Below are 144,179 nucleotides of genomic sequence, written 5' to 3' on the forward strand. Positions count from 1 at the left end.
GTAGATGCCAAAGCTAAAACAATTCTCACAGTGGGATGTAGTGACAATGAGAAACAGCAAGGACAGGAGATAATGCTGTCACAAAGGAACAGGGGAAGAGAGTGAATGGGAAAAAACTGTGTGAAAAAAACTAAGCTGTCAGCCCATTGGGGGAAATAATTTTTCTCATTAATAGAACAACAGTGAAGAGAAGACAAAGAGGGGACATGCAAAGGGGACAGGATATGAGGTAAAGGAATGATAAATGTCATCATACGGTTAAAATTAGACCCACAAAGACAGTTCAGACAGCTTTTTTTTTATCTTTTAACTGGAACATTTCAGATTATGCAATGACTGATTTAAACCTTTGGCATTATTATTTATTATGATGCACTTATCAGTTGAGAGAGTAACCAAGCAAAACAATATGACTCGAGCCAGATTCAGTGACCTATTGTCACCCAGCTATGATGTCACCAAACAGCTGTAGGCTGTAGACGGTTATAAAAAGAATCTCAGCTTTCCGACTTGTTCCAGAATAAAACTGTGTGTACCATAAGTGTAAAGAGCTGGGTTTGTGCAATACTTTTTAAGCTACTGTATATTAAAGTGTGATGCATTCACCTATCTGCATGCCAAAAATACTGCATTGCCAGTCTATTGGATCGACCTTGAGTGGTCTTTATGCACACACCTAATATAGAATTTAGTGCTATAGATGCTAAAACTCATGAAATGACAGTGGTGGAAACATTATGATGATCAAAAATAGAGAAAAAGAGGAGAGAACAAGTTAACTGCAGCCAATACGCTCATCACAATTTTCAACAGCAATATTAAAATTTCATGTTTCTCTGACATGGTGCAGTCTTGTCAGAGTGTAATTGGGCAGAACTACCATTACGTTTATTGGACGTATAAACTGTGAGTTAAATCAAATTAAATCAGAAACTGCAGCAGGATCACAAAGCATCTTAGAATCTCTGTCGTTAATCATATGGATTTACACTGCATTGTTTAATTTAATTCTAATTTACAGGTTCATGAGATGGAAGCTCCCTGTATCTCAGAGAATAAAATTCTGGAAAAAAATGTAAAACTGCTGCAACACTACGCTCCCATAAATCAAGGCTTACAAACTAATTTGTTCAGTGTTGTCTTTGAATATTAAAAAAACTGGAACATCTTTAACTGCACTTCGCATTGCAACCTTTGATTGCTTTCTTTTATTTTACCACTGCACTGAAATGCTTGCCTCTATTAGTTGTTTCATGTTTTGATTTGCCCCATTGCTGGAATGTGTTGAACAAATACAATTGGCTTGACTTAGCTTATAGTTCCATCGCATGCTTCACTATGCCAAAATATACACCGTCTGTCATTCTGTGACAGATTATAGGGTGGTCGTCACCAGAGGTTTTTATGCTCAGTGGAGGATGCGTCTCAGTCGGGATGGCAAATTGTCTTTGCCATCCTTTGACTGGCAGACCTTTTAAAACAGAGGAGTGAACTTTTTTTTATGCTTTGTTGTATTAATGCCTCTGGTGGACATCTGCCAACAAATGTCACTTATACAGATGTCCAATTTCCTTTAGCATCATTTTAGCTGCTTGTACTCCTCCACTTTTCTTTTTTTTTTTGTTTAAACTGGCACCCATACAACTGAAGGCACAACTCCAAAGTAGATGAGCTAGATTTATTGGTGCTTTTGTAAATTTGTGTTCCTACATGAATCTCTGCAATCAATCAGTGCGGAGAAAAGGGATTCCCCGGAAAAGAATTGCAGCTCTGTTGCATGCAGGAAAAGACTCAACAATATCACAAAGATAAGGAATGAGAATCCAGTATTTTATTTGTCAATTCATATGTTTTAAATTATGCTTGTATTGTCCAAAGGGTATATAAGTAGCAGCGTATTCCTTTAGATTCATCGGATTCGATGAGAGCAGCATTTCTTAATAGCCAAACAGCAGGAAGAGTTGTTAAAGAAATCTGTGCGAGTCCTCAATCAGCAGTGGCTCCATTCACACCTGGCACTAATATGCATTCTGAGTGAACCGGTGTATCTAGACAGAGGTGGATGGAGGTGTGAATGGCCTGAAGATGAACTGAGTGAGATTTTCATCAGAGCACCTTCAGAGATTGCCTGGGACACAGGTCTCTGCATTAGTCTGGCAGTCTGACTACAATCTGTCTTTGGTTGGACACTTTGAAAGATCACACCATGTAATATCATTTGTTACAAAAAAAAAAAAAAATACTAGGGAGCTCTTGGTTAAAAAAGAAAAAAGCTGTAGTGGCAGGGCACAGTTTACCTTTAAGTTAAAACAACTATACATAAGTCCGGAAAGATATCAGCTTTTCTAATTTTAAAAATTACTTCAAATTTTTTTTTTTGTATTAAACATATGAGAATTTTTACAACATATACAATTCATTTTCTATTTCAGTTTTCCGCAGGTGAAAGGTGGGGTACAACTTGGATAAGTTGCCAGTCTAAAAACCTAACCCAGAAACACACTGGACATAAAGACCCTCCACACACACCTTATAAAGGCCAGGTGTGTGGAGGGGAGAACATGACTCAATGCAGAAATGTCCTGACTGGAATTGAGGACCTTCTAGCAGCTCTGATCATTTCTTATGTGCATTTTTAATAGATTCTGCCTATTGTACAACATGCAGTGGTCTCATACGCTTGTATGCACTGTGACTAAAACTACATGCACTATGAGTCGCCTTTATTAGCAAACAGAAGAATGCCATCAGCAGTCCATCCTTTTACATCAACCTGTCAAAGTGAGTTGTTGCACAAGACGTGCATGTTCAGTCCTTATTACACCTTGACAGCTGACACTCTGTGATTTTCTGACTGAGGTGGTTCATCCTGTTATTTACATGAATCATCAGGCTTTGCTTTTTTTCCTGCTCTTCAAGTGCCCATCTGTGCTTGTGCATCATCAAAGCACTGAAGGGGATTTAATGGAGAGTACAAGTGGTTCAGGTGGATTGAAGAGGAGCTGAACTGTATGAACTGTTCTGCAGATAAGACAAGGTTTACAAACGCCACAAAGAGGCACATTCCAAGTGCCGAAGTGCCTGCGTCATATAAGTGAAGAACAGACCATAAACATTTCATTTTTTTTATTATTTTTATAACAAATTTATTGTAAATATAGAAATAGATCTTTTGTACAGAAAATGCAAAGAGAAAATGTCAGTATAAGCAACAGATAGAGGAAAGCAAGAAGCCAAGATTTGTGTCTGCCAATCCAAACCTTTTTCTTGTCTTTCCCTTCCTGGTCACGAAACATTAACTGGGATGAAACCAGCAGGGGTAAGTCCCACAAGATTTGATGAGGACACAATTTCTGGACTTTTGATTCAGTATAATGACGGGCCTATTCATAGACGGAAAGTTACAAATGTCACAAACATCTGCAGAAAAGAAACTTAAAATGTTCAAAATTTGAAATGCACCCCTCTGTTCTGTAGTCAGGCAATTATTTTGTAAATTTTACTTTGTACAGTTACAAGTACATTGAACATGGTTGTGATCACAGATACTGCGTATGTCAATCAGACTCTTTTAAAATAGCATAACCAGTAGGAAAGTTTTGAAATAAAGCAAGCAGAATTATTTCCTGAAACAATAAAATGAAGTACACATAACCACTGTGTTTGCTTTGAATCAGTGCGATACTTTTCTTGCTTCTTGTCTTGTATCTTTTATGTCACAGTGTTCATTAACGAAGTGGAAAGTTATAACCTCTTGGATCTAAAAGCAGAAGCTCAGCAGAAATAAAATGAGTGATTACTGACTGAGCAGGTTATGATATCCCCAATCCTAATTCATAATTTGCCACAGCGTCTGCTCCTGATCTCTAACGAGCAAAGCTTTTGCACGAAGTGTTCTCCGAGGCACACATAAATATCAAATGCTTTCCGTTGATGCTGCTCCAAGATATCGCAGGCTTACGAACAAATCAGTCAGAAATCTAATTTCCTTGGTAAGTCAAGAAAAAAGAAAAAAAAACACTCCCACTCCCCCGCCCAACACATCCTCCCTGCAAAGAGTGGCAGCCTCTTTTTTTTTTTTTTTTTTTTTCCAAAGCTGCAGCGTGTTAAATGTCTGGCACTGGCGAGGCCAATCATTCTGCTCTGAGGGCACCACAGAACTTGACTGTGTGTTTGGAATAGCAATGAATGCCTGGGCTACTGCTTTCCGAGAGGGCAGAAAACATTAACATTGATCTAAATGATGGGCCCCTGACACTTAAATGTATCTTCCTTTGCCGCAGTGGAACCTTTTAGCAAGTTTAACTGCCCTGGGTCTGAGGTTAGAGAAACAGGAACCACAGATTACAGATTAGCCTCCGGCTCCAATAAAGAGAAATTGACTTGTCTAATTCATTATGTTTTGGGGGGTTTTTTGTTTTTATTTTTTATGTGATTAAATATAACTGAAGCTGACCATTTGACTAGCTCAGTGTGCAGTGCTGTGAAACGTTCTGTACCATTTACTTTTTTTCTGTTTTTGTCTAACCATTTGTTTTGTAGCAGACCAAATTAACCTCTGTACAAAATCAATTTTTGCAAAGACAGCTATATCAATAAAAAAAGGGGAAAAAAAAACCTATCCAAGTCAACCTCACTGTCTGTGAGAGAATAACTTTCCTCTAACCTTAAAATGTCCCCCGTAATGGTAACCAATCCCAACAAACACCTGTGAGAAATAATGAGTTTTTTTTCTATTGTTGAGGAGAAATTTTGGCCCATACTCTTCCACTGAATTGCCACATTGGAATTGGTTTCAAACATGAGCAACCTACTTATTGCCAGGGCAAAACATCTCAGCTGGATTTCATTACAGTTTGACTGCATGATCCAGTTGGGCTTTGACTTCAGGTCATGAACTGAAGGCAGCAGATTCTCCTTCAGCATTTTCTAGTATGGAGGAGAATTTGTGATTCTCTCTACCACAGCAAGTCGTTCAGGCCCTGAAGCAACAAATGCCTTAATAATTAGATTTTTTGCCTTTGTGTTTTCTTTGGTCAACAGTTGTTTTTTGTTTTGTTTTAGTTTTTTTGTAACTCTGCATATGAGTAATCTTGTAATATTGTAGTAATTTTGGTTGATCCACCACTCCATGTTTTCTCTATTTGTTTGTAATAAATATCTATGTTATTCAGTGAAGTCCCAAAGTGTTATGACTGTAAGCATTTTTGGAACCTTTTCCTTGTAACTTCATTTCTCATGTATTATTGAATTTGTTTCATTCTTTTAGCCCTCATATGTTTTCTATGCTGTTCGTGCTCATCTTTCCAAAACATTGGGGATCATTACTACTTATTCATGTGGCAATTTCTTTTTCACAATGATCCAAAAAGGTTTGGATAGGTGTTTTACCTTTTTCTTAATAAATTAAATGATCATTTGAAAACTGCACACCCAGTTATGCTTTTGTCTGATATTAAAATAAAAACCCTAAAAAAAATGTTGTGCGACAAAAGACAAACAAACAAAGCAGAGGAAATATACATGTAGAAAATATTCTCAGATTTTGATCTTCTCTTCAGAATTGTTGCAATGGGAGATTCAGTTTTATGCAATGGCCAAGGCTTGAGTACTGTCTTTTTAAAAAAATAAAAATGGCTTATGTGAGGATCCTTCCATCAAAAATGTGCTCTCTTTTCTCTGTGCTATGGAATGTGTTACCTCATATTTCACCCTCTCTATTCTTTACTTTTACTCAATTACTAGCCATTCGTTTTTTGGTCTCTGCAGTGTCTTACCTGTCTTTCGTATTTCAACGAATTTGATTCACATGCTGGTGTTAAAGGACTGACTGACGAGTATTGGAACACAGGGTAAATTCAGTAGCTAACTGGATAGTGAGCCAGCAGGTTCTGAGACCAGAGGAGGCGGAATAAAAAGTCAGTCCTTTAGCTAGCAGCAAGAGGGCTGCAGCTAAGGGAGGAGCTGCTGATTACATTAATTTACTTCAAACTGATGGATTAAGATTAGGTTCAGCCCATTACACTATCTGTGTGTGAGCCCACATCACTTCACCGCAATTTTTTAAAGTAGTAATATGTTTTTAATCACAAGAAAATGGCTGAATTAAGAGAAAATTGCACCGCTGACATGGCCTCAAACCTAAAAGCCAGCTGCTACTATCTGCCGTGAGAGACTAATCTGAATAAACTAGTATGGAGATGGATGAAAGCAATCACCAGTTGTGAAAATGCCCTCTGCTGTGGAGTGTAAACTTTCTTACCCTGTGGCTAGAAGTGTACTGTCTACAATTTCAGCATGTTGTACAATCACCTGATGAAAACCCATTTGGCAAGAATGTACATGAAAAAAAATACACCAAAAAGACAGAGAAAGAGAACAGCAAAACCCTTGATGTTCGATGAAAGGTACTTGACAAAACTATCATCCTCAGAGTTTTGTTTTCAATGCTCGCTCATTGTACACAACATAAAATTGTATCGCTCAAAAAATACAGGAATCATGCAAATATAACAGCTTATTCTTTTATGTAGTACACTAAGTTAAGCTTTCTCTGTTCTTAACCTTTATGACATATATCATTGCAGTTACTTAAAATCACTCCCCTGATTCGCCTCCCAGTACCCAAAAAGAAATTAAACAAAGACAAACATTCAACTCAAAACCGAGAAGCACACAGACATATCAAGAAATTCAGGCTGAGTATAAAACATCCACAGAAGCCTTTTTAACCTTTTTTTTTCATCTTGTATACAAAATTCACAGATATTTCACAGATTAAGTCCTTTGGAAAGTGGGTCCAATGAGGTGGGAAACCATAGCCCAACTTTTAGCTCACTTTAAAGTTTTTCAAGTACTCTTCTGCTCAGAAATATCAACATTCGCAGCTAGTACATTGAAGCTAACACGTCCAGAAAACAATGTTGAAGGCAAGTGAATGCTTCTGCGATAAATCAGGTATTAATATATCTGTTTTAGTTTACTTTTAGTTGTGCTTGATCTATGACCAAACATCACAACGTGTAATGTTGAGGCTGCTGTCCCTGAATGCAGATCCTAAAGCAGGTCAATTTAATGCAACATTACCTTGACTGGAGCGGGCGCAGACAGCACTGTAGGTGAGATTTCTTACGGATGTTTGGCCAACAATTCTCCAGTAACAGTGTGATGCTATCATGTCAATGTGAAAATCTCTTTTGAATCCACTCCATAAAATATTAAAGCGGTTTTGAAGGCAAAACAGGATTCAACTCGGCACCAGCAAAATGTGCCTAAGAAAGTGGTCGATGAGCGTAGTCCTAGTGGAAAATCCCCTCTCATGCTTGCCCAACCACAGCAGTACATGCTTAATTTGCCAAATACAGTTTCACATCAGAGCAACCTACACAAAAAAGGATGTTTTTAATTTTATTCAACAAGCTCTTCTGTGGCTGTTATAAAAGGACACACAGTTTTCCACTAATCAAATATGGCACATTATCCACTCAGGCTAATTTCCCACACAGAAAGCTAATAGACTTAGCAGACTATTAGAGAAAAGGTCTAAAGGACACCAAATGAAAAGCTTTGCATCCTACTGTCAGCTCTGGCACCTGCATTAACATCAAATATAAATTAACTTGCCCAAAAAAAGCTGCTTTTACTGTTGCGTTTTCTGAACTTGTTCAGAAATAATCCTACAATACTTTTCAGTTAAGCAGACACGTTCGCGTGCGTATTCATGTGCAAAAGTTCATCTGAAGCGATGCACTGATTCATGCAGGGTAGATTTTAGTGTAGCCATCCTTTCACATCTTTTATTACAGATGTCTGCCTGCATTCAACCAAAGTCTAACTCCATGCCCTTTCTCTGAAGACCTTGCACATTACCTGCCTTACAGGAAAAGAGTCATTTTGGTTTAGTCAGTGTGTGTGACTCATTCTGACTCACATTCATATATTGCATTTCCATCATCTGCTCTATGCAATTTTATTTTATTTTATTTTTTGCGGGGTAGGAAGACAAATGTAGAAAATACTGTAATGTAACACACCATTAAATGTGTGGATGCATTATTAATATGAAATGTAAAGAGAATGTTTTAATTTGAAGATGTTTCATCCATCAGTCATAATGGGTAAAAGTCAGCAGTGTCAAATTAAAGAATTCGTCCCAATTTAATTTGGCTGCACTGGTATAACACCGTGTCAGATTACAATAACAAGTTTCAAGCTGAAAAATGTCTGTTTTTTCAGACGCCACCCAAGTTAGTCTCTAACATAATGATTAAACATTGATAGTGTGGTAGATGGCTTTTTCACGTCTCGCTTTCCTACGGCTCTGAGACAAACAAGAGGGATGGCGTTACAAAAGGACCATCCATCTTTGAGCAAGTCACCCTCCAGGGGTTCATGGAGAACGTGGGCTGAGAGTTTTCTTTCTCTTTGTTGCCGGCTGTGTGGGACAACAAAGTTTCACCGCAGATGCTATGACTAATATTTTAGATTGAGAAATTAAAATTTGCCATCTACAGATTTCACATATCAGAATTTGAATTGGTCACTGTTCGTTAGATTAGCAGAAAATGCTGATATTTACAACTGTACACACTCTGATCATTGGAAATCCATTGATTATCCATCAGGATTATCAGTTGTCATTTGAGCCATAAATAATCAAATGAAAATTTTAGATGTCTTGCTCATACAGTGTCTTCTATCCAAGTTTAGTTGAAACAAAAATGTTTAAAATCCAAAATTTGCAAATCACTGACATCTTTATGAATATCTTCTCAACACTTGCTTCACTACAACATGTACATCTTATATTTTGTATCTTTATTATCCCACAATATTAAGTTAGACAGAAAACATTGTAGTTTTTTAGTATCTCAAGATACTGGAGCCAATCAAAAATAAGTTGGTGAGGACCGTGAAGCTTTCATAAACACTGTCTGCTGCATAAAACAGTGTTAACAAATTAAACTGGGGATTGCAGGGCATCTGTTTGCAGAAATGGTGAGAAACAAACTTTACAATTTATGAAGCTAAACTGTCCCCCTGAGCTGTAATCCTGTACAGAATTTCAGAAAACTACAGAGGGAGGGTTAAACATGTATGAGAACAGAACGTTTTAGAGACGTGACGCTGGGCTGGTTTTCTAGGTGTGGAGAACCAATCTATTTATCAGAGTGAGCTGGATCTACCACCAGCCCTAGTTAAGTTCTAGAAAATCATCTTGGTATAAAATTCTCATAAGCGTCCCAGCCTATAGAGTACATTCTGAACAAATATCTATGAGCTTTCTCAGTCTCTGTTATATTGTTCTTGTAAATTTTTTTTTCTCAATTATGCTGTTTGAAATTTGCTTGCAATGTTGACGGTCTCTCCGTTTTGATTTCTCTTTAAAGACAAAAACCTTTAGTTGCTCAGATTTTTTGGAAAAAAAAAATAAAATAAACTCACACCCCAACATTGAAATAGGATTGTAAATGCTTCACTGTAAGATAAAGCAAGTATTTTAATAGAGTCAGAGCAGAAGAGTAGTTGAAACATCTTACACCTGAAAGTCTATTTCCTGAAAACACATTGATATATATATATGTTAATAAAATAGAAATGTATGAATTCAGTTGTTATTCATGAAAATAGTAACAACATTTTCGGTCACATTTTTTTGTGTATTTTGTAAAATAAACATGAATGGCCGCTAAGATGAAACCATCATTCTTATCCTGAATGTTTGCTGTGACCTTCAGAGTCCATTTCTGTAAACTTGTTATGGCAGTTGAGACTGCAGTGAATAGAGCGCACCAAATTTCCTCTGTTTGATAAAATGGTCCAAAAATATCAGCGAAAGGGAGTAAATTATCCAAGGATTTGATAAAAGTATCTTGTGTTCCTTGAAAATGTTTCTTTCTTACTTGAGATGATTGGAAAGCAACAAAAGCTGAAACATCTCAATGATCATAAAATGCCGGTCAAAGCTAGAAACGTGGTGCTTGGAGAAACAAACTCACATTTGAAACATGAATTTTGTTTTGGTATTTCCACCTCTCATATCTGAATTCGGAATTTCAAAAAGGTGCTTCTTCTTAACACCACAGAATAGCAAAATTGGTAAAAAAAAAAAAAAAAGTATAAGGTGACCACTGTTTAAAGAAATACAACGAGAATGAGATCTGCATTGAGATACATCGATATACTTTTGCATATTTCCTGTTCATCTTGCATTTATTCTCTAGAATAAATATAATGCTGAAGGTCAACTGCAAAAGTTCAACGTTTAAAACAATCCAAAAATTACTGCTCATGTGTGCCTGCATAACAGATTGTTACTTTCCCTCATACCAACATCCCACTTTACCCAAGTGGGCAGGTAAGGTGGGAAGTCAGTAAAAGAGAATCTTAGTAAAATGTTAACATGGCAGTTAAAAAAACTTTCACATGTTTAAGTTTAGTGCAGAATGTCCCTTGATGGCTGAATAACTAATCTTTTGTTGTTTTGTTTCTAAATACAGGGAAGTGACACAAATTGCAGATTATGAAAAGGGTTAATTGACCCTAAAATGTGAGCAAGGTCTAGTGATGGCTGTTACCAAAAAAGCACAGTACATTTGTGAATCATCACAGCACTGTGATATCCAAAGTATGACAAAAAGTACCATGAACCTGTATGACATATGTACATTTGTACATGCCATTAATAATCTATTGTTGTTCAGACTGAGACAACCAGACACAGGGGGAAAAAAGAGATATTAATTTAAGCCTGTTTGGGCATACAATATATTATCTGACAAGGCATGCCGACGCTTCCTTACAATGACCACTGTGTACCACACAGCTACACATACACGATTATGAGGCATAAAGTGCAAGAGGACATGCCTGTCACAAGTTGGTTAATTAGGTTATCATTTATAGACAATAGCGATTGTTTCCGAAACAGAATAAACACATTGGCAGTAATCATAAGCACCCTTTCCTACTGTGCCTCGTTCATTTTTAATGTTTGACAAAGGATTTGGAATGTAACGTCATGCTCATGTTAAATGATACTGTCCACATTACAAGTTTATAACCTATATACATTTCTTCTATACTCAGAAATATTGTTTGTACGTTATCTTCCGATTGCATTTCTTTCACTCACATGTTTTTGGTCTTTTTGGTCAGTGTGGACTATAACAGTTTAAAGGGGAGATACTGTATGTAAACTCATATATCAATAACTAAATTTTTGTGTTAAACAACCTCAACCTCATGTTATCAGTGGCATGAGAGCTCAGGACATAAAATGGGTCTAAGTCTGTCTCACAAAGCTAAATCCAGTTCCATCCAGATCAGGACTTCTGGTGAAGTGAATCTAAGCTGCTGTTATAAGTCACGGGTACAAAGGTGCCTGCTTTACACTTGACACCCTGTGTTATCTAGGTTTGAGACCCTTATTTTGAAGTAAGAAAAGAAGCAGTTCTTGAGTAGCCCAGACAGGCTTATGAACTTCCTGCTGTTATGGCCAGTTAACACAAGGCCACAAAACACTGGAGAAACCTTCAACATTCATCCATTTATTTAGTAGCATTTGGAATACCTGGCCAAACAAAAACAGTTAGCCATAGCTGCTAAAGATGCTGAAGTTGACATGACATCTTCCTATTAGTGTGAAACTAAAGGGCAATATAATTTTTCTAGTGATTCTGGACTTAACTTGATCGTCCTTGGTTCAAAATCTAAAATACTTAGGCTGTTCAAATTTTAAAATGCAGGAAATAAATTAATAAAACCTATGCTGTATGAGTGACAACACTAGAAGGATGGACTTTCAATGCTTGTTTGGGCATAAAGTTAACCTTGGACTAAGACAATCAACAAAACGTTATCATATGGATTCACATCCAACTTAGACTGAGATACTCTGCACTGATTATAGTTTCTTTAAATCAGACTGTGATTTGCAAAACCTGTATTTGATAGGGAAGATAATAGAAATCTAAGGCTACGTTCACACATAGTATCTTGATGCTTAATTCCATTTCTTTCCTAAAATGTGTTTTTGTTTGTTCATATTAATAATTAAATGCAATAAGGTTCCTGTGTGAGTGGCTTAGACCCCAAAGCAATCTGCAAGTACAGAAGAATGTACAGATCACACAGCAGCAAACAATAGATACATTTTTATGTTGTCGCAATATGGGAGGCGACGGTGTTGTCAATGTATTTCCATTGATTAGCTTCATCCAGTGTCATCACTGCTTGGTTCACACGTTGTTTAAGTCTGGCTTCTTCTAGTGCAGAATTATGATGCATGTCTTTCGTCAGTGACATGGAAGTCAGGCAGAGCGTGACATGACAGTTCCGACAGCAGACTTTGTCAGATACATATATGACTTAGTGGCACCAATCCGTTTTTGTCTGGGTGAAAATATTTGAATTTGAGAGTTCAGACTGGTTTGGATAAGTCGGATATGGGTCGCATTTTCCCTTTATGTGAACAATAGCCTTAGATTTCCTAAAAAATTTTGTTTAATTTTGTTCTCAAGACTTCAACATCCTTGTGAGATGGATGTATTGTCACACCCTTAGTATCAACTGAGGGATCATCCTCATGAATGATGAATAATCATTGTTATTTTTACCAAAAGAAGAGTTTGTTATTTGACAATTTCACTCACTAAACCATGTAAAAGTGTTAAATGGAAACTTGTTTGATGCTTTGAACAAAACCCCTACTTCTTTTTCTCATCTCTCTCCAATTTCACACAACTTAATAGTTAATTTTGACCTGATAGCTTTTATTTCATATCAGCATTTGAATGCAAATGATCCATTTTTTTATTGTAACAAATGATTGAAAGAGTACAACACTGTGTTGTGCAGATTTTTCACCAATCTTTGTTTTTTTCCTGCCTTAAAACAGGGTCTTGATTCCATACTTTCCGAGTCACCTGTCATTTATAAGCTGAAATAAATGTAAACTCCGATACAGAACAGGAACATCCAGGATCAAATAAGCTTAAAGCTTGAGATGAAACATGGCACTGATTAAAAAATGGTCCATAGGATCACAAACCATGATCACTTCAAAGAGTACTAAATTACACAGTAGGCATTTGTTCCCTGTATAATAAAAGAAACCCACAAACACCAAATAAAGGAAAAAATGCTACAATGAAGTGTTAAAAAAACTTCAAAAAAGCACTGCAATGAATGTCCAATTCCCAGGCACAGTTTCACAGTACTTGCTTGTAGCACAATATCCTATACACCTAGCATGCCAAAAAAAACGAAAAAAAAAAAAAAAACAAGCCCATGGGAAAAATTTGTCCTACATTTTTCCCCTCAATAAACTTCAAATGGTTCCTCTGGCCCATGGGCTTATCAGGATAAAAAGTACCAAAACTCCATTTCCCACTCTGCTTAACTTCCGTTCCCAGTTACAACTTCTGCTGAGCAGAGACACCCTTCCAATAATCAAGGATGTCATGCAGGTCCTCGCCTTTAGCAAACTGCACCTTTTTTCGAAGAGCATTTCCAGCTGTCACGTAACAGGCCTCATCGCGAGGCCCTTTTCGGTATGGACGAAAGCGCTCCCAGATACGCAGCGAGCTCTCTGATGAGTACTCTGGGCTAGAAGAGTATCCAGAGTAACTGGAGTGTTGGCGGGCAGGGGAAAGCTGGGAATAGGATGCTGCGTCCCTGCGGGATCGTGTCAGGGGTTTTAGAAAAGAAACTCGCTGGGCTGGGGAGCCATGGTGGGACCCTTGGTAGTAAAGAGCTGGGACAGAGTGGCGGTGCTCCGAGCAGTGGTAGTCCTGCTGCACGTCCAGCTGCTGCTGCTGCTGCTGTATCTGCTGTTGCTGATGGTAATGATGTGACTTCTGGCTGTCCGGATGTTGGGCACCAACACCACCACTGTCGCAACCACCACCCCCTCCTCCACAGCTCCCACTCCCTACTAAAGGCAGTCTCTCCAGCGGCTCCCCACATCCCACAGGACTGGCTCGGTCTGGGTACTGCGACTGTTGTTGGTTACAGGCATCCGGGCTTCTTGGTTCAGGAACATCCAGACTGTACACTCGAGTTCCACCACGTTCCCTGTCTCGACCTGTGGAGCCACAAGATGTGGTGCTGCTCTGTTTTTTGACAGCATTTGCCATAACAACAGCTGCATCTGCACTCATTTGCCGCTGAATGGGGCGTGTAGCTGTGGCTGGGGGAGGGTGCCTGTATGGGGGAGAAACAACGAAGCCCCCACCAGTGATCCCTGGTCGCTCAGAAAGAGGGGTGTTTAGTGCAGGTAGGGGCGGAGGAGGCGGTATTTTGTTTGGAGTAATGACCTGACATGTCTCTGTTCCTCCTGGGATTAGGCCACGGGTGAGGGAGGAGGTGCTGGTGGGTGGTGGGGAGTTGGGATTGTTAGAAGCTGTGTGGCTAGTGGAGGTGTCTGAAGCAGCGACTGCTGCTGCATCAAGTTTAAGAGCATCAATACAGTTGTTAATAATTTGGTTAACTTTGTCCACCTCCATGGCAATAGTAGAGATCTCTGAGGCAGAGCCATGCCCATCGTCATCTGAATCATCGCCAAGATCAGTTCCGTCATCATCCCTCAGGTCATCGCCCCTTCTCCCACCATGACTACCATCCCCCACTCTTTCCATCCCAGCCCCTCCAGTTCTCACATCCATGTAGTTTCCTTTACTTGTAGCCATTGCTTCAGAGAAAGCTGAGGCCATCTTTTCCACTTGAGGGATAGAGGAAAGTCTTGAGGAGGTTGTGTTTGCAGAATGTAGCAGTCCAGAGCTGGAGGATGTGGATAGTTTTCCACCATGGTGATGCTGATACTGGTGATGCTCCCTTGACTGCTCCTGAAGCTTTTGGACTGCCGATGGATCATTTGCTACTGCTGCTGCCACCTCTGGTCCGTAACGCATTTCAAGAATAGTTTTTTTCACAGAGATGGACTTTTTCTTCTCATCATGCATTCGTTTTTTACGAAGACAGTAATAGACAATTCCTATGACAATGAGCATGCCAAAAAGGCATCCTACAATGGTCATTATGTAGTGAGTAGTGGTTGAGGGAGTGGGGAGCATATCGTCCCGATTTTGGCCTCGCGTGGTAAACTGGAGACAGGTGTGGTTATAACGCTGTGAGTTACGGACAGAGCATACACAGAAGGTGTAATTATTGCTAGGTCTAAGCTTGTCGAGAGTTATTTTTTGTATCATCAGTTTCAAATTGGTGACATCAGATGCCATTGAGTAGTTGTATTGTGTAAGAATATACATTTTGCTGAACGGTCTTGGAATTTTTATAATGACAGAGGCTGATGACGAAGAAACATGTTGGAGCTTAATGCTTGGGCTCAAGCTGTCATCTGTGGATGAAGATGATGGGGTGGGTTGGTAGTATGGCCCAACACCACCAAACATGTCTGGTCCAATCCCAGAAGGACCATCAATATCTGGTGGCAGAGACGTCATTCCTGGAATCATCACACCATCCTTGCAGCGATGGTTCAAAATGTTTTTGGCATTACGGCCACTGTGGCTTGAAGAAAAAGAACTCAGTAAAGGGTAGCCAAATATTTCCCTTGGTGTTTCACACTGGAGGCGATCATACGTGTGTGTCACATTGTTGAAGGATTCTAGCCAGCGCAGGAAACCTAGAAGATCGCAGCCACAGTGGAATGGATTTGCAGCCAGTTCACATACCATCAGGCGGTTCAGAGATGTGAATGTAATCGGGTCGATGTGGGCGAGTTTGTTGGACGACAGGTCAATACTGCTGAGGCTGGGACACTCCCAGAATGCATTGTTTGCAACAACTTCAATGAGGTTGTGCTGTAGGAAGAGGCACTGCATGTGACCAAGTCCTCTCATCATGCCTTCAGTGATATTCGTCAACTTGTTGTAACCCAGTTGAAGAACCTGAGAGAAAAAAATATATATATACTTATTATGGTAGTTTTCTTATATGTGTTGAACTGCATACCTAAACTAATGAGAATACAAACAGTTTGCACCTTAGATAATACAGTTAAAGTTAAGCTCACGCTACTGAGAATTACTCCTGATGCATTTAATGTTTCTTTTATTCAATAAACATTTACACAGTTAATTAAGAAAGTACTTCACAATTGATTTCTATACATTTTCCACCTAGATTAGAATCAGTAGATTTTTCTTAAAATTTTAGCAAATATTTTATTCTCTCAGACCAAATAAGCCTCAATGTGCTTTTAAGATAAAAATTTTTAATCACCTGTAAATTGGCTTGTCCTGCAAAAGCGCCGTCCTCAATATAGCTGATTTCATTCTTGGTTAAGTTGAGGTCGGTCAGGTTCGTGAAGCGGTACATGGAACTGAAAAGCACAGCTTTCAGCTTGTTTTCGTTCAGCCTCAAGTCATGGACTGTGTTGTTGATATGTTGGGGGATAGTCTCATAGGGAGGCTGGTTCTGACTGCATATAGCTAGCCAAACATAGCCTTTGTCTCCTTCAATAAGCCAGCAGTCCCCGTTGGCCATGTAAGGAAACCAGGAAAAGAAGAGGAGCGGAAAAAGTGTAAGAGGGAGGAGAACTGAAACAGTGGAAGCACGCTGCATGATGTCAACAAAAAGAAAAAGGTAGAGTGTAAAGGCTATAATCAGGGCAAAGACGAAGAAGGATTTGATTGTAGGATAAAGAAAACCAGGAAAAACGTCCCCCAAAAAAGAAAAAAACGGGCCTAGGTTGGGTGCTGAAGAAGGAGTGAGGGATTTAGAATGCCTGTTTCAGCATTATGGTGATGAGCAGTAGATCCTTGTTATGTCATAATTTCTTGAACTACAATTTGAAGGGAAGCAACTTGTCTTCATGCTCTCACTGAAGACTTGACATCTATGTAACTCAGTGGCATGGGACCTTGGAGTGATCTATAGAGAAAAACATAACAAGAAATGTATTAATATATATGCGCACTATGAATTTTTAAACAAGTCAATTTCTATATTTATTTATTCTGAAAAAAGAACAAATTCATTTTTGTGGGACGAAAACGATAAAACTCCACCACATTCAATTTTGCAACGCCAAATAATACAGTTTAAACGCACAATTACTTTTAAAAACAAAACCGTCTCTTAGCCCTTTTTTCTGCCACATTTTCATCCTTATTTGGTCCTTGATTACATAACACTCACCAATACATTAATATCAAACCTTTGCTGATAACTACAATGGAATCTAAGCTGGTGCCAATATCTCATCCGCACAGATAGAACATTTGTCAGAAACAACGCAGACTATTAATAACCAAAATGACAGAACATCTTCTTAGATACATCTTCCTATAACACTATCCTGCCAAAAGTGTAAGCTCCAAAACCCATCTGCATGTTACTTGAATAGCAGTCTAGCATTTACATATGGGGAAGATTAGTTGCCTATTGCATCAAAACAGACATTGTCCTCTTGCTTGCTACTAACACACAATATGCACAAATATGCAAATTAAATGAGCATATGTTCTCTGGGAAATGCTTGCCTGACTATAGAGACATACTCAATTATACTGTATATATGTTGTTGAATAACAGCACATGGGAATGCACAAAAGCAAATCTATAGGCAAAGATAAACAGTAGAGTATTAAGTCTGCATCTCCTCATGTGCACCAGAAAAAGGTCAAAAGTCTGCTTGTACTCCAAATTCACATTTTTTTTCCAATTCCAGCTCAAAGAACTGAACTCATTACAGGCTATTCTGGTCCAGGGTCTCCAGAGATGCAAGCAAAGAAATCAAGTTTATCATCATTTTCAGTCTGCTTAGTACTGTTGAAAACTGCAAACATGAATCTTTTGCATAAACAAAGACTATCCTGCAAATAGGACCCTTTTTGTAAATGCCCTGATTTCAGGAGGAGGATGTGATCTGATTACAAGTGTTTAGACACCAAAACATAACAAAGGTTAAACTACTGGCCTCTTTCACAGCTTACAAAATAAATCTTAGCTCAAGGATATCCTTAAAAATGTGAATAATTTGAAAAGTAGGACAAAAAAATTGCACTAGTACATAGATTTTTTTTCTACTATAAGGTTAAAGGGTTATGAATAATTATTTTAGGTTGGTTTTGAAGTGAAAAAAAATCCATGGGTTTTTCTATCTATCCTAAACCATAATAACTGATTACATTAGCTAAATAAAGAATTTATCCATATATTTGCGACTTTCCATTTTTTAAATGAATATTTTCATGATAGAAGCAGCTTATTCTGCAAATTATTTTGAATATCTGAATATACAATTTGTGTATGCAAAGCCATTTTATAAAAAGAAATATCCAATAAATAAATACTTTATTAACATGCATACTGTGTCAATATATCTTAATAAATACTCCATTTAATAAACATATGTGGCCATCACATAAAAGCAAAATAAATATTTACAAAAACCGGATGCTTATTTTGTCAGTCATGGTTTTATTAATTAATATTTTTTTAATATTTATGTTAGGGTTTATTTGTGCATTTATTAATTTTTAATTTGTTTCATTAATTAATTCATACTGGTGTACTATTTTGTGACGCTTTAATTTTGAAAATAGCGCAAAATAAAATCAGAGATAAAAAATAAAAGTCCTTAAAATACGTAAACTAGCATTACATACTTAAAAATGACACTCAAAAAACACAGTTATTAGTGTTCATGAATAAATAAAACTGTGATTGGCAAAATAACTTCCCCGTTTAAAAACAGATATAGTGCTGATATTTTTATTTTTGCTTTAATTTTATGGGGATATTTATTTATTTGCTGGAGTATTTATGAAATATTTTTTGATAACAGCATTTGCTCATTTAATTTTGAAACATCTTTTCATATTTGTACTCAGGCTGAATAATATATTTTGCTATTCACCTGTTTCTCTGCTCCCTAATGGAGTAGAGAAACAGAGTATCACAAACCCAAAACAAATTTCAGCACCCTCTCTTGAAATTTATTGTGTTGCTCTCTTCTCTGAGGCTTATCCCCTCCACATGAGACATGAACTCATTTGGTGCTCTACATAGCAAACCCCAAATGGTTCACATGGCGGACATAAGAGACACCGTATGTCTGAACAAACTCATGTTTAGGGCCGTGATTACATAATTAGAAATATGGGACAAGAAGTAACACTTCTTGGGGTAAAGCATTTTCATAGCACGGACACATTTGTCAAAAAATGTAAAAATGTGTCATGATTTGATGTGGAGAGGAAAACGCAGCAGACCCAGGTTATGGTTGAAGAGTGGTAGATGATGAATTTAATGATAAACACTACAATCCAGAGTCCAGGCAGCACAGCAAGAGCGGAAGGCTAAGAGCTCATAGATGTAGTGATGTTACGTGATGTGCCGAGGCTTCGAGGCGTGTGTCGAGTAATGGAGGGGGCGTTTCCGTAAAGCGCGTATCGAGGCTTGCTTCATTTAGGGGAGGAGCCGAAAACGATGACGTCCGAAGACTCGCTGCCTGGCTGTACCACATGACTGCTTCGGGAAGTGGCTCAGATGTTGGCGCGGGGTTTGACAGCTTTAAAAACCCCACAGGCTCCATTCAAAATGTGGGTTGTTGTAGGCAAGTTGCAGTCAGTTGAGAGAGTAGATAGAGTTTTGATAGTTTGGATGGCAGAGTTTGGATAGTGGTTATTTAGTTTGAGACAGTTAGTTTGGTGTTTGGAGAGTTTAGGAGAGAGATAGATAGATAGGAGATTTAGGAGCGCGAGGACAGGATAGGAGTAGGATGGAGCCGGCGAGAAAGAGGAGGATTTCCCCTATGTGGGAACATTTTGATTTGATAAGCCCTAACATGGTAAGGTGAACTGAACATTTGCAGATGCATTAGGTTTGTTTATGAGGAACTGTATTTTTCACTGTTTCTTATTTTCTGTAAAGGTGAGGTGTTTATTGTGCTCCAAGGAGTTGGGGTACAATAATAACACCTCATCCATGTAGTGTCAAAAAAAGAGAAATCATTTGAAACCAAAAACTGTGGAGAAATTGTTGTTTCTTAATAAAAATGCATGAAATCATCCAAGTTACATAAGCATTAGCCTATTCACTACCCCCTCCCTAGTTCCACAAGCACTTTCACTGTCCTCTGCCTGATTAAGCCCAGGCCATTTTTCTAGAGTCACAGAAAAACTTTATTACACAACATGCCATATCACATGACACTACTATTTTGGGAATAATTACACACAGAGGATACATTCAAACAATATTTTATTATACACATATGTGTATACATAATTTATGTAGACAAATGATTTCGTCCTACACCTTTTGTGAAGTCATTCCCAAGAGCCATAATAGACAAAAATTCAATGCATCACACGTGTTAAGATACAGCTGGCTGTGATTATACACCTGGCCAGTAGGTGGTTTCGTGTGCACATGAAGCCTCAAGAAATGAACCCTTTCTCGAACCAGTTGGCTCAAGTGGTTCAATGCCTCATGAGGCTTCATCTCACCATCACTACATAGATGGTAGCAACTGGTAGTTCAATAGACATCTGACAACATACTGACAGCAGACAAGATGCCAAAATGAGCCAAGGACTCGATAAAGAACAAGGAACACAGGTGAGTTTAAATACAGGGAGACAATCAGGGGAAACACGAAACAGGTGTAACTAATCAAAGAGTAGACGGGACAACATAGAGACTCCACAGAACACAGAACTCTAAACACACAGAAACCCAAATCCTTACAGTATGTTTTTTTCATTTTATTATTAACTAAATTATTTTAAAACATAAAAGTAGTGTACCTAATGCAACTTTTAGTTTGTGTTTTAGTTTTAAGACCAACCAATCATTTAGGCAAAATGTCTAATTTATGTGGTGTTTGCTAAACCTCGAAATTTTGTCATTATTGGAGCTGAATCTACTGTTAAATATTGCCTTTAGCTTTCTTATCTCACCATACCACAAAAGAAGTATATTGTTCCTCAGGTGTGATTTCAGGAATACAGATGCAAATAGAAATTCTAAATGTATTTTAGAAAATGTGAACAAACTGCAGCGTCACTGAGGTGTTCCTTTTCCTCTGCAGCCATGTTGAAGTTGAAACCATCTTTGTGTAGTTGGAATAAAACATGTTCATATTTAGACCAAAGTTCTTAAATTAAACCAAGTTTTTGTTGGTGTCTTTGCTAATCTTTTTTGTTTTGGGAACCCAGGACGTTACAAAAGCAAGCATCGCATTAGCTATGTCCTGATGCAGATAAACATCTGGGTCACTCAGCGTACAAGCTCCAGTTATGCTTTACAGTTGCCATGGAAACAGATATGATTGACAGTGTCAATTTACTCTCGTGCTAAGAGAATAGGATGTTGTTGACATTTGCATCAAATCAGCATGTCTTTTCCACTCCATTACCCACAATGATAAAACTCTCCTCCATGAATTCTAATAGCTTCCAATAAGCCTTGGCTGTGACAGGTGGTAGAATTGGAGGGGGTCCGTATCACCTCTACACTATCACCAACATGACTCTTGGACTGTCAGCCTAAATGTAAATTCACTGGCTGGTCCCCGTCGCGCCTCCAGTTGCATATGATGCTGTCATTGCAAATTGCATCTCCTGTGAGTTAAACGCTCTGTATGAAATGAGGTGCTAAAACAAAAGACACACATTTGTATATGTGGGAATGCAGGGTGATTGCATATTGTGTCTTTCATTTGATTAGTGTTCACAATCTGTGTGTGGTTAGTGGTTGAATAATCAAACAGAAGCCTGTTGTACAATAACGCATTGGCATTGTCCCATTAAATATTTTTACATGGGGTCTGTACTGGCATGAAACAGGCAGAAAACATGAGTTCCAAATGTGATTGCCTGGTTACATAAAGACCCATAAGTCATTTGCTTGTACAGGTTTAATATAGGACAACACTGGGGTCTATAGTGGCACCAAGCTGGAGCAGAAACACAACACCCACTTGGATCCTAAAATGAAGTTCAATGTGGGTCCTGAACAGTTGCAACCTGTGGACAAAATATTCACTGTAAGTGGGATTCTTCATGTTGCCTATTTGGATTGACTGCATAAGTTTGATGGAACCGCATCTCAGGGCCTCAGAAGTGGCCTTATTTCAGATGCAAATAAACCATCTAACCTTGTAAAGGCAGTGCGGTTTCTCTGTGTGTGCGCATTCAAATAGATTTGAAGCAAAAATGTAAAACACTATCTGATTTTAAATAGAAAGGCAAAAATATATGTAGCCAGCTTGCCGTGTGCTGCTTAAAATGGATCGCGACATGCAGTTCTAAAACAGCATGAACTTAACCATGGTGGGATCCTCTGGACTTTATAAAACACAATACAAGTACAGGCCATTTACCCAATTTATCATAAATGGCACTCCATTTACTTCCACACCATGACTTTCAGGAGCATTTTTTCAGCCAGCTGACAGGAAGTGCTCAGTAATAAATATCTGAGTGCAACTATGCATACAATATGTAATAATATATTTTGTGACTATAGGACAGAGTGAATGTAGAGTTTTGCTAAGGGTATAAAAAGATCCTGTGCTATGATTATCCAGGTGCTTTGAGCATGTGACCCGATCTGGAGCATTTAGTACCTTTGATTAAGAGTGGATTTGAGGGTGATATGACATGACTGAGCCTTTTTTGAGACTCTTATAGTATAGTAAAATAAGAAAGGGAATATTTTTATGTCTTTGCTTGTGTTGAGAAAGTCCTCAAATAAAGATTACCTACCAAAGTGACTGGAAACATTCAGTTGCATAAGCATTTTCTCCAAACATATTGCAAAAATCTGGTTTTCTTCATTAAAGCCTCTATAATGTGTTGTCTTCTCCTACAGTGAATGTGTCATTAAACACCTAGATTTCATAAATATACAAAAGCACACACAGTCTGCTATAACCACTGTTGTTAAAAACAAAACAAAACAAAGAAAATAACTCACTGGTCCTTCACCTGAACAGCTAATAAAATATCCTGGTAAGTATTTTTAAATAAGGTTTGACAGTCTCACAGGATAAAATGCCAATTACATATCTGTTTAGGTTCTAGCTGTTAGTGATCCACACCAGCACTCTATGATTATTTTGGCAGGTGCTGGAAATGTATCTGTCAGCAGCATATTTTCCTACTAGAGCTCTCTAATTGACTGTAGGAGCATGTGTCTGTACAAACTGTGATTACTCCATCAAAGCAGCTTTGGAGAGACCACAAAACAACGAATGCTGCCTAGCAAATAGACAAAATAGTGACTGATTTGTAATGAAATTAGATTTCCTGTTCAATGTGTTTTTCTGTCATGTTTACAATGTTTTGCTTAATGTTGTTTTTTTAGAGAGCGAAGTAAATGGCTTTGCATGGCTTTTTCCTATTTTTATCATGACACTAGAAAATGCACTTCATTCATCGCACCATGAGTCAGAAAGATCTATGACGTCAAGGATTAATTTCAAGTGGGTTTATACTTGGGTATTTTAATAGATTTCTAGAAATGTCCAAAAAGAAAGAAAGGAATAGAGAAAATGAAAAGGTAAACTATGTCTTAATAAAGACATCTAAGAAGTACTGAATGCTGGGTGACCCCAAATCAACACACTCATGCAGAAGAACATTGACGTCACTTAGCAGTGCACTGTTTACGGAAGCTTTAAAAGTTTTTAAAGTTTATTTAGCAGTTTATTTAGCAGTATTGACACAAAATCATAAGTTGAATGAAGCTAATAAAGAAAGAAAAAAAAAAATTAAGCCTTAAAGGTATTTAGCTTTAATGTTATTAAAGTTAGCCTTGTTTTTGGACTGTAAGTAATATTAGGATTTTGGAGTGGAATCTTTCAAAGCAGCAGAAAGTTCTCTGAATGCTTCCCCAGAGTTGTACCTCAAAATAATTTTCATTTAGAAGTCTATAGACAATCCTTTCAATTTCATGCTTGGTGTTTGTCCTTAACTGTCATCTGTGGGACCTTATAGAGCCAAACAAGTTCAATCAACTGAATCTACTTGTGGAGTTATGTAGAAACATCTTAAGGATAAGTGGAAATAACCCCTTTTTGAGTTTCAGTGGCAAAGGTTGTGAATACATACAAAAATGTGATTTACTGGCTTCTGATTTTAATAAATTAGCAAAGCACTGTAAAAATAAGCCATCCGTGTTTATAACTATGAGGAAAGAGATTCATTTAATACAATTTTGAATAAGGCTGTAGCTTAACATTTAGAAAAAGTGAAGGAATTCAAATACTTTCCAGATGCATTGTAAATTGCCTTTTGCATGATCATCATCAATCAGAGGCATTTTTAAGGAAATGTTTCCCAGAAAGCATGATAGGATGTGTCCTCAACTCTGTTATTACAATGAAGTCCAAACATCTCATCTGAAAATTATTTCATAAAAGTGGCATTTGACCACAGTTTCATATACAACATCAGAAATGGTCAAATTTAACTGAAAGCAAATTAATTCAGAAGTTATTGGATTTCCAGAAGTAAGAATCACACAAAAGACATGAATATATGCCAAGTGATATTACATGTTGGTAATGTAATATACATTCGAAATGGACATTCAGAAATCAAAAGACTAACGTTTACATTAATGTGTGTGTTTTCTATGTGGCCTACTAGATCTGTATTCTGCCTGAGAGTCTCCTCCAGCAACCACAAAGACAACGATCCTTTTCACTCCCCAGTCTCTTAGTGCTTTCTCTTTTCTCTGTATCTTTTAGCATCACAAGATCTTTGTACTCTCCCAACTTTCACTCTCTGCCATTGCTTTTTATCTCGCAGCTTCTTTAATTCCCCTCAAGCCTTGAAATTTGTTCCTGTCTCCCACTATCCCCCAGTTTGTCTCTTTCTCGCCTCTCTCACAGTCTTTCCATCGGTTTAGCAGAGTTGTTGCACTTCCCTGTTGTCCGGGGCCCATTCCCAGGAGAGAAGTCGGTGTAGTGTTGAGAGGTTTAGGCAGTGAGCAAAACATTTCCTCTCCACTTCACACAGGACATAAGGATGAGACAAACACAAGCAGAGCAGTACGAGGCTCCTCTGAGAGTGTAACTTCATGTAGGTCTGAGAGAAACAGATGATATCGCAGTGGTCATGAGAGAAACTGCTAAAAGCATTTCTACTCTTTTGTTCAGAAGTATTGAGCGTGTGTTACTTGTGTCACTGCCAGTGGGATTTGAAGATACATACATCCCTTGTTCAAATTCTACACTTTTATGTGTTTTGAAAATCAGATATATAACACTGTACTAAAATACTGGACTTAGTTAAAGTATGTTACACAATGCTTATTTTATTTGATAACTTTTCAAATTCCATATACTCTAAGTATTTGAATTTTTTAAATATTTGAATCACTTTTTTTTAACGATACTATATATCAGTTATCAGTTATCTTAAAAAATATTACTTAAACTCTTTCACTGTGTATAACTTTCTAAAAAGCTTAAGAGCTGCTAACTTGACCAAGATAAATCTTTTCTCAGGATCTGTCAGCATCTTCACCATGTGGCTCCGCCATCATGTCTGTCAAGCAGGAAGCTGCATTCCCTCAATGACTTTTGAAGAAAAAAAAAATAGAAAATGCACAATAAGCTCCTCAATGTTACCAATGATTTTTATTCCATAGGATTTGATATGTTGTTAAGCCGTCCTTTCCTACAATAAGAGTTTCAGTTGTTCTAAGAGGCCGTTTAACAGTGTTTAGGACTGTGTTTATTCTAATTTCTGACTTTTATTCAAGGAGAACAGTTGTGAGGTCAGACCCTGATGTTGGACAAGAAGGAATTCCCACTTCCAGTCTATGCTCTGGTTCATCCCAGAAGGGTTCTCATAATTTTTGAGCAGGTAACTAGGAGTGTTTGAACTTTTTTATGAAGATTTTTGGATAATTATCAACATTGGAAAAAATAAAAGTAAAAAAGTATACTTACTGTATACCCACTCAGCACACTCAAATACTGAGTATGTCAAGCAATATGCTCAATAGACATGGTATGTGTATGGTTGCACATTATGAACAATTAATATTTTCTTCCTATTTGTGACAGTATTTTGATGCTTGATAATGATACAAGTCAGCTTTTTGAAAGTTATCAAAATGTTGCATGTCATCATGTTTGGGCACATCAACATACTTTCAGGACAGAAAACAGTCTAAGGAATGACATCCAACCAGACCACATTTATGTCGCATTTAGGTCGGATTTGGTGACTGTCGTTCTTTGAGGTCATGACAGCTTGTATTAGCAATAGAAGCTTGTAACCACTAATTTAATATTTGAATAATTCAAGCCCTGTAAAGCAATGAGTTCAAAAAGAAGGGTATAAACAATGGCCTACACGGCTGATTTAATCAGACTGAAACTGATTCAACTGGAAATAAAAAGCTCCTCGTTTCTGCATACAGAAACTAGGTTGAGGTCCAGTTAATTTACATTCATCAGCATGTCCTATTAATGTCAAAAGTGCAGCAGTTCATTTGCAAAAGTATTTACAAAATGTTATAAAAAATATATTTTAGCCTTCGAGCAAGTTGTTCTCATATACTAGTTCATTTTTCTAAACGGGGCATAAAAAGGTAAAGTTTCCACAAATTTGTATGTCCTTTTTGAGCAGATATAGCACAAAAAAAGCCAAAATATGCATTTCCATGATGTCTCTTGATCCCTGTGTTTCTAGGTCTTGACAGCTATGTGGTGCTCAAGTAGGTCAGAAAAATGTTGCAAGATATAAATAAAATAGGAAGATCTGACAGGGAGAAAAGAGCACAAAGAGAGGCCAGTGGAAAAGACAGCGAAGGCAGACATGATGAGAGACCGCATTTGATCTGTATATTCTCTGCAAACTTTTGTGGCTACGAGGAACAGAGGAAAAGTCACATATGCTGCAACATAAACTACTGCGGATGTACGGAATTGCTAAAAAAGATGAAGCCAGAAAAAATCTTCAGAAATCATACAAGAATTAATAATCTGAAGTAGAGCTGAGGACAGATCTTCAAGTTACATCTGAGGTCTGATGGGAAATTCATATTTTAGCTGCTTGTACTCCCCAAGATCTACGCTTCTCTTTTTCGTCTTTCTTCCATTTTTAATTTCTTTCTGACCTTCCTTCTGTGTGTGTCTATATTTACTTCCCTGTGCGTAATGCTTAAGACCATTGTTATCTGCGGATGCTCACCCATGACATCATATCCATTTCTTGAATGTCTTGCAGGAAGCAGTGATGCAGTGGACCGTGGCAGGCCGACCCAAAGGTCTGGGGCTAAATGGAGCAGAGCACCTCAGCAGGCCCCCAGCTGCCCACTACATAACCGCTACTAACACAGTGCAGGATGACCTGCAGGAAGACCCGGAGACATTGTCCTGTGGTGGGCCATAGGCCTGTACATTAAAAGTAGTTGGAGTTGTTCCAGTGGAAAAAGCTAAAATATACCACTGAAACCTCAGGTAAAAGCCAAACATGTGCATGTTCAAACTAAAGCACAGATATGGCAGTCATGTGGGAAGAAAAAGATTATTTCCTTGCTAAGACTTACGGTAGAGCAACTGTGACAAAGAGGATGTTTTTGAAGAAAATATGGATGTAGGGTAATGCAGGGTTACTAAGGGATGAAGTCCAATTGTCAATTGAATAATTAAAGAAACAGAAAGTTTCTTACTGATTCTCAAAAACTGTTTTTTCTATACATTGACTTTATTTCTTCGAACCCAAAATTGAAGCCAGCAAAAATATTCCTATGAAAGCTCACTGTTAATTTTCCAAGATATGTCTGACTCCATACTACTCATAGAGTCTCCAGTAAAGTAACTTATTATTTTTATCCAGAGCACTTTGTTGAAGTGGCAGGTTAATGCTAATATGTCCACTTACTGTTGAACTGAAATAACCTCTTTCAAACTCAGCTCATGAAATATTTCAATGTGGTTTTACTTAAAACTTATAGAAAAGGTTTTTTTCCTGATGCATAAAATTGATACTTTTCTTTGATCATCATAAAATTGAATTGTTAGTACTTCAGCTGCTCTCTGTGCAGTCTTGTTTCCAACATCCAAGGCTGTATGGGATATTTGAGCACAGCTTGCAGATCAGATTACATGTCTAAGACAGACAGGGAGCTAAAGCAGACTTTGCAGTCCGTCTTTCAACATGAATGTCGCCGTACAGAGCAAATTCAATTTAAAGAAGCAATAACAGGTAAACTCTGGAAAATTAATGATATGGTTTTCCTCAGTAGGTCACATGTTATGAATCTAAATACATTTTTCTGATTACTTTCTAAATAAACAAACAAAAAAAAAGATCTGTTGATCATAAGTAAAGTGGCTTTAATTTATTTGAATTACATGATGTGTGATATTCAAAAGTAGCTACATTTCAAGCACTTTGAGAGGCAGGGTAATTTCAATATTGCAAGTGCTGATCAAGGATTTTAATCTCCATTAAGGATACATTCCCCTCACTACCTGGCAAAATACATTTTTAAATGCCTTCTTATTTTTTGGTAAAATGAAGCCTTCCTGCTGGATTTTAAAGAAAACTAAATGACTGAATGTATAAACTTGTCTTCTGTAACAGATTCTGTGATTGCGCCACATCATTTTTAAAAAGAGAAACACAGCTGTTTACCATGTACTTGTTAAATACAGACATTCATAATATAAATTGCAAAATACATGCAAATTCAGTGTTGGATTGTTTCCCTTCCTGACACCTGAAAGAGTAAATCTGAACATTCAGAAAAGGCATTTCTGAATGTACCAGTAACAATCAGATGGATAGAATAACCTGATTGAAACCAATATGCATGATACTGACAAAAGCATGATTTAAACCCATTCATCCACTCACTGTTTAACCCAATAGTCTGCCAAAGGTCAAAGAGGGGGCTGACATCTATCTCCATGGTCACTGGGAGAGAGACAGGGTACACCCTGGACAGGTCAACACCCCGTCACAGGGCAATGTAGAAACACAGATCCATGCACACCCAAATTCATACCCAAGGGCAATTTGGAGAGACCAATAACCGAACAGTCAAGTTTTTGGACTGTGAGATGAAGCTGGAGTACCTGAAGAGAATCCATGCCTTCCCTGGGAGAACATGGAAACTCCCTGCTGAAGGAAACCCCAGCTGAAAACCCAGGAACCTCTCGCCGCAAGGAATCAAACAATTGAATTCAGGTGTTTCAATCACTTCCATGACCACAGGACAAAATCAACCCCTTAGGTATACAGACCGTTACTAAAGTGTTTATTAAAAAGTCTGTCACTCTCAAGAGCCTAGTGAAGTCCAGCAAGACAATATCCAGTCTTGATATTTCTTCATAACTCAATATTCACAATCAACTCTTAGCAGTATTGTAGCAAAGCAAAAGCGAGTAGCAATGACAGCAACTCAGCTATGAAGTGGTTGGCCATGTTAAATCCCAGAGCGGGGTCGGTCGATGCCGAGGTGTGTAGTGTTACACAAAGTCACCAGAAGTCTCTCTGTCTGGCAATGCAATCGAGAAATTTGGGTGACTGCATGTAAAACTTGATGAAGTGTAGATTATGGTGTGGGTTTTCATGAGTTGGACTTGGCCCCTTGTGTGTACAGATTCCTAAAATCATAGTGCAGTTATACAGAGAGAGTCACTACGTGTAATTCTTTGCTTATATGCAGCCATCTTAGTGCTGCAGCATACCAAGACATTGTAGATAAGCTTACGGTGTCTACAACTGTAGACAATGTAAACAATGAAAACAGTTTGAATGAGAGAGTTTGTTGAGAAAGAACTTGACTAGGATGTACTGAGCCCTGACTTCAACCTACAACAGCACATTTGTGATAAAATAGAGTGAAGACTGGCAGCCAGGTCTTCCTTGTGCAACATCACAGCTTGACCTCACAAATGGGCTTCTAGAAAAATAACCAGATGCCCCAATAACACACTTGCAAACCTTCTGGAAAGCACTCCCAGAAAAGTTAAAGATGTGGATCTGGAAAAGCTGGGCAAAAATCTTTTTAAAAAGTTTGTATTAATATTGGAATGTCATTAAAACATATGCGTCTCAAAACAAGTGACAAGAGCAATATAAGGTATATAAGATAAGGCATATGACATAAATTGAAAAATTTAATTGTTCTTTAGTGCAAACTTAATGAGTCTACAAAAAAAGTTTTATTTACATATATTTTCAATTAATTAGAGTATTTTGTGTCAGTCATCTAATTCACTAAGTGAAACGCATTACATAGATTAAGAGAGGCTGTTTTCAAAACTGTATTTCAATGTATTGTGATTTTACACTTACAGCTAATGAAAGCATAAAATGAAAAGGATTAGATATTTGCATCTGACCAATAAAAGCATTTTTAATGTAGAAATGTGGACATAATAAAATATATTCTTCAGAACTGTTTAAAGGGTATTTTTAAAGGGTGCTTTTAATCTGACAATTGTGCATCATTCTATTATTCTAATTTATTGAATTTGACTAAATGAAAGAAAACTATAGGAAATGTATTTACTATTCTATGCTATAATAAATGACAAGCATAAGACCAGAGTTTATGCTACTTTTGCTACTATAACCACATCTTTTTAATTACACAGCCCTCACATTTGCACAAGTGCTGCTATACCAACAATTCTTTATTGGTTGAGACATAGCAGTATACTCTCATACAAGAGCACAATAACCAACGATGCATAAAATAATGAAGTAATTTAGATAGATGAGCAAAGAGATACAATAAGAGGGGGAGTGAAAGCACACGACACATATGGCAAGAGTAAACCTTTATAGATGTTGTCTTGGGAATTATTGTCCATCTGGTACATTTGTTATACCTTTATATATATATGTATTTTTTTAACTGTGGAGGTGATGATCAAAATAAAACAGAATTCAAAATTCTAGGAATTAAACAAACTTGTTGTTTACATGTGCTGTGCTTTTCCCTGAATACATTCCTCCAAATCCTCTCAGCAAGACATCTATCAGCCTCACCATTTCAGTGTGCGTCATGAGAATTTCTAGACACCTAATTGTATCTTGCAGTGTTGACAGATTCTGAGCTGGAGGCAAACAGCTGCAGAAAAAAAATATCAAAGTAGGAAGAATCAAATAGAATTTCTAGATCTTTAATAAACTTTATTTATATATATAAATGTTTGAGTTTGCATATTTTATTCTTTTTAGTTGACTTACTAAACTTGACTTATTTTACGTCATTCAGTTTTTTTTCTTTAATATTTTATTATTTTGAAAGTACTTGCTTGGCTATAAACTGCAGCATTCCAGAGAGAGGCTTTTTAGCTGAACAGGCTTCAGATCCAAAGGTTGCTTCAGGTGGATCAAAAACACAAGATGTCTATTTGCATCCAACATTACAGTTGACTAAGGGACACAGCACTTTTCCTGCTTCTCATAATTCTTCAAACGGACAAGGTACCACTGAATACTTTATGCATTATATTTTCACAAATGAAGAGATCAAATATCCCATTTCTGCAACCCCTTCCGACTGGCTCCCTTAGCTTGATGATAGTTAGACTCAATCTCACCTCATGCTCAGGACACCTTGGTCTAAAATAGTAACACACTGTTTGCCCAGCAGCATCACTCTTCAGGAAACTGGGTTATTATCATGCAAGTAGTTATCAAAGCCTACAACTAGCTAATGGCTAATGGTGGTAATGATCCTTAGCAATACAACGTTGCTCAAATAAGTTGTGTGTTCCTGATTATTCAATGACTGAACATAAAATTCAGAGATATATCGTTAAAAAAGTAAATAAATAAATAAAACAACATGAAAATATGTTTAAAAAAAACCCAAAATAACTGTAAAGTTTAAAGCAACTACACTTGTACTATCTGGGCTCTAAAATAATGATAGGCTATAGAGGAAGTTACTAACAACTGATGAGAAACAGTAGGAATTTAAAATTATAAGATCTAATTTCCCAGGATGTGATTACCTCCTAATAATACATGCTTTTAAATTACTCACAGGATTTACACTCAGTCAATTTATTTTAATGCTTCAACTATTGGGATGACACATATATCATGGCTTGGTATGTCTCATTTTTCAGGTCACAGTTGAGTAGGAGCTCAGAATGACATAATAAAAAAAGACAGAAGATTTTTATTTTGAACATAAAACATAACCTGTTAAAAATGGAGGTAATAACGGTACTAGAAAGGGGTTGTAACAAGGTGGGCTATGTACAGTGAAATATAATTTCATGTGATTTCTTTTTTTTTTTTTAACATTTTAACATTTTTTTATCAAACATGTTATTTGACTAGATCTGGTTCTACAGATTAGATCTGTGGATTACTACAAAAGCCAGAAATCTCACATAGCTAATCCTGCCTATACCACTACATCCGTATTAGTTATATTTATCTGCTTATGCAAATACGTTGTAAATTTGTTTCAGCCAAAGGAGGTTGTGTTTCAAAATAATTGCCCCTTAACAGGTCACATTTTTGTGACTGGTGCTATGTGATAGCTCTATTATCAGGGTTGACACTGCATGCTAAGTGAAGGCTTAGAATTCATTTCCTCTATGACTAAAACCTGTTTTGTTATTCGTTTACTCATTTGTTCAAGTATTCCAGCTCACTAACCTCCAACTCCAGGTAAGGACAGTGTGCAGCATCTTCTCCAGTGACTATTAATTTATTTTATTAGCAGTGAGTCAGCAGCCACACCAGGCAATGAGTCATGGTTAATAATATTGAAAATGGCATTGACTATTTGTGGCCCCAGATGGGTGGCTTTTAATACAGCAGTCTGTGGGATTGCGCCATGTACTGACTCATATAGAAAACGGACTGACACATATGACAGAAAAACAAAAACAAGAAGAATATATTTTTTATAAAGATATGGATGTGGAAAAAAGACAACACTTCTTTTTTATTTTTATATTTTTACCTTACAATATCAAGTTTTTCCTTCATGTTGATTTATTTTTTACATGTTTTTACTAATATTAAGAGTAGACTCCCTTTTCCTTTCTCCACATTCCTGTCTTCCCACTGCCAGCATAAAAAGATGTGATAAAGATGTTTCCCAAAAAACCTGCTTGTCAGTTATGACTGAATATGCATTAATGAAATATTTTCAGAAATGTCCTGGCACGTGTAAAGAAAGACATTCTTTCAGTCAGGACGAAGGTGTGCTTTTGTCAAGAAAAGAACTAATATCTACCCTGAAGAGATTAAAATGATAGAAATGCAAGGATAAAAGTAAAGCGGAGGGCATTGTGTGGGTGTGTGTTCGCTTGTTTTCCAACATGTCCTTGTGCTTCCCCAACACACTCACACAAGAGTCCACATACAGTAAGAATACCTAAGCATCTGCGCCTGTAAAGCACTTAAATCCAGTCCTGTAGCAGTACAGGATAGGTGGAGCTTTCCATGTATGCATGTGTAGTTTTTAGTTTTAATGTTTCCACAATTCAGTTGTTTTGGTTAGGGGATGATGCTAACAACCGTCTGCACTGCTAAACTAGGCCACTGCCTCGCCTCGGGCAAATAAGACATGGAGAGACAAAGAAATTGGAAGGAGGAGATTGAGGAAAGAAAAAAAAAATAGGTAATGAACTTATTACATGATGTCAAATACGATGTGTCTGATCTCAAATGTTAATGTGATGTTAATATGGAGAAGAGATGTTAGCAGTATGTAGGTATGGAGTTTCTTCAAAAACTGGATTTTTGGGAGCATTTTTTTATTCATAGATGGAAAATAAAAACTTTGTGTCAAAATCTGCCAAAAATAGACATTTTAAGTATTGTTCTCACTGAAGATATATTTGCAAGTTTGTGCAAATAGCTATCTTTGTTGTAGACATTTCTAGAGTAAAAGCTAAATTGAAGACTGCCTTAGTTGAATGGAATCATTTCTGGTGGTTTTCATTTTGACATGTAGCTAAGTGAAATGGACTTCTATATCGCAACGAAAGAAAGTTTTGATTACTAATTTCAACTTTGCAAACACTCTAATTGACCTAGAGAAGTAGATTGTTAACAAATCTTAAGTTTCAGTTATATTAATTTGTTGGAACTGCTGTGGGTGCACATAATTATCTCAAGAGTTTGTAAAAAAAACAATATCCAACCATTTCTTAAATATAATCAAATTGAGGATTAGATTTTCCCACATTTTTTTTCAGTTTGAAATTAAGTTACTTTTCATTTTTAGCAAGCGCTGCATATACAGTAAGTGCGGCTCTGTACGATGGTGCTAAAACATAAGTCTTTTGTCTTTGTCTATTCTTGTGACTGTTAGCAGCATCAGTAATGAGCAATTTGAAGAATGTCAGACTAAACGCCAACTTGCTGAACAACGTTGATGCTTTTTTTATAATTTTTTTTATTTTTAATTTCTCACCGGGTCAGATTTTTCTGAAAACATGTTTTACTTTTGAACTGTGACAGAGTGCGAACAATAAAAATAGACAACCTGAGTCTTAACTATCTGATAACCTTCTCTTCCTCACCTGTCCAGATCATACGGTGTCCCATCTGTCAATTTCACCCTTCATCTCTCCTCCTCCTGCTCTCTCCTTCTCTCTCTGCTCATCCTTACTTAAGAATGCAATCTTGGAGCATAACCAAATTATAGTTATTTTATCTGATTAAATAAGAAGATTTAAAAAAACATGTTTTGTTCAGTGATATATCTTCCAAAAATAGAAATACAATTTGCACTTATCTATCATAATTTCATTTTGTTCAGCTTTGTGAGTGATGGACTTTAATCTTTGAAATATTCATCATTTTACCTTACTGGAGCTATAGCAGAAGAACAAGTGAACCTGATGATTACCTTCCTCTATTCCTCATAGTAAACCCATTGCATGAACATTGATAAAATTGACCTATTGCTTTGTAGTAAGGTGTGTGTATCTTATAAATTACTACAGTTATGCTCCCCCTCCATTTCAAAAATTATTTCAATAGAATTCCAGTAAATGAACAATGCACACTGTAGGGCAGACTGTCTAATATCATTTAGGAAAGTAGCTATTGTTCAAGCTTCCGTGTCTTATCGAGCATAGCATCCCTGGTATTATAGTAATTTATAGTAACTCCTACTTCTCACTTCTTTTAGACAACACACTAAAATCTGGATTCTGGAAATCCAAAAATGTCAACACGGCTATATTAAAATATGTACCTTGAGATTTTCTTACTGACTTTTTACTCAGTAGTATTACATTTGCTTGTTCTTTTTCTTATTTCTATGTTTTCGTATTTTTAATAACAACCTGGCAAGATGTAAGTTAGTCACTTGGGTATAATTAATGTTTATTAACATGTATTGCCCAATATTTTAAAAAGTAAACTGATCTGAACAATGAAAATACCAACAAACAAAAAATTATTGATAACAATCAAACTGAAAATAACGTTAAGGATTTATTTGGTTTACTTATATCACATCATAACCAGTTGTTTTAAAAAAAAGAATCATTAATAATTTTTAAGAACAAGATCCTAAAAAAAGGTTTGGTTAGTAAAAGAATATTTAGGTATGCAACATAAAACAATGATGGTATTTTTGTGAATACCATCATTAGAAACTGCTACAGTTTAAGCTTATCTTTTGCCAAGATACACTTACCGGTAATTATTATTTTTTTTTTATTATGCAATTTTAGCAAATATTCCATGCAGTTATGATATAAAGACAGATTTCATGAAAGTCAAATTATATCAAAAACTGGATATGACTCAATTCTAATTATTACAACATCCAATTTCAACAATATGAAGCCACTTCATTTCAAGCTGAGATGTGAATAGTAGCAGGACAAAGAAAAGAAAAAGTGAGGCCTGGGAAAGGGGAAATACAAAATGAGAACAGAGGAATAGGGCTGATGGGAAGAACAAAAGGCACCACATTCATAATGAACCAAAACAGATAATGTTATGAAACTCTGTCTTGCTTGTTAAATCTCTGCGACACATTGAAGACGGGTGCAAAAGAAAGAAAAAAAAAGTGTGTGAAAAACAGGGACAGAGAGAAATAACCTTTTGTTCTGTCATTAAGAAGGTTCATTATCAACAACCCAAATACTGATCCAAGGACAGAGGCAAAGATGGATGCAGTCGTGAAAAAATAAATGCATGTACAAGAAAGGTTTGACACTATCTTTATGTAAACATAGTTTTTGTCAAAAGGATAATACATTCAAAAAGGGGCTTAGGTGTGAACAAATTTGTCACAACTGACTGACTTCAAGTTTCAAACAGCAGAAAGCTAATGTGTTTTTAAGGTGGTGCTATATTAGACCATCAAACAAAATGGAGTGAGAGGAGTGGAAAATATTGAGTGATGATAATGACCCATAAAGTGGCTCAAGATTGAAAGCATTAAAAAAGATGAAGTTTATTATACAATAGGACAAGTCACATTCCACGTGGCATATTGTGTGAATCAGGAACAAGTGTGAGTATTGAGCAAACAGCAAAAATGATCAATCTAAACATGGGAAAACACAGAAAAACTGTTAACTAAAATGAAACAATGCAAATACCAAACCAGCAACCCATGATGTAATATTGTCATTAGGGAGTTATGGAAAAAAAATATGGAGTAGACACATCTCAGAACTTTTGAAATTATGAAACAGTAAAAAACCCAGCACAATTATAACTGCAGATATGAAATAGCTGCCCTGCTCAGAAAGGCTTGGATAATTTGTTGCAGCTGGATGGTAAAACGTAGGCTACATCAATGGACATGTTCAGCTGAAAACACAGGTATCACAAAAACCATATGCCACCAATTATAGGGTTATAGAAGTATAAGTGTTATGATTTGGGTTGTAACATATTTTCCTTTTTAAGGAACTTCAGCTTACTTGTAATGCTGTACATGCTAATTTAAGAAATATATCACCTAACATACAGGAAATAACAAATCATCCTGCAATTATTTAATAAAAGTGTTTTTGGACATTTGGAAGAAACTGCTTACAATGAGCCATGCTGGGATTCAGACTGGAGCCTTGCTGTGAGACAACAGTGCTAAAGCCCTTCAGTGCAGTGCACAGTGCAAAGTCCTATTCATCTTAAAATGTCCTTATACCACAGGCATCTTGTTGGAAACTAACAATGCCATGTTTTTCTCCACAACCCCGTTTCTTTGCTTCCAGTCTCTACAGCTGTCCCTCACCATATCCCTAATGGAAACCCCCCACAGTGAAATATATTATCTCCCGCACTGCTGGAGTCTTAACTAAGTGTAAGTTCATCCAATTAGGATTTCTAAAATGACAACAATTGTCAATTGCAATTGAACTCTTTTGAAGACTGCAGGTGTGGGCCAGAGCACAGCCAAGATTAGATGCATTTGAGAGTCAGAATGCATCAATGCGCTTTCCACACCTGTCTTCCCTTGAGGAGCAGCAAGAGCTACTTCATTTGGTCTATCATGTCAACGCCAAGACTGCTCAACGCCCTCTGCACAGGCAATCAAGAGGCACCAGAGGTGAGGATTTTTTTTTTTTTTTGAGTGCTTTTCTTCAGGGTCAGATTTTGTTAAAGTACTTAACACATCGATAATATGACACCATCTGAATTCCCCTACCAATACTCATCAAGCTGACACAAAAGAGACTCTTCATTACTAAAGAATCAATTTGACAAATACATTTGATTTGAAAATGTCATTTTAAACTGAATGTTAATTTGGTGATAGGCATTTTATCTATTTCAAATACAAGAACCGTCGTATTTGAAGATTTTCCATTAGAGCGATCAATTTTCTACTGAATTACAATGATGCAGGGGTAAAAGTTGATAGAGAATCAGTGAAAGTGCTAAAGGAAATCGAAGAAGACAAAAATTCACAATTATACATCTGTGACAAAAGTGCCATAGAAAGGTTTGGGGAGGTGTGGCCAACAAAGTTGGAGATGGAAGATAAAAAAAAGGAAGAGGAGTGAAGAAAAGTGAGTGCTGTAGAAAACGAGTCGCTGCTTTTGAGTTGAAGCTGTTCGAAGGACGACAAAAGCCCGTCTCATTATAACGTTCTCTGTTTCATTGTGTTACTTTGTAAGTTCTAGAACTTGTCATTATCACTTTACCTGTTTATTCTTGTTTTGTGTTTTGGGACCGCCACAGTGTGTTGGTGGGGGTACAATGTACTCCAATTTTTGGCTGCACCTCTTCTCCTTCAGTCTTCTGCCTGACACCTTCAAACAATCTACAACTGGGGGATTTAGTTGGCTTGTTCTCTTTTACAGAACAAAAGCAATGTTAAACACTCTATCATCCATCTATCTATCTATCTATCTATCTATCTATCTATCTATCTATCTATCGTCCAATATATCTCTTTTTCCCTCATCTCTCTATTTCTTCATCTTCATCCGTGGGCGCCTGTTGTGTAGGCATATCATCAGCATATGGTCTGTGATCATGCAGAAACAGAAGACGACTGAAAGAATAATGGCTTCGGTCGGAAGAACAATGCTTTCATACATTGCTGGCTGCTGCAGCGTATATGAAATAATCACCGCCACGTTCTTGACTCTCCCACAAGTTGAGCGTGCCTCGGCTCAGCGCACAGAAATAGAGGTGAAATTCACAACTTTCGCAAAAGCACCTCAGTAATGCAAGAAGCACTTTTGGTGTTATGAAGGTGGCTGTATCTCTATTGATTGAAGGAGGCATGCATAAGGTTCTTTGCATTTTTCCCCCCATTTGGTTATGTGGTGTAATTAAAAATAAATAACATATAGCAAACTCAGTGGCTTCATTGACTCTGAGGAACCACCAAGATATATTACCTATATTCTACGGAGAACTAATTCAATAGTAGAAGTTGGGCATTGAGAAACAAAATGTTCCTCTTGTCACTGCCTTTGAATAAACTTTTAATATAGTACTTTGCATCTATTTAACACTCCACAGAGTGTGCACTATATGCTTGGTGTTTGCCAGGTCAAACTCATTCTAGGCTACCTACATAGTATAACCCTGACATGCTTCTCAGGTTTAAAATAACATGAGGCTAGGTCTCAGACGACACACCGTTCCTCATTCGATGCTCCAGTTTCATCTTCTTGGCAATGTATGTGAAGGGGTGTGCGTTGATAGGTGTGTGTGTGGGCGCATCTTAATTGAGACTTAGCCTCACACAAATTATGACCCAGTAAAATCGTCCTCATATACTTAGCTAAAAATACAGCGCATCCAAACTTTTTTTTTAATGCTGCATTTGCTTACTTAAGTGAACGGCTACAGCTTGAGTGACACGAAAAACAGCTCAGAGGAAAAAAAAAACGGGGTGTATGAAGTGCTGCGTCGTTCAGGAGCTAAACTCAGACTAAGTAAGCAGCGCCTCGGTTTAGTTGTTCCCAGAGCTCACCACTTTTTTTGGCAGCATCTTTGAGTCTGATGCTTTACACTTAGCTGAATTGGGGGGTTTGTTTACTGAGTGCAGCAGACCTGCGTCTTGTATTATTTAGGATTCTGGAAGTAACAAGCATACCTAAAGAAAGGAGAACACAGCTTACATGATGAAATCTAAGCTCAACTAGGAGAGATATGTGCCATAAGTTTTGGGTTTAGATGTTTCTTCTCATTATTATTCAAAGAAATCAATAGAGACCAACAAACATCCCAGAGTAGCTCTGAGTCAAGCAAACACATAATAAAGGAAATATTTAAAATCTTGCAGTTTCATGTGAATAGACACCCAAGCAAAAACAATGTTATTCTACACTGACAGTAGAACGAATGGAACACGTTTTTAGAGTATCATTGTGTTACCCACCTGGTAACACTTTGTGAGACAGATTTAATAAAATAAGAATTCCAAAAGGTGTAAATAAAGAGTTTATTACTGCAGATATTTTTTGCTGTGTGATGGAGCCATACTTGACATTTGCATAAGAACCTAGTATTCTATGTGACAGACAAAACAGTAGATCAGGTTTTAACTCTTAGCTAGTGTTATGGAACAGGGTTCACAACCAAATGAGTGCCATACTGGATACAAGCAGCTGAAATGAGCTTAGTCTGTAGGGTTGCTGGACTCTTGCTCCGTCATCTGGGGGACACCCACTGTTCATTTGCTTTAGAAAGGAGTCAGTTTGCAAATATGAATGCCTGCCTTAGGGGAGTTCTGAGTACATCCTACTGCAAGGAGACCCCAGGGCAGACCTCAAGCTTGCTGGAGGGATTATATACCGTTTCTTTTCTGGTCTGGGAATGCTTCGGGATTCTTCAAAACAAGCTCAAGAATGCCGCTGGGCAGAGGGATTTCTGAGTTTTCCTCCTGGACCTGTTGCACTCGTGACCTGACCGGACAGTGGTAGGTTGGATGCTTAACTTTCCAAGGATAGATTCTGACTTTTCTGGGTATTGTTTTTTTACAACTAATCTCTAAGTAATTTTACTTGCAAAGCTGAAAAGGAACACCTAAATCACATAAAGAATAAACACCACTTTTCTTCTTGTGTTTGATATCCTGGTTTGCACTGGATGCGTATGTAACTGCAGGTCATCTTGAGAACTACAACTGTTGTGTAGATGCGTCAAAACAAATTTGCAAACTGCAGTGTTTAATTAGGGAATATTCAACAGATACCAGAGATGCAGATCAGCCTCCCCAGCAATTATCTTCCTTAATCTTAATGCTTTCCTAATAGGAGCAAATTGCCAATCAAGTGCTAAACTTAAGATGAATGTGGTAAATGTCAATTTCTAGTGTTTCACCGACAGCTGTCAATCTATAACCCAAACTGTTTTTGAATGCATCTACTAAAGTTTCCAGTGTCCTAGCTAGTGTGACATGTTTTACCTACAAGCAACATGGTGAACCAACGCAAATATTTCTAAACGTCTTTTCAAACACTTGGGAAACTAGAGAGAACATTCACTTATGTACACTTAAATACAGGAATGTGTGTTTTCATAATAAATATTGAAAGAGAAATGAAAGAATTTAGACAACAGACTGTCTAAGCTAAAATTAATAATCAGAAAAAAGGATAATATTAATAGCTAGATGATGAAAAGATGGATAGGCTGTCTTTATATTCATTATGGCATGTGTCTTGACTGAAAAGATTGTTAGACTTTGGGTGAGTAACTGATGTAACTGATACAATCAGCCTTTACAAGATCTGGTATCTTGTAAAGGCAAGATCTGGTTGAAGTTGAGATCTGGTTGAAGCTTGGAGGTGCAGACTTTTTTAACAAGCCACAGTGGTTCATACAGTGGATGTAGCTGCAATGAAAGCAGATCCGTACAGACCTGCAAAAATTCTGCAAACTCCCACTATGTTGGCAGCTCCTACACTATGTGCACAATAAGTCAGGGGACCTCTACGGTCACACTTAGATCTCCTAGCACACACCTACACACCCCACCTACCATCTTTTTTTTTTCTCTCATAGTAGTGAATATTAAAGTTTACATAGACCTGACAAAATCAGTGCAAATATAACTTATACATGGTGTGAAAGTGGGTAAAACACACTTAGATGTGAACTATTCCCTGATTCAAGATATCTACCTCCTTTTACAATGACATTCAGACAAAGAGAACCACAGGTGCAGCATGAAAGCAGCATGAAAGCACACAATCCATTGCCATGGGGCAATTGTTGGAGTGACACCTCATTGTTTCTTTGATCATTTTTCTTTTTCTTCCTTTTCTTTTTCAAACTCTATCATTTAGAGCAATTCTTTTGCTGAAATATTAAGTAGAAGCTTTCCAAATTACTTTTTCTTTTAATCTGAAAAAACACAGGATCAAGACTTTTGAAACATTTTTAAACTACTAGAGGAAAAAGAGACGGGGCAATAAGTAAAATAATTAGCATATTTGGGTGTTTGCTCTTAGCAAATAACCATACCCTCTTTACATATTGTCCACTTAACATCCATCCATCCATTTTCTAACACCCTTGTCCCTAGTGGGGTCTGGAGGGGTGCTGGTGCCTATCTCCAGCTAACGTTTTGGGTGAGACGTTAGTGAGAGGCGGGGTACACCCTGGGCAGGTTGCCAGTCTGTCGCAGGGCAACACAGAGACAGACAGGACAAACAAAGTGTTTGTCAGACACACACACTCTCCTAGAGAGAATTTAGAGAGACCAATTAACCTAACAGTCATGTTTTTGGACTGTGGGAGGAAGCCGGAGTACCCGGAGAGAACCCACGCATGCAACATGCAAACTCCGTGCAGAAAGACCCCAGGCCGGGAATCGAACCCAGGATCTTCTTGCTGCAAGGCAACAATTCTACCAACTGCGGCACTGTGCACTTAACAGTAAGTCAGTCTAATTCTCTTATTTATTTATTTTACATTATATTTATAATTCCTAATTGTACTTGCTGAACAGAAGGTTTGTTGAAGTTTCCAAGAAAATAACCACATATTAAAAAATGACTGACTAAAAACAAGATCCGAAATCTGAAAATGTACTTTTCTTATTTCAAGCATTTGCACTAAAAACTAGACCAAAAACTCATGCTAAGATTTTGTATTTTTGCACTGTCATAGCATCCCTCAAGAATTCTGTCAGAGGGTGTTTGAGGAAAATAGGAGAAAATCTTTACCTACCAAAGACTGGAGAAGCATTAAGACTTTGAAAGTGCAGAGACAAAAGCACATATCTTGAAATTGGCTGTACATGCAAGAAACCCCAGCTCAGTGATGAAACTTAGGAGTGAAGCTAACATTCTACATCTACATATCAGATGTAGGTCAGATATCAGATGGGAACAATAATCATTACACTGAAATTGTCTTGGCTAAAGGGGGTGAACTTGAGTCTTAGGGAGTGGGGTGTCCTAACTTCTAGCTAGGATGCACAATTTATATGTATCCGAGCATAACCGAGTGTGACAGCTGTCCCTACTGTCACACACAGACAGAATTGGTAATAAATTAAGATTATATTTTGAACTTTCTTTAACGTCTCTCTGGCTGGTTTATGCAAAACCTTCACACCGAGTAAAACTAGGTTAGATTTTGTTCTATAAATCATGCATCAGGAGAACATGCAGGCTCCGTGCAGAAAATTCTCAAAGCCAACACCTTTTTTCCTGCAAGGTAAAAGTGCTACCAAATGCACCACAACCCACAAAGTAGTCAACATGTTAACATATTGGAAATGCCATGCATTAACACTTTGTATATTGATAATATATTTGTCCTTTTGGATGGCATTCTACTTTCAATTCCCACACCTGATGTTTGTTTTCAGTTACTTAGATACTGTGGCTGTATGTAGGTTGAGTTATGCAACATCCATGATTGAATCTAATGGAACCTCTCTTTTTTGTTATTCTACTGTTAAGGAGATTATCATGGAAAATCATGTGACATTTAATTAATATTGTGCTCAGTATTGCTTATTTGCTGTTAACATGGACATTGTTAGGTGGAAGTGTAATTGTACTCTTCTCTAAATGTCTCAAGAGATTAAAATAAACTACGTGGTTTGTGGTCTACAAGTCTAGAAAAAGCTTGGAAACGCATTTAAAGGCAGAAAAAGAAAAAAAAAAAGATCATGCCATATTCTTTTTATCCTCTGAAACTGTCTACATCTGGTAGAGGGCAGAGCAGCAACATAAATGTCAGCATCAATTATCATGGCTGAAGTGGTGCACAAGCTAAATTCTTCTTTCCGCACTGACTATCATGCCCACTCTTTCCTAAAAAATAAATGTTTTACATAAAAATGTCATGACTAAAGCAATTAAGTCTGTTCAAGCTGTACATTTTTGCTTTGTGTTGTTTTCCCTTGATTGTGTTATTATTTTTTATTTCCTAGACACATTGTCCAGTGTCTGAAAGCCTGTGTTGCGCCCATAAAGCTTCCCTTAGTACTCTACAGAGAATGCCTTCACATTAAGGATATGGCATGACTTGAAACCATAATGAACTGTCAGACAAGCATAAACAATGTCTGGAAATACTGCAGTTGTAATCCTTCACAGGAGGAGAAAAAGGCACTTTTGCTTTGGTCTTTTGCCTTTAGCTGGTAACCTCACATGCACAAGGCACTGATAATTACCTCAAGGCTGCAGCTTCATTAGCCAGCAGAACTGGCAGGCGGATTACCACTTCAAAGAGTGAAAAGAACAAATTAGAGTAAATGTTCGGAGTCATAAAAATATGAGGTAATGTTGAAAAACTGAGTTTATGCCCAAGCCAGATGTGGATGTAGACAAGCCACTGCACCGCCTGCGACATTTGTATGCTTTATCTTGTGGATTGCAGAACAAATTCCCCCTGTCCCTCACTTGACATTGTTATTATAACAATTTAATGCCTGTATGGGTATGGCTGTGTGCTAGGCTGCAACGCTGTGCATATCAGTGTAAGGAAGCATCTGTGTGAGTCGTCTGTTTGGTTTCTGAATGCACTCATGCATATATAAACAAGTTGCAGAACGAAATGAAATAACAGAAATACAGGGAGGATATTTTTTGTAATGGTAAGGAAAGAAGGTAGAAGGTAGAAAGTTTTTTATTTCTTTTTTTATGACACCGATGTGGTCTTCTCTGTAATATTTATTGAGGTGTAGATGCATTTTAACAAGGTTCCTAGGGGTTCTTTGAAGAGAAACATGCCTGCAGCATCACAAATCCTCCACCATAATTAAACCAAAATGTGCAGTTCTCTAAATATTAAGTGTTAAGTCTTTTTTTAAAAACTCCTTTATCATCTTGCTCACTGTTCACTGTGACAAAATAAACCTTGTTGTTTGTGGCTAAAACATATATTTATACCCCAATCAAAAAAGAAAATCATGTATTAGCAATACTAAGTATTACTAAAAATTGAGACCATGTTTGATGTTTCGCTTTCTAGATGATTGCCCTGTTTACTTCAGTGTTTTTACTCGCATCAAATTTGGGAATCTGGATGTCTAAGAGAAAGGGCTTTTTGTTACATCATATTTATATTTGACAGAAACAGAAAGTCATTGACTATTAATTGAAATTAAAATTAAATTCAAAGTTACCAAATGCTTTCATTACGTAAGAATTTAGAGTTATTGTTTAGCAGCTTAGATTTGACTGTATAAGCCTTTTTGTTGTTCAGAATATTATTGCATGGAGATCAGAGCTAGATGTGCAAAGTCATCAGAAACTGGAAAAGTAAATACATTTGGCGAGTTTTTTAAAAACAAAAAAAAACATCTGATCACAATCATAACATTTTGATACATCTTCTTAAAGTAGTAAAATGCTCATGACAGGATAGCAAGAGCATTTTCATACAGCGTTTCTCATTTTAGATCCATTAACATTATGAGTTAATAAGCTGCCTTCATATCTTGATCTCAAACTACTGCACTTGTCTCAGGGACTGATGAGTAATAGCTATCAAACTGGAAAATGACACGATTGTTACAGATTAGCTGCTGAATGTTTTTTTTTAAATATTACTTGCAGTTATATATGGCTGTAAACAGTGAGCGCATAGGGCTGAAGAATATGCTTCACCATATGCTTTGTTTCACACTTAGAAGGCATTTGAATAGAGATTAAGTTACCTGAAGTACCTGCAATAAAAACACATCAGATAAACAAGTGAGGCAAAGACTTTGGTAAGTATTAAAATGATCTAAAGGATCTTAAAATCATTCTCAGTATGTTCTTTAAAATGTGTGTTTGCTTTTTTCTAGTTTTTTGCAACTGTGCTGGTTTTTAGCCTCTCTCTAAACTCAAAACACATGCTACATCTAGGAAAAAGAGGCTTAAGACATAATCCAATTTGAGCATGATTTTTAAATGCCAGACATACCATAGAGCAACAATTTGCCGCTACATTTGTTCTAAACAAAGATGTGGAAAAGGTAAGAACACAGGTGGAGGCAAAAGCAGGGGAGTGAAACTAGGTGAGACAGAGTCGTGAGGAAGGAAAGAACCTGAGAAGAATTCAGCAGGTTTATTTTTTTTTTTGTCTTTGTGCATCTGCTAGTGCGTTGGGGTGTGTATGTGTGTGTCAGGGTGACATATGTAAGAGAAGGAATGCAGACATCTTATTATTTCCTTTTTTTTACTCCCAGTGTTTTGACACTGTGGCGGTCTAAACAAACATTTACCCTTTTTTCTAGAGGAGGAGCTATACAAAACACAGAGCAAAATAGGTTGCACAGTTGTGCATAACATAATAAAGACGACTAAATGACAAATGCTTAAAAAAATGCAACAGATTAACAAGTTGCTGGCAAGAAAAAGTTATGTTTGCTTTGTCTTGCAGAGCTGTTTGGATCTCTTTTAAAGGAAAGGAAAAAACATACTCATGTCGATTTTAGATGAAAAGTTTAATGTAACCAAATGTAGAAAAAGCAAGGCTTGTGAATACTTTCTATCTAAATGTATAAAAGTGATACGCCTTGATTTGAGATTTTTAGTGAAATGTAAATTGCTGAAGCAATCTGTGCAACTCATTGCACTATATCTTCTATCTAAAATCTCTTCCAAAAATACGTCTGCAACATTCTTCTGTTATACTAACAAATGAGTTGAACGGCATCCTGTTACAATGTGGCGTTCTCTTCGGCATTCCGGCATCCACACAAATGTGACTTTGACACTTTCCACCCACCCACCAAATCATTTTTGGAGACCAATTACAATCCCCCTGTTGTCAACAACATTCACCTAAAGTAGAGTCCCCCCTCAGCAGGACACCAATTTGCCCACAGAAACTGCTGGCATGTTCAGCCAACTTCAAATCCCTCCGGTCAGCTTGATGGGATGTGACGGCCCCTGTGAGAAGCCACCAAGAAAACCACTGAGACTTCTACCATAAAATCCTCAAGCCCCAAAGACACCGCTGGTTCCATCAATTCACAATTTCATTTCAGATGATTTTCATCCAGGAAGAGTTAAATTACTGAGGCTCAGATGGCAACATTTGGACCTGGTCAACCCAATCAATGTATTTTTTCCTTTGCAACTCCACACTGTTAGGCACATATTAAAATATTTAGATCAATATCACATGTTTCAGTTGAGCTTGCAAAGCAGATTCAAGCAAGGTACCAGTGTGCAGCATCAGAGCAGAGGCAGATCTGTTACTTTTCCTTGAAAAAAATTTAATTGCGCCGCACAAAAAACTTTTATCTCCACTGTCAACTGGCACGTCGGCTCCGATTTGAATGACTTCCAGTTTTAATCACTAAAACTAAAAGTCTGATTTATGTACAGCTGTCCTCAGTACTAAACAGGCAACAGATCTTGCTATAATCTGTTTGAGTAAATGCTATTCAACTTCAAATGATTTCATATCAAATTGTTTGGGGTTAAAATGAGACATGAAAATAAACATTCCACATCTTGTAGCTTGAATATGACAGAAAAAAATTTAAGAAACACCAGAACAAACTTGTAATTCAACATCAGCAAGTAACTTATACAAACCTTAACTTAACTTGCATTTTAATTACAAAATATTTGATTAATTAACCAAAGCATAATTCAAATTACTTGGATATCAGTAGGTTTAAACTGTCATATGATTCACAAGATAAGGGAGTGCACCAAAGGGAGGGATAGCTACACACACTGTTTCAGAAGAGAAATCTAACTGTGGGCTGAAAAGTGGGAACAGATATAGTCGATGGGGATGTCTCAGTTTGATCAGCCTGGGGTGCCAAACAAGGCTTTTTTAAATGATCCCTCGATGAAACCCAGCAGCTGATAATTACTACTGATCTACTGTCTTTACGTTTATGTCACCCACACGCACAGAAATCTCCCTTGAGCGCATTTTACATGCCCTTTTGAAAAGTCGGGGCTCATTTTGTGGTGCACAGTAATATAAGTTGTGGACCTTATTGTGTTAAAGTAACAAAGCCTTGGTTTTCTGAGCCAGTCTATGTGTCATAAAACAAGAAAACTGTTTTGTCTGTCTGCTGCACACAATTAACTGAACCTGAGAGGCTAACGGCTCCTAGCCTAGCACTTTAGCAAACTGCTGCACATAATAAAATATCACCAGAAATATCTCCAGGGGCAGATTATGAACCTGTCTTAGTTGACTGGTTGTCAGAACATTAACAAAGTTTCATTGACCTAGCTACCCTATTTTGTGTCAGCAGCCCTGGCTAGTGCAAAATATCTCTCGTTGAAAAAACAGATAGTATTGGGGATGTAACTTGTGATCATTCCTAATCATTAATTTTATCACATATAGGTTCATAAAATTAATGTAGACCTTGTAAAACTGATGTATCACAGTGTTATTCTACATCATTTTTATGGCATTGGTTTTATTGAAACATTGATCAGGGACAATGCTATAAAGTGCATGTACTTAAATGTCCCTGATTGGTAAGGGAACAAAACAAATCCTGATCAAGACCTCTGAGAAACAGCTATTGCAATGACATTAATTAAGAGACGACTTTCTGTTTTCATTGGTTTGACAATGCCATTAGATCTTAACTAGGTATGACAATGCAGTCATCTTTTTTCTTTTATTTACGTAAACAGAAAATAAAAAAATCACAGACTGTAGAGAAAAGCAAATTAAAATAGAAAAACAACTTGACGTGCAGACGTAAAAGCAAAAACTCATTAAGTGATGACACACCATTCATGAAAGTTTGCAGGCTAATTTTACGCTTCATCCCTTCCATCCTTCAAAGGCAACATCTACAAAATAAAACAAAACTCAAGACGGCGCTGAACACAACCACACACCCACACACACATTCTAGAACAACACCATCTTCCCATATTCTTTCTTTGCTAGGGTTATATGTAGACAGAAATACATGCGTGGTTTATGTGTCACACACACACATGCATAGCTAGACACAAACATAACATCTACCAGTTCTCAATTCTATTTCCATCCAGTAAATAATCCCATTACCGATGACAAGACTCTTTCATTTTTGTTTAGTTTTTGGGGGGGAGAAAAAAAATGTGTCTCATACTTAAAACAGGATTTACCACATTGATGGTAAAATGGGGTGATTCAGAAATGATGGAGATGCTCAAAAAGTGCAAAAAACAAAAATAACAAAATAAGGTAGATAAATTGCCCATTTGATTCATTCGGCATGAACTTTTCACCTGTCATTTTTCGGGTCTCTTCATTTGGTCCATTCTGTCCATCCTGCAGTGCAGGATGCCTTCTACCACCTATGGATGTGTTTAGGGTGTAGGTGTGAGTGTGTGGGTGAAAGCCAAGCCACTCAAGCAAAGTCCACACAGTATGAATCCACTATTAATCTTTAAAGCTCTTAAAAAGAAGCAGAGCTCCCTCTTATTTGGTTACAAATATGTATATGTGACAAAGCATAATTCTACACTCTAAATCTTTCTTAAACTGGTAAGAAACTGGTAGATATATATATATATATTGTTTATACTATATTGTTTAGTTTTTGGGGGGAAGAAAAAAATTTGTCTCATACTTAAAACAGGATTCACCACATTGATGGTAAAATGGGATGATTTTATATTTTATATAAAATCACCCCATTATATATATATATATATATATATATATATATATATATATATATATATATATATATATATATATATATATATTGGACGGCACTTAAAATAATAACTGTGCTGTATAAGGATTTATGCATCACTGTGTCCCTGCACCACAGCTCCCTCCGGCTGTTACTGTTACAATCTTGTCATGACTGGCATTCACATCGCTGGTGATCACAGTTTCGTTTTGCTGCACATGCGTAAGACAAGAGCTCCAAAAGCCAGACGTCAATAAAAGTTCATATGGTTTGGGGGAAATTTATCGCTTTCAGCCTCCGAACTTTCTTTCCTCTGCATAATTTTTGTCCCACTTGACAAAAACTTCCTCAAAGCAGAATAGCGGGAACTGCTTTCATGCCTGAAACAGCTCATGGTTAGAGAAAACACAACTGGCAACAAAATGTCAGACTTGTTCACATTGCTCCGATATCTCCACTAGCACGTTCCAGCTTTGTGGATAAACCCTTGGGGATTCCACGTCACTTGCCAAGTTCCTAGACATCATTAGACGGATTTCAAGCTGAACGCGATACATGGCACGGGCTGGCAGGCACCATCAGCAGACATTTACTCTGCAAGGGGTAGTTCCATCTGCACACATTACTGTTTCTGAAAAGACTAAGAACAACATTAGTCTTCGTTTGTCTCTCATTTTGATTTTTGTCACTAAGGAACAACAAGAGAAATTTCTATTCTATCTTTCCTCCTCATATTTAGGGATATCAGAGTAAGTGGGGGGCAGAATACAAGTGCACAACACACAGTGCAGAACCTGGATTTGTAAATAAAAAGAATTTTTAAAAAAGTGAATATCTCTCCTTCCTCTTCTCACCCATGCACCCCTTCATGTTTGCTCCTGGCATAACATTTTTGAAACGACATTGTTTGCTACTCTCTATATGAAAGTGTTTTGCCCATTGATAATATTATTTGGGTAGGATATAAGATAAGTTGTACATCTATAAAAGCCCTTTGAGAGTTTTCTTTTATCTACTTCCTTTTCAAATCCCACAAAACACTTTTTTTCTTCTGGGTGTCCAAACACATAAAACTAAATCCACATGAAAAGCATGGTCAATACCAACTAATATAAAAGAATTGTAAAATAAAAGGAGAAAAATATAAATAAATAAAAGCCAGAAGCTCTTTCTCTTCATCTTTGGCCTTTGTGGGCTAAGGCCATTGTTTGTTTGTTTTTTTTCTTTGAGGTTTTGACTATTTACACCGAGCAGAAAATTGCTGACAGAATGTCAATCATTTGATGGACATTTGGCAGACAAGTTTAATGTATTTTTAAATGTAACCACCTAACCCAATGAGGAAAAACACTTAACATCCTATAATGTCATCAGTAATTATGCATCTGGTCTTTCATTGAAACCATGCTGTGTCTGAATGTCTCTTTAACATAAATGACGATGGGTTTTGTGCATGATGCTGATTACACTACATTTCTATGATACTGCTGGAACTCTATAATAAGAAATGTATTCATGATTGATAATTAACAAACTTGTTAATCTACAGGAGAAGGTTCATTCTCATCCTGTGACTGAAGAAAAGAAAACAAAACAAGAAGAATAGAGAATCTATGGAAGAACTAAAAGTCCGGCTTCTCCTCCATTGTTATTAATCTGTGGAACGACAGCAGTTCCCTTTTATTGCTCTCTTTTATCTCTCAGTGCATCAGGAATTTTTATGCACTCTGCCAAACTCAAAACCTCCTTTAGGATCAACCAAGCGGCTGTTCTGCTTTCACGTAAATCCAAGTAGAACTATGGTTTAAAAAAAATGTAGCAAATAGCAGTGTCAAGGTCCAGCACTGAACTCCAGGCTTAAACATGACAGGGACAGTGATTCAATCACAAAGGAATCATTTTACCAGAGGGTCAGGCTGTGTGACTGACTACAGGATTTTCTCAGGGTTAAGTTCAAATAGAAATCAAGCATGTGATGTAGCACATGAAGCAACAATAGAAATCAAATACCTACAGTAGGTATTTCAAACATCAATTCATAAACAGGTTGGTTTTACAGGAAGAGACACGTTAAGTGGCTTGTAATTAAAGTACTTGTCCATTTTGGATGTTTATCACTACCTTATGTTGGAGTTTTATAAGACAAAGGTGTCGTGGAGAATTTCTCTTCCTTTTTTCCCGTTCCGTAGAAGTCACAAAATTACTGGCCTACCTGCCGTCCTTTCAGCCAACAATGTGCAAAAATGAAAACACACCCTTAACTTCAGGCAAAATTGTCTACATCATAGTGGCTCTGGTATTCAAGAAAGGATTTCTTTTGAACAGGGAAATACGAGCTGCTTCAGTGATTTCAGGATTTCCCTGGAACGAGACAACACTACAGGCTCCCACTGAGAAGCTGCAGCTCATGCTGACTGGTGGTGCATGCAAGGACACTATTCATGCCAGGAGAGTATATTTGAAATGGATGTTCGCCACAGTCTTTGCTTAAACCCCTGGTCTACACAGAAGAGTAGAGGATGTTACGAGGCAACATCCACCCGTCCATCCATCTTTTATACCCACTCAGTGCTGTTCAGGGTCGCAGGTGAACTGAGGCATGCCTCCAGGAGCCAAGGGTGATGACAGCAGGCCAACTGTGCGCGCACACGGCTGTTTGTTGGGTATGTTTCTGTGTTGACCTGTGATGGACTGGCAATCTGTCCAGGATGTTACACCCTTTAGCCAGTCCCCCTGCGGCCCTGCACGGATAAGCATGTATAGGATGGATGGATGGATGGATGGATGGATGGATAGATGAATGTTTTTGGATATTTTAGTTCAAAAGATGTAATTAATTGTAGTTAGATCATGTGCCACTTTAAAAAATAATAGTGCTTGGTGCTTTTTCTGTCATCAGCACCTTTGTCATTTTAGTGTCAAGGAGTGGTACATGTTGGCTAGAAGTTAGGTAGCATAAGAAGAGGTGGTTAGAATCAAAAAAAGATTATTTGTTGTTTTTTTTTTCCTTAATGTGAAGTTTGGACAATTTTCTTTGTTTCATTAAATCTAAAATATGCTGTACAACTTGTCTCTTACACACGGCTCTGATGTGATCTTTAGCTCTCGGAGACAATCGCCTAAAAGAGCTCTCCTTTTCCAGAAATCTTTGAATGACTTAGCTGGATTTAAAATTCACAAACACTCTTTCCAAAATCTGGCTCATTTATTCATTACATTGATATCTACATGTTTGCAAAAAAGCAAACATGTGTGGGTTAAACACATATTCTAGTTTAACCCACACTTTAGAACAACAGTGGTGCTTTACATGAAATGGAACGTTTTGGTTCCCTTGCGCATCTCGTGATTTAAGAGCAGAATTTATTTTCAGCTGCTAAAAGCAACTCTTCTCGCCCACTGCTCGAAATCTAAAAGCCTTGATTTAAAATGTAGCACAGATTAGGTTCGACCAGCATTGTTGCATTCTCTTTTTCCAAAGGAGCTTAGACAGTGACTTCACTGGATTCACTTTAAAAGCTACAGCCAACATCACTTAGGGAAAAAAAGTGTTTATGCAATATTTGTTGCACATTTTATTCTTATCTTGTCCTTTTACCTTTGTTGTATTTTTTTGTGAAAATGTTCTCAGCCAGAGCCCAGAAAAAAAGTGTTGTAACTCATGTTAATGCCTCTGCAGCAAATGCTGACCCAAATGCTGTTTGTTATTCTGCTTCACCAACAACATGAATTTTCCTGGCATTAAGGGATCGCCCGGGTAAATAAACCTGTTTAAGACGTCAGTTTGCCACGGTTACACTTTCTGACAACCTCTAACAGAGTTTGCGGTAATAAACAACCAGAAATCTGTTCATCTCCTTTTGTGAGCATGGGTTGTTGTTGAACCCATTGCAACAAAGAAGTACCGCCGCTGTTGTTTTAATGACACAATTGCAGAGGGAAAATATTTAACATTTTCAAAGCAGGAAGACTGAACTGAGAGAGTAACCTTGAGAAAACAAAGTAAGGAATAATGTCTTGGTTTTTCACAATGACCTTTTAAGGATGCATTTGAGCTATTCTTCTTTTTTTCAGAGTGGTATGATTGACTCCCTACAACATCAGTGACTTTAAAAATAAGAACTGGGTGAACAAGCTTTAATTTATTGAGGATTTTTAAAAAATGCTCAATAAAACAACTCTAATATTTAGATTTGAAAAATCTAAGCATTCAAGACAGAAAAGTATAACAAACAAAAAAACACACATAGCACTTCTTCAGAACATTTACTTTATGATGATTTTGGAGAAATTGGTAAAAAAAAAAAAAAATCTTAAATTTGTCTGCTTTCATTATACATTTAAATTGATCTCAGCACTTAGATCTTTGGTCTGAATTGAATAAGTCCCTGCTCTATTAATTAACAAAACTACAGCTTCCACTATATTTTTAGGGCCAAAACCCTAAGGAGGGACTTGAGGGTTGTTTAGTGGCTCACAATCCTTTCTATGCAGGACTAAAAACCACTGCCTCCCAATAACCTCCCATAAAGCCAGAGCAAACCACATAACACTTATGTGGTATTAAAGTCTACGTCTCCTGATACTTCCACTGCAGTCATGGCCGCTGAACACAAGGAGAGACTCTGTGTTGAGATAAACAGTTCAGAGGAGGTTATCTCCTGCAGCTTGCATATGAGCTTTTTTCTCAGGACACAGTTCAAGTTTTAATATGCACCAAGCAGCTGAGAAAATAAAACATTAATGCCGACCTTAGGGTCAGTTGGGGTGCACGCGCTGTCTGATCTCAGGCGTTTGTTTTACAGTAGCATCTGGGATGACGCTCGGCAACAGAGCTGCATTAGATGGCCACTAGAGAAACGGAACAAATGGGTTTTAGTTTTATCTCCTTGGACGTGAACACACCCTTCTTGAATTTGCCTTTCAAAATATTAATTTATGTCCACACTTAAAAGAAGTGCAGCTTTACACCAAATTTGTTTAAAATTATACATTCAATGCAGTTTCTTTTAAAGATCAATTGAGTTTTGATTAAGAGGGATTATATTTTGGAATTTTTTTATTTATTTATTTTTTGCGCTTCTGTCAGGAACTCTGACTCTCTTCCTGACATTAGCAATTAACATAATGACCAGTAATGAGCACCATAAGCTGGCGTGCTCACAAGTGTGAATAAATTTGGATGGATTGCTTGCCACAGAGTTAGATTCTCTTAGAGCTAGATTCTCCACCATCACAGTAGGCGTAAAGAGATCGGAGAAAGAATAATTACAACAATTACTGCTTTTACTTTATCTCTTCCTGGCACATACGCAGTGCACTCACACATGTGCACAAAGAATATAATAGCACGGGGTAGGTCGAATACTGTCGAGACTAATCACAGTGCTGCCAGTAAAAGAGGCACAATAAATGCAGGAACTGTGGCAAAATATATGTTTAAGGAGACACTAACGAATGCTGCACCTCATGCCAAATCCGTCATAGATACATACGCACGCTCACGCCCCCGTACGCACAGCAAGACAATATGTGTGTGAGATTCTGACTATCATACAAAGACACAGGACTATACACACGCTGGCAAGGAACTTGAAAAAGAATCAGAGGCCATATGTGTGAAAGTTTAGTTGGATCTAATCTTATTTTAAGATCATAACATATGTTACTTTTAAAGCATTTCAAACAAGAGGCTGAGTGTGGTGAATTCGTCTTTAGTGAGGATAGTGAGGCAACCTTTATATTGGATTGTCTGGAAAGAAATGGTTGATAACCTTACTTGTAGCATCATAATCTTGCACTGACACAAAAAACAGCCATTAATTATAATTTTTACTGATTTAAAAAGACAATCACAGAGCAACATTTTTTCCTTCAAACAGAAATCTTTGCTCCCACCACATTTGGCACTAATAAAAAGAATAATATCACAACTTAAACTAATGGCTAAGAAAACAGCTCATTGTCTAAATTGGACCATCTCAACAGTCAGACCAATAATTAAAAAGTTTCAAATAAAAAGACTGATGAAGACCCAAAGTTCATCTTCCCAAAACACACTTTTCTGTCTTGCCATAACATACACAAACACGTGCTATTGTTTTGGTGTGACGTTGTGTTTCTGGTGTGAAATCCAAACTTATTTTTAAGGCCTTTCACACAACTTTACCAGGAGCACCAAGTAGGCGTGCTTCACTTATGGGGAGCCATTTAAAACTTTAATCAATGTTTTGCGTTCATGTAAAAGAAAAATATATTTAAGAAAACATCTTTGTCAGCTAAAGAAAATTTAAAAATCCACCCCTACCTGTTTTATATTTTTGGTGTCTCTTCCCACTCCTCAATGACGTTTTCACAGCACTCCCTGGATTTATTTGTGTGTATCCTTTCTGGGGAAACCCAGGGAGGCAGATTTTCCAACGTTTGACAAGTTAGCTTGCGCTGGAAAGTTTTTGCGAGTTGCTTCGCTGTTCTTGGACTTTCTACGGCCCCTCTGTGGTTGTGCCATGTGGCTCACATGAGAGACATCTCAGCCTGGAAATAAAATAAAATGCAGATATACATATAAAAAAAGAGTGCCATTTCATAAATTTTTAATTTCTGGTAATATTGGAATACAACAAGAGACTGCAAAAGTCATAAATTCTTCAGACCACCTTTTACTTCTGCTGCTGTGCAGTTCCCTCAGATTGGACTTTGGTATTGATATTAATTGTGTTAATATTTGAACTAAAATATTTTGTGTTTGTGCAAAATCTCCAAATACATTCTTTTTTCTTTTTTTTTTTTTTACAAAGTGTGATATTGCAACAAAACTTCAAAGTTCTAGTGGAACTAAATATATTGCAGTGCAACTACATATATATTACATGGGAGTAAAAACGTAAATATTTAGAGTAGAGCGAACATTAAAATTTAATGCGAAAAAAAACTGCAAGACAGTTTAAGAGCACTGACCAACTTAAAAGGATGCTGAATTCTTTTGCCCTCCAAGGATGTATAGAAAAGTGCATTATACAGCCAATATAAAGTCTATTTAATGTCCCTTTTCTTTCTCTGTTAGCTCTTACTCTTTGCCTTCTCTACTACTTTTTACACACTTCTGCCAGCGTATTTATTTAAATTACCACCAAGGGGGCAGGAAAGTAGGATACGAATAATGATGACAATTACAGTTGATGATGAATCAGAAGGGTACACAGTGGCAGATAGCTCCACTGACAGTGGTACTGTATAAAATGAGGCGCTACCTATCTTCTGTTTCAATCACAGAGCAGAAGACCTGTCTCAAAACACCTCCAGCCATCAGCACACAGCACATTTGCTGTCTATGAACAATTCCTGCAAATAACTGTCAGAGAAAGTGGCACACACAGTCCACTACTTTGTCAGTCTATCTCCGTGGGGCTCGCACTTTCAGTTCTTCCTCTCTGGAATGGTCTCTTGCTGTCTTTTTCCCTTTCCCATCAGCACCTTTACCCACTCTGTGGTGCACATATATACACAGTCTAAATCAGTTAGGAATAGCCTGGCCAGCTACCCTAAAGGGACTCAAGCATAAAGTCTCAGTTTTAGCAATAATTTCGAGTTTGATCCTTGTGCCTTTTTATGCGGCGAATGTACCGTCATGGCCAAAGTTTCTTTTTAAGTAACAGAAACACATGCTGTTTTTGTAGATATATTATTTTTGGTACAATTTTGCTGGAGTAAACTGAAGTAAAATATAATTAAAATGTATAAAGAAAGCATGTTTTCATACTGTCGACCACTGTTTCACACCACTTCTAAGCTTTTTCACACATGCGGAGTATAAACGTCCAGGTCAAGTCCTGACTGAAGGTGACCTGTTCTTGACTAATTAGTGCTCAGTGTTGATCTTAATTTGTTGGCTCCTTTTCATCAACCTGCTTCTCATGAGAGTTCTCCATAGTTTTCCAGTTGTTTAACATCTGGGCAGTTTTCTAGTCTTTAAGTGGGTTAATTTTTGAGCCACTTTGTCATTACTTTTGCATCACATCACAGTGCTTCATAACAAGAAACAGTGTCTGGAATCAGAGGCTGGATTGTTGGACATTCTGTTCTCATTTATTCTTTATGGCAGTATTTGGATGAGTTGCATCAAGCACATCTTCCTTGAATAAAAAAATAACATTATTTTGCTAACACCAAGTAAAGGAAAACATAACAATATCTCTGCATCATTTTAAGTGATGCTAATTAGACTTTTCTGAATCTCACAGGAGTTGCAAACACAAAAGTGCTTGAAAATATTTTGAAAGTACAGCAGCCAATGGAAGAATGTAAGTCTAGTGGAAAATAAGAGGGTGTTAAAAAAAAAAGTCACCAAAGTTGCAAATGTAGGATCGAAAAAGGTCTTAACTCTTAATTATATTTATAAATACGAAATAATACTCAGAGACGAGTCCTTTTGCTGCAGGCCACAGCGGGTGGAGATTTATTACACTGTTCCGCAGATCATCTTACAGTACAAAGTCAAAACTCCCCAAATCTTCCCAAAATCTCCTTGTATTCTTAGAGTCATTCTGTTTTATAGAATCTCATTTTCACTGGTGTAAGTTGGTAAGTTTTGACCAATAGCATTGCTGCCCGTGTGTGACGTGTGTCCTTACGTAAGAATTCCATCAGCTTTTAAATGAGTGTGTATTGGAGTTTCTTTGGGAATATTCAGACCTATTGATCCCCAACATCTGCTCCGTTTCAAAAATGCAAAACAAGCGAATTATTATTTTTATCTATCCAAACAGTTTATTTCCTAGACATTCTTTCCGTCTCACTTCGGCTTCGCATGCCAGAGAAGTTGGGAGGCTAAGTTAAATTGACCTTTTATGGCGCCAGATTTCCTCAGTAAAAAACAACTCCATAAGAAGTACAGTATTTCCGCTCTTACACAAATCATTAAGCTCAATTATGAGTTCAATTGTTTCTTGACACACTCAGTGCCAAGTAACATATCACAAACAATGGTTTGTACATTGTAGTACTCTTGAATTTTATGATCCAGCAACATAAAGGTCTATCTTTTTCTTACATTCAGCAATAAATTTTAAGTATTTTATCCCTTCTCATTTATATCGTCAATAATAGATGGACACCATTTTGGACTTCTTCCTCAAGCTTTCACTGAGTGCTTTAAATAGCCAAATGCTGTGTAGATCAGATACATGAATATTTACTTAACCATGATGTCACTACTTATGCAACTTCAGTCAGACACATACTGCACCAAGAGACTGGGACATTGCCCACCATTACCATATCTGCCAAGAGGATAATCTTTGTTTGCCCTGAACAGACTTCCAGGATTCTTTCAGTTTTTGCCAAATGCACAGCAACTAAGAAGTGTAAAACTTCTAATGCCAATCCAGCCTTGGATCTGGATGCCATGATTTACTTTTGTGAAACCTTGACGGACGGAGGTGTGCAGTCACGGACTGCTTTTGCTGCCTAAATTTCCTGAGTCGACACATATGTATCATCTTGTCTCTCTCCGCTCTGGTCCTGTTCTTCCTCTCCCACCTATAATCACATCAAGGGGAAACAGCTGCTGACACAATGAGGAGGTTTGAAATGAATCAGTCATGAACGCACACAGAAACAAACAGCCTCACTCACAGCAAGATGCTGTCATCAGTTTCCTTTTCTAATGGTTGGGTTACACTAATGGGCTACGCTATCTGGAGTTGTAGTTTAAGTAGACACAGGAAGGCCATAGACCTCCTTTGGCAGAAAATGGTAGAAGAGAGGAAATAAAAATGTAAGTAAATTATATATACGAGAAGAGAAAAGCCTGTTTCTGCTTGAAATTATTTCTAGTGTTATTTACTTCTAGATATTGTGAGCAGTAAAATAATACATGGCAAGAGGGAAATTAAGCATGAAGAGTGTTTTCCCCAGTCATAGCAAGAGTGATACGAAGTGCCTTCATTTGACCAGCTACCACTTAGTTTAATTATTAAAGGTGCAATTATTCTGCCAGTCACTACTTCAATTTTTTTTTTGCTTTTAAGGAAATCATACATACATACATACATTAACCATTGTGGATTTGGTGTAATATTAGACCATAAATTAAAATAATACATACAAATTTATAAAATCTTGAAATTGATTGAACAAAGGAAACCTGCTTTAAACGTGTAGCCCTACTTGAAACTAGATCATTTATGCTTTACTGAGAATGACAGAGTAAATGGTTGACCTTGAGTAAAATTAGAAAATGTTTTTAAGAACACTCTTGCACAATTATTACACTATCTGTATGTGACCATTTGTGTTTCAAGGCTGTAACAAAAGGCACTAAATAAAAAATGGCATAAGGGCTAAGATTTGCAGTCCGTAAAGAATACATATGTGAATCAGAACAAAAGAGATGTTGTATTATCTCTGGAGGTACATGGACAAAATGTGCTATTTTTTTTAAAGAAACTCGGGTTTGTTTATGAAAATTTGCAATGAATAGTTTGATGACAATGGCAGCGGTCAAAAAGTAACAAGGATGCTATATTTACGTTTTCACACACATGAAAAAACAGTTTATAAGAAGTTTAAGCAAAAGATAAAAATGTGCTTTCACTTAATTTTTAGACAATATAGAATCCTTTTAGTTCAAGATGGAAAGAACCACCTTTATTTTCTTATTTTAATGTACACCTCCTAAGCAAGAACATTTCATGAAATCGTGCACGACGCCTCATTCTGGATTGCTGTGTAAAACTACAGGCGGAGTTTAAGCCTGAAATTGGGACAGCCTGCTTTTTCTTCTCCAAAGCAGTTTTTTATGTTTGTTTGGGATCATTATCTTATCACAACATGCAGTTAAATTCAGGTTTCAACTTTCCTTGGTGAGCCACAGTTGTTCCTTACGCAGTCATCAGTTGTGAGTTATCTGGACAATGACCTTACATGTTCAATTAGATGTTACCATCACTTTGATCCATACAGTTGTTTGAGTAGCCATCAAAGTGTCAACTTCAGCTTATAAGACATTTATTATATCAAAAGCAACTCCTCCAGGTAGTGTTTCAAAAATATCAGGGCTGTGATGAAAATGTGAACTTTGCAAAAACAAGTCATTAAAGTAAGTTAGCGTTACTGTAAAACAGAGTTATCTTCTACCAAATGCTGTCTGTCCTCATCTTATATTCATTTTGATCTGCCTTTCCTTTAAGGTGTGTGTGACCTTAATGCTGGTAGAAAAAAATGTGCCGCAGAGACTGTGTTGAGCTTTAGGCAAGTAACATTAAAAAAACCTTAGAGAAAGAAAAAGGAGGACAAGAAGTAATGCCAAGGCAGGAGACAGATGACAAAAAACCTTGGCATAAAAAAAAACTGTTGTCGACCTATTTTTTTTTTATATATATGTAGTTCATCACAGGCTCAGTAGGAGAAGTTTCAAGATGCTCAGATGAGAAACTGAGGTGTTATTTCCACCATCAAATATTTTTCTAACATTATTTAAAACTACTCTCTCACTCATCCCTCTCCTCCTGGGCAAGAAAGGTGGCTCTTTATTTCAAGCTTGGGTCCTCTACCAGGGGTCATCTTCCTAATGTATTCTTGGAGCTTGGATCTTGGATGGTGGTCTCATTCTTGACCAGTTGGTTCACTTGTGCCAAGAGGTGCTCATGAAGAGAATTCATATTCTTGAGCCTGTAGGCATGGACCATGTCCAGCTGTCCAGCTCTTCCTACCAACAAAATTTTTGTTGGATGTCTGCCATTGTGATGTTCACTGGACTTTGTACAGGGAGATTAGTGTGCTAGACTTCCAGGTCTATTATCCACTGTACATCATTGCTATGTGATGCTTATTTCCAGTATTGTTCAGTCCTTCCTGGGTTACTTTGTGTGTTATTACCCCGCCACAGTGAGTACACTGTAGCTGATTTGGTGGAGAACACCCTGTTTATTTGTCAGGCTTATATCTCTTCCGTCTGGCAGCCAAAGCTTGGAGTCTGTGGCAGTTCCCAGGGTCTCAGGTATGGGCATCTGTTTGTATTTTTGGGGTACTCCTTTTCTGGATGCAAGTTTCTGGAGATCTGACAATTGGCTGACTTCTTCCTGTGTTGCCCTAATTTTGGCTTCCAACGTTCTTCTTCTCCGTGGTGGACACTTTCCATCGTGGCTGCTCCTACCATTATCTTTGCCAAGCATCACTAATGTTGTACTGTATATCAGCTCACTGGTTTCTTAGTAATGAATTGGAGATACTTCATTCCACTTCCCTGTCAGGTCAGTTGCTCTCACATTTATTGGTGTTTCACTCTAGCTGTGAAAGCAACTGCTGCTAATGTTTAGCTAGTTTAGACTGGATATCTAAGCATGCATCAGTCTTTATGTAAGGTATGTTCTCACCAAATAAACCTTACATATACTAAATCAGTTGGTGTTAATGCTCTAGTTATACATATTCCTCATACCAGATTACAAAGGGGCAATTAAATAGAGGGCATTAGAGGGAAATGTTGCTCCTTGTGGTGAACATGACATAGTGAAAGACAGTTATGGTCTAAAACTGGTGTATTTTTTCTTGTAAAACTTCTGAATCAGGGAATTATGCAGAGCCCAAGAGAGAAACCTCATTCTCCTGGAAGAAATCTTTTGTCAAATGAGCGTAGTAAACTGCATCGTTGCAACCACAGGGGAATTTTATCAGTCAAGGCAGTTATGTGATGCAAAATCTCCACATTGCCACTCGGGGTTTGACATACCACAACAACAACATGAAGCTACATTGTTCCATCGATGGAAAGCACTCCCCAGATTATGACGGAGCCTGCTTCAAATGTAGAAAACATTTGCCTTGGGACACCTTAATCATGCCAGTAACATTGGAAGTGATAGTGATGCCCAGACTTAACTTTTCCACCAGGAAATACATTTCTTTCATTATTTGTTGTCTTAGTGTTTGATTGGCTTTCTCTCAGATTTTGCATAATATTGACACAATCTGCGTTTCAAACTGTAATTAAAAACTTAGGGGGTTGCGTAAGTTTTTGCAAGTCAGTTTTTTGTGGGAAATGGATGTGTAAATCATTTCTGATCGTAAACTTCAAAAGGGTTTTAAAAAAAAAGGGTTTTATTTTAAAAATAAATGTGACCATCATCACTATGAAATTAAAAGAATGCAAAAAGTGCAGTTATTGAAGATGTATACTTTATGTTTTATCTAAAAGTTTGTATTGTACTGTAAGAGGAATTTAATTAGACCACAATAATCTTAATTAAAATATAAAATCACCTGTACTGTAAAGCCAAATTTGTATTAGTCTTGAAAATAACTGAATTGCAGTCAGATGCCGAAATGGGACTCTCGACATCCATGCTGAAGAGTGAATATATTGTTTAAGCTGAAAATATTAGCAAAACAAATATCTTCTTATAGTTGAGAATTATTGCAAACTTATATCACTCTTCAGTCAATGTGTAACTTAAATTATACCACCTTCAGCAACTTAAACTTAAATGAAAGCAAGTAGGGGTTACCATTGTGAGCTGTTTGCTAATATAAACTCTGTTCAGTTGTTGTATCATATAGAATAAACTACATACAAAAAATATTCTTACTTAATTTACTGAATTTTGAATCTAGCAGGGGAATGATGCATGACTGTGTCTGTGTGAGATTTTGTGCTTAACCCAAGTTTTCACACTTTATTTCTGTTGGCTTGAGTTCCTATGCCGTCGGACCAAGTGATGACATAGCAAAGTGGTAGAAAATGAAAAAGAAGAACAATAAACTCCCCCTGGCTTGTTTTAACTGAGGATGTACCACAATCAATAGTATTATTGGCAAAAGGAAGAGGTACTATTTGTTTGTATATTGATTATTTCAAGCCAGAAGCTCATTTCAAGATTTTTGTTTTCATACCGCAGACTATCAGCCAAGAAACCTGACTAAGCCTACAGAAGCCTTCACAGCATAAGCTCTTTTTGTTTCTTTCCCACTCATAATGAAAGCACAACACTTCCATGTATACATACTGTCACAATTTTGTCACATTAATAAATCAATGGAAGTACTGAAAGCTGTCTGAAGTAATCTAATCTATAATCCTCTGGCATAAACTGTAATTATTATGCCCAGGCTAAAACACGGATGTTTTATCCAAACACAGCATGGAAATACTGCTCACTTCCAGTAAAGCAAATATGTTCAGGATCACGTTCTTTATGGATCACTGTCTGCAATTTTTAATTTTCACTTTTTAATTGTATTGGTCAAAGTAGCTTTTGTAGCTCAATTAGCCAAGGACTGTAATATTTTGACACTCTATACTGTTTTACTTTGTATCTGAATTGAGAATGCCTCATTGTCATTTGAAAACTTAGGATCGAGAGTAATTTCCCACATTATGCTCCTAGTTTCCTTTAGGGAGATGTGATTGTGTGACTTTAATTTGTAATATCTAACTTCAGGAGGTGGTTTAGTCATTATGGTTTAATAAGATGTCATCATTCATAATTGTCTACTGGCCCAAATGAACTACAGTTGATGTAAATATGGTGTAATAAAACATCTTCATGAAGCAATAAGCAAAATATATGTGAGATTTGGGAATTTTTATGTATATTTACCCTGAGAGGTCTAACAAGGGAACCCACCAGCATGTATTCACCGTAGTAAACCAGATATACAGTAATCTCTCTCTCAGTGCAAAAGTGCAGATGCAGAAAGGCTAAGAGGGCTAAAATATTTATGTCGGGCATTTTCACCATCACTTCTCTCTGAAAAAGAAAGATGAGTGAAAAGAGTAAAAGAAGAGGGCGATGATGTGTATAAAAGGCATATCAAAGTAAGAGAGAGACAGAGAGAAAGAATGAGAGAGAGAGAGACAGTGAGAGAGAAATGAGTGTGCAGCACAGATGCCAAATGAATCTAGGGCAGTTCAGAAAAAAAAAAAAAACACAAAGCATTATTCAAAAATCTACTTGGTACGCATGTGCAGCTCTTTGTGTGTGTGTGTGCATGGGCATGTGTGTTTATTTCTATATGTTTGTGTTTCTTTTGTTGGAGCATACAGTACGGTAAGCATTCACTTCTCAAAGTAACATACCAGAGGTTAACCAAGCTGGAACACCACAACTTTCTTTGTATTCATCCTCTTTTAATCCTCACAGCGCTTTCCGCATTACTCCCACTCTTCTTACAGCATCCATCCCCTGCCCCACTCTCGCAATCCACTGAGAGAGACTTTATTTCTCCTCATCAACACTGAGTGATTTTGTGTATGGGTGCATGGGCGTGGGTTAACAGGGGCGGGGGGTTGGCACAAACCAAAGATCATGGCAGATGGTGTCCTTACTTAACATATACACCACATGCACACACTTGACACTGAACACACTCTTACTCAGAGAAGGATGAGCACATAGAGTATATATTATGCATGGCTCATAACACACACGCACACACACCTGGAGACTTCTGCAAAAGCATCACAGTCTCCACAGAGAATGGCTAAGCTGTGCACGTAATCATGGTTTACGGTTGTCTTTGTATGAATTTGTGACTAATCTTATTGGATCCAATTGTATTTTATTTGTTTACATTCATTACGGTCAATTAGTGATGCAGTTTTGTTGCCAATCATATCTTTACTGGCTGCAGTTACTTAACCCAAAAAAAGATGTAAGAAAAAAAAAAAACTGTGGCACACGCCTACACACCCATCTTTGCCTTTTTCAATTTCTCTCTTTCAGATGATGTTTTTCATTAATTCTAATAACTTGAAAGAATTTCAGATTACACTGAGCACAAAATATGTAGAGGTCTATTGTGTATTCATGCAAGTAGGAGCCTTAAAATAGCAATCCTACAAGTCATTTATACATATTGCATGATCTGATTTCAACTATTTCTTGTTCAGAAAATTTGAACGCTTAAAAAAAATGCATCAAAAATCTTTTCCTCCCCAAAGACCAAACAACAGCTTAATTATTTTTCATTTTCTGTCTCTGGCTATAAACCCACACACACACACAAATATCTATAGCAACCCGGAGAAGTGGCACGTAGGTTCTGACCTCATCATTTCTAACAGAAAATGTTCGCAAAGAGACATTGGGGACTTATTATATCATACCCTCAGTCAGAGCCTGCAGGTGGATTATGAGATGGTAGAGCGCTGGAGAAGGAAGCAGTACAGCCGTTTTTAGAGGTAAGTAATGTCTGGTGTATTTGTTTCAGTACAGATCTGACTGGATGGCTGAAAGGTTTCAGAAAGTCTGGATGAAGGAGTGGAAGGTGTACAAGAGAATCTACAGTTTATGCATACACTTTTAAAACCAGATGTGTACATACATTGTGTAAAAAAATGCATGTCCATTTTTCTTTACCATTATCTGTCATTAAATCAGAATAAAATTGTCCTATTTTTGTTTAGCTAGGATTCGAAAAATTATTTATCACCCTCCATATAACTCTGGTTAATGCCAGAATTATGAAAGTGAGAACGTTTTATAAATTCCTTCTACTGTTCTGAGATGTAGCGAGAATTGAGCTAATCAAAACAAAATGGCAAATTAAGATTTTAAAAAAAGCCAACTCAAAACTCAAAAAAGATTAAAGTATCAACTGCTGTCTTGTCTCTTCTAACTCATTAAAATGGACAAGGAAAACTTAGCATGGACAGAAACATGGACAAGTGTTTTGAGTTATGGACAAAGAGAGCTTCATATCTAGAGTGAAACAGGTCGTGTACATAAGCTGAATGGCCACTCAGGTACACTTATTTATTGGCAACATAAAAAGCCAAATCACAGCTTACATTGCTGTCAAGGATAGAGATGTTAGTTTTTGGAGACGTTTTCTATGGTCTGATGAAACCATTTGATCATTATGACCAGTGTTGAATTTAGAGGAAAAGGGTCATGAGCATTAGAACTGCCTCCCTATGTAAAGTATGGGGTTGACAGAACTGAGTATGTGTTTTGCTCCAAAAGGAATGGGTGGTTTTCATAAAACATTAGAAAAGAACATTATGCAACACTCAAGTAAAATTTTTAAAACATTGTAAAAGAACATAAAAATTGTGCATAAATGGTTCACCCAACTTGACAATATCCCTATTAAGACTGCTAACTTAGTTGCACGGTTACTTAGGTGCTTGGAAGTCCAAAATATATTTTTTCTTGCACAATGTTCTGCAAATCTGACTTGGTTACAGCAGTTCTGTCAGGAGGAATAGGACAATATTGTCATAATGAGGTGTTTGTAGGTAGACCCAAAGGCAGAGAGGCAGAGGCAGTTTGTAGGTGAAAAAGGTTCTGATTAAAAAAACAAACAAACACAGAGAACACAGGGAGCCAGGGATAAAACAAAACCAGGAATATAAGTAAAAATTCTAGCAGGAAAATAACAGGAGTTGACGAGGTAAACCACCAAGGAGGAACTGAGAATGAGTCGTAAATATACTGGGGAGGTTGATTACTGAACAAGGAACATATGGCTGATTAGAAGCGGGCTACAGGTGTGAGGGGAGAGAGCAGAGCGGCACAGAGCGCGAAGGAGAGTACACACAGGACTAGTAAAAAAAATCTAACACTGAAGAATAACTAGACCAAAGAAACATAATCAACCAGAGTAACAAGAAATAACTAGACACAAGAAATAAACATAATCTAGCATCACTAAGGAAGGACTAAATTAGAGTAAAACAGAAATCAAACCTCAAAACAACCTAGGACATAAATATTCCAACAAAGTATTGTCAAAAGGTTGTGAAAGAATTCCCACGAGGTTTGACCAAACTCCTACAGTTGTTATAAAAAGGTCTCAGTCATTATTTTGGCATTTATGAAATATAACTAATTTTGGCAGTTTTTACGCAGCAAACAAAAGAGTGTTTTTATACCATTAAATATTTTGATTGTATTTGTACTTATCTAGAGACCTCAACTGGCTGCAATGCCTTTCCTTCAGAATGAATACGTGTGTATTTTCTTTCATCCACTAAAGGTTTCCAAATTTGTCATCATAAAGAAACTAATGTTCTGCCTCAGACATGCATCTCTACATTATCACTCTTACAAAGGTCTAAAGACTACAAAGCGGTTGCACTACATTGCACCACGTTGTTACTGCCATCTGTCAAAAAGCTTTAAGTTTTGAATGCGGTAATTTCAGAGGAATGCTGAGCCTTAAAGTGCTGTGGGTTTATTCCATTCAAGGACACTTAGTGAAATTTAAAATGACATGTTAAAGCAATTTTTTCCCTTTTACTCATCTAAATTTTTCATTTTTTGTTCATAAGTGAGGTTGTATGAAGTATGCTTGAGTTGTCGGTGTCTCCCCTGCAGCAGGCAGCAGATAGTTTATGGTTTGGAAAAGAGGTACATGTTTCTAAGAGTAAAATAAAGTGAAAAGCTTCTTGAACTTAATTTTTCTTGGCAGCTGTAAAACACAAGATGCCATCATCATCTAGCTATTCACTTGACACTGTTGCATCCATAGTTGGATTACTAGATAAGCCAGACTGTGGCTTTTTGAACTATAGGTTGAAATATGCCTTTCTAAGTGCATGTACTAAGATGTGCTCACCAAGTATGCTGGATGTTTGAAAGTAATCATGAAACTAATAGGGTGACCTACATCTCTTTTTGGGTTAACCTGACCACATTTTGGTACAAGTAAATAATTGACATTTTATTCATGGACATTCAGTTGAGCATGAAATATTAAGGCAACAGTTCGGTAAAAATAAAGTACCCCTATCTGATCTGACGGACAGATCATAATGAATTATAAACAATGCAACTATTTATAGACAAATTAGGGTGGAGGTCAGCCATGACTACACCTTCACACACACACAGTAAAAAGAGCAAAACATGTCACAAACCCATGTCAGAATAAAATATATACATAATAACTGTTTAGTAGTACAACCATGCAAATATTTCTTTCAGACAAATATCCAGCAATAGCATATTAGAGGCAACATGACAGATCCATTTCTTGCAAATGGCTTCACTGTACTAAGAGCATCCAGTATATCTCTCTGCAAAGTAAGAGTTTTATTACATGCGTCCTAGACGTTAGGATGATGTTTCTACTTAAAACAACTTCAAGGATGCACACAATGTCACATATTGACATTAACCTTCTCTGGTAAAAAATGCACATCAAAGAATGCTATGCTACTTACTAAAACACTCATATATTTTCGAAGTTTGATTTGTTTTTCAATGTAGAATGTCTTTTAAGTACCTGTTTGCTTACAATCCCAACTAAATCCTGTTTCTCCAAAATGTGGCACATAAGTCACTTCCTTTATTAGGTAAGATTCTGACTTCACATAAGTACCTCACAAAACATCACTTCAATCATAACTCATACTGACAGTTATCTATCGTCACACGATGCAGGGTCAACAGACTTGCAATGTACACGTGGCAATGAAAAAAAAAAAAGTTGAACTCAAGCTAGAGTCAAGGAGCTGTAAAACTTTAAACTCACCAATACTCTGAATAAAATTGAAAAATTTTCTTTACCAGACCTTCCAACACCATTCTCCCCAATTATTAGTTCACTTGCCAGGTGTGAGACATGCCTAAAGCAGACTATGGGAGAGCATGACATTTATCAGAGCTGTTTCACTAACTTCTCACTATTCCCTATTCTTTTCCTTTTCACATATGTAACATATGGTTCATACTGTAATATTCTTGTTCCACTTTCTTATCCATTGGATCTATTTTTTTCTCCCTCTGAGACAGCTTCTACTTGTCTACAAAGATGTTCACTTCTCCTGCTACTTCATTCATGCCTGGCAGCGGCACAGCTAAAGAGACTGCATCCAGTTTCCTCAAATTATTCAAACATGCTGCAATTCTGAAAATTGTCAACTATAAAGGTGTCTTCCCATGCCTTTCATTTTCTTTCTCTGTGGGACCTCCCACAGGTACCTGGCAGTGAGGGACTGTTGGCTGTTGTGAAACACGACGGCCATATTGATTGTGCAGAGGACTGCAACAGCTGGTTGGCTGAAAGAGAGCACAGCATGCAGTGGCCAAGAACGCAATGTGGAGGAGTGAGCAAGTGTGGATCTCTCCCAAGGGTTATCCCTCTCAGGATCTTTGCATAATCTCCCTTGAAGGATTCTGAGATCGATTTCGAGGGTGTGGCAGAGAAACAGAGGCCAGGAGGGATGGAGCAGGTGGGGAGGCCTAAAGATCTAAGACTGTCAATTGTGAACCAGCAAGGAGGCACTCCTGAATACCTAATTTATTCACTTGGCCTATTAGAGGTTCGACTTGCAAGGATTTTCATGGTCTGTATACAGGCACATTCTTAGCTGAATTAATATACAGAAATAATGCACACAGCTATTTAATGTACAATATATCTAATAGGCAAGACCCCATGAGATTTATATTGCAGTGAAAAAGCATTCTGAACTTGTAGGCATTTTGTAACAAGTTTTTCCTTCTTATCTCAAACTCTCAGATAATCAAGTTTGTTGTTTTTTTTGGTTTTTTTTGACTGGGTCTTTTCAGCACATGAATATGACATCCCATAGCTCTGGTGGTATGCTTTAAAGCATACGTTCTGTTTGAAAGTTAAACTTTCATTCCAGTACTGAATCTTTTGCTTCCCATAATGAGCATAGTCCTCAAGGATTATCTCCATCCATTTCCCACCAACTCTGACCAGCTTTCCTATCACCTGCTCCCTCCACCATGTATCTCAGTAGGGATGGCATGTTTAAGGAGATGTATTGTATTAATTTCTCTCTCTCATAGGATTTTTCATGTAGGCCAGGACGTTTGGTATTAATCTTATCTAACCAGATCACCTCCTTTCACATGCAGAGTTTCCTACATGGTTCTTTTTGTAACATAGTTTAAACCGAATATCCTTTTGTTAAATGATCCATTTATTCTTGTCACTCTTCAATAAAGACCAGATTCATTCAAATTTGTTTGTATGACTGATAAAACAGATGAAAACTCTTAAATAAGATGATACGTTTGACATGTAATTATATAATCAAAATTTGTTTTAATCCTCTTTGCCAGTTTATTTACCTATCTGATGTGTTTCCTGGTCTTCATCATTCTACTTGTACTCTAATGTTCTCTCACAAACCCCTAAAGTCTTTAAAGATCAGCTTTACCTATGCCTAGATGACACATAGGTGGAACCAACTTACTAATTATGTAACTTCTAAAGGCAATTCATTGTCCTGGATTATATTTAGTGATATCAATAAAAAACAGGCCAAGCAGAAGCACCTACAACAATTCTGGAGTTTTTTTTTTATCTTTAAAACAATGGTTCACAGCACTTTATGTTAATCAGCTTGTCAATTTCTACTGGAGTGTTTCAGTAGTGGCTTCAATGATTCACCTTTCAGAACTGTGCATTTGTAACAACTGAGTATGTTGTTAAATGTGAAAAAGAATTACCTGTGACAATATGCCTGCCATCTAGTTTCTATTCTGAAATTAATGAGAAACATGTTTTCTTCATCATTTTTATGTACTGTTTCATCTTCTTATTTGTTCTGCTACACAGCAGTTACGACCATAAGAAAACTATCCGAGCCATACAAATGAGTCAAAATTATATGCTGTATTTTTTGCTACATCTATATAATCTGACCTGCCAGGCATTTGCTGTCACAGCATTTTAGCTCAGCTACCATACCGTTACAGAACAAGCATCTTTTTTTAACTTAACTGTAAGCAGAATTAATTAGGTCAGTCCTGCCTAACTTTTGCTGGTTTCAAAGCAGGGAGATCAAGCTGTTATATTGCTTTCAGTCAATGCATTGGACATGTCTGCAGGGGCATGTATTCCCAATCATCTTGTTCAAGAACCAGTTCCTTACAGGTATGCTGGTATAATATCCTCCTTTTGCGCATGAAATTTAGCAGCATCATATTTGATTATTTTCACACAAACATAAAGAAGAAAATTGCATTTTCAGGCTCATACCAGTGTAACATTCATCACTTCTTCAGATTATCGCCCACAGACAGAACTATGGATTTTCAAAATTATGTCTCATGCTGCTTAATAGAATTTTGATAAAGAGAAGATTACATAGTGGTTTGGTTTGGTAGGTGGTGGTTACTTCACCTTCATCCAGGCCTGTTCCTCCATACTGATTACTGATTTTACTGCCCATGAAGATACAGATAATAGATTTCCAAGTGTTTTGTCTCTGTTGCTACGCATATTCACGTGCCTGGCTGTCCACAGTGTGTGGGCGTACAAATCTGTGTGGTCCATCGGTCAGCAGTTGGACACTGTTGCCGCTGCTGGTATGAGAGCTCTTTCTCTCTGTCTCTCTCACTCTCTCTCACTTAAACACATAAACAGAGCCACACATTCAATAACTCATGCATGCTGGAGAACTAAAGGTGGCTTCCACCTAAGCCCTCGCTGCAGGTGAAGTGAGCCGCTTTTCTGTCGTGCGAGTGAGTAGTCAACACTGCTGGAAATCCGACCATTTAACCCAGAATAAAAAAAAAGAAAAAGCAAGAACACACACACACACACGCACGCACGCACACGCAGGGGCGCGCATGCATCACCAGCTTTATCCCCTGCGTGATTCCTCCCTCGATACTAAATCCCCTCTCTCTCTCGCACATCTGTCCATGGCGCGTATCCTGCCCGGCCGTCCTATCTCTGCAGAATCCAACCTGGCTTCATGTGACACTTTAAATCTGTGACACAGATTGAATCACTTTTGGCGTGCGTTTCAACCCAATAGGAAAAAAAAAGCGTATTGTAAAAAAAAAAAAAGAAAATCTGGGCACATTAATAGGTTATTCTGACAAGTCTTCTAAAAAGCACCAACAGGGAAAATAAAAAGCACGCTTTTTTATGCCATCGTAAATTTAGCTCAGTGAGGCTCTGTTGCACCAAGAAGGTTGGAGTCTGTGAGGGCAGGTGCGTTCTCGCCCCGCCGTCCCTTTTATATCGGTGCATATGAAATATCGGAGCATGGCTGTTTAAGATACATACATAAATAAATAACTACATGTTGCAAAAATGAAAGCAAACATATTTTTGCACAGTACCTTCACTTATTTCCCCGTCAGATGGTGCGTTCAGTGGCTGGAGCAGAAAGGATGAGATTTTTCTTTTTTTCTCTCCCCTCTTTCTCTCTAAGCAACGTCGCAGGCTCCAACACCACGGCGGGAGAGGATGACTGAGAGAGGGAGAGCAACAGAGTAAGAGAGAGGCAGTTGGAGAGAGAGGGAGGATGCATAGACCTCTGCGTAGTGTAACACTGTTTAATGCGGTGAGCTTTGCTTTCTGTTTGAGTAGCAGCAAATTTACAGTACATTGGTCTTTTATTCACAGGTTTGGTGTTATAAGCAATGAATGATAGGTTAATTTAGCATCTACTGGATATATGATTAGGACGGTGCATGCAGGAGGTGGCTATGCTGCACATCAATGATTCTATCAACTTGACAGCAAACATTACACTGAGATTTCATGTTGTTTTTTTTAAAAAAGCAACAAACGCACCCACCTACACAAGTAACTCTATGTTAAGCTTGATTGGCATTTGGGCACTCTTAGCGAAAACGTACATGCTGAAGAACTGCTATTAATGAATTTGAATATCATTCAAAATGTTTTTATTTAATTATTTCAATTTTTTTTTTTAAAAAAAAGGTGAATGTACATTTGAAATATTCACAGAGTGACCCATTTCCATTCATTTCGATAATTATGGCTTACAGCTAATTAGAAAGTCAGGATCTGTGAAAATCCTGGTGTTACATAAGACCAAATTAAGAAAGGATTTTCTAATAGGGCAGTATTGGCCTACTGAGAAGTAATGTCCATGTGCTGCACACTATATGCACTCAATACTTCAAGGTCACTGCTCCTTTTACATGGATTACTGCATCAATGCAAAGTGCCATGGACGGGATCAACTTGTGTCGCCGCTGAGGTGTTAAGGAAACAATGGCCTTCAGCTTATCTCCATTCTTGGTTCTGGTGTCTCCACCTATTGTCGGTACTCTACGGGGCTGTGGTCTGGGCAGTTTGCTGGCCAATCAAACACAATGATACCATGGTCAATAAACCATGTAATGGCACTTTTGGCAGTGTGCGCATGCAGCAAGTCCTCTCCAAAAATGAATTCAGCGTCCCCATAAGCCTATAAAATTTTGTGCTATAGACAGCTGCACTGATTTTGGACTTAAAAAAAAAACGGTGGACCAACGTCTGCTCAACATGGCACTTCAAATCATCACTAAATCTGGACTACTGTGCAAAACACTGTCTATTTCAATAGTTGAAGACTGTCCATGCTGTGTGATGACTCCTGAAATAGCCAAATCTTCTGAATCTACCTTTTCAAATTAGCTTTGGTTTACAACTGTTTGAATGCCGTTCTGATTTTTTTTGTTTGAGTAAAATGTTTAAAAACAAGTTCTCCTCATGTATGACAGTGATAGCTGACAGTCTCTGTCAAATCAGCCGTTTTCATCATGATTGTTGAATGGTTTAAACAGTAGTTCTTTATTAGAAATCATTTTATTGGCTCTATGTGATATTTTACTTCCCAGAGAAACAGAATTTTTAATGGATTTCAAAAAAGCCTTCTAATTTACTTCTTGACATATGTTGACTACTAAACATTTTAACATGCATGCTAAAGGCAACTTCTCCCTGCAGAGTTTGCACCATGTTTCACGGTGAGACAGAGCCAGTTCAAGATGTTTAAGGTCCACAGGCAGAATTTTGTAAATGTGTTCACTTCTGTTTAAGTCTGTTGTCCACCTGCCACCACTGCCCCTCTAGCATCGCTTTCGCATTATCCACCCTTGATCGTTTTTGCATTTTGTTTTCACAACAGCTCATTTTAAAGATAACTGATAAGCCAGAAATTAATTCCAAAAGAGATTGAAATTAAAATTAGGTTCTGTTAAAAGGTCATTAGCAGTAGTTATCTTATCTGCAGTTTATTACTTGATTTTATTTTGTATCGACGGATTTGCTTTTTCTTGGAGGCTGAGGCTGGCTGCGAATTATAGCTGAGTAAAATGGACTTCTACCAACAAATGTGGTCTCAAACAATGTGTTGCATTTTCACAACCAACACATTTTCTAACATATCTAATAAAATTTCAAGTACTGCTTGGTCCCACTGGCAATTTGAGGCCCCAAATATCCTCACTTACTGCACTTGTCCTGTTTGAATATTTTCTAAAGCCTTCTATGCGCGCACAGAAAATCCATTTTCTTTTGTGCTGAAGTATACGAGAATAAAGAAAGATTGTTAAATACCGTCCATTTGACATTTTAGGTCAGATCATCTTCTGTTTAGCCTGACAAATTCAGATGGAGTCGACTACAATTGACTGCAAGTTTTATGAAGTGAAGCAAAAGTGTAAGAAAGAAATGTTCTCAAGGTGATTAACACTCAACACACATAATGTCTTTATGGTTTAACAATGCATTCATAAAAAACAAGCACAAGAAATTTCTAGCATCATAATCCTGTTGTGGGAGACAAAAGAAGCATCAGTGGTTTCCAAAGCTGTTTTGCCTATTAATATAGGCATAAAACATTGATTGGAAGCTATCTATTTTCTTTTGAGTAATTCCCATTGATACCAAGCAATCTAATTAATTGTTTTCTAAAGTGTGTTTCTCACATTTTTTTCCGGTTGAGGATTCACTATACATCTTCCATATTGGATTTTAAAACTAACTGGTCTAAATTGGGATTTTAAAGGTTTTTTTAATGTTTTCTCCCATTGCTTGCATTTAACACACCCTTTTTTTGGCGCACTTGACCTTGTGGATTTCACCCATCAAAGGGAGACAAAGATTGATGTTTTCTATTTTCTGTAAACTTAAACAATCTGACCTTGTGCAGCTTCCATATCAAGGTTCCACACTTTGGTTTCAGAATGGTCCCTGTGGTACAACAGTGAGATAATTGTACAAGCAGTGTGTCCTTTTTTCAGCACTTGCTGTCCACAAAAGCATTATTTGTTCATTTTCTTGTTTATGTTAGTTCATAGTGGACAGTGATAGTAGTATTACAGCAGTTTTCACTACATGGCAAGCATGAAGCTGTACCAGGTGCAGAGTGGGGGATGTAGTTGCTTTAAAGACCTGGCTGGATGGATATTCATAGTTGGAAGGTGTCAAAGGTTGGGCGGAGAAGGACTCCCGCTGCATCTTAATTGGAGTTAGTTCAATGGAGCAGTAGTCACTGAGGAGTAGGTACAGAAGGTGAAGAGTGAAGGAATACATGGGAGCAGGTAGGAGACATAAAAGTCATAACTACATTAAAGCCAGGCTTGAAGACACTTAAAAATGGTAAATATAGGAACATATATTTGCTCAAGTTATTCATGAGACTGTTCAAAGTTTATCCTGGTAGCCTTCTTATATACAGCCTACTGTATATGCCATGATACAACATGTCATTCCACTAGTTCACCGACACAAATTTCCATGTAAATTTTCATGCTGGCCAAAACATGACTAAATTCACCCATCACAATTGATGCGCTTCAAATTAAACAATTTCAGCTGCTGTCTTGTTGCATTATGATCCTGCTGCTTTCATTTGTCCCCATGGAGGATTTCATGTGCTGAATACAGGTCTCACAAGTGAGAGCCACAGCTTCCTGAATCATTTTTGAAAGGCCAACTGTGGTCATCCTCAGACCTAATGTTGCATTAAAATGACCTCTCTGTGTGCAATTGTTACATTGTTATACAGTATGTGAAGATTTCCAGGATAGCAGGGGCACAAAGGTTCCTGGTGCAATATTGAAAAGTGTGAGTGTGTTTGTATTCATCCTTTGTCTAGAGAGACTCCAGGAGGTGATTCATGATTTTGAAAAAGAATATGAAAAACAAGAAATCCTTTCACACTAAGAAGTTTTGGAAGTGTGTCAGTGTGTGAAAACAAACACAGACCCACATACTTTCTTAGAGAGCCCAGGTTGGATGAGAACAGAGAAAACACAGTTGCTGTTTTGTTTTTTACTTTATACCACATTTTTATTTCTTAGCTTTAATTGGTATTATAAGGCAAAAATAATGTAGTACCTGATAATGTATTACTCTGTTAAGGGAATTACAAATCGACAAATTCCATCCGTCCATCCATCCATCCATCCATCCATCCATATACTATTTAGTTTTTGTTAGACTTCATTAATAATAGATTTTCTGCTTTGTTTCCTGTTATGTTTTTTTCCAGTGTTATTTCATTTCCTACTTCAACAGAAAGCCGTCTTTAACTTGCAGTTCAGATATTTTTAAGTGTGGTACTGTGGAGTTGTAAGAACAACTCCACAGATGCTTTAAAAAAAATTGTTAAAAACATACAAGTTGGGAAGGCAGACTGGTTAGCTACTAGCTTCACAAGTCTGGTCTGGTCAGTTTCCTTTAATTAAGCTCTTCCCTCTCTTATACGCTGTGCAGTTACAGCAAAGTTTGTGACTGACAGCCTTAATTTATCACTGACAATCTTGTTCTCTTTCAGACTGTCCATGTTTGGTGCTCAAGAAAAAGCCTCCTCCTGCTGCTCACCACTAACTTTGGAGACCTTTATCTCTCAATGTCGCTCGACGTTGGGTATCACCTATTATTTTAGAGAATGTATTCATTGACATGGACCACTATCTCTGGAATAAAGGTAAATATTGATAATAATGTATGAAATGAATCAACACAGAACTGTTAACTGCTTGCAAAAAGAATAAGAAAAGAAATGTAACTATATATTTTCTTTTCAATGCTCAACAGTGTTTTAATTTGGATTGTGAATTTCTCAGCAGCTTGTGAATTAAGATGGAGGAAACTCCAGATATAACACAAGGAGAGGCACATGTTTTGCACGTGTGAACAGTGTGAGAATAATGCTTCCTGCTTCACATGAATGAATTTTTGAAAGTTTAATTATACCTGATTAAAAGACATCCCCTACTCATTACTGACTTGTTTGCTTATTTTGTTTTTCTTTATTTATTTTTTTTTTCTTTCTTGTCCTTTGCAAGTCTTGTTCCAAACACGTGCAACTACTTGAAGGCTCATTAACGCTCTTTGTCAATCTTTGTCTCTTTTAACGGATAACAGTTTGCTCCAGAGCATCCTGTGTTTCTCAGACTCTTATTAATATTTTCTCATTATCATTCCCAGTGGTGGCTAGCAATATCACAATGGCTTGTCTAGGCTTGATGATTAAGAAATAACTAATTTATTGTTGAGAGACTTTGTGGTGATGTGTGTTAACAGACTTAATTTATGTGTTCCAGTGAAAGCAAAACTGAACTCAGAGGCAAAAAACTAAGAAAACAAAACAATCCATTGATGATAGAAAACTATCATCAATGGATGATAGGATTTTTTGACCAAATGTGATTGTTATGATATGCAAGCTAAAAATTAAAGTCATATCTTTGAATTTCCTTTAGCAAATTTCCAAGACTGCATTTAACAGCTAAATCATTAGACAAGAAAAAAACACCAAACTGTGGAGTGATGGAGAAGGACCGGAGGGGAAGAATGTGTTTCCTGATTCAACTTCCTTTTAACCTATTAAAGACCTTCTTTCACATAACTTTACCTCTATCTAATTAAAGTCAGCAATTTAATTAAATCTGTCCTGTGACAACCAGCTTTTTTTCTTCAGTTTTTTGTTCAAGACTCTCACATAAAAATTCTTAATAAAGGTATCCAGATGCACGTTTTAAACGTTTTATATAAATACTGTGTTGCAAGCCAATAAAAAATAAAAAAAAGGAAAATATCATCACTTGGGCTTTTGACATCTTTGATTTTAATATCCAACTGTTCACTTTTAAGGCCTTAATTCAACCCCAGATAAACAGAAGAGGATGGATAGACGGATAGACGGATGGATGGATGGACGGACGGACGGATGGATGGATGGATGGAAATAAAGATCCCTAAGAGAAATTAACAGTAAACAAACAACATATGATGCCAGAAATATTAAAGAACATTGTGAAAAACATAATAAATATACGTTTACCAAACTGTCAGTCCAAGAGGGTCATCTAGCATTAAGTATGAAAAGGTTTCAAAGAATATTTGTACTTTTCAAATCTCAGCTGCTACCATTTACTGTAACCAAAAAAAGTCAGATTACCAAGAATAAGTCTTAGTTTTGTTAAAAAGTAAGATACTTTGGATTACTTTACATGATACATAGATTTTAAAAAATGGCATGAATGTTCTATTAAAATATGTTTTTCTTGGTTTAAAGTAACTTCCCCCAAGTGGTCAAATATTTCTTCGCTAATTTAAACACATTGAAAAAAGAGATCAGGTGACACAACTTTAAAAGAAAGAGTTAATAAGTAACAAGTAATCAAAATATGAGGTTTATGAGTGTTAAGCAAATATAAATAAATGAAGTTTGATTAACTTCATTTGATTACATGTAACTAATTAACTCAGTCTTTAAGTTGGAGCTCCATTCTCTTTTTTTCAGTGCAGAAAATAAGTCCACCTTCTTCACTGTGTCAGCCACACACAGCTGAATGAATCGTCTTCAGTGCCAAATGGGAACATATGCATAACGTTGTGCTGAATGATAATCTTATTAGGTCATTTCTCTGACACCGCCACAAGAAATCCAGACAAATACGCAACAGTATTACAGAGGTATGTCATCTGTTGAGGTACTGAAACACCCTAGTGCAACATTGTTGCTTTGATTACACCGCTTTCAATTTCATCACATTATTAGAGTAACTCACAATACAGGTGAGAGGCAGGGACTGAAGAAAGAAAGAAACACAGATCTACCGGGCGTGCTCTAAAAATTATTCTTACATTTAGTGTGTGCTTCAGACTGCAGAGAAGATTTACTGGAATAATTATAGCAAGACAGGACGGTTTCCTGTCAGAGGCGGAGGACAACAACTGTCACTGTGCACAGAGTGAGGAATAATCACTCAGACTTGCAACTGACCAGATTGGTTTCATAAAACTCTGTCAAGCTTCTAACATCGGTGGACACAGAGCCAAGCTGTCTGCCATAACTTTTGGGATGAGCTGAGCAAAAATTTCATGTAGATGGAAGGAGGATGTTTTCTAACTGTTTGTCTCTCCTGTCCTGTTGTTATGTAATAAAATAATATTTGCACATTTATTAACAACTACCTGAAACAAACAAAAAGTTATCTTCTATACGTATGACTATAGCATTATATGTTGCAGCTGCTGTCAGTGGCCTGTGTCAGTTTGTCACTCATAAGCCGGTGTAATAATAAAACAAGCCCAAAGTTTCAGGCTTTCACATCAGCGATCTCGACTTCACCTCTGGTCCGGCCACCTTCCCGACGCTCCTGACCTTTGGCTGATGTCTATGTGATCCGAAACAAACAAACTCTGACATGCAGCCAACGTTTTCCCCCTCAGATTGCAGGATTGTTTACCAGACGAGGTATCGCAGCTGACTGGCCTCACGACTCGAGCGCTCCGAGTGTGTTTCCAAGGCAACCGCGTATAGTATGGAGAAGAGGTGCAAAGAGTGTGAGAGGGGCGAGAGACAATGAAGCTTTAGCTCTGTAATATCTTGTTATTTAGCTCCGTGCTCCCATTATCTGCTCTACAGGTAGCTGCAGCTTAACTATTACATTAAAGTAACAGAAGCCTGTTTTTGGGAATAGACTTTAAAAGTTGTCTTGGTGTTAATACTACCACTATGGCTACATTCTCAGTTCATTAAAATAATCACTTTTTACAAACTCAGCTTGACAAAAGCGTCTACATTACTTACATTGCTCTCCTGCTGAAAGGTTACTTCCTGCCTCAGTTTCAAGTCTTTTAAAGCCTCAGGTAAATTGTCTTCAGTGATAGCCCTGATTTAGCAACAGTCATTTCACTATTAACACTAACCAGTGTTAAGACCTGCCTCAATGACCGTGACAAAAGCACCCTACTGCGACGTTGATGATTTATTTGGTACACTGAGTCCTTCACATTGCACCAGCACAAAATCTACTTGTACTTTATGTGTATGTCTATCACAGGGTTGACCACTGAGAGGTGAAAGAGGACCTCATTTTCTTTATATAAATCAATGATTATTTTCTATTTTTTAAGTCTAGAATTTGTTCTCAGATTTTTTTTTCTCACATCAGAAACAATGGGAGATGGGTCAGTTGTTTTTATAAAAACTCCTGCTCTATTGAACCAGATTTAAAGAGTAGATGCACTCAAATCTACCGCTGAGTTTGGATATTTGTTCTCCTATTTAGGTTAAATTAACATGAATGCAAAAACAGTGGTTCATACGAGACAAATAGTTTTGTCTCTGTGACACATTTTTTCCTTATGAAAAAAAATAGTTTGTCAATCTTCATTAACAATCTGTGCTGATATGCAAGACTTGCACATGCTTGGAAGACTACTCTTTTTATACCCCTAGCAAATCCTCCTAACATAATACAATTAAGTCAAGTTGCTCCATAAAAACCAATATAGAGTTCAAAGAGTACGAATAATTTGTAAGGCACTGTATACGTCTGCAAACTGAAGCTGTGTTCTTCAACTTTTCCTTTTTAAACTACAGGAATCTTTGCAAATAAAAAAATAAAACATTTCTGAGTTCAGGATGCTTTTGGAAATGCATCACAAATAAACCAGTTTGACTCAGCGCTTGAGAGACAAACATGACTATGGAAGAAGGTAGCAAGTGAGAATTTGAGTGGACAACATGAGACCACTGTTTGCTCAGTGTCATTAAATTCAGCTCTGATGCAGTCGGCACCCAGGCAGCTGGAACACTGAGTTCTCATCAGTCCTCGAAGCTGCACGGCATTAAACATGAATTAGAAACAGCAAATCAAATGCATTAACTTTTTGTCACACACTCACATTTGCATGCATACGTAACCTGGACTAGATGTTTTTAATTAATAACAGGCAACCTAGATTAAAATCTGCTTCTCTAAATATAGACTACCATTTAAATAAATGTGCAAATACATAATCTCATATGTAAATTTTATTCAGATTGCTTACATGATTAATACACATGAGCATGTAAAAAAAAAAACAATGAACTATGAGAAATAAAAAAAAGATTAATATGTCAATAAACTCCATAAGCTCAAAGAAATTGCAACGGAATCGGTGATGTGACTTTATTTACTGTGTAAGACGTACTACATGGTGACCATTTGCACTGTATACTGGTTCTTTTTGGCAATAAATTAGCTTGAAACCAGCAAGTACATATGTGCATCATGGCCAATTTTTTCTTTTTTCTTAACCTTAATTGCCATTCTGAGCAAGACTGCAATTATACTACGTGGTCTTTGGACTGTCAGCAACATCTTGTGGCAGATAATGGAAACTACAAAACATCAAGAGGCACTTTTTATAATAACATCGATGGATAATAATGGAAATACTGCCCTTCTGCAAAGATTAAATTATGTTCAAAAGAATTTTAATTATTCAATCTGAAGTTCAGATGTCTCAAAGTTCAGCTATGAGATCTGTGTGACAAATATCAGTAATTCTGGTGTTTTGTTTTGTTTTTTTAATAAATGCTTAGTTTTCTGTTGCCTTAAAAATTGAATACAAGTCGTGACAATTTTAAAAGTATTCATGCTATATAAAATTCTTTAGATTTTGTCACAATAACGACATAGTCTTCAATAAATGTTATTAGCGCTTACATCAACATTTTAATTGTGAAATGAAAGGAAGTTATTACGTCTAAAACAAATTATTATGAAATTTCTGTGCATTTGTTCTGACCCCCTCTGAGACAATACTTTGCAGAATTTAAATTTTCTGCAATTACAGCTGCATTTTTGGGGGAGCTTGTAGTCACTCTGAGTCTAAACCTTAAAATTTGCCATGTTCTTGGATTTAGGTCTGGACTATAACAGGGCCATTGTAACATGCGGGAATGCTATAATCAGAACCATCCCATCCTCTAACAGATTTTCACCCTGTATTCCACTGTTTTTCACTGAAAAACTGGAAATATATTGTGTAAAAGCGGTGGTTAAGAGAGGACGTTTTAGAAGCGATAAATTTGGTGAAGTTAATCTTCAGTTTATTGAGCAAATTGGTAAAAAGATTCCTGTCAATAGAATTCCTGACATTTTCTTCGAATGACTGATTTAAAAGCACAAAATATTATTATATAATATTAAATATTGACTTTTGGTTAACTTTGCAGCACTTACTGTCGACGCCGTGACGGGGTTATAGTTCGGAACCATTTGTGGCTAGTTGTTTCTAGTCGTCCTCATAAACGGAACACAATACACCTAGTTGATCGGCACAGTGTTGTACCACTTAACATGTTCAATTTTATGTCCTAAAGCTCTGTATAACTCGAGTTATCTTTTGTTACACGTATAGGTGAGTGAGTTGGAACCAAACTGATACTAATTACGGCAAAGTTAAGGGCAGTACGCAGCAAATAGCATCACAGTTTTGGTTAACCAGCAAGTGCTAATTGTGTTAGCATCTGTTGCTAACGGTAAAGCCTTTTTATTTTTTGCAGGGTCAGGGCTTATAGTATTTCATACTATTATTCATTTCTGCTGTATTGTTAAGTTTGATTTAATGTGGATTATAAAATTTTATAACTCGCTAGTCATATAATAATTTTGCTTCTTTCGTAGCTTTAGAAACATTAAGCTTCAATTGGTATTTTTATACCAAATCATTTGGGTCAAGAAAAAGTTAGAGTAGTATTGAGACTCTTGTCTTATTTTCGTCTAGAAGTAACTATTCCATGCTCATATCACTGTTTTAAATTTTGGTTTTGTTATTTAGTGTATTGCATTGGACTGGATCAGCTCTTCATAAACCCAGCAGGAGATCACTGGCCATGACGTCACTGGTAAGTAGTGACTTTTCTTAGAAAACGCAAATTTACATTTCTTTTTCTTTGTAGGCACTTTGACATATGCAGTTCATTCTAAGAACATGTCACAACTGTTAAAGTCTAAATGAAAAACACTTGAACATATTTCGGCTTGTACAGCTCCTGAGTTACAGTATGGGCAATGACATGGTTTTAGATTCATCCCTCCGTTTATTTTGCAGGGTGGAAGCAGTTCCTCAACCACAGAGTACACTGTGAGAGTCCCCAAGTAAGTAACAAACAAATGTAGTGAAAGCATGTATCTGTATAACTTGAGTTATGTTTTGGGGATAACTCGAGTAAGATTTACCTTCATCTAATAATGATTTTCTCTGACCCAGAGAAAAATGGAACTATTGTTTTGTTTTCATCTCTATTTTTCCTATAGAAACACCACCAAAAAGTACAATATAATGGCTTTTAACGCAGGGGATAGAGTCAACTGTTCAAGCTGGACACAGGTGAGCTTTCATATCTCTGTAATTGAGTCATTTAAAAAAAAATCAAGAAACCAGAATATTAGAATGATGAGAAATTACAATATACCTCCAATCTGAGTTTGTAATGTTATGCTTCCCTTTCTCTTTCTTCCCAGGCACGTATGGAAAGAGACATGAGTGCTCGGCGAATATATGGGGAGGAGGAGACACCGGAGAGTGGTGCAGGTAGCGAGTTTGGCAAAAAACAGCGAGAGGAAGCTCGGCGAAAAAAGTTTGGAATTGTTACCCGAGAGTTCAAAGTGGAGGATCAGCCATGGATCTTGAAGGTCAATGGCAAAGCTGGCAAGAGGTTAGAAAACAGGCTACTCTTCTTTAAGATTTAAGAAGTTAAAATGCTTAGCAATTTTTCAAAGCGTCTCTTTTTTTATCTTGATTTTGTCACAATGTATTTTTTCTAAAACATGTGAGATGCATTTCTGCACCAATTATGTATCCCTAGTGGAATTTTTCTAACATTTTATAGTTTTCAACCTGTTTTTTGTTTTACTTTTGTTTTTTAAAATTTATTTTCAGGTTTAAGGGTATAAAGAAAGGTGGAGTTACAGAAAATGCATCCTACTACATTTTTACCCAGTGTCCAGATGGAGCTTTTGAAGCCTTTCCTGTTCATGGGTGGTATAACTTTACGCAGCAGGCAAAGCATCGAACGTTAACTGCTGAAGAAGCCGAAGAAGAGTGGGGCAGGTACGTGAATGAATGAATTGAAATCGAAAGTTAAAAGCATTTTTTAAAAGTACATAAATAAATGTATACTTGCATGAAAAACCATGTAAGTTGCATGTTTCTCTCCTTTTACAGGCGGAACAAGGTCGTAAACCACTTCAGCATTATGCTTCAGAGACGGCTTCGGGAGCAGGAGCGTGGTGATGACGATGAAGACGAGACAGAAAAGGGTGGGAAGAAGAAAAAGAAGGGGGGCCGTAAGGGTGGCGACCTTCTCATACACGACCTAGATGATGACCTTGAGATGAGCAGTGATGACAGTGACAGCAGCATGGGAGAAGGTAAGGAACACATTGTAAACCTTGATATTTATCAATATTCTGTCTGTTTAATCAGATTGTTGAACATGTTTTGGGGCCCTCTCATGTAACAGATGGAGAAAGCAAGGCAAAGACGAAAAAAGCTACAGGGAAAGGGAAATCAAAGAAGAAGAAGCAAAAGAGCAACGATAAGGAAGCCCTTGAAGACAGCGATGATGGAGATTATGAGGGTCTGGAAGTGGATTATATGTCAGAGGAAAGCAGGTCAGATCACTAAGATTCCCTTTATTTACCATCCCAGCAGCAGTAATCACAAACAAGACTCTCATGTCAGATGACACATTTCTGAGATCGCCTCCTGGTGGCAGAAAAAAGCACCAAGACACTTTTAAATGTTTATTTGGCAAGATGGCACATGGCACAACTACAGAACAGACAAGAAACCACCATTCTAGACTTCAAGATAGCAAAATCTAAATAAAACTAGAAAATGTATGCACAATACATCACGAATCTATCCTTATAGCAAGATCACAGCGATATACAATATGCATATCACAAAACACTGTCTAAACTCCAATTAATGTTAGTTATTGAATGAAGTGCCATGCATTTAGACTATTTATATCTCTAATATATTTGATGATAATGTAACAGAAAAAAATAGAAGGTAAGGGAAGTTATTCAGAAACTAATTTGTTTCAGATGCTGACTGCTGAAAAGCAGCTTTGTCAATATATTGAGTTAGAAATTCCCAGTAGTTTAATGGACTAATTATTATCTGTGGTCTGTTTGCTTTAAATCAAAAGCAAAAAGAAGTTAATACTTTTTTTTATTTGTTTATCACTAATCAGATATGCAATAATATTCGCCAATATTACATGTTAAGAAACACCAAAACTGGTAACTTTTATTAATCATGCTGTCTAATAAAGTAAAAAAAATAAAGAAATGTCTGGACATTTGTATGGGTCCAATCGATGGGCTCTATCGATGACCTCTTGCTGTAGAATCAACTACAGTAAGAGGTAGTTGATTTTAGCATTTTTTTATGTCTTTTTCTGTCCTTAGGACTCTTTTGCTTTCTCATTCTCCAACCGTGGTCCATATGCTCCCTTTTAGTGTACCTGCTTGGTTGCCAGCCAGTACCCAGAATGCACAGCTATTTCATGTCCTATATTACTTTCCAACTGGGGTACTTGCATTTGCTTTCACTGCATCTTTGACTGTCTGTAAACTTACTGAGAGGAATCAGTCTCAAAATAAAAACTGCTCCCTAGTATTTTTTATTTAAAACACAGACAGGTTGGTCTCTTATTTTTAATTTAATTTCTGTTAGGTTTTTTTAATGTCCAAACAGAAATATAATTGCTCCCAGTTTATTTACGTTGCCATCACTAATTTTACATCAGCATATTAATACTGATAGGAGCCTTTTCCTTATTCTGAAGCACCACTGTCACAACCATCATTGGCTGTTGGGATGAAGTATTTTGAGTTTATTTTTTTAAATAATTGTGTTAATGTGTTCTTTTTTCGCCACATCAGCTCCGACGAAGAGCCAACAAATGAAAAGCCAACCAAAGCAGAAGAGCACCCTAAAGGTAACAACTAATGATGGCGACAAAGTCACAAAAAGCCTCAGATAATGGATACAATTAATGCATTTGATAATTAAAACTGTGAATGGGAATTACAATTTGTTTTTTACTCAAACAATTAAACATGTAGGAATCGATGAGGCGTCCGAGAGTGAGGAAGATAGTGAAGAGGAGAAACAAAATGAAGAAGAAGCTAAAGAGGAGGAAGAAGAAGAGGAAGGGAAGAAAACCCCGGTCCAGATGGAAAAGAAGAAGAAAAAAGGTGAAATCCTGCAAGGATTTTTCTTCAAGGTTTTTGTAAGAGACATAAATATTGACAAATGTTGAGTGACATTGTGTTGTTTGTGTTATAGACAGCAGTGGCGAATCAGACAGCTCTGACGACAGCGACATTGAAGGAGAGACTGCTTCTGCTTTGTTCATGGTAGCTAAAGTGTGTGTGGCAGAAAAACTGGTTATAAGTTTCCAAATCATTATCTACTGTTTGACTCATATACTTATATTGAATATTGACAGTAATTCATTGACAGTGTGTAAGTGTTGCTGGAAGTATTTGGAGCTATTTTAAGTTTACAGATGTGAATGTGTGAATTGTTTTATATTTATACTATTGTTGCATGTTTACTTTTATTCTTATGAAATGTCTCTGTAACCTTTCTCCTCGCAGAAGAAGCGCACGCCTCCCAAGCGGCCTGGTGGACGCGGCTCTGCAGGCAGCTCCAGGACGGGTAGTCGTCCTGGGACGCCATCCATAGATTCCGCCTCCACCTCCAGTACACTGCGTGCTGCTGCCAGCAAACTAGAGCAAGGTGTGCACTTGTAAATCAGCAAAAATGTCCAATGTCCAAACAATATCTGCATTGAAATGAGACACATGACAGATATATGGATGTCTGTGTTAGTTTGCCAATGATGAATACTGATTGATTTGTCATCAGGGAAGAGACAAATTCAGACTGGAAGTACTGACTCACCAGCAGCCAAAAGGCTCAAGATGGAGCCCAGCAGTCAGAGCCCTGTCCCCTCTGGGAAGAGCACACCTCAACCCCCATCTGGCAAATCCACTCCAAGCTCAAGGTATGACCTACTTTTAACACACACAAAAAATTTATTTTTATGCCTGAAACAATGTCTAAAAATCACTGACCTAATGCTAAATATTAGGTACTAATGAATGAACTATTAATATTTAATCTTGGATACATTGAAACCGATCACAATTTACAAAAATTCTCCTCACAGTGACGTGCAGCTGACGGAGGAAGCTGTGCGCCGCTACCTGATCCGTAAGCCGATGACCACCAAAGACTTGCTGAAGAAGTTCCAGACAAAGCGCACAGGTCTGAGCAGCGAGCAGACGGTCAACGTGCTCGCTCAGATCCTGAAGCGTCTCAATCCAGAGCGCAAGATGGTCAATGACAAAATGCACTTCTACCTCACAGAGTAAGCAGCCAAACAGCGATAGGAATAACAAGAAAACAATAGTATAGAAGTGTTTTTTCCTGATCCCTGGGCAGAAGGTGTAACAAATCTTGTTCTCGCTTACACATGCTGCACCAGCTCTTATCATCAGCTGTGTGAGGAGTAGATTTGCTAAAATATTTTTGTTGAACTTTGTTCATGTAGATGAGCCTGACCTCACAGTAATGTTTTAGTAAAAACGTTTTCAATTGCAAGAAATTTGAAATTAGTCTATCCTTTTCTTTTCTAAGTCAAGACTTTTATAATAAAATGTAAACTTGACTGGTTTGTCACTGTGATTTGTCGATACACATTTTCATTTGATTGTGTTATATAACGTCTAATATTTCTACAATACTATATAAAAGAATTAAATGGATAGGAATATATAAAATTAACAGTGATAAAAGTCTACAGCTAGCATTTAAGCATATCAAATGAATGTGGTGTTTTTACAGCTGCAAAATATCAGGAATGTTTGTAATTAAATGAGTATTTCTGGAAATTGTGATATTAGTTGTGTAAAATTTTATACAACTATGCTACAATAAAGATGGTTAGATGTACATAACAGAGCCTAAAACATCCCACGTAAATTCCTGAAGATGTTCAAAGCAGTCCTGCATGTTTTAGTTCACTTTTAAAAGAGTCCACATATTGCAGGACAATAAAAACACAATTTGCATTTAATATACAAAATAAGTAAATTATGAGTGGCAACATGCTTTAATATTGTTCCTATTTGCTCTGTACTGTGGTTATGTTTTAACTTTAAATATTAAATTACTGTTTGTGTCATAGTAAAATTATTATAACATTTGATGTTATAGTAATTTTATTTTTGAAATATTGTCAAGCACTGGTGGCATTGTTCAGTTCTCAGCTTATAGTGCCCATATCATATATATATATATATATATATATATGAAGCTAATTTATTCACCGTTCAACCAAGTTATTTAAAAAAATAATAAACCTGGATTGAGGTCTTTCAACATTTATTGTTTTAAAACAATTAAATTTTGGAAGTCAATACTGAAACATTTTTAAACATTACTTTTAGATGGAGATTTGTTTCAATACTTCCAAAAGAGTGTCTGTATTATACAGAAAGAGAAAAACGCATCAGAATGATGGCATTATATAAATACAATCCAAAACCTTTCCATCAGTTTCATATCAACTTAATCAAAGCAGGTTCTTTTGGTTTTGATATCCCAATATAATCTGGTAAGAAGATTTTCTTTAAGCACTCTACATTATGCTCTTATTCTAACAGAGAGCGCGTTAGCCTGGAAGGTTACGACAGATAACGGAGATCCGGCGCTGCCGCGCAACCCTATGTCCGTTGAACACCGAGTCTTCATCTTTAAGGATCTCATGAGTGAAGTCATATCTGGCCTGGTCTCTGTGCAAATAGGACAAAAATAAATAAAAAAAACTGTCCTTTAAACTTGGTATGTTGATACACAGGCAATTTCTAATACAAAAGCCCATTGGACCTCAGTATGTAGAGGGAGCGACGAGCCAGCAGCAGATCCAGCCATTCATTTGGCTCATTCTCCTTTACTAAACGCATGATGCTGTCAGATAAAAGACTCAAACCAGCAATGGTGCTGCCACAAAACTGAAGACAAGAAGAGAAATAACTATTAAGATACCAGCTCATAACAAAACATCACAACAATGTGATCATAGAGGTACCTTGACGCTGTCGACGTGGGGTTTGATGTAGCCAGCTTTGTCCAAATCCAGAACGTGCACGGGCCCCAGAAGAGGAGCGCCCCCAGGAAACGCTACAGACCGGACACGGTTCAGGATCTCTTCACACGGCGGAGCCCACCTCAGACGCTCCGTCTCTCTGTAGCCATGAATTGCCTGAACGTGTACAAGGTAGCCCAGTGCAAATGAATTTACAGTAAGTATCGAATAAATACTTGCTCTTAAGTCATTTTAATACTTGATGCTATCCATCTGTATTATATATTTCACTAGCAAATGGGCAGCAACAATAACAGCTGAGTAAAAATATATGGAGGATGCATGCAAGATTTCACAGAATATATTTTGAAAAAGTTGGGATATATATAAATATATATATATATATATATATATATATATACATACATGATTTTGCATAATATATTTTGAAAAAAGCACTGGAAAAATAGCTGATTCAGAACTGTATAAGCTTCTTCTAATGTAATGGATTGATGACATTAGAAGAAACACTTATTTAGCCTATCAATTTCAACATTAATTTTGACCCACCAAAGGCTTGTCTGCTTGCCACTTGGTTTTTGAGGGGATCAATTCAGTCTACTTGAATAAATAACTAAAAACATTTGATCAGCAACTTTAGAAAGTTCTAACCGCTGTATGAAGTTTTAAATTATGGAGTAATCAAATACAACCTCTGTATAAACTAAATGCCCACCCTGCAAACTAATTTAATTACATCCTGTACTATGGAAGAATCCTCCACTCACCAAGTTGCACAGTAAAATCCTGCATTAAAAAAATGCATATGACTTGGTGATGGAGTGCCACTGAAGGGGCTAGTAAATAGGGGCGGCCATAGGTTTTGCTTCGCAATCCTTGCAAAGCTGTGTTACTCTCATCTATGTTACTTGTGGAACACCCTTTTCCTTCCACTCAATTTTTCAATAATATTGTCACTCTATGAACATTCAGCTTCTTTGACGATGAGCTTTTATGACCAACCCTCAACGAAGTCTGCTTTTCAGTATCTGTAAGTCATAACTAAAATAAATGATTGAAACTCTGTGATTGATAAATCCATATATGTTTTGTTGTTTGTAGTAAATTACTGTCATGTCCCTGCAATCCCTGTAAGCACGTCTTACGTCGTCCCAGTGGTCGAACTCGTAGCGTTTCTTCCTGAGACCTGGCTCCAGCTCTTGCAGCAGGACAGCCTCCTCCTCCTCTGTGATGAAGCCCGGCCTCACCTCCACCTGAGAGCCCACAGTCCGCACCAGCTCCAGGCTTGACCCCACCATCACCTCATCTTGGAGAGATGACAGTCCACCGCTGCTTCTGGGGCTCGAACAGCACCGTCGGCAGAGGTAAACCGCTGGGTTTCGTGTGTGTTTCAGTGTCGTCAGCAACAATTTCATCCTCCCGCACTCGCTAAGTTAGCTAGTTTACCGCGAAGAACAGAACTGTTTACCTTCAGCTTAGTGTCGCTTGTCAGGCGGTCATGTGGGGCGCCATGATGGAGTCGCAATGTATTGTGGGGGATGTGGTCTTGCAGTAGAAAACTTACAATAACTGAAGGACTCCTACATGTTGCCAAATAGAGGAAGCTGCTTCGAGGTTTCCAACGTGGATTTTATGCTCAAAATAAAAAAGGGGGGATGTGTAGTCAGCGCTATTTTTCAGCAGACAAATAGCTCTGCAATTCTGCGAGTTTGTATTTTATCGCCATGTTTTTTTGATTTTAGGTGAGTATGCTCTGCTAAACCACACTCAAAACTTTTCAGTATACGCTTCTCTTGTTTTGAGGCGTTCAAGAAATTGTACCAAATGTGAAAAGTTAACAGCGTTATAAAACCATTACGTCTTCTCCCACTTATGCTGTAGTTCTTCTCTATGAACACTGGAGGGCGACGAATACCGGTGACTAATTCATTTGGTTCTGTTTGAAAATAATGATTAGCTTCTTCAATAGAACTGAAAAAGCAGCAAGTCTACTTTGGAGGAAAATGTAAATTGACTACGAAAAAAGCCTGAATACTATGGTTACGTAAATGTGCTCATATTTTAATGTGGTTTCAAGATTCAGTCTTCAAGAGTTCACTTTTGTCATAATGTAATGAATCTGGAAACCTTAAAATAGTTTACCCATTTTTGTATAGTTTTCCTGAGATTTGCTCATAAATGTAACTATTGCAGCAGTTTGTAGAGAGTTTATAAAGGATCAAAGTAATAATAATAAATAAATAGTGTCCCAGTATTCACTTTCTTGGATGCTTAAAGCTTTTTCTTGCTTTCACAAATCAATCATAATCAATCAAATTAAGCTTATTGGCAAGACAATTTACAAAAAACAAAAAAGAGCCAAAAACAGCTTTAATGTTATATTAAAAACTGATTTGTACTAATTAATATTTAAATAATAATTTAAAAAATAAATTAAAAAATTAAATTAAACACCAATGAGAGAGGTCATCAGGTCAGGATGACTACGCTGAAGGAGTTACAAGCTTCAGCAGCTGAGATGGGAGAGACTCTGCATACAACTGTTGCCTGGGTTTTTCATCAGACAACAATTGAAGAAAACTAATATCAAGACATGTGGAAGACTCCAAACTCCAGTGAAGAAAAAGCTATCTGTTCTGACAAGACTAAAATTAAGCTTTTGGGCCGTGAAACTAGCAGACATCAAACATTGCACATCCCACAAACACACCATGCCACTAGCAGCTTCACAGCATGATGCTGCTGGTGGTAGCAGTGTCATGCTGTGGGGGATGCTTTTTGGCAGCAGGCCCTGGAAGGCATGTGTAGATTACATACTTTTAATTAGTTGTCATAATTTTGTGTAATTATGTTTTTAGTCATTTTTTTGTCAAAAAAAATTGGTGATCATGACTGATTTGTAACAGTAATAAAAGGTTAAAATCTCCAAGAGGTTAAATACTTTTTATATTGTATTTCATATGAGTGGAACAAGAATGCAAGCATTAAAAAGGAGACTGTTTTGACGAGACATATTAACATACTTAACACAAATAATTAACACAAATGACATAATACTACTCTATCCCTAATCTTCAGGTTTTGGTTTGAAGACAGTGATCTATCCCATAAATCTATTAAGCGATAATTTTTTATTTTTTTTTCTCTTAAAAGCAGTATGGATGATGATAGTCGAAACAGATAATGGATCTCATTATGGAGATCCAGTTGCCTTACTTACTCACCATAATAAAATACAATAACATATTTAGAATACATATTTTGCTCTTTGATAATTGAACCAGATCTTGAAATATCCAAATGCTCCACAGCTTACAAGGATCATTAGTTACCCAACTGATCTTCTAGATTTCCACCACTTGGCAAACCCTTCTCTTCCAACACAAACAGCCCCTTCCCCAAGTAAAGGTAAAAGGTAAAGGTAATTTTACTTATATAGCACATTTTCAGCAACAAGACAATACAAAGTGCTCTACGGGATTTAAAAGGAAATACATACAAACAAAATAAAAAACCAAAGGAAAGAGCAAAAGAAGAAAAAGCTAATAATGTTGATCCAAAGTAAATAAATTAAATACTCCTATTCGGGGTTGGTAGATAAGTATCCTCTGGTCTAATTCCTTTTCTGGGTTGGAAGAATAGGAGTCTAAAAAGTAGTGGCCAAGGTAGTTTTTCTGGGTTCCAAGTTCTAATCCCTGTTCTGTGTTGCTAAATCAGTGTAAGTAAGTATCTTCTGGACTTCTGGGATGTTAGATGAGTATAAGTATTCTCTGGACTTTCTAAGTGTGCTCTAAATTTGTAAAAGTAATGAGCACTCCACAGTTTTCTAAGTAATAAAAACTAAATGTTCCTGTTCTGGAGGAATTTTTTCTGGAGACTAACTTTGTTCTAATTCCTTTTCCGGGTTGCAATAATAGGAGTCTCCCTGCATCTAAATAGTGAGTACTCTACAGTTTCTAAAATATAATCTAAAAAGTGACTAATAAACTAGAGTCTCTTTATTCCAAATTTGTTCTAATTCCTTTTCTGGGTTAAAGAAGTATTACTTTTATTCAGCCGTGATGAATAATTTGGGTTCATGTGCTCAGTCTGTATTTAGAGCTGCTGTCCTACAGCTTCTCATCCAACACACCTCGATCAAATGACTGTCTCATCACCAGGCCTCTACAGAGCTGAATGTCTTGTCGATGAAAGAATTCAGTCATTTGGTTCAGGTGTGTTGGAGCGATATTTAGAAAAGCACTTTTGGCCCGCGAGGTAGCCATGGCGTTAATTTGCCTGTCCATCTGTTGTTTATGTGGTGTGGACCAAGCTTGCAGAGGTTTGCCTGGAAACCTGCCACTGGGTTGTGGAAGAGCGGGTTCAGCAGGGGCGGAGTGCTCTACATACATACAGCCATTGAATTATTCAGCTTTATGAATCATTGAGTCATGCCACTCCTTTCTAGGCCCTCGCCTCAGAGCTACAGCCTCTCATCCTCAGATTAGGTGAATGTCTGACAGGCAAAAAACAACAACAGAGAATTATACAGATGGGTTTTTACTTCCAGACTCAATGAATGGGTTGAAACCATTATATTCAGTGACATGACATTTTATGTTCTCAAATAAAGCCATTGAAAGTTGGTTCTCCTTTTTTTTCTTTTAAGAAAGTTATTAAAGGTTAATTAGGTTTTACATCAGGCCGAGCAGAAATGGCCCATTACTTTTTAACATTTGAATGCAGTCTGCTTCTTCTCAGTTTCAAGATTTCAAAGAGGAGTTAAAACATCACCTGAAGCTATCCCTACATCATTTTGGAAATATTCCATCAGTAGATACATTGTATTACTGAAAGGACTGGGTGCATTGTAATAAAGTAATTTACAATGCCATTATATAAGGATGAGGGCACTACCAGGAAAAGTGGAGTGAAGTGCAGTGTAGAGAAATGAAACCCATTTATTCCAGAGCCATAAAGAGGTATGGATACTGAGACAATAAACATCTCATCCACCCTACCTTTTTTCTGTATTCCAGTACGCACTGCCCAGGTATTAGCAAAATGCTTATCTTTTTTCTAAACAGCAACAGGGATTTTGGTGACAGTCTGCGTTCTTTTTACATTCCAGTTATAACCCTTCATGTCACATTCGTTTTTCTCATCTTTAAACACCTTAAATGAAACACACCCAGTTTACTATCAGCTATATTTTATTCCCTGTAACCTCGGATGCTTGTCAAAGGTTCTATAGCCTTAAAGTGAAAAAAAAACAAAACACATCAGCATTGTGCGGCAAAACCTCATATCTCAATTTTTTGTTTAATTTATGTGAAAATCATTACTATTGATCACCCATCATATGTTTTGCTAACACATTTCTAATGAAAAGTTATCAAAAAAATGACATGTTAAATTGTCCAAACAGTAAGAATTTACATTTAGAAGCAATTTGCTGGTGCAACTTTTGAGATACACGGTTTCTGTGTTAACAGTTATGATTTTTATGTATATAGAGGTATTAAAATCACATTTAAAAAGTTAAAATAAATTTTAAAAGATGAGATTATTGACCTCTTTAAATGATACATAAAGAATGCAGTACGTCTCTGTTAAACTAGCTTCTTTTATTCTTGTATTTTATTTGTGTTTTGTTCAAGGTACATGGATAGAATTCGAGTTTTACTGACCACTCAAAGTGCTTCACACTATCTAGACATTCACCCATTCACTCTCACAAACACGCTCACATTTATACACCAGATCGGTATGCAACTTAGAGGCAAAATCCCTTGCTGAGGGGCACATGACAATTATGGATCGACTGTTAAATTGTTGAGGCATGTATTTTTGTGTTTTGATATTGTTTGTGTGTTTTATACGTCGCCCGTCTGGTAACATGGGAGGAAAAAAGAAACTTGTGGCCACAATTTGTTATAATTAAGTCATTCCAATGAAATAAATAAGTTGTGCCCATAAAATATTAAGTCGTGCCCACAAATTGAACAAGTTGTTCCCACAAGTTATTAAGTCGTGGCTATAATTTTTGTCTCCCATATCACCAGACAGGCTCCGTAGTTTTAAGGTCTTATTTGTAAAGACATCACAAATTATGTAGAAACTCATGGGGACTTATTATAAACAAATAACCAAATAGACGTGTGACAAGAAGAGGCTGGAATTGCACCTACAACCTGAAAAACAACTACCACTCAGCGACGGTGGCTTTATAGTTGTTGATACTTTTTTCATAATGTCACAATTTGTTTTTATTGTTTTTTTTAATTAATTTATTTTTTTAACATAACTCTCCTCAGTTCTTTACAGCTTTTTGCCTTTGACTTCAGTCAATAGGATCCATTCATCCATCCATTATCTATACCCTCTTATCCTTGCAGGGTCACATTGGGGCTGGTGCCTGTCTCATTGGGTAAGAGGCAATGTACATCCTGGACAAGTCCCCAATCCATCGCAGGTCAGTTTCTGGTTATTCCTTTCATCCATTTCAGCATCCTTTGCGTTGGTCATTTGTCATTTTAACCGTTTTTGGAGGTTGAAAACATAAACAATTATGCTTGGTCAAACTCAAAGCCCAAAATTGATGTACTAAAACATCACAGAGCTGGATCAGTCTATTTAATTGGGTTGGCAAAGTAACCCAAATTTATAGTTATTTGTTTGACGGTTATGATGTTGCAGAGTCCAGACACTTAACTCCAACATGTCCACGAATCTGTATCTGCATTTATATTCCATATTGCTGGATGCATATGTGACAGCAGTGGGATGAAGGATTGTGGGTTAAATTGGTTTGAGTGGTTGGCTTTGACTAGAGCACCTTCATTTATCATTCAGATAGGACAAAACACCAGAGGATAACAGAGGACTGAGGATAACAAGAACATACCAGGAGGAACTGACAACAAAGTGGAAGAGCTGGTAGAGGTATCAGCATATAGGAGTGTAATTACTGGTATGGAAAACGGGTGATTCTAATTAACAAACAGGTTGCTGCTGTGGGAGAACTTAAAGGGTGGCACCAGAGGAGGGGGACAGAGAAAATGGCAGAATAACCACAAAAGGAAAACACTGGGATTTGGGAAAGTAAAGTAATAAAATGAACCTAGTAAATAGAAAACTCAAAACCAAAGACTACAAATCACAAGAGAAATGTTGGGTTACGATTAAAGGACTGAACTGAACAAAACGACAAAACAAAACACTAGCATCTACGAGAATGCAAAACAAATAAAAAATCACATGGAACTCAAAACGTTCTTATTGTCACAAATATTGAATGTTTTGTACCCAGAGGTTTTAAGAAGGTAGAGTGGTTTTGCAGTGATCCATTTCTGAAATGGAGGAATTTGCATATAAAGTGATGAACATTGTGTGCCTGATGGTAGGACTGGTGTTTAATTTTAATGGTTTTGAAAGTCATGCCATCAACTTTACATTACACTTGTACTTACATAACTAGGTCAAAGCTAGACTGATTTTGAAATGTATTTTCAGAAAAAGAGTTTCATACTTTTTATTTAGTTTCACTCCAACCACATAAAATAAACCAGCCTAGTTAGTACTGACTTTTTGCCGCTGTCCTTGGTGCTGAAATATCTTGATTGGGTCTGAGTTGTTCTATCTGTCTATCTATCTATCTATCTATCTATCTATCATGTCTTTTTCTGTCCTTGCGGTGGGGTCAGCCTCCCCTCACAATCAAAAGCCTCTCTAAGTGGACACGAGGCAAAACGATCCTTTTCCTGACATATCGAATGGCCGTTTAAGGTCGCGCTATTATCGATTGGTACTCGCGCTTGCAAGCTATTCCCTCCCCCAGTTGAATCTGTCCAATAGGTGAGAAGAGCTGATTCTCCGGGTCACCCTTAAATCTGGATATGCAACATCACTGCCCATTCACACAGGCAACCATGCGCGCGCGCAAACACACACGCGGCTATTTGTGGAGTCAATCAATTAGGTCTCGTAATACATTTTTGCCCTGTAATGAAGAAGAAGAAAAAGAAGAAGGATTATGATGATGATGATGATGCTGCGAGGTCCAGCCTTTCTCTCCGCTGACGCTTCACGTAACGTGGCAACAGCCCTTTAAAGAAGGTGTACAATGAGACAAGTGACATCACTCTTTATATCCAATTCTATATCCAGAAGATTGATGCCAAAAAAAAAAAATGTCAGCTTTAACAAAAAGTTTGATTTTTTAAAAAGATGTTAGTGTTATTGTCCATTTCACGCTCCCCTGAGTTGCATCTGAAAACATTTGCAGAGTACTGCGGCTTTAGCGCAGAGCATGTGCTTGCTGGTCACACCTTGGAACGAGCACCAATGTTTTGGTGGTGGGATGAAAAAAAGTAGCCTCGAGCAGAGGAGAGAGTGAGGGAAGAAGATCCTCGATTCACTTTCAGGGAGGGAGGGGAGAGAAGTGAGCTCTCTTCGTCCATTAATTTCCAAACGTCTGTTGCTAAGAATAGCCTCTCCCCTCCACCTTCCCTAACAAACACATGCAGACTTGCGCGCTCGCACTGTGACGCGCAGCTTTTTTTCCCCTTCTTCTTCTTCTTCGTCTTCTTTCTGTTAGACGCTCCCGTGTGCGCGCAGTCATTGTCAGCTCGGGTTGCAGCTGTGTCTTTTGCAGGAACTGCATGATGCCAACGTCAGTCACACACACACACACCCACACACACACCCACACCCACACACCCCTACACGCGCATCTGGCTTATAATAAAAGCTTACCCTAATATGGACATTATGAAATGTACAACACCTCATTTCTTTCTTTCTTTTTTTTCCCCCTTCTTCAAATCAATTGAATATTTTACGCATAACTGGGGTGACTCAAGTGGAATGGGCGCGTCTATACTGCAGCCAGAAGCACCTGGGGAGAAACAGGCTATGAACGAAGAACGAAGCGTCCACCCGTGGCATACGTGTGCAAGTTGCGTGCGTCATGCGCCGTACCCGCAGAACACAGTTTAGACAAACTGGTTTTGCTGGCGGTTTCATTTAATCGACTTGATATTTACAGAGGAGGGAAAAAAAACACACGATTCCCTCCCCTTTCTGTTTCCTTTCTGTCCATACACCAATCGATCTGTCTCAATATCCATCCATCCGTTTGTCCGTTTGTCCGTTTGTCCATCTCCCTCTCCCTCTCCCCTTGAGGGCTGCTGGATAAGGAGGCCCTCTCCAGTGAAAGAGAGAATGAGAGAGAGAGAGCGAGTGAGAAAAAGCTAGAGACAAAGCGAGAGAGAAAGAGAGAGAGAGAGATCTCTTCCAGGACATTTGGGCTCATCGGTGCGGATCCAAGACTGTTCGGGGTGGGGATGGTGAGGGATATTTTTCTCGGCACCTCCTCGATCGGCCGAACCTAGATCATGAGAGGTTGTGAGGCGGCGAAGAACAGCCTTGTCTTTGACGACGCCGTCCCTTTCCCTCCGCTTCTGGATGGATGCTCGCTGCAGGTGAGGGATTGAAGAAGAGGACAGTGTGGTTGCAACGAAGAGGATAGGGGGATGCTTCTGAATTCGTTTGATGAAGAAGAAAATACTTTTATGTACAACAATGACAGCGAGGCTCCAAAGGAAAACGGTATTTTTTCCTACATCTTATCTCTGAATGGGATTATGCGATCAGATTTGAGATTGACAAATGTCACATTTTTTCCTGGTGTCAAGGCTAGTCGGAGCGCACTTGTAAAGCAGCTGTAGGGCGACGGGAGCCACGTTAGTGCCACACGCTGTATCAAACATTGCGGATGTTCCAAAAATAAATAAATAAATAATCCTGGCTCTCCCTCCTTTTTTTTTTTTGCCAATGCCTTTTTTATTATTTGGAACACATTGAGAGAACGTCCGTAAATATATTTTAAAAATCTCTTTGTAAATTCTGGCCTATTTTTTACGGGTTTTTATCACAAATTCTAACATGAAGAGTGAAGAAATGAAGCGTCCAGAAAGGTGCGGGAACATCTGGTGCGCTTTGATCCAAGCATGAACCATACAGAAGAACATGAAACATTCATGTTTAACTCGATAGTCTCCTCATGAGCTCATGTTTGGAGGAAAATCCTACTTTTTATGGACATAAAATCGGTCTAAGACTGAGACGCCCAACAGCACTACCCTACAGTGCAACCAGTCAGCCAACCGACCACACATTTAATTTCCTCACACCCACAGTTGGCCGTTGGCAGAGGCACACAGAGGAAGGAGACGCCGTAGGCTTACATGGGCGTCCTCGTCTGCTGAAGCCGGGAGGTACAGGTGTTGATCGGCAAGCTCGCAAGGCAACCCCCGTTGTGCATATGAGACGTTCGGATCCAGATGAGATGTAATGTGGTGTGGCCACACAGCTGTGCATTGGTCTCCTTTTCCGCTGTTTCGTGAAGATTGGCGTCCAAGATCGGTGTCCGCTGAATGGCGCGGTTCGGAGACGAGATGCCGGGCAGGTATGGAGGGGGCCCCGGTGGTGGAGGGGGCCCCGGGGGCCGCGGCGGCAGCAGGCAAGGCGGACCACACGGACATGGCCACGGTCATGGGCACGGCCACGGCCATGGACCACCAGGAGGACCGGGAGCCCAGAGAATGTATAAGCAGTCTATGGCGCAGAGAGCCCGCACAATGGCCCTCTATAACCCTATCCCGGTACGCCAGAACTGCTTCACTGTCAATCGCTCGCTGTTTATTTTCAGCGAGGATAACTTCGTGAGAAAATACGCCAAAAAGATCACCGAATGGCCATATCCTTTTTCAGGCGTTGTGCAGTGAGTAAAGATTCATGATACAAGTCTTGCCAGTAGGTAGTTTTTAAATATAGTAAGCTAGTAAGTAAGCTGTAATATATATATATATATATATATATATATATATATATATATATATATATATGTGTGTGTGTGTAACAAGCAGGACTATATGTGAGGTGGCAGAGGAAATGCTGACTATGCAATTTTCAGGTAATTAAGTGGAGGGGTGGGTGGGGGTGGGAGAGGGCTGTTGATCCCCATCAGTCACTTTTTCCTTTTAATTTCATGTCAAAGTATCACAGGATTTGCTTGATATACCTGTCCATGAGAGGTGTGTGTAGTGTGAGCGTGTGATAAGGGTGGGAGGTTTGGGGGGTGTCTAGGGGACGCCGCTGGTTGCTGATGTCAGCATGTACAGCAGGCCCGATGCCTAGTACAGAGAAAGTGGCAAAAGGAAGTGGAGTTGGGGGGAGGCGAGGGGGAGACCAAAAAAGCACAATATTGGTGTGAACGCGTGTTGGGGTGAGCGTGTCCTTGCTGTACACACAGTCCTATCAGCGTGATGCAGGTGTCTTTATAGATAGGATGTGCAGGAGACATAGCAGGTAGCAGTATATTAACCCGAGCATTAAATCGTGACTGGAATTTTTACCCCCCCCCACACACATTTTGAGGATTTCTGCTCTTAATCGGGCAAGATGCAGGCATCACTGAAGTAATGCCATCATTTCTAAACTGCCTGCATGACTCTGTTTTGCAAGTGGTGGGGAATTCTTTCCATCAATTTCCTACATTTGAGTTTTCATACATAATTCATGCTAAAGGCAGCAAGTAAAGTGAAGGTTTTAATGTTGATATTATCAGTGTGCACCTTTTGAGTTTTTTCCCCACATTGGTTAATGGCAAGAAAGGAAATTGTAGTAATGATTGTGCTGATGCCTAAGCCATGGCATAACCATACGCAGTAATTGGTCTCTTCTGGTGAAATGCAGAACTTAAAGAGCCTTCGAACCAACATTGAGTGACAGAAGATGTTATTCAAAAAAACTCCAGCATAAAATGGTCATTGTACAGTTCACTTATTTACTTGGGCAGATTAAACATAGTCTCTGTTGATTTCATACAACGTATGATGCTCTATCTTCAAACAGTGTAATCTAACAAAACATTTTAAACTCTGTCACCAGAGTTTTGAAAGCTTTTATCAGTTTTAACTTTGTTGTACCTAGACCAAAAGGATACAAAAGTAGATAAGTTTGTGTTCACTTTAAACAATAATCTCTGTTGGATTTCATGTGATTGTTGGACACACAAGCAATGAAATGTCAGGTACTGCATTTATTTGTTGTAATTTTGATTATCTTTATAATTATATTTATTTTATGGGGTAAATTTTGGGGGGATAAGTATGGCTTCTTATTCTTTTTCCCTCCAGTATTTTCAGTGATTATGTGTATTGTGTTCTTAATATTCAATACACAATAGTGGCTTCAGAAAAATGAGACTGTAAAAAAATGAGTTTTGTAGAACTCTATGTTTTCCCTTTTAATGTGTTTCGAAGAATATCTCAATCTAGGTTCGATTGGTCTCCAGTGGCTTTTGTGCTTGTTTCAATGGGAAGTTGCTTTGATGGCATAAAAAGCATTTAAATGTAGAGTTAAGCTTTGCTGAATCTTCAACTGAGTTTAGCAGATCATTATAGTATCAATTATTTAGATTAGATTTGACAAGTTTTGGTGTTTTAGATTTTGAAGTAAAGATGACCATTTTTTTCTCTGACTTTATTAACTAGCTGGGCATAGCCATATTTTCTTACAATGTTTACACTTTAAATAAGACTGGGGGATGTCAACTCCCTATAGGCTGGAATTGACAACAACCAATAGAAAACTTGGTCAGGACACACAAAAAAATTAAAAATACATATATTTTTTGTTTTCATGTGCTTGCAACAAAGATGCCCTGGGCAAAAGGCCATTTAACTGGTATCTAAAAAATCATGTGTCATCCATTGTAGTTTTTTATTTGTTTTGATTTAATTTTTGAACTTTTTAAATGAGAAATGCTTGATCTTGTCAGCTTCAAGGTTCTGTCTCAAATTGATTGTGTGGCTTTCACATTTAAGTGTTTGTATGATCTGTTTTGCAAAATATGTCAGCAGTACACCAATAGATGACCTAATCATGTAAAACATGAGCAAAACTTCAGATTGTTAAAGACATATCCTTGATTTAAAGGTGTTTAAAAAATATGTCAACTAAAATATTTTCCGTGAAACAGTGGATAATGGAGTTCGCTATTTTAATTCCTATTTGATAATCTCCCAAATACACAAATGGTTTGTTTCTTTAAATTCAAAACCTCCAGTTTAATGATGTGCTGTACAAGTTTGTAATAGTAGTAGTCACAGTCTGGTGATCAACATGACTGAATAAGTGCCCCCATTAAAATAGCTAAAAGAACCTTTGAATATGGGGAAACAATCATGGTGAAATTTGAAGAAAAATATAGAATTTACTATTGCAAGCCATTTTAGATATTTTGTAATGCATCTTGGTCAATTTCATCTCCTCGTTAGTACTGTGGTGAGTATCCCCACCTGTCACGCGGGAGACCGGGGTTCGATTCCCCGACGGGGAGTGAAGTTTGTTTCAGGTCCCTCTTGAAAATGAGATCTAGATCTCAACAGGGTTTACCTGATCAAATAAAGGAATATTAAATTATTAATACCATAAAGACAAGTTTTATTGCAGCTTCAAAGAATCTTTACAGTAGAGTTCACATTATGTTAAATCAACCAATTATCCAATAAGATAAAGCCAAATGCAACTCTACTGTATAAGTTTTCTATACCACAAGATTTGCAAGTGCTTAATTCGATGATGTTATAATCCCCCAGCCCCCAAGACAACGGCACTGGGTGTAACATAAAAACAGTAATCACTAAGCAGTTGATGTCAGTAGCAAAAACGAATTTTACAACTTAGGAAAATCTCAATCACAAGAGAAGAAAGACTCACGGAAGCTTTAAGCTTCAGGGCTCTCCAAGCCCAAAACAACAAACAAAACACCCCCTTATAAGTAAAAAAACTAAAACACTTACTCGAGGTGCACTGAAAAAAGGTACAAATTCTGAACTCCCTGGCTAGCCACAAAAGAAGGAGAAAAACATTTTACAACAAAAATGTCAGAGAACTCCTACCAGCTTCCACTGTGAATATAAATGCACTGTTTTAGTTAGACACTTAATTCCTCACAATATTGCTCACAGCAGCATCACATAAGTCCCCACAGACAGCAGTCAGCAGACAGACAAGAACACTGCAGATTAAGGCCCAGGGAAAAAAAAAGGGGCCTGACATATTTGGCATGGAGCTCTTTATGGAGTAGCTGACGAGCTCCAACCCATTTCACCTGTGGCAGCCAGGTAGAACTGAAACACAAAGAGAGAGAGCTCGCATGAAGAGTGCCCCTAGAGGTCAGTGACTGTAACAAATGATGACCATTTCTAAGCTAATCCAACCAAAAATGAATTGGGAAGTACAGTATGGTCACATGGTCACTATTCATGTTTTAGAGCTGTCAATTGGCAATATTGCAGAGAAAACGTTAGCATACATTTATCAATACAATACAGCACTTACCTTGTAGATTTCAAGATTTTCTCATTAAAATGTCTTTCTCATTGCATGATGCAACAAAACCGTCTAGAAAAAGTAAATTGGAACATTTCTCTCTAACTGGGTTAAGATTAGGACTGTGAGAATTTAAACCTCTGCTTTTTTAATGCCGCAATAAAATCTTTTCTTCCCAGTTTGTCTCTATCATACCATTTTTCAGACCATTTATTTATTTATTATTTGGTAAAAAGGTTTACTCAAGTACTGAGGAACTGATCAAATGCCTATAATTTAATATTTAAAAATTACATAATCAGATGGACCAAAATATAAAGTTAAGTGGAAATGTTAGTGTTATAAGGACCAAAATGACAATATTTCATATAAATAACAAAAGACAAAATCAGCCAAAAGACAACTTTCCAAATCAGTTTCTTACAATATAAAACTTATAAAACATTAACAAAAACTGCAGGTGTGTGTCTTTGTCTGGTGAATTGTTGATTAAAACATGTTTGTTTTTCACTTAGTGGGAAGAGAATCCAAAGATTTTACTCAAAAATTGTGATACTTCACAATAAGATTACTCAAGTAAAAGTAAAAAGTACAGCGTATTAAAAGTAAATTTTACTCAGGTAAATGTAATTGAGTATATGTAACTAGTTACTGCCCAACTCTGTTGGCAACGACCAAAGCTGAGCAACTCTGTCACAAAATACACTGTGTTGTTGCGCAACACCCCCCCCCCCTCCTTTCTGTCTCTACTCTCTCACTCTCGTACTTCCTCTTCTGAGAGGGGAGATGTGCTACCAGCTCTCCGTCTAACGGGTCCGTTGAGTTTCCTAAATCTGCTGGGATTTACCCTGTCCAGAACTGAAGTAAACTCTGTTTAAGCTGGTTTCGAGAAACGATTCGCCTGGTTATCTGACGGCCTACATCCAGGTGTCCCACCCTTCTTCCCCCTGTGAATTAGCCAGACTGAGCAGCCTACAGCCAACTAGTTTCACAGAGCACACCTGTTAATGGTCGCTCGTTCTCTATTTTGCAACTTGCATTTGTTATTGAACCAGGTAGGTTTTAGTGACTCGGTCGAGTCCCAAGGATGTTGTTTTACATATGGGCTACCAGCAACCTAAAAACATTTTCCACTTTTTCCTCTCCAGAATCAAACATCACAGCTATTTTACAACCATCAAAGAACTTTAAGGTGACTCATTAACTGAATGTCCACAACATCTTTTAGATTTTCTTTATGCTAAATATTTTATTAGTAAGGCATTTTTGCAAGGGTCAGTACAGCTTAATTCAGTAGCAGAAATAATCAAATAAGTAAAATCAATCATCTAGTCTATCTTTCCCTACTGCTGACACTGAGAACTAAAAAAGGGAACCTTTGAGAGAGACGGACGGAGCCTGGCGTTTCGAACCCCAGACCTGGCTTGATGATGAAGAAGGTGTTGCAACAGGAGGAAGATGTTGATCGATGAAGGCCAGGATCTCCGCAGGTCCGATGAGCTTCTTCTCCGCATGGATGCTGAGGTCACACAGGACTTGGTGCTGGCAGGAAAAAAGGCACCAGTTCTTCTTCCTTGTCTTTGTCTTCATCTTTGTCTTTGGGGTCAGAACCCAGCCGATGAGAGAAGTGCGATTCGAAGCCACAGATTGTGGGCCAGACGGGTTGGTCTCCATGTGCAGGACAGTCTCCGGCTCCGTGGCTCCGGCTCTTCTTCAGCTGCAGAGTTCTTTGTCCATCTCGATCTTGGCTCGAATCTGCCCGGAGGATCCAACGAACGGTTCCTCTTTTGCACCCACCTTATATAGGGTTTATCTGTCTGCTTAGACAGATGATCTCATATCCGTCACTGTCTTAAGAGACATCATGTCATGATGTCTGTGCCAATGTCTCAGGGTTGCTCAACCTCCTGTGTCCCTTGCCTGCACAACCTTTCACCTACTCTCTACCTCCAACATATCAGTGATGTTTAATTGCAGTTACACCTTTTTACACCATTTCAAGTTTAATGTCAAAATCACATTTATCACATTTATTTTCTTTAGCTTCTCTGATTTAGCATTCATTTATAATTTTATAACCATAACTTATTAATTATTCTTATTATAATCTTAATGTGAGTTATTACAGATGTTTTCTGAAAAGAAACCAAGAATAATCTATTATTCTAATTATTTGATACCAAAGTTACATTTGCTTGTTTTTCTTATAAGTGTTCTCACAAATATAAGTGTAAGTATTATTACAAGTAAATCAATATTAATATAAGTATTTTACTTTGAATCTTATCAAATTACTCAAAATGTTTAGATTTAATTTTTTAAAACTTTCATGCTTTAAAATAGTCTCAGCTATTTTTATAAATCTGCAGGCTGGAAACTTACTTCCTCTTTTTCCAGGAAACCTGCTTTTCTTGTTTAATGACTCTCTCTGACTGACTATGATTTCTTATGATTAGATAGAAAAAAGTAGAATTAAAGCAAAGTTTGCATGAGACAAAAACAACACACACAACTAGATTTATTTTATTGACACTTAAGTCTAATGTTGGGCCTTGATATCACTTGAGTGATTCATTTTAAAGATAACTTTATTTATTATTACTGTTAAACTAAAATCTCCAGCATGGGGAAGTGGGATGAGCTCGGATTTTCTTGACAACTGACGCTACAAAAGGTGAATATTTCATTATTTAAAAACAAAATTCAGAATTCAGATGCATTACTCTGCAATCTTAAGATGCTAAAATAAGTAATGCCATATTACTTTGGAGTCTGAAACATGATATTTTGTCTGTTACATCTTGTAAAAAAATATTTGAAAATAGCCATTTGTGTAGTGTGTATGTAATTTAACAATATTTTGCATTGAAATGGCTTAACTTAAATCTGTTCATTTTAAATATTCATTGTTTCTAATTTACATTTTTGCAATAGAAACAAAATTATGCACGTGGCAGACATTTTCTTAATTCTTACTTAGTTTTTTCATTGCATCACACCACTGTTCTGTGATGCACAGTTCCTGAATAGTCACCAGACATAATCAGAGTCAAATATGTTGTTGACTGCTGTATTGATACACAAATCTACTGTACAATGAAATGCTCATCTGCTCAAGAATCATGCCACACTATGAAGATTGGAAGTTAAAACCAAATAGTCTGATGTGTAATATAAAATATTGGATATTTTGCTTACTGGTGCTGGGGGCGGGGGGGGGGGGGGGGGCTTTTTTCTCACTGTAAATAACTATTAAGTTTCCCAAAAGTTCAAAATTGGTATTTAGTTACACCTGGTGTCATATGCACATAAGCATGTGGTCACACTGCATTCTGACCATATGTCTGCGTCATCCGCATGCTCTTAAGTGCTTTTTCCTCCTGATGCTGTAAATGGAGAGGAAGTCAATATATGTTCTATCTATAGCAACAATGAGTTCCGCTTGAAATACAGTACTGAGCAAAATGTCTTGAACTAACCTCACATCTTTATATTACTGTCTTAATACTTCAAATTATCTTTGCAAGTGATCTTGAGTAATATTTTACAGGCTTTTGAAGGTCTGTCAGAGGTTTTCTTTAGATTACAGATCCATTCAATAAATTTGAATATTACTGAAAAAGTCCATTTATTTCAGTAACCTTATCACTAAGTGAAACACATTATATAGATTAATTACTTGCAGATTGATGTTTGAAAGCCTTTTTTTCTGTTAGTTATGATGATTTTCTGTTTACCTTTAATGACAACGTGACATTTAATATTTGAAAATTATATCTGGTGTATAAAAAACTATTTCACTAAAGAAATGTAGCCTTAATAAAAAAATTGTTTGAAACCTTCTTGAAGGTTGTCAATTTTCAAAATGTTCTTTTACTTTTTAATATTTATTAAAAATATTTAATAAATTAAATATTTTTAATTTATTGAGTATGACTGGATACATATTTTCAGCTGAGTATGTTTATCTCATCATATTCAAAACTATTTGTTTTCATTGCTTTTGTTTTTCTGCTGCTTATCTCTGACCTGACCTACGACTCATTCAGAAAATCAAAGGTCACAGCATCATGCAGTAAACTAGTGTTGCACATTTACAAAACAAACAAGTCTGAAACAAAAAGATACAAAAATAATGCATCCTTCTTCTTTTTTCCATGTTAGTTTTTTTAATAATACCAAATATAAGTCTAATGCAATACAATTGTCTTGTACCAATATACATATTTCCAAAGAAGGATCAAGCAGAGCCAGTGAACTTAACATATTTATTTAACTTGAATTTTATCACATTTTGTCATGTAAGAACCACAAAGTTAACGTACTAACAGGTTATGTTTGAGATAGATATGGTAAATAAAATATGATGGATTTGTATTCAGCCTCATTTCTCCTTAAATAAAATCCAGTGTTACTAAACCTATTTTAGGAGTCACACAATTACTAAATAAAAGTAGCAAGAAAAAGTCATGGGTAAAAGTAAGCTATCAGAATTTCTAATTACAATTTGCCAAAAGCAAAGTAGGAGACACAACGGGAATGTGTAAGAAGATCCTCTATAAATGAGACCACAGTTGAGCTTTTTGGCCCATGTGCCATATGCAATGTTTGGGGACGAAAACTAACAAGACCTACTGCACATCACAGGAATCACACCACACACTCAGTGAAGCAAGGTGGTGGCAGTATCTTGCAGTGAGATGCTTTTTTTCAGCATGAACAGAAAAGCAGGTCATGGTTAATGGAAAGATGAAAAGAGCTAAATTCTCACAATAACTGGAAGAAAGTTTCTTGGAGATTGGAGCAGACTTGAGACTAGGCCATAAATTCAATGGAATTGTTTGGATTTAAGATATTTTTTATGTGAGTCAAATTTCAGACCTAATCCAACTCACAACCTTTAGCAAGACTTGAAAATAAGAGTTCACAGATTCACTCCATCCAATTTGACTGAGCTTGATCAATGTTCAAAAGAGAAAGGACAATGTTTCAAGGCCCCAGAGGTGGGAAGCTGCTGGTAGAGACAACCTGAAATACTTGTAGCTGTGTGTGTGTGTGTGTGTGTTTCTTTCTGTAGCCTGATTGCCTTCCTCCAGGCAGCGTTTTGGTTACTTGCATAAAAATTATGAAAGGTATGTTGCTTACCTGCTTACTAGCTTTTAATTTGTATCGACATTCTCATTAGGCCAACAACGTAATATAAAACAAACATATATATTGTTAATGAGCAATCTCTGTTTTCTAATCTCTCTTTAGCAATATGAACAATTGGACAATACTTACTAAAGAGCATAGTTAGGCTATTATAATTCTACGTCTGTCATTAGGAATACATATTCTATTTTTATAAAACTCATAACTTACTCTGGCCAATGTTAGAAGAAGGTAATATTATGAAATATTGGCATTGCCCTTTTATCAGCCACAGACATTGTGTCAGTCATAATTTAATTAAAGTCATAAGGACAAGCCGAGTGACAAAAGGGGAAAGAGAGATGCACAAATGAGTCAAGAAGCAGGAAAAGAGAAAGGGACCAGGGTAGTTTTAGGTGGTGATCTACATTCACTGCAGGATCTAAATTATTAATTTGCTGTTCTCTAACTTGCTTTTGTCAGCTGATAATGTAGGATACTTGACTTCTGTTTGTAGAAGTTGTCTTGTATTCATCTGTGTTCTTTCATGCAGTCTTTTCTTGTCTTTTTCCTTGCTCGTTTTTCGCCGGACAGCTCACATGATGTTTTCTCGTCAGTCTAAATATGTCCAAGTGCTGCTGCTTGTCTTTGGACCAGCGTGAAAGTAACAAGTGTGGCTTGAAACAAGTTCTGTTGACAGAGAAAAAAAAGTGACATCTTCACCTTCTCATTCCAATTCTTTTACATTTTTCAGTGTAAACAAATGTTTGAGAGCAGCATTTCACAGGATACTGGTGTTTAGACAAGAGCTGAAGAAAAAAGTTATAACATGTAATAGCTTTTAATGAAAAGAAAAAAAATTCAACAATTATTACTACGGCAGATGAAATAACAAAACATTGATTAAATTAAAATTGCTTTATCAATGTTGTTTACTTGGCAACTTGATTTTAATATTAAGCCATGATTTTAAAAGGTCAATAAAAAACCCAAATATTACGTTATGAAAGCACTCATGGAATAAGACCTTAATTTTTGGAAACATGTCTTGTTGTTTGATTAAACTAAAGTTGAAGTGTTTGGCCATTTTGGCAACAATTATTCATGTCTGTTTGCAACTTTAAAATCAGATTTTTTCCAAACCTTGGTAAGTGGTCCACGCCTAGTTGTTTGTTTTATGTATTTTATTTTTCATGGCAGAAATTCAATAGTGATTGGAGAAGAAAAATGGCAGAGAGAGAAGGGGAAGAAATGCAGTAAATGGACCAGGGCTGGGAATCGAACCGGTGACCACTCTGGTGAGGACTTTAGCCTCATCTTGTGGTGTGCTTGCTCTACCACTGAGCCAAGTGGTGGCCCCTCACCGTTTTTCAATAATTAAAACAATTTAAATTACATTTCAGCTTAGTTTTCATGCCTTACTATGATCCCATCATAAGTGAACAGTGATACAAGTGTGCAAAAGTCTAATGTAGCTTAGACTTTAGTTGTAGAATACTTAAACATGTTAAAATTACACTGTACAGTTTAATTTTATTTTTTATTATTTTATAAAGTTTGTAATCAACAAATCTGACTAAACCAGAATAGAAACCATCAAATCAATTGGTTAAAAGTGACATAAAATGTCAAAGTGTTAGGGTTTCAAATAACAGCCGGCAAACATGAATGTAACCTTAATATGTGGTTCATATTTAAGCAGTGATGTGCTGAGATTTGATCATTGAGATAGTGTTTATTGGTAGTCTGGGTCATGTATGAGCAAATAGTTCTAGTGCCAACCCCAACTAGATCCTGGCTGCACAATAGAACAGGTAACTCAATTGACATCCATCCTTCTGATGGAAAACACCAAAACGTTTTGGCACAGTCTGAGACTGCATTGGCTAGCAGCAGCTATTCTTAGTCTTCTGTTTTGCATGAGGCTCTTGGCCAAATGTTGTAAAGTAAAAGTTTGGCATTTGAATGAGTCAGTCTCACATGAAGGTGAAGGATTTGAATTGGATGCAACAAGGTGACTACTGCCTTTGGAAACTTTGGTCCATAAAGCAAGGGGCCATTTCAGAACAGAAACAGACAAGAACAGTTTGGAAGACAAACATTATTGAGAGGGCAGAAAATTAGCATTGACCATTTGTGTATAGATTAAACTAAGTTGTGAAAGTTGTACTTAAGATGTTATTTTATTATTTTTTTTTTTACTTAAGAGGACATTCTGGGATGTTTAACCTGCATTGCATTACCACAAATTAAATCTTGACCTTTAATGGAATATGTGTTGATTTTTTTCCCAAAATTTCCATTAGCTCAGACTAATATAAATGATATACAATCAAACTGTAAAGGCTAACTTTAGAAAACGTCCACCCTTTTGTTTGCCTTTCTTTTCTCTCTTTTGCTGACATTGTTTTTGATGGATATGAACTGAGGTTTTGTCATTTCTCATCTTTCACAGCCACAGCTTTTTTTTCCCCCTTTCACTCAAATATGACTTATCCTTCTCTTCCAGCTCTCCAAGATGACACTTCTGTTACTATATAGAATTGAGTCTATTTGACTTCTATGATGTTAATTTAAAACATTAGTCTCGATGTTTTGGGGAATATTTTGCAGAACAGTCTGACAGTTGCAAGTGTAGTTTAGCATTTTTTAATTGGTTTTCAGAAAAGTTGCTAGGTGCATGAGTCTGTTGGCACACATGCAACACTTCTTGTTCTCTATGTGTGTGTGTGTGTGTACGTGTCTGTGTATCCTTTGGGCACAATCTGCCTACATTGTAACTTTGGCTGTCTGGTAATAAATGTGTGAGTTGATCCATATCCTTAGCCCCTAGGCACACTCTCAGTTGCACACAAAAACAATAAATTCTAATCTTTCAGAATACTAATTTTTTGTTACATAATATTTGTAAAAGCTTTCATCCTCAGTATCTTAAAACATATTTCGAAAATTATTAGATTATGGGGGTTTAAACAAAAACCTCATTCCTATTACATGCTTGTATATACAGCGCCTTGCGAAGGCAATCACACCTCTGGAACATTTCCACATTTTATTGCATTACAACCACAAGTCAACACAAAGTAGCTCATAATTGCAAAGTGAAAGAAAAACAATCAAACTATTTTACAAAAAAAAGAAAAGAAAAGCAAGATGTGCATTTGTATTCAGTGTAGAATATCCAAGAGCTTTTTTTCACAATATGTCTCAACCAGGTGTGGAGAGGTAGAGACTAAAATTTAAGCTCTGTCAAATTAGGTGGAGAGAGGTTGTAGAAATTAATGGTCAAGTATTCCCAAAGATTGTCAGTATAATACCAGTCTGTACTTTAACTAGTCCATTCCAGCCCCCAAATTTGCTATTACCTAAACCATACAATGGTTTCCCTGGTTGTATGTTAAGGCTTTGTGAAAAGGTTCTACTTCACTTTAAGTCTGCTGAAGATTGTAGCTGTTTTTTTTTCCTAGTAATACTTTGTATTTTGCCCAAATCCACCTTCCCAACCAGCATCCCTGTTTCTAATAAACAAAGCATTCCCACTGCATATTACATAGATGATGGTGTGTTCAGGGTTATGTGTGTCTTACCACACAATGTTTTGCATAGCTGTAAAAGCTTGATGTAGGTGTTATGGGAAACAGCCAGGTTCTTCCACATATTCACTGAGTCCCCTACATGAGTTGAAGCAAACTGAAAAGAGGACGTCTCTCTGCTTTTATTTTAACACCCGGTGTCTTCGTGCCACTCTTCTACAATTAATACTTGTCTCATCAACAGATCCTCCCACTTGAGGGGTGGCTCGCTACAGCTTCTCCATAGTTACTGTAGGCCTCTTGGCAGCATCTTGTGATTTATGCTCTGCTTGCCCGGTCTATCTGTTTTGGTGCATGGCCAAGTCTTGTTGAGGTTGCAGTAAGAACATATTGTTTCCATTTCCCCGATATTGGACTGGGCACTGCTGCTCAAGATTGTCCAAAGCTTGGGATATTGGTTTATTACCTGCCCTCCCTGCTGGGTGTGTACCTTGGTCATCACGATGCTGTTTATTTACTCAGAAGCCTTTAAGGTCTTCCCAGGTCTGCTGAGATAAAATGACACTCAACTGGACACTATGGGTTGCTTTTCATTGTATTTAGGGTTTTCTGTGCAAAGGGGTCTGAATACATAAAGCCATACCTTTCAAACTTGTCATTTTCTATTCTCTGGATAATCTCTTGCTACCTTGTGTTGTTCTTTCATATTAAAATACTGTAAAATACTTTGAAGCTTGTGGTTGTAATCAGATATAATGCAAAACACTTTTCCAGTGCACAGAGGAGCTGTTTATAAGAAGCAAAGCTCTACAGTTTTTGAGCATCAGTAGAGCATCTAATTTGCTTTTTTACTTAGCCAATCAGATGAGATTTTACTGCCTTCAATGGTCATAACTTATTTAGATAATAGTTTCTGAGGGAGAGCTGAAGGCATTGTGGTAACATAAGTGTTTCTTAAAATCTCATTTAGTTTAGTTTCAGAGGTTTTTAAATATTCGATTGCTATTCTGCTTATCAGGATGGTTGCAATTGGTGACAGTAAATGTTCCTCATGATAGTTACTGTAAACTTTACGTTCGTGGTTTAGGAAATTCATCCAGTATGTTTTTCATTGTGGCTTTGACACATCACCGTGCACATGATCCGCACCACCTGGCCGTTCATGTGAACAAATTTGACCACAGCAAACGTATAAACATGACCAGCTGTGTCACCGGTCATGCCTGCTCAAGCTGAAAACCGTCGCAAATCTGGTCACGGTCTTAGCATTTGCTGCATGCAAATCTAAAATGTGATGATTACAGTGTGAGCCTTTCTCCTTTCTAGAATCATTGTGGATGAGTGTTTGTGTTAGACATAATATGTGAAAAAATAAAAAAATCAGTAAGGCAAATATTAAATTGGAGTTAAAATTAGGTATGCATCGTGATAGCATTCTGGGTGTCAGTTCCTATCCGCTGCGGTCAGATCTCATGTGTGCAGATGTTTTACACAACATTTAGTTTATTTGATCCACTTGATTCGATCAGTCTCTGTATCGATGCATCATTTCAGGCATATATTTGAGATGCTGCACTGAGAGGAAATACCAAATGCGGTCAGCGAAATTAGAAACTTTTACCTGTAGAGTATATACTGTATATATCTTTGTTCTAGTCATTCATTTTCATTTTAAACTAAACACTTTATTGTAAATGTTTCTTTTTTCCAAATCCAGATCTTCTTCCTTTCATGATTCTTCTCTGTCTCTTTTCTCTGAGCTCTGTGCTCTAACTCTGCTGAATTATTCAGTTCCAGTCGAGGTCGGACCAATGTGTGTGTGTCTGCGAATGTGCGCGCGTCTGTGTGAGAGAGGGGCGCAGTGACGCTCAAGAGATCTATTTTTGGGATTTGGATACGTGGAGAGGGAGAAAATAGAGGGAGAGCGTCTGTGATGGATTGATTTTTTTTCTTTTATTTATGCTCATGTTTTTGTTTTTTTTTTTCCCTCTTGGTCACGTGTTGCAGCTGTTAGTAGACATACCCTGTTGGAGGCCTCCACTCTACCTGCAGGGTGTGCTGGCATGCTCTCAAATTCAACTCTGCTCACTCAACATACAAATACACGTTGGCAGTGAAAAGAAAGGGAGTAAGCGGCGTTTAAATAAGCCTGTACTGTCAAGTATACAAGCACAGTTCACATTAACGCAGCGCCTACGTTCCCTGAACATACAACGTATGTGAAAAAATGTCACGTGCTGTCCGGGCACACACACTCCCTCCTGCACACGCCACTGTCAGCATCTTGTAGAAAGTGACAGCTCGGCTATATGTGGGTGATGAGGGAGGGGTGGTGGCAGGGTGACGGAGAGACAATAGCCTTTGTGTAGGAAGTAGAGAGAGCCACCATGATAGTTTATGAGCTACCATTTTGAAATCATAATTTTGTCAGCATAAGGGTTTTTTAAAGGGCAAAAGTGACTGTTCAGTCTATAAGTTTGAAAGCTTATTGCACCAAATTAGCCCTGCTTGTGGCCTTGCAGAAAGTATTCATACACTTTTTACATTTTCTCTTGTTATATGTGATATGCAAATGCAAGATAGTGTATAATTGGATAGCGTGAAGGAAAAGTCTACTTGTTATGTATATATATATATATATATATATATATATATATATATATCCCAGTTAGTTAATACCTTATAGAACAGATTTTATCTTTGGCTTTAAGCAAGACCCAAATCGGTGCAGAACACAATATTTTTAAGAAAACATAAACAGAGGAAAGATCCACTATGCTACAAAGGCAATCAGGGAGAATAACAGAGGATTAACAGGGAGATAATAAGGGTAACAGTAGCTGGTGATTTTATGGAAGGTGTCAGTGGAAAACAACGAAGAAAGGGAGCTATATATATATATATACATACACAGAGGAAGGACTGGAGCGTGACATAGGAACCAGAGGGACTAATCAGGAAGCAATAGTGTGCAGCTGAGAGAGAATGCAGGCAAAAGGAAGTGAGGAGATGAACAACAGCTGTGCAGGGAGTCAGGCTGAGGGAAGGAGAAAGCTAGAAAAGGGAGAAAGGAGATGAAGAAATATAAAAGGCCTGAAAGTAACGTAAATGAATGGAAAGAGAACACTAATCAAAGGAAGTATGTCTAAAGCACAAATGATAAGAATAAATGAACACACATTGAAGTAAATATTGAATAAATGAAAACCAAGGTTGTAACACCTTACTTGAAGTCTTTTGGGTTATGTCTCTACCAATTTAGAGATTGACATTATTCTAAGCTTTTCTACTGAAGCTCTAACTGTATGTTTAGGGTCTTTGTCGTACAAGAAGGTGAAGTTTTTTGCTGCCTCAAGCAACTGTCCATCCTCCCGTCAATACTTCCCAATTTCCTTGTGTCTGGGGAAAAAAAGTTTTCTACTCAACTCGATTCTGCCACTTACACATTTCTAGGCTGTGATTGTACTGTATGTTTGTGTATATTGTTAGTTTTCTTCTACCCAAAGCCTTTTGTGTGAAGCCCAGCCCAAACAGGTCAAATTTGGTTCTTTCTGACCATCAGTGAATTATTCCACATATTTAATGTGTCCCTACTAAGGCTTTTGACAATCTGCAAACAAGACATTTTTATCATGTCCTTTCAACAATGGCTCTGTTCTTTATAGCCAAGAAATACCAGATTTGTAGAGTACATGACTAATAGTAGTCCTTTCAACCGATTCTCCCACCTGAACCATTGATATATGCAGCTTCTCCAGAGTTATCATGGTCCTCTTGTTTGCTAATTTATAATGCATATAATATATATATATATATATATATATATGTATATATATATATATATATATATATATATATATATATATATGTATATATATATATATATATATATATAGTGATTTTAGAAAATTGTGTATTTTTTGCATCTCTCTGTGTTGGTCTCCTACCAAATTAATCACTTTTACTTGCAGACAAAAATGTTCCATGAGAAAAGCACAACCTTTTTTAATATCTATTGCAACCAGATGTTTAAAAAACATTTAAAAAAAAACAGCACCTAACAACCATGAACAGTGCTGCACTACAGGGTAATCGGAAATCTGAAACCAGGCTTTGAGTGAAGCCATGAAAATCTATTCAAACTTTGTCTTACAAGAGCAAAACGAAGCACTTCCACCACTTCGCCTCTTATCTCTGCAGCTTCAGATTATCAAAATAATTAGCTGGGTTTCAGCCACACTGCTTAATCCCATTCATCTGATCAAATCTGAGCTTCTTAGGCAGAAGTGACAAGAACGTAGAGTAATTATTTGAGCTGTTCTGCTACTGCTCCATAATGTAACAGGGCACAGAGGAGGGAGTGGGAAGAACGGAGAGGAAAGGAATTAGAGATTTAAATTAAGTCTTGTAAATGAAAGAAGGGAGGGGGCGTACATTTATGAGATCTGCATTTTTTCTACCTCTGTGTCCTGAAAACATCACAAAACCTTTGAAGATGAGTATTTTTGTCTAGTTTTTTATTGTTTTTATTTTCATGGATCCTTTAATTTAAAGCAGTTTTGGTAAAAAATGTTTTTCTTAATTTAATGGATGTCTATTCAGCCTTAAGAAATGGTGTCACGATTTATTTCAGAGGGGACCTATGAAATGTTCAAAATTATGTTTGATGCTGGAGCATCTTTGTTTGTTTACAATTTATTGCTAACTATCATGAACAAAGCATGTAGTCAGATTTCATAAGATAAGATAAGATAAGATAAATCTTTATTGTCATTGTCACAAGAACAACAAAATTCAAAAGGTACCATCAGTCAGTGCACATGCCCAAAAACAAAAAATAACTGTCTCACAATTCACACACAACGCAAGAATCAATAAACAACTGGCAAAAAAAACAAGTGAGTGAAAAAATGATTTTGGAAATGAAGACTGGAATGAACTCAGATGGACACATTTTTAGTTGAGGTGAATTTGTGTCTTCCCAGCAGACTGTTTTGAATTTTGAATTTTTTATTCTTTGAGTTTCTTCACAAGGCTTACACATTATGCAAATATGGCAAACTCCAGTTAATAGATTTTGCTATGTTCATTTCAAGTGGATCACAATTTCATAAATAGTTATGTGAAATGAATACCTTTAAACCACTCTGCTTCTCCAAACCCCATGTTTAGATTTGACTCCACCTTCAGTATATAAATTTACACAGTGTGTGTATGTGTGTGTATAACCTACTTATGGCAGAGTATACACACGGCTCAGCAGAAGAAAATACTGCAATCTTATCACACCCCTGTGTAATTCTCTTGCTTTATTCCTCATTCAGCTCTAGTGTGCTCTTCATCTCTTCCCTTCTCTAGGTCCGCCCTTCTTTCTCTCTCTTTTATTCCTCATCACTCATTCTTTTCAACCATGTCTGTGCCCACAGGACAATTTCTTTATCCTTCTCCTTTTTTTCCTCCTTCTTCTTCTTCTTTTTCACTCTCTCTCTCATTTTTTACCATCCATTTTCCTCTCCTCTTCCAGTTTTTTTCCCCCTTACTCCTCATATGGTTGTGGTGTTTGTGTTCTTGTGCATTTGCTGACGCGGCACCATTCCATTTTCCTTTCTCTGTCTCATTCGATATTAAACAGAGATGGCGAAATGATTGATGGGCGGGTTGGATGAAAGAAAGTAGGGAGATGATGGAGAAATGCACAAATGTAAGAGAGAGCCAGGAGAGGGAGAGGTGGAAGAAAGAAATGAAGGAGACTGTAGAAAATAAGCAGAGGTGTGGCAGTAAGTGGTGGAGGTTTAGGAGGGTAGATAGTGGGAGAAATATATCAGAGGAAGGCACTGGCTGCAAAGAAGTGAACATTAGAGATTCCACGTAGAGTACTGAGGGACCAGGTTAATAAAAGCCATTAGAAGTGTGTCTTGATGTATGTCAGATGCTTTCATCTGCGTGCTTTGTCCTTTGCAAGTACATCGTTCTGCAACCGAACATCGTGCTCATTTTCAAGTATATGCATGCATGGATTAAAAACAGTGATAATTCAAGGCAAATAATATCTAAAACAAGAGAGAGAGAGACAATATGAAATGGGTTTTGGAGAACATAGTGTTGTCATCTCTTTAACTCTCAGTTTTGTGCTTGATTGTGTGTGGCTTTTTAAGAAGGGAGGAAAGATTCATTATTGAAGGTTTATAGCAGGCTATGCGTCATCATCAAAACTCTTCTGAGTTTTGCATGTGTCTGTCTGCTAATGCATTAGCACTTGTCTCAGTAAATATTTTAAACCTCAAAGTCTGAAATTCAAGAATTTGTTCACCGCATGTGAGTAAAAGATGAAGCAATCAGAAATAAAGCAACAACAACAAAAAATATTAAATATGCATTCATTTTTAAGGCCTTGTCAGTGTCTGTTGAAATAATATTTTTTTAGCTTAGGCTTGGTTTGTCCTTTAGAAATTAATCTGGTCAAAATACCACCAGCCAATGCAACAATATTCTTCTTAAAATATGAATTCTTCTGCTTTTTTACGCCCATGTTTTTTACATTTTGCATTCAGCCTTAGCCCTTTTAAAACAAATAGTACGAACTGCAATAAGTTAAAATACTCTGCTGGATTTTAATATTAGAACATCTGTCCAACCAGGCTGCACATTATATTTAACATTATACTTAACCTAATTTTTCTGGTGCCAAACTGTTAAAAACTAACAGACCTTGAAAATACAAAAAGACTAAACCTGCAAAATAATTTTCATCTGACAAAAAAAAAAGACAAAGATGTCATAGCTAAACAACATTTACAACAGCTGTTTTTCTCACTAATAATAAGGACATGATCCAGTAATTTAATATGTCATCTGAAATCATTTTGTTGCTGTTCTCTTTTACCTTCAAACAGAGTAATTATTTTTTAACAGCAATTTTTCTCCTCAACACCTAAAAAGGTGCCCTAAAATCAGCTCCTTATGATCAGATGATCAAAAGAAACAGACCTTATGTCACAAAATCCCATCTTTGACCTTTAGGCACGTAATTTCCTCCCAAACATGCTACGACTAAATTAGCATGTGAAAAATAAAAAAGTGAAGTGTTTGATGAAATTTTTAGCCTTTCTCTTAACTATATTAAATCAACCACCCAGTTTCTTTTGCTCTTTATATATTTCACACACTTATATGATCATATGTGCTGCTGGGTTAACAGCTATTCCTCACATGGTTCATGCACAGCTTATATATTTGTCCTTTTGTCCTCTTGTTACTATATCAGTCTCTCTCCTTTTCTATTGTCCTTTTCTCCATTGTTCCTCTCCTTTTCAGTCTGATACACCCTACCCAATGCCATCTCTTCGAGTACATGAACATGAAGAGGCTTTTATAAACACATATAGCTGAAAGAATGTTGGGAGGCGGGACTCAGATTTGCAGTTGCGTACACATTTTTTGGTTCAGACTTATGATTGAATAAATCGGAAATAGACAAGGTGATAATGTGGACCAGCACCTAGCTAAGCTCTTATTCTTGTTAACAGCCGTTTTACGCATCCAAATGTTGAATGTGCTTCGCTATAGATTGCTTCCTCTTGCTTTTTACTCCTTAACATTCAGTCGTCAACTCCTGTTACTAAGGAAATAGCTTCTGCTAATGGAACCAAAAAAAATGGGGAAAAGATGAAGAGGGCGAGAAAAGGAAGGGAGCACAAACGGGAACCGTGATAATTAGGTTGGCTTAAAAATGTCAGATTTTTCTGTAAGTGAAACTTTGTATGATCACACCTGTTTTTTCTCTTCTGTTCTCTTTTAATTGATCCCTTATTTGTCTCCATCGCAGTGGCAATCCATGCAGGAAAATGCTGCTGTGGGGAAGACCTCCCTCTGCATGTGATGTACAAAAGTTTCCAGAATCTGGGGGACAAAATATTTTTTTTAAAGAATCTGAAATCAAAATAGAATGATTCAGTCTATATTGTATAATGACATTCCCATTCCCTTCTCAACATAAAGTTATCCTTATTATTAGAAGTGCTCTTTTTTGTTGTCACAAAGAGATTAAAGGTTTCAGTAATTTCAAAGTCGTTTTAATTATCTACTTTAGGAGTCGAATGACCCCACTAAGGTTTAACCAGTCTAAATATATAAAAAAGATAAAATATCTTCCTAATTCCTTGAAAACACATTGAAATAGTTCTTTAATTTAGCACCAAATGTAAAATTAAAACATCGCCACCATTAGCTAGACACAGCGCAGTGCCATATTTTATTATAGTACTTGAGTACAAAATGCAGTTAAGCAATAAAAACCTTAATTAGAAAGGTGCACTGATTTAAATCAACACTGTTTGTTTGACAGAAACAATCTATGATGAAGACATTACGATATGAACAATCTTTTAGATGCTGTAAGCCTGTACATGGAGCTGAATGGAATAAACCTCTCTTGTCCAGGCTCTCTACCACTTTGGTAAAGCCTATGTCTGTGTTTGTTTTGTTTGTCTGCGTGGGAGACGTGTTACCAGAAAATACACTTAGCAGAGCATATTTAACTGACTCATAACGATGAGCTTGTGGGTGTATGTGTGTCCTTTTGTGTGTGTAAACAGGCAGCAGAGGCAAAAAGAGAGGCGAGACAGAGGTCCATTCGAGCTTTGGACCTGCTGTCTCTTTGACTCACTTACAGTCAAGGGAATCAGATAGTTCTTCTTTCTGTTAAGCATTGGAAGTGAGAGTAGGGAATGAATCTTAATTGTTACTTCATGTACATTTGTCTACGCATCATTGCAGAAGTGTACTTTTTAGAAATTAACAAAGTGTGCTCTTATTTTCAATGCTCAAAAATTCTCATATCTAGGCATAGGCTTGTGTGAGAGTGTCACAACTTTAAAATATGTAAACAAGAAATAATCACTGCTTTTTATTTAAATTAGAAACCTAAAGTTTCTAAAATAATGCAGCATATTAACTATTACCACCATAGTAAAGTTATCTAAATCACTGATCAGCAGCTACATTTTAAAGAAATGATTTCACTTAGTATTGCTTTTTACTCTTGCTCTGCTGTTTATAGATATTTATTTTTCTATTTCTGTGTGAATGTAACCCATTTGCATATTGTAAGCACGATATGCTGTGTTTGTTGATCAGTTTTTAGTTTTTCCTGGATTTCTTTCTTGCGTGGAGGAACTGAGAGAAGATGATCTTTGCCAGTTATGTGCCAGTTTTATCAGTCACTTTGTGTAATGCAATGCATATTGTGTTATGGATAAAGTGCTGTTTTGAATAGGTGGAATTATGCCATGGTTATGTATGAAAACATTTTACACTGAAAAACTGATCCAATTATTCCTTAACTGACTCTCCTTACTCCATTTGAGTGGATGATTCTAGCTACCATCATTGCCAATTGCATTGTCCTAGCTCTTGAACAACATTTGCCTGATGGGGACAAGACACCACTGTCTGAACGGCTGGTGAGTCAAACTTCCATTAGACTAAAACGTGTCCAAAGTTAATAATTTGATTGTTTTGTTCTACATTTTTATTGTCGTACTTAATTGTAGCTCAGAAATTAGATGCATATTTTTGAAAATGCTTTCTCAGAAAGCAAGCTCTACTCTTCTGTGACAAAGCTCCTCATTCTCATTTTTATTCTTTTGCTGTCATTTTGTCTTCTTCCACAGGACGATACAGAACCGTACTTTATAGGAATCTTCTGCTTTGAGTCCGGAATAAAGATCCTGGCGCTTGGTTTTGCCTTCCACAAGAACTCCTACCTGAGAAATGGATGGAATGTCATGGACTTTGTGGTGGTGCTAACAGGGTAGGTAACTTTAGACAAATAACATGCATGCACACTAAAATGCGTCCTTTAAATGCTGAGTCTCTTCATAAGTCTTTTCTTTCAGTGTCATTTGGGTCCACTTTTTGTTAGTTTTAATGTCCCAGGATTTACTATACACACACACACACACACACACACACACACACACACACACACACACACACACACACACACCCACACGTGTTTGAGTGTCCTTTACCAGCTCGTCTGCTTTAATGAATGGGCCCCATTCTGCGCAAGGTAGAAGTCAGATCACAGAGCTGAGCCGCAGGCAGCCAGTCGCCTGGGTGGTGAACAAATGTCACCTCAGTATATACTGAGACAAGAACGGGTTGGGGGGACAGATGGAGCAGACACTGGTGATGAGACAAGATGGGAGGTTTAAGAAAAATGGACACATGTTGGTAGTCAAGTAGAAACATGGGAAACGGTTGGATGAAGAAAGAAACAGAAAAATAAGTGTGTGAAGGACAAAATAAAAGCAAAGTTGAATGTGTAAGTTGTCATAAACTTTGAGTACGTCTAGATACAGTAAGGCGCAATAATTTTGTTGAAGGCAACAACAAAAGTGGATTAGAAAAACCGGGGGCTGCCCTTCAGAGCAGCACGCAACGATCTAAGTTCTCAGGTGACTTTTTTTCAGGAGTGAATTGTTAAAACAGTATAAAACTTAAATGTTTCAAAACAAAATTATTTGCACAAGTTTTATTTTCTTTAATTCACAGTGGGCCAAAGTTGTTCATAAATTATTCTACTGTTTATTTACACCAGTATAAATGTCTGTTAGAAAGCTATAGACAAAACCACATAATTATGTTGCCCTCACCAAGCTTCTGGCATAACTCAGACTAATTGTTCGACTGCTCTTCTTGGCAGAATTAACAGTTCATTATATTTTTACATTGTGGACCTAACTTTTAGGTATAACCCACAAATTTTCAAGCCTATGTTGAAGTCTATAAAAAGCAAAAAGCAGAGGTGACATTGTTAGTTGGGATATGCGTGCGCTTAACCTCTATGAATAATTTGCATTGTATATGAACTAGAGATAAAAAACACAGTTATTCCAAACTTTTGCACTTTAAAAAACATTGAAGTCACAAGTTACATTTTCAGTCTGCCCAGGGAAGAGGAACATATTTAATGCACTGCAAAAAAATAAACAATTCCAACATACAGTATTTGTGCATATGAGGTGTGATATAAACTTCTGTTCTGAACAATATAAAACAATTGTGCCATTTTTTTTGCAGACGAAGTGTCAGGAGAAACAGTGATTGCCATCTGTTGCTCACCTGTTTTCTCTCTCACACTTTGTCACAACCACACAAATACTGTACAGGCACAAATGTTCTTCCCCGTCTGGCAGTATGGTCGTAAGCTTTAACAAGAGCAACCATGACACCAAGCTCCTCTCAGTGTGGCACAACAGAGTCACTGTGAGAGAGGTGAGAAGACAAGTGTCAGCGAGACAGCAAGATGCAGCGAGGAAGACCAGGAGGGGATGTAATGAGCAGGAAGAGGATAATTTCTATTAATTTAAAGTTAACATGAAAAATTACACCTCAGGATTAATTAGAAGAAATAATTGGAATTTAAAGTTATTTCATTTCATCATCGTGTTTAATTGTTCTCAAGTCAGTGAGATATTTTAGATTTTACATTACAGTGATCCTAGAGTGCTCTTTAAGCTCTTATGTCCCAAGTATAAACACCTAAAATAAAGCTGTGCTTGTTACGATTACTGGATGGGCAGAAAAGAACAAAAACTGATAAAATATAGTCCAATTATTACTATAGTGACCAGCAGTGAAAATGATAACTGGCACTTCAGGTAGTATTTTTTTGTTAGTTCAGGTGTGAAAAAGGGAAAGTGACAAAAGAATTAAAGGACTAAAAATAAAGTGAAGAAGAGGCGTTATTTTTGAAGAGATAGTTAATTACAAAGAAAATAGGAATAGTGGGGACATTCAAAATGGAAATTAAAATATGCTCTGAGTATGTACAGCAATAATACTCATAGTATTATGAGTATTATGCTAATATACCAATATATTAGTATATTAGTATACTAATTATACTAATATAATTAGTATAGTATTACTATACTAATTAATAGTATAGTGATACTAATTATAGTATTACTATACTAATTATATTAGTAGAGGTTAGTATAGTTATATTTATTGGACTATTAATTATTAGCACAATTGAATGACAATAAACTCTGTCTATGTCTATAATGTATCACCAATTTAAAGAACAAAAAAGGATTTGGTGTGTGGTGGACTCAGAGCATCCTCCTCTCTGTACTGATGTCACTTCCTTTTTTATGATAAAGGTGAATGGTGTAAAGATTTACACACAATGCTGCAGCCATTGTGGGGATGTTTCTGTGATGCATTACGTATCGTCCGCTCTCTCTCTCACACACACACACACACACATGTTCTTTGTTGTGCTTTCTTTGAATGGCGGTTCACAGCTCTTTGAAGATAAAAGACTACTTGGCCTTTCTTTCTACCTTTGGTTGGAAACCTTTGATAACATACTGACCAGTGTCCATGCACACACACACACTTGGAACCACACATATATGTCCATTTCAAACATTACTTTTCATTTTTTACTCACTATATTAGCTCTTTGAGTTGCTCTTTTTAAAACGCTCAAAAATGTCACTTATGCTGGATACAATGACTAGAAAAGTTACACTCTGTAGCCTTTTGACATGCCATTTAATTTATGTTTTGTATTATTGATCGATCTGCTGTAAATTTGCAGAGTGGTTTGAGTCTGGAAATAGGCTAGTTGTTTTTTTAATATTTCTAATATTGATTATTAGTCCAATTACTCTTGGTTTATAGCCATTCTTACCATGAATAACTCCCTCTGCTGTACTTCTGCCTTGAGCGGTTGCTATATAGTTTCTCTTTTTTAGAGCATATCTTGGCAAATATCTAAATACATGTTTTATGTCGATCTAATTGTAAAGAAATAAAATTTATTCTATCAAACTTAAAGTCCTGTCACTTCTATGAGGTATAGATTCTATTATGCCCCTTCATTTTGTACAAAATGTTTTTGTATAATTTTCTTGACTACAGTAAAGACAGTCATAATTTGGCCTAAATTACATGTTTTGACAATTTGTTCAACTAAAAATCAAAATTACTTCTTTTTTTTTTTGCTTCATGGCAACTGTCACCCATTGCACCTACTGTACGTATGTGTTGCCCTTAAGGAGTATCTCTCCCAGTTTAAAATGTGTCTGCAGGTTAATGTGAAAAATTGCTGTAATTCCCCATAGCATTAGTATTTGGATAATTAAATACTGTGCAGGCTATTCTACAGGCATTTGCTGCTGTCATTTAACAGATTTCAGCACACTGTACTTTGGATGTTCAAGCATTCTTTCTTTTACACTGTTTCTATTTTTTGAAAGGGATTTTATTAAAAGATTCTAACTTCTTATCAATGTAGTGTGTAACATTCACCTAAAAGAATATTTACTCTCACACTAAATCCAAAATACTTTAGAATATCATATAAAAAGCACAGGAAAAGATATTTTGAAAATTTGGAGAAAATAAGAATTAATATTGCTTTTGCTGAAAGTGAACATAAACGATTTGCTGCATTAAGATGAGCTCAGCTGAAGGATACATGAATATATCAGACAATATTATTGTAGGAATTATGTATATGAATTCTCAATTTTCATTACTTTAGTCTACCTTTGCCTAAAGTGCAGACATAGATTTTGTGTTTATTTGTGTTTTGTTTTTTTAAGTTCAACATTAGACAGCCTTTCTGTCTCTCAGGAGCAAAAAATTGTTTTTCGAAGGTTTATCCAAACAACCCCATCTTCTGCATTTGTACTTATTTTTACCCAGTATGTTTTACCTCGTGCCCATTTGCCTTGTTGATCTATTTGTGCATGTGCTCATATGTTTGTGTCTGTCTGTGTTATTTCACAAATGTGCATATTTAAACACAGGAGATAATAGGGGAAAAAAGAAAAACAGAAATCAATCTGGCTCCTCCCTTGGCCCTGTTTCCAAGGTGATACAAAGATTCTATCAATGAGCCGATGTACCTGTTGCCATGGAAACATTTATGAATGAGATAGGGTCCTGTAACCGTGGAGACGGTGTGAATTAGGAACTGCTTCATCGGTGTGACACTGTCAGTGACAATGATGCTGTTTAGAAGCTGAATTTACATCAGTGTTGTTTTCATCATATTTTCCAGCTATTATCACATGTATTGTTTTCGTTTAGGTGTGTTTTCATTGAACATACTATTGTGATGCCATAGATGTTATTGTAGTCGTATATTTTATTGGGTTTTTTTTCTTCTTCAAAATGTTATCTTCTGTAATGGAAACACAATAGTCTGGTCATTGCCTTCCTATGCAATTTTGTTGATTCTCATCTGATCTTCCTTCAGTGTTCCGTATTTTTCTCATTCGGCTCGATTTCTTCGGTTGAATTTCAACCGTGCTAATCAGCAAACCGAAGGACGAGTTGTGAATGACTGATATTGATTTTCCTCGCTGTTTCAGAATTGTAGTCTGCCTTTATAGGGCCGTAGTCTAGCTATGGGAGTGGAGCAAGTGAAGGAAGCCATTCAGTCCATGTTAGCAATGCTTGAGCAATTAAAGTCTGAGCAAGATATTTTATTGCTGCCAAAGATGTTGTGGCTTTATTCCCGGCTGGGTTGTTTACAGTGCACACAATTTCTGATAAGCTTCAAGCTGGCGTGTTACATTCATCACAACCAAACGTTAGCAGTTGGGTAAAATAATATCCAATTATTTAAAACTTCAACAGAGTATACGCTTCCAGCAAGCAATCGTTTCTAGTCTAGAGTCCAGACCCTGTGTACGAAAAAGCATAGAAAAAAGGGTTTGCTTTATTCCACACTAAAAAGGGTCTAGCATGTTGTCTGCTGTCAGTGCACCTTATGTTTGTATTTTTGCATTTCTTTCTCCCAGTGTAATCCTGACTAAGAACTCTTCTTTTTTAGCTACATTAAATTTATTTCCCATTTTATTGTTATTTATTGCGTGTAAAAGTATTTTAATAGCTAGTTATGCTAACCTTGGCTGGAACACTTTCCATCAAAGGTGAGACATTGGCTGGATGTTCATCTGTTACATTGATGTGAAGAACTTTCGACTTATTCTCATTTACAGAATTATTTTCAATTCAGCCCCACTGAAGGGTTTAAAACCATTAAACCTGCAATATATAACTTTAAAAATCAAGTTCCTCTGCCTCCTACTGTCCTTTGTAGCCAATCAGACCCAGGAGTAGAGTCTTAGTGCTGTCAATCACACCCTCCCCCTGACTCTCTGCTGTGCTATGGCTCATTCCCCACACGAGAGCCTGAACCCTCAGGCTAGTGAGCGTGGTCACCGATAAACAGTCGGTGATGGATAAACAGTCTTTCTTCAACCATAAACTATTAGCACATTGGACAGCACATGGTTGACAACACTAAGGCCTTCCTACTTATCAACAACAGTGTATCTAAAGTAAATAGTAAATTTTGACTGCGCAGCTAAGCTGGAATATTTCTTCAGGATTGTGTCAATGATGTCTTATGCCATTTGTTGTTTAATACTCCCTTCATATTATCCTGCATCTTCCTTCCCTTTTAATTATATGAAACTAATTAAGGGATTATGTAAATAACGTTCCACTGCTGACTTTTTTACACATGTAAAAAGACAATGGAATAAAAGGAGACTTTCTCAGTTTGTTCTAAAATAACTACTCTTGATTTAATTCAGGCGATCCATTCTGTCTTGACCCAAGATAGCTTGAACCATCCAAAAAAATATGGCTGCATTCCATGAAGGTCATCTTTGTTTTTGTTTTGTTTTTCCAGAAATCAGTGAACCAGTTGGCTGCACAGAATGTCTGTCATTGCTTCATAAGTTGGCTGTTTCAGATCTGTTACTACCTCCTTACAATGCAGATTCATTGTTAAAGAGGTTGTTGTTTCAATGATAATTAAAGAATCAATTTGTCATTCTTTAATTACCCTTGAAGAATTGCCATTCTTCAATGGTAGAATTACCATTTTTGGTAAAAATAAAAATATCTGGTGATTTTTATTATTTTTTTTAACCAAGCCATTCTTGGATCTCTACCAGTGCAGACCATTATACCAGTGCTGTCCCATATTTAAAACCACAACTGGCATTTTTGTTCACCGACTGACTCTTGCTTTTCTTTTGAAAGAAAGTTGCCTTTCTTTCTAAATGTGATGTGTAGTAATCAGAGCATAGTGGGCAGAGTTCAGAATCATGATTAACTTTCTGCTGAGTCACTTCACATCTTTTTGGAACAGAGGAAAGAAGGCATGTGTTACAGCAATAGGATGAATGAAAGAGAGACAGAAAGTGATCTAGAGAGAGAGAGAGAGAGAGACAGAAGTGGGAAGTACGGATGATTCACAGAATGGGTCAGACAGCATGACTGACTGGAAGTCTATCAGCACCCAGGAACATCTTAACCTCCTCAAGCTGTTAACTTTGATGATTGGTGTTGATAAAGGTGCTATAGCTCACACTACAATGCGCTTACTGTGTAGCATGACTGAGAAAAGCTAAATGTATCTCAAACAGACAAAATAAGAAAAATAGTCATTCAGACTATCTGGTAGTACTTCTCTTTGTGTCTGTTTCCAGCCTTCTTTTTCATCTCACCACCATCTTTTCTGCATCTTGTTATCTTTCCTTTTCTTTAGTAGTCCCTCTAAAATCTGGATACACAGCAGTATCTCTTCAGTGGGCCCCTCCCGCATCCTGATACACTTCTCTGTCTTACTTTACTTGTCAGCTCTATTGATTGGTTTGGCTCTTACAGGATTTACATACAGTGCTCATCCAGTTGTTTGTAATGGCCTTGCAGGGGTTGTGTGTGGATGAAAGGGAATGTGAGAAACACAGAGTTTGACTGACAGTGACAAGCCTGACTGGCTCGAATATTGATTTGCCATGAACACATCTGAGCATTTATCTTTTTGCTTTCAGGATTCTGTCCACTGTGGGCTCAGATTTCGACTTGCGGACCCTTCGGGCTGTGAGGGTATTGAGGCCTCTCAAGCTGGTGTCTGGTATACCTAGTAAGTCAATACCTATTATTGGAACTATACAAACTTTTTCAAGTCTCCAACTTTATCTTGAAATTACTTGTTTGATGAATTTTGAAGGCTATGAACGGTTCTTTTTTAAAATTCATTGTTGTTTTAGTTGGTTTTGAGGATTAACAGGCCTTAAAGTCATTGTTTTATGCTGGTTCTGTTTTTTATTTTATTTTTTGTACAATTCACCAACAAAATATTGGTCTTTTGTGCACAATGTGCTTATTGGAATGTAAAGTATAATTTAGAGAGACCAATAACCTAACAGTCATATTTCTAGACTGTGGGAGGAAGCCAGAGAACCTACACAAAGACCATCTTGCTCCAAGGCAATAGTGTTTTGAGAAAATATTGTTCTTGAGATGATTATTGTTAGAATTGATTATGACATTAAAATTGCTATAATATATGAAAAACATTCTATTTTGAATTAAAATTAAAGGTTTTACTTAGTTTTTCAGAGGAATGAGGGTCTACTTGGATCCTCACTATTTCACGACCCAATTTATGTCGAAAGATGATAACATAATAGAGAAGCATTGGTTTAGGGCACAGCACTTAGCCATAAGGCTTAGTGCAAAAGCAAAAAAATAAATAAATAAAAATTTCATCTTAGAAGTACAACAAAAAGAAGAAGCAGATACTTTCAGTTGTCTGAAACTCCAGATGTATTCATAGATTTTTCTCAGTCACAGTTCTACGACCTTTTGTTTTATTCTCTTCTGGACTGATTCTTATATCAGATTCATAGATTTATGAAAGTGAAGCATTCATTATACACGTTGAATGCAGCTAACCAAAATGTTAGTTTTAGGAGAATGACAATGAGCAATTTGGTTGCCTTGTGTTGTTCTTTATGGAAAGGATCTTTATTGTGTCATCTTAACTGTCACGAGTAGTCATCCGCAGTGAAAGTCATTGATTAGATCAGATTTCGAGCCTTCTGGAGGGGATATAAAATAGTTATTTTGGCTGGTGCTTCAGATCAGTTGTGAAGCAGCTTTTGTTAAATATAGACTACAGGAACATACTGTATATAGAGGTGTAGCGGTGTCTCTAGACACATCTGAAACTCTGCTGCTGCATATCTAGAAGACTGACGAGTGCTGTCTTGATGGATCAGATCAAAAGCACAAAAGTGATATATCTGGACCTGATAGTAATTTTCAGGTAGGAAATAAAAATCATGTTGCACAAAAATAAGTGTTTCTGTTGTGTTCTTCAGGCTTACAGGTAGTGCTCAAATCCATCATGAAGGCCATGATCCCCCTACTACAAATTGGCCTGTTGCTTTTCTTTGCCATCCTCATGTTTGCCATCATTGGTCTGGAGTTCTACATAGGCAAATTCCACAAAACCTGCTTTGACAACCACACAGGTGAAACTGTCCTTGTGATGAATAAATATTATAATTTGTTCAGGTCTATAGGAAATAAAAGTAATACCATTGTATGTATGACATAATGACCTGTGACTATTTTTGTTCTTTTATGAATTCTCACTTCCACCCAAAAACAGGTGAGATCCGGGAAGAGTTCCCATGTGGAGAAGAACCTCCATCCCGGGAGTGTCCAAATGGCACCGTTTGTAGAGGGGGCTGGTTGGGGCCAAACTTTGGCATTACCCAGTTTGACAACATCCTGTTTGCTATTCTCACCGTCTTCCAGTGCATCACCATGGAGGGCTGGACAGACCTTCTCTACTATGTGCGTACAACCAAGCAGAATGTTTCTGGGTTTTTTTTGTTTGTTTGTTTTTTTCTGTTTTTTTTTTTTTACTGTGTTGCCATTTGGCTTCATGTTGTACAGGTCAACCCACTTTATACAACATGGCCGTACCATTGGCAGTGTTTATGACCGTGACATGAGGCTACCACCATGCTCGATTGTTGTGTCATTCTTCCTAAGTTTGAAAGGACACAATGACTGCTCCAGACATATCTACCTTTATTTTGCCAAATTTGCTCAGTCTTTGACTCATCTGACTATTACACCTGACTCCAGTTGGACTTGACTTTTCTACATGGCTAACCTTAGATTTCAGTTGAACTTCTTGTCAATTTTGAAGCGGGTGCTTCTTTCTTAGCCAGTGTCGTCTCATTATATAGTAATGTAACACTGTCTTCTGGAGAAAAATACTTTCCAGTACAGGTAAATCTAAGAAAAAATTATATTATGAAAAAGTTTTTGGTCACTCATTTTAAAAAGTGAAATGAAAATATTATACGGATGCATTACACATAGCATAAAACATTTCAAGCTTCTCGTTCTTGTCATTTTGGTGAGTATGACTTATAGAGAGTGATTGCCCAAAAGTCAGTCTCTCTGAAATTTTGATATTTTCTAAAGTAAGTAAAAAGATATATGTTACACAGGAATATCACTCTTGTTAAAAGTATGTTTTTTTTTGTTTTTTTTTCCTAAATACTTAATTCTTGATCTGGGGTTCTTTTACTGCATCAATGCGGTGTGGCGTGGAGACAGTCATCCTGGGTAATTGCTGAGGTGTATTGAAAGCCCTGGTCACTTCCATAGCAGCCTTCAGGTCATCAGTATTGTTCAGTACGGTGGCTCTCCTTTTCCTTTTGACAGCACCCAATAAATCCCTGCAATGTGCTCAGGTGCCAAGAACTGCTGGGAAATAAAATCAGCATCTCCACACAGCCGGTCAGCAGAAGCATGAAGTGCTCTAAAATTTCCTGATAGATGGCTGTGTTGACTGTAGACTTCAGTGAACACAATGAAGCAACACCAGAGGGTGACATAACGACCTCTAACCTCACTGTCAAATGTTCATGCTGGACTTTAAGCAATGAAGAATCTGAACCGCTTTAATTTTACTCCAGATTCTGGGGCCATGAACTCCAAATGAAATGCAAAATTTCACTGGAGAAGTGAGGACTTTGGACCACTGAGAAAGAGTCCAGTTCTTTTTCTCCTTAGTTCAGCTAAGACGCTTCTGCAACTTGTCTCCGGTACAGGAGTTTCTTGAGACCAAAATTGCGACATCTGTAGCCCACGAAAAGGCTTTGTGTCAGGGGATGTGGTTTTAAGGTAGGACCCCAATGCAAGAGCGGAGAGTTGATGATGAATGTTTAATAAAATAAGGTGGCTGAAACTTTAAAAAAAACAAACAATGGAGCCAAGACAGAACAAAAACCATAAATCCAGAGAAACAACCAGCAAGGAGAACATGGAGAGAGTCCCTATTTCTGCTGCACACACGTTTTTTTCTTCCACTGACCTGTCTATGAATATTCTTGGATAAGGCACTCTGTGAACAACTGGCCTCTTTAGTAATGGCCTTTTGAGGCTTATCCTCCTTGTGGAGGGTGTCTGTGACTGTCTTCTGGACATCTGTCAAGTCAGCAGTCTTCCCCCGTGATTGTGTTGCCCAGAGAAACCAGACACCTTCGTTTTTTCACAATATTATCATTTTCTGAATATTTTTAACATATAAAATTTTTTTTAGCTGACCTGTTTATAATTTGCTGAGTGTTTCCTCTTTCCTCAACTTTCGATAAGATTTCCTTTCATGAGGTAGAAATTGTTTGGGTCAGATGGCTGATATTTAGGCACAAATAGGTGTTCCAACAGAAAATTTATATCAAATACACATCATAACTAGACTTGGAACAAATAAAGTATGTTAACATCAGTCTGCTCTTCCTAAAACCCTGTCTCCAGCCCTGTTCAAAATTTGTGAACAATGCTTAAAGTTGAGTCTATACTAGAAAACCAGGATATTTAAATTAAATCTGCCAAAATAATGTCAAATATCTAGACCCAATTTTGCTCTAAACTTCTTTTTGTGTGAAAACGACAACTCTGTCTTCCCCTAATTGCTATTTGGTGTTTGTTATCTTTGTTTGTTCTAATCTTTCTCCCCTCCATCCCTCTGCTGCTCTCTCCTGACTGTTGCACTCTCTCGTCGTGCCTCTCCTTCCCGATGCTGCTCCATATTTAAAACAGCCTGTTCAGTCCAAGTTATTCTTGCAACTGCTGAGGAAGAGGAGCAATAAAACTTTAATGGCAGAAAAAAAAATGGTCTGCAGTTCTCTGAATACACAGCAGTAGCAGTGGCTTGCATGCAGGTGGTAGGAATGAGGGGGGAGATGGGTGACTTGAGACAGGGAGACAATACAGTCCAAGGCAGAAAGAGTAAACGACGTCATTTTTGGAAAGGCCAATCAGTAATAATGAGGAGATGGGAATGGATAAAGAATGGGAAGTGTGCAAACATAAAAATACAAAATAAACAATCCCCTAAATTTTGACTGAGTAGATATGGTTTAAAACATTATGGATACAAGACACAAAGGCTCTAATGAAAATAAGGAAAACAGTTCCCTAAACAGAAAAATTTCGGAAGCAGAGATGGAACAAGAAAAGCATTTCTTATGCATTATTTACTTTGACAGTGCAGCTAAATAGAGTGGCAGAGATGCATTTACTTATTAAGATGACTTCAAGCATATTCATGTCATTCCTGTTTTGCTGGTGTTTCTGCTTCTACAGTATGTAGCATTAAATTTGGAAGTCTACTCTTAGCAGGTTAATTTTCAGGTAGTAATAGTAACTTAAGTTTATAATATCAAAAGTATAAATGTATCACATAAAAATCCTTGGAACAACCTATTATTTCAGAATGCCACTTTCAAGCTGAATTGGGATTCCAGTAAAGACATCATCAACATCAATTTCCAGGGCTGCTGTTTTAGTTCACTTATATCTTTTTCTCTGCTTTACCACTTAAACTCTACTTTGAAATATTTCACATATGTCTCATTTCTTTAATTATCTAACTGTTCATAATTGGGTATGTTGGTAATCAGTCTGATTCGTGATATATCTATTGGCATAAACCAATAAAAGGAGCAGAGAGCCAAACTACTCTGCATATTGTCTGGGTGTGTGTTTCCAGAGCAACGACGCCTCAGGGAGCGCATGGAACTGGATGTATTTCATCCCGCTTATCATCATCGGCTCCTTCTTCATGCTCAACCTGGTGCTTGGTGTGTTGTCAGGGTAAGCATGGAAGTTTATGTCATGCATGTGCATTGTTACAATTATATATCATAACTAATGTAAAATGTAATTTGTTCATTTTCTAAATTTGATTAATGTTGTAAACAGTAAAGTTGCCATTTTCTTGTGTGTTTCTCTCTTTAGGGAGTTTGCCAAAGAAAGGGAGCGTGTGGAGAACAGGAGAGAGTTCCTGAAGCTTAGACGACAGCAGCAGATTGAAAGGGAACTCAATGGATACCTGGAGTGGATCTGCAAGGCCGGTATGGAAAGTTCATTGCATGTGCTTCACATGTTGTGTAGATAAATGACTCCATCCGAAAACCTACCTTCACCTAAAATTTTTCCATCAAAGAACGTTTGGTTTCATTCTTTGGCAAACAACAAATTTTACACTAGCTTTGTATGATTTCAATAATTCCTCACAGAACAATATTCAACGATAACTCTACATAGCAAGGTATAATTTATTTTTGTGCTTTTAGACTGCCAAAAATTAAGCCCTTTTAATAGATTCTATATTTGTTAATCTAAAAGAAGACTGTATTTTATTATTTCATAACAGGTAAAAGCTATATTTTATTTGATCAAAAAAAATAAATACATAATAGTTTAATTGAAGTATGGAGTCAATTGAAAAAATTACAGTATTTGTATGATTCTTCTGATTCCTGATTACATTACACTCAACGTGTAGCAGATGTTAATGGGAAAGAGGGATGGAATGGAAGGCTTATCATCAGAAAGAGGAAAGAGAAAAAGAAATAAAAATGGAAACAGACATTTGAGTTTCTTAAAAAGACAACCTACATGAAGACTGAAAAACTGAGGTACAGATAAATAACCCAAGGCACACAGTTGTCGTTTTTGTTTGTTGTTAAGTGAAATCACTCATATCTGACAGCATTGATCCTTTGTGAGTTATCACATATGTCTTTTGAGTTAAGTCAGAGCAGTAGGTAGCTGCTCTGACTTAACACGTGTCTGCACACACACAGACACATGATTTTACTTTCATATTCAAGATCCACGGGTTCAAATGTTTGTTATATGTACAATACAAACAAGTTTCTCTCTTATTTACTTTTTGATATTTAGTCTTCTTCTTAGTATTAAACTGATGCTCAACTTGATTTTGCTGCTGTTACAGCAAAACATGAAGATGTATTTAATAATAACATTTTCTCTGTTTTGTAGAAGAGGTCATCTTGGCAGATGATGAGAATGAAAATGATTATGACGGTATGAAATAATGCTGTGCACATATTAATGAGCTTTTCCAATCTGTTGCAAACAACTAAAAACCACACATTTCAGCATGAATCTTATTGCCGTAAAAAAAGTATTATCTTGCCACAGGTTCTCGTAGAAGAGCTACAAAAAACCATAAGAACAAAGCGGAGCTCCTCAATCCAGAGGAAGGAGAGGGAGATCTGGCATTGGGTAAGATATGTCCTGTCTCACTTAGTCTGTCTCAAGCACACACAAACCTCAGGTACATAGAGATGGTATCTTATCTTGCATTTCAGCATTATCTGACCGCCGTCTCTTCCCTTCTTCTGCCCTTTGCTTTTCTGTCTTCTTCTATACGGCTGTGTTCTTCCTGGTATTACATTTCTCCCTCCATGTCTTCTTTTTTTCCCTGTCTTTAACAATACGTTATTGTTTCAGTTCAAGCTTTACGCCTTCGGATGTTCTTTCACCACATCTTTAATTGCAAAAGAGAGTGACCTTAAGTTTCTGTTTTATTCTACATGCCTTAGTTGCAATTTTACATTTCCGACCATGCACTACTAGCAACTTTTGGATCTTTTCTCCTGGTAGAAAACTCATAGGAAGGTTTACCTTCCAGCAGAACAGCAACCCTTATTGTACAGCCAGATTTACAGTGGAAGGGTTTAGATCAATGCCTGTTCAAGCATGGTAACACTTTTTAGTCTAAGTCCAGATTTAAATCCAATCCTATATTATTGAAAACTTTAAATTAGATGATCAAAGATAATCTCTGTCCATTCTGACTTGGTTTTACTAATTATAGACTGTTTGTGTGCAACACTGATACAGATATTCTCCAAAAGGCTTGCAACTGTAAGTGTAAGTAAATTTGCACAAAAGGTAAATAAAAAAGGTAGTTCTGCAACGAGTTGACTTCAGAAGGCTGAATAGAAACACGTGCCATACTTTTTAAATTTCTAAACTAACACATCCTTCTACTCTCACTTCACAATAAACTTTCAGGGGCAGTTTATTGTAATCGGACCTAATGTCAAAAAGTTCAACAGGTATGTACCACAAAACAGTGTAATCAACGCTAAACAGTAATTTTAAAAATATATATATTGTTTAGAAAGTGCCACCCAACAAAACAACCTTTTTATCAAAGAATCACTAATGCATAAGGTTAATGTTTAGTCCTGTGGTCATAAAGGATTTTACTATGACCTTATATTGGTTTCATTACTACCTTAGAGGTTAAACATTTATTATTAATGTACCCAGAAATAAGTGCTACCTATGAAGTATGTTGCCCTTTTACTTCTCAGAGTTGCACGTTCAAGTGAAGCAATATGTGTACTGGTTAAATTGTTTAAGTGTCAAGTTATTTCTATTTGTTTTTGATTAATATTTTCCAGGTTCACCATTTGCTCGTGCCAGTCTGAAAAGCTCAAAACTCGAAGGTTCAACTTTCAAGCGGCGGGAGCGGCGGTTTCGGTTCTTTGTACGACGCGTCGTCAAGTCCCAGGCATTTTACTGGACCGTGTTGTGTTTGGTGGGCCTCAACACACTGTGTGTGGCTGTAGTGCACTACGACCAGCCCGAACGACTTTCAGATTTTCTATGTGAGTAGGAGGGAACACACGCTCTCTTTATGTACAGATTATCCCTGCAAACACACAAATGCTGCCATCACAGCTTTACAGAAAAGGAAGTGGGTTAGCACATTTTTTTTCTGTAATTTGGCTAAATCCATGAAAAAGCTGACATAGACATCAACAAACAAGTACATCCAGAAGTAACCAGGAGCTGCATATCTGAATGTTTGAAATAGAATGAGAAGTATATCATATTAGTATACATGCAGATGTGAATTGCTGACCATCTTTTTAACTAGGCTCTACTTTTAACACTTTCCTTCCCACTTAATGTACCTGAGATAAATCCACTATGCAGACAAATTTGTTGGCTGACATAATCGCTCTCAATTTTTTTTTTTTCACCAAAGCTTTTAAATAAGATCAAAACTTTGCCATTTTAAAATGTAAAAATGTATTTTTTTGACTGTTTTCTTCCATCTGCAGTTTATGCTGAGTTCATCTTCCTGGGGATTTTCCTGACTGAGATGTGTGTTAAAATGTACGGCCTCGGAAAACAGGCCTACCTCAACTCCTCCTTCAACTGTTTCGACTGCATTGTGAGATCCTGCATTGCACTTAAAAATTGTGAAAAATTGTTTGCTCAAACGTTTAAGTGAAAAAGGAACTTACATTTGTAAATGTAAATGTGTGTAGAACCTATTGATTTTTTTTTTTGTATATTGGCATTAGGTGATTTGTGGCAGCATATTTGAAGTGTTGTGGTCAATCATCCAACCGGGCACATCGTTTGGCATCAGTGTGCTACGGGCTCTCAGGTTATTAAGAATCTTCAAAGTCACCAAGTGAGTCAGAGAAATATGATCCCTTACCATCTAAAATGTACGACTTCCTGTTGCCATCACCATTAAACATAATCTATTACACACTTCCTCTCTCTTTTCTTCAGGTACTGGGCATCGTTGCGTAACCTTGTCGTCTCTCTTCTCAATTCCATGAAGTCCATCATTAGCTTGCTCTTCCTGCTCTTCCTCTTCATAGTTGTCTTTGCCCTTCTGGGCATGCAGCTCTTCGGAGGACAGTCAGTGCTGTTTTCTTGTCTCTCTCTCTCTTTTTTTTTCTTTCTCTCATAATTGACCTAATTTGCAGCAGTTTTCCGCCAAGAGACAGCTTTCTGTTAATTGCTGGTTTCTGAGTAATTTTTTTAAAATTGTTTTTGCAACATAATGAGCTTTACTTGTGAGACAAATCTGTTTTTACTGCTATTTGTTGTGTTTTTTATATTTTCCTTTTTCTTTTTTTTTTTACCTCCTACTAGGTTTAATTTTGAAAATGGCACCCCTCCGACCAATTTCGATACCTTCCCTGCAGCAATAATGACGGTGTTTCAGGTGAGCGGAGGCAATATTCTGAAACAGGAAAGACAGGAGGGAGGGAAAATGATCCGAAAAACTAGTTTTTATGGGGCTTAACAATTTGCTCATAAACATACAGTATAAAAGCTAGAAACTACACATCCCTACGTTACAGAAAATACTTTTTCTGGTACCATTCCCAGGCAACCAATGGGTGTGTAGATAGCATCTGGTGGTTGATTAAAATAATGCAGTGACCACAAGGAGAGTGTTTTTGAAGACAAATCTGTATCCCTATCCAGTCTATTGGCCAGTTACTAAAATAACTGGCCAAATGTTTTATTTGCCAGATTATTATATATTATAAATATGACACCAGGGAGTCATAGATTACAAATTAGTCATTCTCAGAAGCTCTGATCAACATGACAAGAAAACTACAACATTTGAAAATGCTTTGGTTCCTATCATTTTATACCACTTGCCAACAGTGACTTATTGTCTCTCTTTAAAAGCTGTTTCTTAAAATTGGCTTTTTTGCCCCCAGTAAATAAATCTGCTAGAATGAAAAGCTATATTTAAAAAAAAAAATAAAAAATCTAAAATATTCTTCAAATAAAGGCTGAATTTTTGTTCTGGTCATTTTTCACATCTTTACAAGGGTTGCCAATAAATGTGTCTGAGCTTTGTATGTCATATCCATGAGTCTTGGAGTAACTTTGTTGGATTTTGTGTGTGTTACAGATCCTCACTGGTGAGGACTGGAACGTGGTGATGTATGATGGCATTCAGTCTCAGGGTGGAGTTCAAAAAGGGATGGCCTTCTCTGTCTTCTTTATTGTTCTCACTCTTTTTGGCAACTGTATCCTTTGACGGGAATGGTGTGAGGAAACACATAAGCACCTCAATCCCTAAGCTAAATACTGACAGTTATACTTAATACATACTTAGTAAATTATATTTAATATAACCTGTCTCTTCATTATAAATATGTGGTTTGCTGTTTGTTTATGGGTACACTGTATTGTACTCTTTTACAATGCCAGAGGAATTGTATTTTTTTTTAACTCTGTGCTTAGACACATTGCTAAATGTGTTCTTGGCCATCGCTGTGGACAATTTAGCCAATGCTCAAGAACTGACCAAGGTAAAGTACTTCACAGTTTTTTTTTGACACTTTATAGGAGTTTCTTACTTTTAAAACCAGAGATTATTTTTTTTATGAAGAGGGTTGTTCTGTTCCACTTATTTGCACTTTCAGTTCTCTTTGTTTCACTTACGTTGTGCTTGATTTTCATCTATAATCCTTTTTCTGCAGGATGAGCAGGAAGAAGAGGAAGCTGCCAGTCAGAAGATTGCCCTGCAGAAAGCAAAGGAGGTGGCTGAAGTCAGCCCATTGTCAGCCGCCAACCTCTCCATTGCAGCGTGAGTTTTTGTTATTGCCACTATTATGTCTTTTCTTTTAGCTTCTCCATCTGAATGTCAAGAATTTTTACAGGAGAATTCCTTTATTAGTATTTTCCCATTTTAGTTGAGAGGGATACACTGGGTTGAAAAATTTAATTTTGTGCTGAGGCGTGCATATAATTACTGCCTTGTCTTTATGTCATTTCATTTGTCTGTTTTGGTTGTGTCCCTTTACATCTGTTTTTTACTTCTCTTAGTACTTTGACTAGGGCAACTAAAAGTATCTGCTGGAACTGTGTGCTTGGCTTGGAGTCTTCCTGTAGTATTTGATTGAATTTTCTTCTTTTTCTTTTTGCAAAGTGCCTTTAGATAACATGTATTCTGAATTAGAATTATGTAAATGCAATGAATTGAATTGAGCATATATAATAAGTCTGTCATACATAATACAATAGGTTTTTCTTTGTTGATCAATGTCTTGTACAAACTAGTGTAGAAAATTAACCAATGCATTCATGGGCCAATATTCTTCACCAAGGAGGAGTTAAAGTAAAAGAAAATGCATTGGTCTCGATGTAAGGCAGCTTCCCAGAACCATACCCAGTATGCCACATTACCCGATTACCTGATAAAACACAAATGCACACACACACACCCCCACACGCACACACACACACACACACACACACGTTGCTCTGTGCCAGTTCTCCTCGAGCCAGACAAGTCTTTGATCTCTTCTCTCTGGATACACAGGGGTCTTTCCTTTTGTTACTGATAAAGTTCACTCCGTCCTACTTGCACACACTCTGTCACTCACACCACAATATGGTCAGCACAACAGGGAGACACCACACATGACAGGTAGACACTGACCTTATTCCTCTGATACATTAGCCTCTGTAAACATAGTATCTGACAGTAATCTGACTGTTGATTAGTCCGTTATTTCATAAATTATGGTTATTTCTTTAGTTTCCATAGATCTGCACTTTCTCTGTAAGCATATGTGTATTTGTCTTAGTCATAGGCATAAAGTATTTTGCCTTTGTTTCAATTGCATGCAGAAGCTCCATCCTATCATTCACCTTCTAGGAATGTTTCCCAATATACATAGTTAGAAAGATAAAAACTTCCACCTATGACACCTGATTGGGCCATATGTTGCAGAATAAGACTGAATTTGTAATTGAGAGGATGTTTATGTCTTATTTTAAATTTTAGAACAGGAGGTTGCTTTGAGTTTTCAATTCTGCTTGAAATCCCAAACTTGTGAAAGGATTTAGGAAATTTATTGAAATTCCTTCTCGAAACAGTCCTTCCTTTTCCAAGCAGGGATTTTCAACATGGGGTCACCACTGATGCATAAAGAATCTTTTAAGAAGATATTCTATGGTTGTCTCAGAAAGAAGGCTACTGTGAAATCTACATAAAACCCTGCAAAACAATAGCATGACGACAGAGTCAATTTTTATGTTCAAGATCAAACCATCATAGTGGAATGCACAAACATAGGCAATAGCCATAATTTTTATGTTCATCATCTGGGAGCTTAATCATATTCTACTTAGCATGAAAGCATATTAAATTACACACTGTAATAAAGTCACAGTGACAAATGTGTTTTGCTGTGTATGAGTTTTTAATATTATTTGAATATAAAAATAATTTATTTTATATCGCATATAAATGGAAAATGAAAGCGTGCTTCAATAGTGATTTTTAAAAAAAATCCTTGTGTCATGGACACATTGAATGATGGTGGGAGGCATGCCGCATAAGGACATTGTGAATATCACAAAAAGCCCAGCGTTGCATAAATGGCACAGATTTTGATGGAGCAGACTGCTGACTCAGTGGTTTGGGTGACTGTTTAATGTGCATTTTGTATTGTGTCTCTATGTAAAGGATTGCATTCCAAAATGCCAAAATTTCTTTAAAAAAAAAAGTGCAAAGCAAATTAGCATTTATGAAAATGAAACACTTTCCTGAATTAATATCTGCAGTGCAATTATTATAAGTTGGCCCGCTCTTTGCTATGGTGGACACATTACCAATTTTGGAATAAAATCCTTCTGTTATTTTGTGCCATTTCACTCACCAGCTGTTTCCCTCCTCAGCAACAAAGTACACAGTGAGTGTCACAACGCATCCGACCCCTTTCTGGACTGGTATTTATTTATTTGTTAATTCATTTCTGAATTCCTTCTGTTTGACTTTACAACCATTCCTTGTTTTCTTTTTTTTTTTTGTTTTTGTTTGAGAACAGTTTCCTTTCCTTTCTTACCTTTGTTGTTTAACTTTCCTTTAAAACTGACATTTCAGGCTTTCGTTAGCTGTTTTTATGTTGGCTTATTTGTGTTACAGGTTCCTTTTTTGTTGTTGTTGCCTGCTCCACGCAGCACTGCTATTGCTTTACTGTGGTTGACTGCTGGCCCTAAGAGACAATGGAGTAAACGTTTGTAGTTTTGGAGGGTAAGAAAGGAGGTGGTCACTAATAGCTCATTTGGTCAACTCAGTGGCTATTCTGGGGGCGTAGCTTTAATGATCTTGCTTTGATTGATTGCTATTTTAAGCTCTTTGTGTTCTGTGGAGTTATTAACAGTAGTCAGTCTATTACCTGCAGCAGACAACATTCAGAGTTCTCCCATTGTGGAAAATCATGAAAATATGGAACAGTGAGTTGAGGTAATCAGAAACAGTCAACCAAATTTGGGTGATTGGACGAATTTAATCAAACATCGGTGATAGGCTGAGCCCACCGGTTGTTTGTTTAAGAGCCATTTTTGAGGGGGGACAATGAGTGACATCTTAGTTAATAAGAATGCTTTGTTTAAGCCAAAAGATGCAAGCCACAAAAAAAATTTTTTATGTCGTTTATAAGGATGCGCACAAGCTCTTTGCAGTGGCAAACAAGGCTTTTATTTTTCCCGAGAGTGCCTCCAAGTGCTTCGGTGATTTATTTACTCAAACTTATAACAGAAAAGCAGAATGACAGCATAGTATGTTCAGAAAATACATTTATTTAAATAATAACCACCATAATGGGGAGGAAAACAATTTAATTGTGTTTGTGGGTTGTTCCACCATTTATCCGTCTTACAAACTCAGCTAAGTATGAAACAACAAATACAAAATTTAACAAAAATAAAAAAGGTATCTTCTGGACAGTTGGTTAACAATATCACCTGAAGTGCTAAAGATACATTCTGATGGTGTTCTTGTAGCTGGGATGCACAGATTTGTTTTTTTTTTTTTTGCCATTTGTGATATCAATGGGAAATACTGTATGTTCAGTGCATTTTCTATTTTGTATTTATTGGTTTTGGTAAAAAGCACTTGGAATCTTCTGCTGGTGAAAAGCTTTTGTGTCTTCCAGAGTGAGCTGAAGCACCTGGTGATAGCCTAGCACAAACCAGAGTACCCTGAGAGAACCAGCATGCATCAGGAGAATATGCAAACTCTGTGCCGTAAGATCTCAGACCAGGATTTGAACCTAGAACTTTGCTACTGCCCCACTGTGCAGCAGCACTGAAAATATGTGGTATAAAAATAATTTATATTTAAAATGCAATATATTAAATTGGTATTTCTTTCTCATAAAAATTTCATGCGAAGCAACATGACTGCCTGGTTAAATAACTAAACATTTCTTGATTAATAACCACTTTATGGAAAATGAATGATTTATCAAGATTCATCAAGTAGCCTTTGAAGAAACAGCTGAGATATGGCAACTACTTTGGTCTTGGGCCTGCTATTGCTAGATGTTAGCTAGTGTCGTAGTACCAAACTTATTTATATTTTTCCAAATTGTAGTTTTCTACAACTAGGGTAATACTGACTACTGTCAACTACACATTTTTTAAATTTATTT

The 144,179-nt window shown here is 37.2% G+C and overlaps 4 protein-coding genes and 1 long non-coding RNA gene across 22 annotated transcripts in view; 3 read left to right on the top strand and 2 right to left on the bottom strand.

The window, feature by feature from the left end:
* Positions 1-4,662: 4,662 nt before the first annotated feature.
* Positions 4,663-72,681, bottom strand: elfn2b (extracellular leucine-rich repeat and fibronectin type III domain containing 2b). Its single transcript, XM_028042618.1, has 4 exons — positions 72,561-72,681; positions 55,811-56,037; positions 16,246-16,896; positions 4,663-15,911 (listed from the first exon to the last, which is right to left on the bottom strand). Exons 3-4 carry the CDS (start codon positions 16,585-16,587, stop codon positions 13,416-13,418), a joined length of 2,838 nt encoding a protein of 945 aa, XP_027898419.1. The 5' UTR covers positions 16,588-16,896; positions 55,811-56,037; positions 72,561-72,681; the 3' UTR covers positions 4,663-13,415.
* LOC114160165 (uncharacterized) lies at positions 72,651-77,452 on the top strand. Its single transcript, XR_003598732.1, has 3 exons — positions 72,651-72,784; positions 74,813-74,918; positions 77,018-77,452. It is a non-coding gene; the product is annotated as an uncharacterized LOC114160165 (long non-coding RNA).
* A 5,287-nt stretch (positions 77,453-82,739) lies between these two features.
* gtf2f1 (general transcription factor IIF, polypeptide 1) lies at positions 82,740-88,517 on the top strand. Of its 2 annotated transcripts, none has more exons than XM_028042822.1 (14): positions 82,740-82,890; positions 83,311-83,377; positions 83,584-83,630; positions 83,790-83,862; positions 83,997-84,190; positions 84,415-84,585; positions 84,700-84,905; positions 84,998-85,148; positions 86,433-86,488; positions 86,616-86,747; positions 86,839-86,918; positions 87,153-87,294; positions 87,424-87,562; positions 87,728-88,517. In XM_028042822.1, exons 2-14 carry the CDS (start codon positions 83,366-83,368, stop codon positions 87,930-87,932), a joined length of 1,608 nt encoding a protein of 535 aa, XP_027898623.1. In that variant the 5' UTR covers positions 82,740-82,890; positions 83,311-83,365; the 3' UTR covers positions 87,933-88,517. The 2 variants fall into 2 exon arrangements, with proteins under 2 accessions (XP_027898623.1, XP_027898624.1); XM_028042823.1 differs by having other exon boundaries at positions 86,839-86,909.
* A 410-nt stretch (positions 88,518-88,927) lies between these two features.
* alkbh7 (alkB homolog 7) lies at positions 88,928-91,198 on the bottom strand. Its single transcript, XM_028042824.1, has 4 exons — positions 90,814-91,198; positions 89,651-89,824; positions 89,449-89,573; positions 88,928-89,354 (listed from the first exon to the last, which is right to left on the bottom strand). Exons 1-4 carry the CDS (start codon positions 91,081-91,083, stop codon positions 89,234-89,236), a joined length of 690 nt encoding a protein of 229 aa, XP_027898625.1. The 5' UTR covers positions 91,084-91,198; the 3' UTR covers positions 88,928-89,233.
* A 6,473-nt stretch (positions 91,199-97,671) lies between these two features.
* cacna1aa (calcium channel, voltage-dependent, P/Q type, alpha 1A subunit, a) overlaps positions 97,672-144,179 on the top strand; it is a 91,193-nt gene continuing 44,685 nt past the window's right edge. For 7 of the 17 annotated variants that reach the window (XM_028041645.1, XM_028041637.1, XM_028041640.1 and 4 more), the window contains exons 1-19: positions 98,352-100,409; positions 122,072-122,177; positions 122,388-122,527; positions 129,597-129,688; positions 130,932-131,084; positions 131,225-131,412; positions 134,630-134,733; positions 134,878-134,993; positions 135,928-135,972; positions 136,090-136,173; positions 137,364-137,570; positions 138,030-138,142; positions 138,276-138,388; positions 138,493-138,624; positions 138,862-138,934; positions 139,643-139,760; positions 139,978-140,045; positions 140,217-140,323; positions 142,423-142,473. In XM_028041645.1, the coding sequence (XP_027897446.1) occupies positions 100,087-100,409; positions 122,072-122,177; positions 122,388-122,527; positions 129,597-129,688; positions 130,932-131,084; positions 131,225-131,412; positions 134,630-134,733; positions 134,878-134,993; positions 135,928-135,972; positions 136,090-136,173; positions 137,364-137,570; positions 138,030-138,142; positions 138,276-138,388; positions 138,493-138,624; positions 138,862-138,934; positions 139,643-139,760; positions 139,978-140,045; positions 140,217-140,323; positions 142,423-142,473 (2,333 nt within the window). In that variant the 5' untranslated portion in view covers positions 98,352-100,086. Of the gene's footprint in view, positions 100,410-122,071; positions 122,178-122,387; positions 122,528-129,596; positions 129,689-130,931; positions 131,085-131,224; positions 131,413-134,629; positions 134,734-134,877; positions 134,994-135,927; positions 135,973-136,089; positions 136,174-137,363; positions 137,571-138,029; positions 138,143-138,275; positions 138,389-138,492; positions 138,625-138,861; positions 138,935-139,642; positions 139,761-139,977; positions 140,046-140,216; positions 140,324-142,422; positions 142,474-144,179 lie in introns of all 17 variants that reach the window. The other 10 variants (XM_028041636.1, XM_028041638.1, XM_028041642.1 and 7 more) reach the window with 6 other exon arrangements.

Source organism: Xiphophorus couchianus, chromosome 16 (assembly GCF_001444195.1).
Source record: "Xiphophorus couchianus chromosome 16, X_couchianus-1.0, whole genome shotgun sequence".
Lineage (NCBI taxonomy): Eukaryota > Metazoa > Chordata > Actinopteri > Cyprinodontiformes > Poeciliidae > Xiphophorus > Xiphophorus couchianus.

Excerpts from the sequence above, each read along its gene's own strand:
- elfn2b (XM_028042618.1), bottom strand. The coding sequence starts at position 16,587 with ATGCAGCGTGCTTCCACTGTTTCAGTTCTCCTCCCTCTTACACTTTTT. Across the intron at positions 15,912-16,245 it reads CAGGACAAGCCAATTTACAG|GTTCTTCAACTGGGTTACAA; the intron begins GTGATTAAAAAT and ends TTTTTCTCTCAG.
- gtf2f1 (XM_028042822.1), top strand. Across the intron at positions 83,631-83,789 it reads TACACTGTGAGAGTCCCCAA|AAACACCACCAAAAAGTACA; the intron begins GTAAGTAACAAA and ends TTTTTCCTATAG. Across the intron at positions 87,563-87,727 it reads AAATCCACTCCAAGCTCAAG|TGACGTGCAGCTGACGGAGG; the intron begins GTATGACCTACT and ends TTCTCCTCACAG.
- alkbh7 (XM_028042824.1), bottom strand. The coding sequence starts at position 91,083 with ATGAAATTGTTGCTGACGACACTGAAACACACACGAAACCCAGCGGTT. Across the intron at positions 89,825-90,813 it reads AGTTCGACCACTGGGACGAC|GCAATTCATGGCTACAGAGA; the intron begins GTAAGACGTGCT and ends GTACACGTTCAG. Across the intron at positions 89,355-89,448 it reads CGCTCCCTCTACATACTGAG|AGACCAGGCCAGATATGACT; the intron begins GTCCAATGGGCT and ends CTATTTGCACAG.